Here is a 144,179-nt window from a genome sequence, read left to right on the forward strand (position 1 = left end):
GGGCCAGAGTAACACACCCAAATGAGGAGTACATTGCCTCCAAAATCCAAGGAGGTTGGAGAGTTGTCCTCCTGGACAGTGCAGGTGTATTGCTGGTCTTGCCACCCGAAAGCAAACTGCTTTGCTCTGCTGGGCCTTATGGACAGGTTGTGGAGAAAAAGGAATTTACCAGATCAATAGCTGCATGCCAGGCACCAGGGGATGTTAATTTGCACAAGCAACAAAGCCACAGCTGGGACAGCAGCTTCCAATCACTACCTGCTTTAGCTTGTGATAATCTGGTATCATTTCCTAAGACCCACCCGTCTTCTGCAAGGGCCACATAGGGGGGCTTAATGGGGGTGAGGGTGAGCTGGGAGTCACCTTTCACGTCCTTGCACGGATGTCTGCAGTACCTCCAGCAATGCTGAATGGCTTTTTTTTAACAAATATTTTTAAATATTTATTTTGAGAGAGAATGTGAGCAGGGGAGGAGCAGAGAGAGAGAGAGAGAGAGAGAGAGAAAGAGAGAGAATCCTAAGCAGGCTCTGCGCTGTGAGCACAGAGCTCGATGTGGGGCTCAATCTCATGAACGCTGAGACCATGACCTGAATGAAATCAAGAATCAGATGCTTAACCAACTAAGTCACCCAGGTGTCCCTGAGTTGCTTCTGATGTGCTTTCTAGGTATGCACAGTTCTAAGGGTTTCACTTGGCTTTTCCCACACTGGTAGCCCTCACTCCACAGGCTGGAGGGCAAATGTGGCGATTCTGCCAGCTGCTAGCTATGTCTGTTCCATTTATGTATTCTGAACTGGGAAATCACCACAAGATGGGCTTGGGGACCCACTAGGCCCACAGTGAGATGGACCTGAGTTAAAATCTCATTGATCCTTGAGCCCCTACTCTGACCAGAGGGCCACAGTAACGTTTTGGGCTTCCTGTAGTCAATGCCTATTCACAGCCAGTGTCCAGTAATCCATGAGTGGTCTGATTGTTTCCTTTTACCCACTGCACAGTTATCCAGGTAAATGGCTGTAAAGGATCTGGTAAAGGTCAAGGGGACCCATTTCCCTGGTTCGTTCAAGGGGTTCCTGGTCTGGGAACTGGCTCAAGTCTGGGAATTGATCTATTTTATGATTTGAGTTAGACTTTTGTTCACTTGACCTAGAACTTTTCTGCTTATACAGACCAAGTAAGAATTTCATAGGCTTCCTATTTATTTCGTTTCTAGGAACACGATGATTAACCGGCTAGTGCCGTGGGTCTGTGTGAGTCAGACTATTCTGCTTGCTTTGATTCTGCAGTCCTTTGTGGTTACCACACCCACCTTCCCTTTTATGTTGTACAGCCAGAAAAACACTCCTTGGGCCTTGAAAGGGCAAGCCATCTTGAGTTCCATAGGAATGAATTCTGCCAAAAACCTGTGAGGCTGGAGGAGGATTCAGATGGGCTCCCAGCCCTGGCTGGTACCATGATTGCAGCCTTGCGAGACCCTGATCAAGGCCGTGTAGTTCTGTTATACTAGACTCCTGAAGCATGGCAACTGAAATGATAAATGTTGTTTTAACCTGCTAACTTTGCGGTAATTTGTTGTACAGCTTGGAAAACTAAGAGAATATAGATAGGTGTAATGAGAAGAGAAAGCAGGAATGATCTGTACCCTGAAGGCAATAACTGCAGCAACCTGCTACCCCAAATCCCTGACAGTGCTTTAAAAATACCAACTGCGGGGCGCCTGGGTGGCTCAGTCGGTTAAGCGTCTGACTTCAGCTCAGGTCATGATCTCATGATTTGTGGGTTTGAGCCCCGCATTGGGCTCTGTGCTGACAGCTCAGAGCCTGCTTTGGATCCTCTATCGCCCTCTCTCTGCCCCAACTCCCCTGGTTCTCTCTCTCTCAAAATAAATAAATAAACTTAAAAAAAATAAACAGCATGGTACCTTAAAAAAATACCAATTTCATGCTATTGAAATGGTAAAAGTTAATTTATAAGTGAGAGTTTTTTATTAAAAAATTTTTTTTAATGTTTATTCATTCTTGAGAGACAGAGAGACAGAGCATGAGTGGGAAAGGGGCAGAGAGAGAAGGAGACACAGAATCCGAAGCAGGGTCCAGGCTCTGAGCTGTCAGCACAGAGCCCAATGCGGGGCTTGAGCCACGAACTGTGAGATCATGACCTGAGCCGAAGTTGGACGCTTAACCAACTGAGCCACCCAGGTGCCCCTCGATGAGGACTTCTTGAGAAATCTACTAGAGAGGAAGTTTCAGGCAACAAAATGACTAGAGAGATATGGACATAAGACTGGTGGTAAGCATTCAATATTTTTTTTTCCCTAGAAATTAATATTAATCATGGGTTAAAAGGGAGAGTATAGTATGCTACCTGCTGTCAGTATGTTCTGACATTGTAGGTACAGCACAACTATTTAAAAAGTCAGAGGAGACCCCTAAAGGAGATGGAGATTAATTCCTCACCCCCTTAATGTGAGCTATGTTTAGAGACTTGCTTCCACAGAGTCGATTATGGAAAGGAGGAGGGAGGGATAACTTGACAGTAGACGGACCTAGTAAACACTACTTAAACATGTTTGTGTATCTGTCTACTAAAAGATCCTAGCAATAATTACAAACCCAAAAGCAATGGTCGTGCCACACTACCTAGATTATGCTATGAAAATACTGCTTCCTAGTAAATAAAACCAGAGATTCTTGGAAGAATGACTAAAGAGCAGGATATACATAAGATGTGTCTAGAATATCTTGCCATACCAGATAGCAAAATCATATCAGAAAGAATCAAGAGCCAACCTAAGGATGCTCCTATAAAAAGATACAATCAGACAATAAGTAACTCCTAATGAAAGAACACAATACGATAAGTAGTCTTTCAAAAAAAAAAAAAAATATATGAACTGACCAAGACTCTGTATCCATTGGACAGAAAACCATGTTTGAACTATAGTATTAAGTACAATCAAAAAAATCAAAATGCGGGGAACTTAAAGGATTGAGTGCTTTTACAAATAAATTGTAAGAAGGGCACCTGGGTGGCTCAGTCCATTAAGCATCTGACTTCGGCTCATGTCTATGATCTCACAGTTTGTGAGTTAGAGCCTAGCATCGGGCTCTGTGCTGACAGCTCAGAGCCTGGAGCCTACTTCAGATTCTGTGTCTCCCTCTCTCTCTGCTCTTTCCCCACTCATGCTCTTTCTCTCTCTCCTTCAAAAATAAATAAACATTAAAAAAATTTTACAAATAAATTTTAAGAAAAAAACAAGGGCCACCTACTAAAAATTTAAAAGGTATATCAAAGACAGAGAACAGATAAGACAGACTGTAATGTTAAGAGATATACACTGGTTCTTAAAACTATGGGGAAATTTAAAAAATGTGATTACCATAACTGTCAAGATAGGGACATCCATTAATGGCAGAGTAGATTTACTAAGAGCAATCACATTCTGGGCCATAAAATACATCTTAACAAATTTAATACTGTAGAAATCAGTAACATAAAGATGGCTGGAAAATCCCAAAATATTGGGAGATTAAACCACACACTTTTAAATAGCACGTGGGTCAAAAGAGTCTCAAGAGAAGGTAAGACTTTTGAAATAAATGAAAATACAAAACTTCAAAATTTGTGGAATTCAGTGAAAGCAGTGTTTAGAAGGGAATTCATGGCTCTAAACACATATTAGTAGACAAAAAGAAAGATCTAAGATTTAAAAAAATATAAACTTCCAATTTAGGAAACCAGAGAAAGAATAGCAACTTTCTAAAGCAAGTTTCTAAAGGAATAGAAATAATTAAAATCACTGCAGAAATAAATGAAATTGACAACAGGAAATCAATGGAGAAAATCAACAGAGCCAAAATCTGGTTCTTTAAAAATATCAATCAAATTGACAAAACTCTAACTAGGCTGACCAAGGAGAAAACAGAAGTCACAAACTACTATTATCAGAAATTAAAGAGGAAACGTTAAAGTATCAACATTACAGAACTAAAAAGAATCATGAGGGAATACTAGAGGCAACTTTAATCCAAAAAATCTACTTAGAGTAAATGGATGAATTCTTAGAAACACACAAACTATCAATACTGACTCAAGAAGAAACAGATCTGAATAGATCAATAGTAAGTAAGCAAACTGAGATAGCAATAAAAAAAAAACTACCCACAAAGAAAATCTCAGGATCAGATGATTTCACTGATGAATTCTAATACATGTTTAAGGAAGAATTAATACAAATCCTTAAAAAATTTTTTTTTAAGTTTATTTATTTTTGACAGTGACAGAGTGTGAGCATGAGCTTGGGAGGGGCAGAGAGAGAGAGGGAGACACAGAATCTGAAGCAGGCTCCAGGCTCTGAGCTGTCAGCACAGAGCCTGACATGGGGTTCAAACTCACAAACTATGAGATCATGACCTGGGCCGAAGTCAGATGCTTAACCAACTGAGCCACACAGGCGCCCCAATACAAATCCTTTACAAACTCTTCCAAAAGTTAGGGGAGCAGAGAACCCTTCCCAATTCATTCTGAGGCCAGTAGTACCCTGATAACAATATGGACAAAGACATCACACACACACACACACACACACACACACACACACACACACAAAATCTTTCATGACTATACACTAAAAAAACCCAAACAACAACAAAACCCTAAGAACCAAAATTAACAAATCAAATCCATTCACTAATAAAAAGGAGTATACATCATGATCAAATGAGATATACCCAAGGAATGCGAGGCTGATTTAACATCTGAAAATCAATTAACATAATACATCACATTAATAGGATAAAGAACAAAATCCACATGGTCATCTCAATAGATATAGATAAAGCATTTGATAAAATGCAATATTCCTTAAAAAATTGCAATATTCTTTCATGATAAAAACACTCAAGAAACGAGTAACAGAAAAGAACTTACTCAACCTCATAAAGGATATCTATGAAAAACCCATATCTAACCCATTAAGACTTAATGGGTAAATTACTAAATGCCTTTCCCTAAGTTCAGGAACAAGAGAAGGATATCCTCTCTCAACACTTTTATTCAATGTTTACTCAAAGTTACAGCTGGGACAATTAGACAAGAAAATGAAATAAAAGTTGTCCAGACTGGAAAGGAAAGAGCAAAGCTCTCTCTTTGTAGATGACATGGTCTTGTATACAGAAAATCCTAAGGAATCCATTAAAAAAAATTAGAACTAATAAACAAATTTAGCAGGTTTGCAGGACACAAGTTGACTGTACAAAAATCCACTGTAGTGACATCAGGGAAGATGTGAGTGCCAGGAATCCATCTCTCCACTGGCACGATACTCAAGGTTGGCAGGGAACCATCCGAAGCAACTATGTGGTAACTCCAGAGTATGTAGAACACTTGCAGCATCCAGCAGACACTTTGATGAAGAGGTTGGTAAATTTTGTCAGTTGCAACTTTAGTGAGAAAGGGGATACCATTTCCTATCCTTGGAGCAGGCAGCCACAGGGTCAGCAGCTGATGTTCCTAGTGTGGCTTGTTGGAGCCAGAGTAGGCAAGAATGACTCTATCCTCCAAAAGTCAGGGTTGTGCATTCTGATTGCTGTTTTTGATCAATGGGTGGCAGGCACAGAAGTTGGTAATTGTTTCAACTCCCATGGGCTGAAGTGCCTCCCAGCCATGAGAGAATTTAAAGATAGGATGTATTTCTCTCTCTCTCAGGAGCCACATATTTAAGGAAATCTTTGTCAGGTCACTGGATGACTGTAGAGACAATAGAAGGGAAACTTCAGTGAACACACACAACAAAAAAGACACACTTTGCAATAACATATGGAAAAGCCACAAAGGATGATTTCAGCCATCAACAAGCAAAACCCAGCAATCCCTCCTAAGAAGTGAGAGAATTAGATTTCCAGAATTACCACAACATGATGCTCAGAATGTCCACTTCTCAACAAAAAATTACAAAACAAAGAAATAGAAAAATATGATCCATCCACAGGAAATAAAGAGTTTGACAGAAATAATCCCTGTAGAAGCTCCGATATTGGAGCTATTTGTCAAAGATGTTACATCAAGAGTCTTAAGCGTGTTTATTTTAAAAAAAAATTTTTTTTTAACGTTTATTTATTTTTGAGACAGGGAGAGACAGAGCATGAACAAGGGAGGGTCAGAGAGAGGGAGACACAGAATCTGAAGCAGGCTCCAGGCTCTGAGCTGTCAGCACAGAGCCCGACGCGGGGCTAGAACTCACCGACCGCGAGATCATGGCCCGACCCGAAGTCGGCCGCTTAACCGACTGAGCCACCCAGGTGCCCCCTTAAGCGTGTTTAATAAGCTAAAGCAAACCATAGACAAAGAACTGAAGGAAATTAGTAAGACGACGTCTGAACAAAATAAGAATATCAGTAAGGAGATGGAAATTATAAAAAGCAACCAAAAAAAAAATCTGGAGCTGAAAAGTACTATAACTGAAATGAAAAACTCATTAGAGGGATTCAATAGTAGATTTAAGCAAGTAGAAGAAAGGATCACTGGACTTGAAGATTAGACATTAATTATCCAGAAGAGTAGAAAGAAAAACAAAATGAAGAAAGTGACCAGTCTAAAGAGCGTGGGACACCACCAAGCACACCATAAATTTGGGATGTTGATTGTAATCCCTAAGGTAACTCCTAGGAAAATAATATATACAGAAACTGAAAGGAGGGAATCCAAATGGTACACTGCAAAAAATACATTTCATAAAATACATGAAGACATAACAATTATAAACATATCCAGAAATAAGTACCACCAAAACTATATGAAGGAAAAATTGACAGAATTGAAGGGGAAATAGTTCAACAATAATAGTTGGAGACTACACTAGCCACTCTCAACAGTGGATAGAAACAACCAGATGGATGAATAAGGAAACCAAGAATGTGAACAACACTATAAACTGAGCTGACCTAACAGACAGATACAGAACACTTAGCAACAGGAGTTGCTACACATCCTTCTCAGGTACATGTGGAATATTCTCCAGAAGAGACCATATGTTAGGCCACAAAACAAGTCTCAATAAATTTAAGTAGCTTCAAACCATATACAATATCTTTTTCAATCGCAATAGAATGAAACTGGAAATGAATAAAAGAAATAAAACTGGACAATTTACAAACAGGTGGGAAGTAAACAAACACTCTTAACTAACCACAAGAACAACTAACAAGGGAAATTAGAAAGCACCTTGAGACAAGTGGAAACACAACACGGCAAAACTTAAAGAATGCAGCACAAGCAGTGCTCAGAGGGAAATTTATAGTTGTAAATGTATATGCTGAAAAAAGGAATATCTCAAGTCAGTAACCTTAATTGTACATCTTAAGGAGCTAGGAAAAAAAAGCGAACTAATCCCAAAGCTAGCAGAAGGAAATAAAAACAGAATAGAGATAAGAGAACAGAAAGAGAAAATCAACAAAACTAAAAGTTGGTTCTTTGAAAAGATCAACAAAATTAACAAAAACCTTTATCTAGATTGACTAAGAATAAAAGAAGATTCAAATTACTAAAATCAGAAATGATGGGGCACTTGGGTGGCTCAGTCAGTTGAGTGTCCAACTTTGGCTCAGGTCATGATCTCATGGCTCGTGAGTTTGAGTCCTGTGTCGGGCTCTGTGCTGACAGCTCGGAGCCTAGAGCCTGCTTCTATGTCTCCCTCTCTCTACCTCTCCCCCACTCACTGTCTCTCTCTCTCTCTCAAAAACAAATAAACATTAAAAAAATTAAAAAAAAATCAGAAATGAATGTAGGGACATTACTATCAATTTTATGGAAATAAAAAGGATATTCTACCCAAACTAATGCAAGAAGAAATGGAGGTGTGCAAGGGTTGCCGTGGGAGGTGAGTGCGCGGCATTGAGGCCTGGTGTGGGGAAGGCATCCTACACAATTCTATGGCCAGGTGTAGACACTTCTGTCCAAGGCAAAAACTTCAATGGGAACCTTTGTCTCTAAAGATGGAAACAGTGTGACCACCTGAACAGACACTAAAAATAGCTCTCATCTCAAAGAATCCAGCACTGTGTAACAGTATGAGAACTTAGATGCTGAGGAACAGCATTTGGTGAGTGAATCCTTCTAGCCAGAGACAGTGCTCTCTTTGGACTCATCACCTTGCATTTTTTCTTTTATAATTATTAGTTTTTTAATTTACATCCAAGCATATAGTGCAACAATGATTTCAGGAGTAGGTTCCTTAAAGCCTCTTCCCCATTTAGCCCATCCCGCCTCCCACAACTCCTGCAGTAACCCTCTGTTTGTTCTCCATATTTAAGAGTCTCTTATGTTTCGTACCCCTCCCTGTTTTTATATTGTTTTTGCTTCCCTTCCCTTATGCTCATCTATTTTGTATCTTAAAGTCCTCTTATGAGTGAAGTCATATGATTTTTGTTTTTCTCTAATTTCACTTAGCATAATACCCTCCAGTTCCATCCACGTAGTTGCAAATGGCAAGATTTCATTCTTTTTGATTGCCAAGTAATACTCCATTGTGTGTATGTGTGTGTATATATATATATATATCTATATATATATATCTATATATATCTGTATCTATCTATCTATCTATCTATCTATCTATCTATACCACATTTTCTTTATCCATTCATTCATCCATTATCATTCATCCATCAATGGACACTTGGGCTCTTTCCATACTTTGGCTATTGTTGATAGAGTTGCTCTAAACATTGGGGTGCATGTGTCCCTTTGAAACAGCACACTGTATCCCTTGGATAAATACCTAGTAGTGCAATTTCTGGGTCATAGGGTAGTTCTACTTTTAATTTTTTGAGGAACCTCCATACTGTTTTCCAGAGTGGCTGCACTAGCTTGCATTCCCACCAACGATGCAAAAGAGATCCTCTTTCTCCACATCCTCGCCAACATCTGTTGTTGCCTGAATTGTTAATGTTAGCCATTCTGATAGGTCATCACCTTGCATTTGTAATCAGATCGGATCCCTTCCCATCATGAGGCTCCTGACAATGTTGAACAGGTTTTCAGTGATCCTTGTAGAAAGACACCCTCCCCAAAGAAATGCAGTATTTACATACAGTCCACTGGTATATACTGGATCTCCAGGAAACACCAGAATTACTAGTTAAGAATGTATTACATGGCTCAAGCGTTACAGTGCAAACTTTTCTATGGGTTCACAGTAAAACTCCTAGAAACACTTCCTGTTTCTGCATTGTTAGAGTCAACAATAGTGCAAAAAATCCACAAATGTATGCAGGGCACATTGTGAAGGTTTAACAAAAAAGAAACCCGAAGATGCATTCTGTTGTGGGGAAAACAACAATTGATCTTTACTCAAGAGATTCCTGGAATTTTTTCTTTGGACAGGCCTCTTTGACAGATGGTGTGGGAATATTCAGCTTTGCCAGGTTATGGCAGTGACTTTTTATAGCTCATGATAGGAAGAACAAAGTAAAGAGATCCAGGAAACATCAAGTGACGATTCAATTTCTGATAACTCTTCTATACCTACAGTGACTAGTATTTTGCTGCGTCAATCTTATAAGACTTTAGTCAATGAGATTACACACAAATATGGACTGCAACGCTGTCAGGGCCTTGTATGTCTAATGTGAGGCTCCAGCCACTTAGAAAAAGCCAACTACCTCTCCTAAATCTTTGCCCCATCAGTTTGCACAAGTTGCAGTTTGCTGGTTTCAACATATTGTAGAAAGATGCAAAGTGCTGGTGAGGTGGACTGATGGTGAATCACTCCAAAACACAGTCAGGAGGATAACGTGAATTTGGCAAAACTTGAGGAAACCTTAATGGAGAAAGTGTGAGCGGGGGAGGGGCAGAGAGAGAGGGAGACACAATCAGAAGCAGGCTCCAGGCTCTGAGCTGTCAGCACAGTGTCCGACATGGGTCTCGAACTCACAAACTGTGAGATCATGACCTGAGCCGAAGTCCAAGGCTTAACCGACTGAACCACCCTGGTGCCCCAACACAGAATTTTCATATGATTCAGAAATCCCACTCCTAAATATATATCCAAAGTGAAGTAAAGCCCTTGAACAGATACTTGTATGCCAGTGTTCACTAGAACATTATTTACAATCCACGGGGAGCCTGGGTGGCTCAGTTGGTTCAGGTCTTGATCTCAGGGTTGTGAGTTCAAGCCCTGGGGATGGAGCCTACTTAAAACAAAAACAAAAACAGAAACAAAAACAAACTAGGAAGTTATTTACAATCCAAAAGGTACAAATAACAATGAAGTGTCCCTTAACAGGTAAATGGATAAAATGTGATATATACATATATATAATGCAACATATAGAAAAACACTTAATTGTACATTTTAATTTTTTTTAATGTTTATTTATTTTGAAAGGGGAGGATGGACAGAAAGGGAGGGAGAGAGAGAATCCTAAGCAGGCTCCGCACTGTCAGTGCAGAGCCCAACATGGGGCTTGATCTCATGAACCGTGAGATCATGATCTGAGCCAAGATCCAGAGTGGGAAGCTTAACCAATGAGCCACCCCAGCACCCCTCAATTGTACTTTTTAAATGGGTCAACTATACAGTGTGTGAATTATATTTCAGTCAAGCTGCTTTAATATAAATAATTAATACCATAAAAAATCAGTTGTATCTGAGTTTAACAAATGAAAAACTTTTACTCTGAATACTACCAAATACTGTTGAAAGAAATTAAATTAGTACAAATAAATGGAAAGACAGTCCATGTTTATAGATGAGAAGATTTAATATTAAGGTGGCAAAATTTCCCAAATTTATCTACAGATTCAACATAGTACCTATCAAAATCCCAGACAGCTTCTTTGCAGAAACTGAGAGGCTAATCCCAAATTGACCTGGAAATTCAAAGGACCTAGGATAGCCAGAACAATCTTGAAAAACAGTAACAAAAAGGAGAACTCACACTTCCCAAATTCAAAACTTCCTATAAAGTTTAGGTAAACAATGGAGCCCCTGGGTGGCTCAGTCAGTTAAGCGTCTGACTTCAGGCCATGATCTCAAGGTTTGTGGGCTCAAGCCCTACATCGGGCTCTCTGCTGTGAGTGCAGAGCCTGCTTTGGATCCTCTGTCTCCTTCTCTCTGCTCCTCCCCCACTTGTGTGCATGCTTTCTTTCAAAAATAAATAGAAACATTGAAAACATTTTTTAAAAAGTTGAGGTAAATAAGATAGCATGCCCTAAGTTTAGACATACAGATCAAGGGAATAGAATTGAGAGATCAGGAGCGTCCGGCTGGCTCAGTGGGGTACAGCATAAAACTCCTGATCTTGGAGTTGTAAGTTCAAGCCCCACATTGGGTATAGAGATTAAAAATAAAATCTTAAGAAATAAATTGACAGTTCAGAAGTAATTCTTCACATATATAATTAACTCATCTTTGACAAACTGCCAGGACAATTCAATGAGGTGAAAGAAGCCTTTTCAATACATGGCAGGGAAGACTGGTAAGCCATAGGCAAAAGAAGGAAGTTGGACCCTTTACTTCACATCAGATGCAAAAATTAACTCAAAAATGGATTCAACTCCTAAATTGGAGTAGTGGTTCTGGGTACAGGGCTGATTTTGGGGGCAATGAAAATATTCTCAAATTGATTATGGGATGGATGCACAACTCTGAATATAGTGAAAGTCACTGAGTTATACACTTCAAGTAGGTGAACTGTATGTTATGTGAATTATAATTCAAAGTTTTAAGATTTTATTTTATTTAAAAAAAATTTTTTTTAATGTTTTATTTATTTTTGAGACAGAGAGAGACAGAGCATAACAGGGGAGGGTCAGCGAGAGGGAGACACAGAATCTGAAACAGGCTCCAGGCTCTGAGCTGTCAGCACAGAGCCCGACGCGGAGCTCGAACTCACGGACCGCGAGATCATGACCTGAGCCGAAGTCGGCCACCCAACCAACTGAGCCACCCAGGCGCCCTAAGATTTTATTTTTAAGTAATCTCTACACACAACATGAGGCTTGAACTCACAACCCTGAGATTGAGAGTCACATGCTCTACTGAGTAGGCCAGTCAGATGCCCCATTTCAAAAAAAAAAAAAAAAAAAAAATTTGAGAAGGGGGGTGCAGAGGGAAAGAGAGAGGATCTTAAGCAGGCTCCATGCCCAGTGCAGAACCCAACATGGTGCTCAATCCCATGACCTGAGTTGAAATCAAGAGTCAGATGCTTAACCTACTGAGCCACCCAGGCACCCCTCAAAATCCAAACAACAACAAAAAAGGAAAGGTATCACTACTGATCCCATGGACATGAAAAAGATAATAAAGGAATGCTTGGTTAGTTCAGTTGGTGGAGCATGTGACTCTTGATATCAGGATTGTGAGTTCAAGCTCCATGTTGGATGCAGAGATTACTTAAAAATAAAGCCTTATAAAAATTTTTTAGTGTTTATTTTTGAGAGACAGAGTGTCAGCAGGGGAGGGGGAGAAAGAGAGGGAGACACAGAATCCAAAGTAGGCTCTAGGCCCTGAGCTGTCAGCACAGAGCCCGACACTGGGCTTGAACTCACAAACTGTGAGATCATGAACTGAGCTGAAGTTGGATGCTTAACTGACTAAGCCACTCAGGTGCTTCTAAAAATGAAATCTTAAAACGACAAAAACAAAAACCCAAAAAACCCAAAAAGGACGTCTGCAAAAAACTCCATGCCCACAAATTTACTAACTTAGATGAAATAATGAAATTCCTTGAAAGAAATAGCCAAAACTCACACAAGGAGAAATAGGCCTGTATCTATTTTAAAAATTGAATCAATAATTGGTAATTTCCAAAAAACAAAGTACCAGATCCAGATGTTTTCACCGGTGAATCTGACCAAACATTTAAGGAAGAAATTATACCAATTCTCTACACTTCTCCCCAAAAAACAGAAGCAGAGAGAACACTTCCTAAATCCTTCTAGGACATCAGCATCACCCTGACACTGATAAAGAGAAGTATAAAAAATAAATCATATGTTCTTTCATGAACATAGATGTAACTAAACGTCAGCAAGTTGAAACTAACAATGTATAAAAAGAACTATACATCATAACCAAGTGGAATTTATTCCAGGTATGCTGGTTTGATTGGCTGGTTCAGCAATTTAAAAAGTCAATTAATGTAATCTATTAAATCAACATGCTAAATAAACTCATATGATTGTACCAGTGATGCAGGAAAACATATGACAAAACCCACCATCCATTCTATGATTGAAAACTCTCAGAAAACTAGCAACAAAGAACTTCCTCAACTTAATCAAGAACTTTTAGAAAAGCCCCTTCTCTCACATCGTACTTAATGGTGAGAAACTGGACACTTTATCCCTAAGATTGGAAACAAAGAAGGATACTCCCTCTTACCACTGTTTGCTGTTGTTGTTGTTGTTTGTTTGTTTTGTTTTTTAATGGCAGAAGAAGCCAATGCAGTCTTTATTGGACCTCTTACCACTCTTATTCAACATCTTGCTGGAAGTCCTATCTACTGCAATATGACAGGAAAAAGAAAGAAAACTTATACAGATTGGGAAAGAAGAAATAAAACTGTATTTGTTTACAGATGGCACTGTTGATGTAGAAAGTCCCAAGAAGTTGGCAAAAGCACTTCTGTTAATATAGGAACACCACAGCATATAAGGTTAATAGTATATAGATGTTGATTGCTTTCTTATACACTACTAGTGAACAATTACAATTTGAAAACACAGTACCATTTATAATAGCATACACATAAAATGAAATACTTAAGTATAAATCTAATGAAATATGTACAAATGTATATGAGGAAAATTACAAAACTCTTATGAAAAAATAAAACACCTAACTAAATGGAGGTATCCGTATTTATGGACTAGAACATCCAACATTATTAGGATGCCAATTCTCTCCCAATTGGATTATAGATTCCATCCAAATTCCAGCAGAGCATTCCATACATATTAACAGATTCTATAATTTATATGAAAAGACAAAAGACCCAGAATAGCTAACACAACAGTGAAGAACCAAGTTGGAGAACCGATACTGCTCAACTTCAGGACTATAAAGCGATGGTGATTAAGGGGTGCCTGGGTGGCTCAGTCGGTTAAGCGTCTGACTCGATTTTGGCTCAGGTCATGATCTCGTGGTTCATGAATTTGAGCCCCACATTGGGGTCTGTACTGACAGCTCAGAGCCTGGAGCCTGCTTCGGATTCTGTGTCTCCCTCTCTCTCCATTCCCCCCCCTGCTCACCCTCTGTCTCTATCTGTATCTCAGAAATAAATTAATTAAAAAATTTTTTAAAAAATATAAAAATTTAAAAAAATTAAAAAAAAAAAGCTATGGTGATTGAAACAGAGCGGTGCTGGTGGTGAGATGATACACAAGTACATCAGAAGAACAGAAGAGAGGGCCCAGAAATAGTGCCACACAAATACAGTCAATTGATCTTTGACAAATGGAGCAAAGGTAATTTAATGGGGATGGTCTTTTCAACAAATGGTGCTGGGATTGGAAATACACAAGCACAAACATGTACACAGACCTTACCACTGTCACAAAAATTACCTCAAAATGGATCACAGACCTAAAATGTAAAACACAAAACTATAAAACTCCTATAACAAAATATTGGAGAAAAATCTAGATGACCTTGGGTTTGGCAGTCTTTAGATATAACCCAAAAGCATGATCCACACACACAAAAAGAAATTGATGTTGTACTTTATTAAAATTGAAAACTTCTGCTCTTCTAAAGGCACTGTTAAGTAAATGGAAAGACATGCTATAGATAGCAATAAACTATTCGCAAAATGCATACCTTTCAGAAAAAGGACTGGTATCCTAAAAATACAGAGAACTCTTAAAACTCAATCTGAAAACAACCTAATTAACATATGGGCAAAGATCTGAACAGACACCTCATCAAAAATGGTATAAAGATGGCAAATGAGCATATGACAAGTGATTATCATGTCATTATGCATAAAGGCAGGAAACCACTATTTATCTATTAGAATGGCTAAAATCCAGAAGGCAACAACACTAAACATTGGAGAGGATGCCAAGCAACAAGAACTGTCACTGATGGCTGATGATAATGTAAAATGGGACAGTCACTTTAGAAGACAGTTTGGGAGTTTCTTACAAAAATAAACAGTTTTACCTCGTGAGCCAGCAATCACATTCTTCGTTTTTTTCCCAACTGATCTGAAAATTTATTTCCACACAAAACCTGTGTGCAAATGTTTATAGCAAGCAGCTTTATTCACAATGGTCAAAAACCAGAAGCAAGCAAGATGTCCTTCAATAGGGACATGAGTAAACTTGCATATTTACACAGCAGAATACCACTCAGCAGTAAAAAGGAACGATTTATGATACGTACAACAAATGGATGAATCTCAAAATAAGACACAAAAAAGCACATACTCTATGACTGCATTTATATGAAGTCAAGGACAGACAAAACTAATCTGTGATAATGTACAGATGAGCTGTTTACCTTGGTAAGGGGCAGAGGTGTGTTGGCTACAAAGGGGTCATCTTTCTGGGGTTATGGTGATGTCACACATACCTGTATTCAGATGTTAGCTAAACGTTTATGTATTTGTCAAAATGCATAAAACTATAAAGCTAAGATTTGGGTATTTTACTCCACATAATTGTATCACAGTAACATTGGTTATTTGAAAAAGTCAAGATAGTGGCTGTTTGCGGGGAGGTAGAGGGTTGTGACTGGGATGGGGCAGTGGTGGGGCTTCTGAGGTGACCAACAGAGTTCTAGTTTTTACCCTGGGTGGTAATTTCAAAGCTGTTTTTTTAAAAAATTTATGAAGCTATACACTTGTTTCATGTAGTTTTCTTTATCTGTGTTGTATTTTACAATAAAAAAGTACCAAAAAATAATCCTTTCAAAAGGTGTCCATTTTTTCCCAGGTTGAGAATCTTTAAATAGCTTTTAAACTCTAAAATTGTGTGATTCTATATTATTACTGTGATAAAAACACTGAAAATGAAAATACTATAAGGCATATTTCTATTTAACGGGGTTTTGAAATATCTGTGTTAAAAAATATATATGAAAGATTTTCTAGACAAAGCAGATAGGTTAAAACTTTTTTTCCCCAGTTTTATGTTTCTTTGATTTTCCAATGTAGAGAACAGGAGCCAAATCCAAGCCTTACCCCAAATATATTTCCAATTCTTTCTAATCTTTAAGTTTGTGAATGATAGTTTTCTGGAACAAAAGCCTGGTCTCTGGATTATCTCTTGCTTATAAACCCCTGGAAAGCAGAAGTACTTTAATATTAAAACATATGTCCATACAAAGAAATGTACAGAACAGTTGTATCTATAATATCAAAACCTGCTAACAACTCGAAAGTCTTCCTACAGGTGAACGGATAAAACAACTTGTGAAACATCCATGCAGTGGAGAGCTTGGTACTCAGCAACAAAAAGCAATGACCTATAGAAACATGGATGAATTTCAGGAAAAATTTCCATTATGCTGAGTAAAGCACGCAGACACCCTCCCTCGAAAAAGAATATATTGTATGATTTCACTCATATACAATTCCAGAAAACACAAACGAATCCAGTGACAAGAGGGCAGACTCGTGTTTGTCTAAAGATAGGGAGGCAGGTAGGGGTGAGAGGGAAGAAATCAGAGGCATGAGGAGAAACTACTGGGTCTGATGGATATGACCTTGACTGTGGGAATGGTGAAATGGGCAAATACACGTGACAAGACTCATCCCCCTGCCTCTCCCAACTTCTGACAGTATAAGGCAAGGAAGTACTGAAAACACTATTGTTCTAACCTGCATTGACAAGCTCCTTTGACCAGGGTTAAGTTTTGTTTAAAGTGAGGTGACAATACTTTTAGACAGAACAGGTCTGTAATGCAGGATCCCAAGTACATGAATCACAGCCAGCACACCACATGAAACCATGGGGGCAATGTGTGCACAGAAGAGAAACTGAGGCAAAGGAACATGCTTCCAGCACTGGTGTCTAGCAAGCAACCAATAATACCTTTTAAAGTTGGCTCCACACCTCTAGTGGAATAGCCTTGATTATTCTGAGGGCTTCTTGGCCTAGGCTACCCAGGCCTATGTGGCCTAACCAGAAGCCTGCTTTGTTTCTTCTCCAGTGCCATAGCAGATGGGAGCTTACCGTTCCAACTGGAGGAAGCTTGTTGCAGGTGAGGCAGAGTGTTAGTCCCAAAGACCAGGGCAGAACTGGCACAGACTCCCCATCTTAAATCTATTTGGGTCGGGGCAAAGAGGTGAGCTTCAGGCTCAAGTTGGCAACCCATGTCCTAAGGAAGAACATCCAGCTGGAAGGGACAGAGGTGGCGGCTGGTGCTCAAAGGAAGCAGGCCTAGCCACTACACCACTCAGGTGGCTCGGAGGAAGCAAGAGCAAACGTGTGAAGAAAATCCACCATCGTTGGCAGCCCTACCCCACTCCTGCAGCCTCAGTCCTGTAATTTGACCAATTTGTGCCTGCAATGGGACAAAACACAGTCTTGTATTTATGACAACCAAGAGCCATTGTGACCTCTTCAAAACACCAGGATAAGAGGAACTCACTCATACGGAAAAACAAAACTTTAGCAGAGTCAACTCTCAACAATGCGTGAGAAATTACAGTAGGATACACACATGGTGGACAGCACAGCCCTGATTCACTTGATAAAAAGATGCAAACTGCTCATGTACAAAAACCTCTTTGAGTCCTTTATTAACATTGGGAGATGTGCGGTACATACAATCAACAGCATCACACCAGCTACGCGAAGTACAGATAACTGAGAGTGTACTTCAGAACAAGGATCTCAGAGCAACTTCAGATGTTGCTTGCTCGGAACCTCCACAAAAACCCAACTCTGACACACGCAGGACAGACAATATAACAATTTCACTTTGAAATGGTTCTTTAAAAAAATGACAAGAATTAATAGTTCAAACCCTTTAGAGTGTGAGATGTGGCAAGTCTCTTGGTGCCATATGACACTGCTGTAAAAGGCCAGCTCAGGCATTTGAAGGTCAGACAGATAAGAACTGGCTGGGCTGAGGGGAAGAGGTTTGATTTTTCAGTGTAGAGAGATAACAGATGGTCCAAGTGGATACTTTCAGTCCAGGCTCAGTATGGGTCCTGCAGGAATCCGTCAGATAAATACAATTTATAAACCAGAAGGCTGAAAACTGCCAGCCACTCATTTGTGTCACTGATTCTCACTGGCAGACACCGATGCATCAGGAGTCGTTTGTGACACAGCGAGTTTAAGAGGGATATGCCTGAAAGAGAGAATGGAGTTCACTGCATCAGAACAGCTCTGATCCGTTTGTGCCATTGGGTACCATGGGTCCCTCTGCTTTCTTGTGTGAATTAAGGAACACTTCCTTTTTTTCAATGTTCCATTTTGAAAAGAACCAAAACCCTCCCCCCACCCGCACCATCATTCTTCATAAATTCTGTTTCCAAAGTCCTGATTCTTCTGGGTCTAGACTTTCTCTTTTCGCTTCAATTTTGACACCTTCTTGACAGTCCCATTCTTGTTTAGAAGCTTCAGGACACGGTCTTTATGATCTAAAACCTTAAGCATGGAGTCTCTGGCCTCACTGATCTGGTCCATCACAAGTTTACACCGCTGCATATTTCCCTGCAACAGAAGACATCATCACCAATTGGTAATCAGGAGACCACCAGGCTTTTAAATAACTTTTCACCTTTGGACTGAGGCCATTCTGAGGCTGTCATATAAAAAAACGTTTTAGTCTTTCTTGGTATTGCAGGCTGAAGTAAACAGTAGGTTTTTATTAAATAAGTTAGTGAAAGAGGTAGGGAAATGGGAGAAGTAAGACCATTGCGTAGGGATAACCCCCTAAACTGGATGGTCAGAGGGAAGGGCTCAATCAAACCTGTATCAGTTCGTTTATTCGGTGCAGATCATCATCAGTGGCCGCCTTCTTCTTTGGGATAATCCCTTCCTGTAGGTTGGTGAGTCTTTCATAAACATCATGCTCCAGATTTGTCTGCAACACACAAGAGGAAGGGCATCATGACCTCAGAGGTACTTTTCCTGAGTAACGTCAGGCAGATGCACCCACCTTGAATCACTTCTGTAAACTGGTGTGAGAACTGTGTGGGTGATAGGATCCTTTCTCCCGAGGACTAGGGCGCTAATGTAGAGCAAGGGAAACTGTTCAACAACGATTAACAGAACACTGCGTCACAGAGTCCATCTTCAAGGATAACTTTTAAATACTGCCCTGAATTCACAACTGCTCTAAAAAAAGAGTCTAAAGGTTTCAGAGAATATGCTTTTCTAAAGTACAAAAAGTAGCCACAGCACTACTTTATTTTTAGATACTCATAATAGACCATGTTCTTCACATCAGTGCTACTCCAAAGATGGAAAACTTCATGAGGTTGTTTTGACTGGTGCCCCTTCACCTTCTTGGTGAAGAAGGACTCCCGCCCTAGGGTGATGGAAATGGACACGTAACACCAGCCAACACTGGACACACATGAGATCAACAGCAGTTTACTAGTCGATATACTCACAGCCCAGGGGAGGAGGACATCACACACCATGCAGGGCCACGCAGGGGCTGCACTCAGGAACAGAGTGAACAAGCAGGGGCTGTAGGAGGCAGGCTTTGTAGTATCAAGAGGGAGAGGTGTCCCCTAGTTCCCATGGGAGGATGGGACAGCTTATTTGAACAATATTGCAAACTGGCAGGGAAATAAATCCCACTAATCAGGAAGAGGTGGGAGCTGAGCCTGGTTCCCGTGATAAGGAGCATTGTAGGCAGCAAGGGTTTACAGTCAGGTCACTCGAGGCTCTCTGTTTCAGATTCATGGCAACACAAAATACTGAAGCTTAACTGTGGGTCTTACACCCACAGTTGTTCAATATATTTTGGTTCCGGGCATCAGACTAAGATATGTTTGAACTCTATCTCTGGGATAGATATAATAATTATAATATTACGTATTATACGTAAAAACTCTGCCATCACCCAGATGGAAATGCTTCAGAATTACTCAAAAGGAAACACTATGAATACGGATGCCTCTGGCACCTGTTCCTCATGTCAGCAGGACATAACAACTTTACTAGAACTCCACCTACCAGCTGTAGCAACTGAGCGGCACAGAGGTGAACTTTCCAGCCTTGAGCACGACAGGACACCCCTTTCTGGTTAGCTATTTCCTGCAGCATAGCTTTCTTCTCTTCTGGAGCCATAAAAAAATAAAAAGTGTATTTCAATTTTTATAAAGCTAAAAGAATTCGGGTTCAAGCTGCTGAGGTGCTACTATGTTATCAAGAATGTCTTCACTTAAATATCTTTACTTAAATAACTCCTTTGCATTGAAGTCATTAGGAATAGAGGTCACAACATGAATCAAAGTTTCTCCTTTTGTTCATCCCCGAAGAATGCCATAATGACGTACTCTGCTAATCTAGAGAGTTCAAAAGAGAGCAAATTAATGTTTTAATCTCTTAAAGGAAGGGAACTGGTCTGTGGTTGCTTAGAGCCCTTGCTCATGTGTGATGCTTCCAAGCCTGTGGAGAACTGGGCATGAAGTTTTAGAAGAGTTTTGCTGTTATCTAGATGTTGGAGAAATGAAAGGAATCAAATTTGTATAACATTTCACATTTGGATAGAAAAGTCCAGTAACCAGAACTGTAGTAAAATAAATATGAAACGTATCATCTGGACTGGGGAGGGATAAACTAGGATAGAGGGGTACTTGTCAAAGATGAGTCTAGCTGTGTATGTGAAGTTTTAATTACTGTTTAGCTATAACTTAAAATGTATTTACAGATTAACAGATCATTAAAAATTATTTTAAAATATTTTAAAAATTTTACTTTATTATTTAAAAAAATATTCTTGAAAAGACTGTCTATGTATTTGTCAAAACCCACAGAATATAGAACACCAATACTAAGCCTTAATGTAAGTGATGAACTTTAGGTGATAATGATGTGTTCATGTATGTTCATCAAACACACCAAATCTACCATTGTGGTGGGGATGTTGATAGTGCGGGAGGCTGTGCATGTGTGGAGCTGAGGGTACATGGGAATCCCCGTACCTTCCATTCAATTTTGTTGTGAACCTAAAACTGCTTTAAGAAGTTTATCAATTAACCCCCCCCCCCCCCCCCCCATGGCACCTGAGTGGCTCAGTGGGTTAAGCATTCAACTTTTGCTCATGATCTTGCGGTTCACAAGTTGGAGCCCGGCATTGGGCTCTGTGCTGATGGCTCAGAGCCTGGAGCCTTCTTTGGATTCTCTGTCTCCCTCTTTATCTGCCCCTTCCCCACTTGTACTCTGTCTCTTTCAAAAATAAACCTTAAAAAAAAAACAAAACTACCTAGTAGGTAAATATTAGCGTGCATATGATTTAAAGACTTTTTAAACTTTTGAGGCAATTGGAGATTCACATGAAGTTGTAAGAAATAACACAGAGATCCTAACTACTCTACCTGGTTTCCCCCAGTGGTAACATCTTGTAAAACCACAGTACAATGCCACAACCATGATGATGATGCAGCCTATTTAGATTTCACCAGTACTTGGGTGTACTGTACTTGGGTATTTCATTTTAGACATTAAAAAAAACTCTTTACTTTGAAATAATGATGGACTCAGAGGAAACTGCAAAGATGGTACAGGGATACATCTGATAAGAGACTTGTATGTAGAACATATGAAAAATTCTTACAACTCCATAATACAGAGATAAATCGTGTAAAAAGTCGAAGGATCCAAACAGACATTTCTCCGAAAAAGATATACAAATGGCCAATAAGTACGTTCTAGTTTCTGGCTACTCCAACAAAAGTTGCTATGAACAGCTGTGCAGATTTTTGTGTGGACACAGGTTTTCACTTTTCTGGGTAAATGCCCAGGAGTGTAAGGTCATATGGTAAGTGTATGTTCCGGTTTTTATGACACTGGCAAATTGCCTTCCTGAGCAGCTAGCTGGGCAAAGTGTGCAAGACAACTGACTTGTGGAATGACAGTGCACCACTGTCTCTCCAGTGAAAGAGAAAATTTTAGTAACTATTTAAACCTCTGGGAAGGCACATTAAGGGAAAACAGAAATGCAACTCTACTCATGCAACATATATTTAAGCACATCTGTGGTAAGAACAGAGAGGGCGTGGTATCTGAATCAAGACCATTTCTCTGTTTCTCTCCCAGCTCAGTGAGGTGGATACCCCATGCAGACTGTAGCAGCCCAGAACATGGGGTTCCCTTCCCTCCAGCTACCAGGTGGAAGGCGATCTTCCCAGGAGAAGCAGGTCATCAGGATTTCCCATCCTGACCCCTGCTACCTGCTGCTGACGCTAAGTACTAGGTGTGTACAACTGAGATGCAGGGGTTCTCTTCTGTTCAATCCCTAGTCCAGAATGGAGACTGTACCCAAGGCAAGTGTGCTAAGAACACTGGGGCCCTGGGAACCCTTTTCCCGCTTTTTGAAGTGATGGTTTTATGCTAGGAGAAGCAAGCCAAGAGGACCCCAGGCTGCTCACTCCTCTTCCCTTCCACTGGATGCTCACCTCCTAGAGAAGGTTGCTCACCTTCAGAGAGAAGGTTGCCATTGTCCCCACCCCACCTCCAGAGTCCTTGCTCAGAGATTCTACCTGGGGCGGGGGGTGGGGAACAGGCCATAAAACAGGTAGTTTCTAATCTTTTTCCAAAGCAACAGGCTCCATGTGCCACAGACTATGAAGCTGAAACCTAAAGGCACTCCTAGGAACAGTGGGTTCCCATAGTATAGGAATAAATGTTATGGAGGTGTCTCGGTGGTTTAGTCTGTTAAGCGTCTGACTCTTGGTTTCTGCTCAGGTCTCATGATCTCATGCTTTGTGGGTTCTGTGCTGGCAGTGTGAAGCATGCTTAGGATTCCCTCTCTCTCTTTCTCTCTGACCTTCCCCCACTCACACTCTGTCTTTCAAAATAAACAAACAAACAAACAAACAAACAAACAAATACATTTTATGGTCATTTTCCATTCTAGGACCTAATGAAAATATTATGTCTCCTTAGCTCTTGGCTTGACAGTTTCTCAGACTGTCCTTGATTCTGATGACCTTGACAGTTTTGAAGGGTACTGGTCAAGGAATTTTGAAAGATGCCTTTCTATGTGGATCTGTCTGATGTTTCTCAGGATTAGAATGCAGTTATGAGAGGAGATACAGAGGGGAAGTGACAACGCCATCAAAGACTATGAGGGGTACACACTCCAGTATAATTAACATACAGTTATATTAGTATTAGGTGTACAATATAGTGGTTCAACAATTCTATACATTTCTCAGTGCTCATCAGAAGTGTACTCTTTTTTTTTTTTTAACGTTTATTTATTTCTGAGACAGAGCATGAGTGGGGGAGGGGCAGAGAGAGAGGGAGACACAGAATCTGAAGCAGGCTCCAGGCTCTGAGCTGTCAGCACAGAGCCCTACGCGGGGCTTGAACTCAGACCATGAGATCATGACCTGAGCTGAAGTCGGATGTTTAACCGACTGAGCCACCCAGGCAGCCCAGAAGTGTACTCTTAATCCCCTGTACCTACTTCATCCATCCCTCCTCCCCAACTTCCCTCTAGTAACAATCTGTTTCATCAGTTTGTTCTAGAATTATAATTAAGAGTCTGTTTCTTGGTTTGTCTCTTTCTTTGTTGTTATTGTTTTTTTTTAACATTTATTTATTTTTGAGAGTGAGAGAGACAGAGCATGAACGGGGGAGGGGCAGAGAGAGAGGGAGACACAGAATCTGAAGCAGGCTCCGGGCTCTGAGCTGTCAGCGCAGAGCCCAACGCGGGGCCTGAACTCACGAACTGTGAGATCACGACCTGAGCTGAAGTCAGATGCTTAACCGACTGAGCCACTCAGGTGCCCCTGTTTTGTGTTTTTAAATTCCACATGAGTGAAATCATATGGCACTTAGCATTGTCTTAGCATTATACCCTCTAGATTCATCCATGTTGTTACAAATGGCAAGCTTTCAATCATTTTTATGGCTGAGTAATATTCCCTTGGGTATATATCTCACATCTTTATCCATTCCTCTATCAATGGACACCTTGGTTGCTTCCATAATTCAGCTATTGTAAATAATGCTGCAATAAATATAGGAGTGCATAAATCTTCTCAAATTAGTGTTTTCATACTCTTTGGGTAAATACCCAATAGTGGAATTACATGATATGATAATTCTTCTAATTTTTTTTAATGTTTATTTTTGAGAGAGACAGAGTACGAGTGGAGGAGGGGCAGAGAGAGAGGGAGACACAGAATCCAAAGCAGGCTCCAGGCTCTAAGCTGTCAGCACAGAGCCCAACGCGGGGCACAAACTCTGGAACTATGAGATCATGACCTGAGATGAAGTCAGATGCCTAACTGACTGAGCCACCCAGACGCCCTATTTCTAATAAAAAAAAAAAAAAAAAAAAAAAAAAGGTTTATTTATTTATTTTTGAGAGAGCAGGAGAACGAGCGAGCGTGTGTGAACAGGGGAAGGGCAGAGAGAAAGGAGAGAATCTCAAGCAGGCTCTGCACCATCAGTGCAGAGCCTGATGCAGGGCCCGAACCCACAAACCATGAGATCATGACACTTGAGCTGAAATCAAGAGTCAGTGGCTCAACCGACTGAGCCACCCAGGTGTCCTTCTATTTTTAATTTTTTAAGGAACCTCTATACTATTTTCCACAATGGCCACACCAGTTTGCTTTCCCAACAACAGTGCACAAGGGTTGCTTTTTCTCCACATTCTCCCCAACATTTGCTTCTTTTGTTTTTGATTTTAGCCATTCTGACAGGCGTGAGGTGTGGTAGCTCACTGTGGTTTTGACTTGCATTTCCCTGGTGATGAGAGATGTTGAGCATCTTGCCATGTGTCTGCTGGCCACCTGGATGTCTTCTTTGGAGAAATGTCTGTTCATGTCTTCTGCTCATTTGTTGCTTACATTATTTAGGTGTTTTTGGTGTTGAGTTATAAAAGCTTTTAACCTTTTATCAGATAGGTCATTTGCAAATATCTTCTACCATCCAGTACACTGTCTTTTAGTTTTGTTGTTTCCGTCACTGTGCAGATTTTTATTTTGATAGGGTCCCATAGTTTATTTTTGATTTTGCTTCTCTTGCCTCAGGAGACCTATCTAGAAAAATGTTGCTATGGCCCATGTCAGAGAAATTACTGCCTGTGTTCTCCTCTAGGATTTTTATGATCTCACATTTAGATCCTTAATCAATTTTGAGTTTATTTTTGTGTATGGTGTTAAGAAAGTGGCTCAGTTTCATTCCTTTTTAAAAAAAATTTTTAAAAATGTTTATTTATTTTTGAGAGAGAGAGAGAGAGACACAGTGAGTGGGGGAGGGACAGAGGGAGGGAGATACAGAATCTGAAGCAGGTTCCAGGCTCTGAGTTGTCAGCACAGAGTCTGACATGGGGCTTGAACTCCCGAACCATGAGATCATGACCTAAGCCAACGTCAGACACTTACTGAGCCACCCAGGTGCTCCAACAGTTTCATTCTTTTGCATGCAGATGTCCAGTTTTCCCAACATCATTTGTTGAATGGACTGTCTTCTTCCCATTGGATAGTCTTGCTTCCTTTGTCAAAGACTAATTGACCATATAATTATGGACTTATGTCTGGGCTATTTTGTTCCATTAATCTAGGTTTCTATTTTTATGCCAGTACCATACTGTTTTGATTACTATAGCTTTGTATTCTATCTTGAAATCTGGAATTGTGGTAACCTCTAGTTTTTCTTTTTCAAGACAGCATTGGGTATTCAGGGTCTTTTGCGATTCCATACAAATTTCAGAATTATTTGTTATAGTTGTGAAAAATGCTGTTGTATTTTGATAGATATTGCATTAAATCTGTAGACTGCCCTGGGTAGTAATGGCATTTTAACAATATTTGTTCTTCCAATCCATAAGCATCTTTCCATTTTTGTCATATTCAATTTCTCTTATTAATGTTTTATAGTTTTCAGAGTACAGGTCTTTCACCTCCTCGTTTAAGTTTATTCCTAGGTATTTTACTATTTTCGGTACACCAGTAAATGGAACTGTTTTCTTAATTTTTCTTTCTGGTATTTCATTAATAGTACATAGAAATGCAACAGATTTCTGTATAATTATTTTGTATCCTGAAAACTCACTGAATTCATTTGTTAGTTCTAATAGTTTTTTGGTGGAGTCTTTTGGGTTTTCTCTATATGCGTCATCTGCAATTAGTGAAATTTTTCCTTCTTCCTTCCCAATTTGGATGCCTTTTATTTCTTTTTCTTGTCTGACTGCTGTGGCTAGAACTGCCAGTTATATGTTAAATAAAAGTGGTGAGAGTGGACATCCTTGTCTTGTTCCTGTTCTTAGGGGAAAAACTCAGTTTTTACCACTGACTGTGATGTTAGCTATAGGTTTTTCATATATGGCCTTTATTATGTTGAGATATGTTCCCTCTAACTTACTTTGTTGGAAGGTTTTATGATGAATGGAGGTTGCATTTTGCCAAATGCTTTTTCTACATCTATTAAAATATTCACATGGTTCTTATTCTTTCTTTTATTAAGGTGATGTATCACGTTGATTGATTTGTAAATAATGAGCCACCCTTGCAAGCCAGGAATAAATCTCACTTGATTATGGTGAATGACTTTTTAAAATATATTGTTGGATTTGGCTTGCTAGTATTTTGTTGAAGATTTTTGCGTCTATGTTCATCAGAGATACTGGCCTATCCTTTTTTTTTTTTTTTGTGGTGTCTTTATCTGATTTTGGTATCAGGGTAATGCTGGCTTCATAGAATGAATTTGGAAGTTTTCTTCCCTCTTCTATTTTCTGGGATAGGTTGAGAATAGGTATTAACTCTTCTTTAAATGTTTGGTAGAGGGTGCCTGGCTGGCTCAGTCGGTAGGGCATGCAACTCTTGATCTCGGGGTTGTGAGTTCAAGTCCCACACTGAGCATGGAGTCTACTTAAAACTAAAAAAAATTTTTACATGTGAATGTTGAATAGAATTCACCTGTGGAGGCATCTGGTCCTGGACTTTTGTTTGTTGGCAGTTTTTTGATTACTGATTCAATTTCATTGGTGGTAACCGGTCTGTTCAAATTTTCTATTTCTTCCTGACTCAGTTTTGGGAAGTTATAGGTTTCTAGGAATTTATCCACTTCTTCTATGTTGTCCAATTTGTTAGCACATAATTTTTCATAATATTCTCTTATACTCCTTTGTATTCTTATACTCCTGTGGTGTTGGGTTATTCTTTGTCCTGTTTCATTTGTTTTTGTTTATTCAAGTCCTCTCTTTTGATGATTCTGGCTAAAGGTTTATTAATTTTGTTGATGTTTTCAAAGAACTAGCTACTGGTTTCATTAATCTGTTCTATCGTGGTTGTTTTTTTTTTTTTAGCTTCTCATTTATTTCTGCTCTAATCTTTATTTCTTCCCTTGTACTGGTTTCAGGTTTTTCTTCTTTTTCTAGCTCCTTTAGGAGTAAGACTTACTTGAGATTTTTCTTGCTTCTTGAGGTTGGCCTGTATTACTATGAGCTTCCCTCTTAGAACACCTTTTAATGCATTCCAAAGATTTTGGATTGTGTTTGTTTTCATTTTCATTTGTCTCCATGTATTTTTTGATTTCCTCTTTCATTTCTTAGTCGACCCATTCATTTTTTTAGTATTATGCTATTTAACCTCCATGTATTTATATTCTTTCCAGCTTTTTTCTTGTGGTTGATTTCTAGTTTCACAGCGCTGTGGTCAGAAGAGATACAGGGTATGACTTCAATCTTTTTTACTTTGTTGACACTTGTTTTGTGGCCCAACATGTGATCTGTTTTGAAGAATGTTCCATGTGCACTTGAAAACAATGTGTATTGTGCTGTTTTGAGATGGAATGTTCTGAATGTATCTGTTAGATCCACCTGGTCCAATGTGTCATTCAAAGCCACTGTTTCCTTGTTGATTTTCTGTTTGCACGATCCACTGATGTAAGTGGGATGAAGTCCCCTACTATTATTGTATTACTATTGACTATTTCCTTTATGTTTGTTATTAGCTGCTGTATGTATTTGTGTGCTCCCATGCAGGGTACACAAATATTTACAACTGTTATATCTTCTTATTGGATTGTTCCCTTTTACGATTATATAGTGTCCTTCTTTGTCTCTTTGTTTTAAAGTCGCTTTTGTCCAATATAAGCATTGCTACTCCGGCTTTCTTTTCACTTCCATCTGCATGATCAATGCCTTTTCAACTCTTCACTTTCAATCTGCATGTGTCTTTAGGTCTGAAATAGGTCTTGCTTTTTAATCTATTCTGTCATCCTATGTCTTTTGGTTGGAGCATTTAGTTCATTTACATTCAAAGTCATTATGGACAGGTATCTATTTGCCATTTTGTTACTTGTTCTATGGTTGTTTTTGTAGTTTTTCTCTGTTCCTTTTCTTTTGCTCTCTTCTCTCATGGTTTGCTGGCTTTCTTCAGTGATATACTTGGATTCCTATATTTGTTGCATATCTACTACTAGTTGTTGACTTGTGGTTATCATCAGTTTTATATATAACATCTAATGCATACAGCAGTCTACACTGACAGTCACTTATGTTTGAACAGAAGAGTGCATACTATTAGCACGATGTGTCATTATTCATATTGACCTTGAACACCTGACTGAGGTGGTGTTTGTAGGGTGTGTCCACTGTAAAGTTACTCTTTTCCCCACCAAAGTACACTTTGTAAGAAAGTCTCTATGTGCAGATCCCACTTAAAGACTGGAAATTTCTGTCCCCTTGAGCATCTTTTTGTGCATGCCATCCGTGTTATCCTCTTTGGTAAAGTGTCTCTTCATGCCTTTGTCCATTTTCTAATTGGATTATTGTTTTTATTTACTGTTAAGTATTGAAAGTTCCTAATACATATATTCTAAATATGAACCCTTTATCAGATATGTGGTTTGCTAGTATTTTCTCCTGGTCTATACTTTATCTTTTTATCCTGACAGAGTCTTTCAGTGATAAGAAGTTTTTATTAAGTCCAATTTATTTTCCTTTCCTTTTGTGGACAGTGTTTTTGGTGTCGTGTCTAGGAGCTGTTCACCATGCCTTAGGTCCTGAAGACTTTATCCTAGGTTTTCTTCTAAAAGTTTTACAGTTTTACATTTAATATTTAAATCTATTATCCATTTTGAGTTAACTTTTGTATAAGGTGTGAGGATTAAGTTGAGGCTATTTCTCTCTTTTTTTACACTTATGGATGTCCACCACCATTTGTTAAAAATAAGAAGATTCTCCTTCCTCCACTTAATTATTTTTCCATTTGGTCAAAAATCAGTTGAGCATATTTGTATGGGTCTATTTCTGCATTTTCCATTCCAGTCCAGGCACTTACATGTATATTCCTCTGCAAATACCACCCTGTTTAAACTACTATAGATAAACTATATGCTTTAATATCAGAAAAAACGATTTCTCTTTTTTTTCAAGATTTTAGCTATTCTACTTTTTATACCTTTCATGTAAAGTTGAGAATAAGATTTACTATGTCTACAAAAATCTTTCTGTGAGTCTGTTAGGAACTGTATCAAACAAACCTACTGATCTAGGGAAAACTGACATCTTATGTTGAGTTTCAAATCCATGCATGCTGCACGTCTCTTCATTTATTCAGATCATTTTTTTTTAATATTTATTTTTGGGAGAGGGCAAGTGGGGGAGGAGCAGAGAGAGGGGGCCAAAGGATCGAAAGTGGGCTCTGCGCTGAAAGGCTGACAGCAGTGAGCCCAATGTGGGGCTCAAACTCACAAACCGCAGATATTCAGATCTCTTTAGTCAGCATTTCATAGTTATCAGCAAACATGTATGTTTTGCTAGATTTATACGAGAATTACAATTTTAGTATAAAATTGTATCTAAAATTACAATTGATTTGTGTGTTGACATTGTATTCTGCGACCTTGCTGAACTCATTTACTACTTCCAGGAGTTTTTTGTATGGAATCCTTGAGATTTTCTATGTAGACAATGATGTCACTTGCAAACAGAGATAGTTTTATTTATTCTTTTCCAACCCATATAGTCTTTTTATCTCTTCCTTGACTTATGGCGTGTCTAGAACTTCCACTACTAATCGTGAGTTTGTTTCCTGTGTTGCTTATTGTTCTGTTTTTTTTTTCTTCTTCCTGTGAATTACCTGACCAATTTTCAATATTCCATCTTGATTTATGTATATGAACATGATTTTAAAGCTTGGGCAAAGTAGATCAATAAAGTTTAATAGTCAAGAGACCATCTGAATCAACACTTTCAGTGGTCAGATTACCTTTCCTGGGATAAATTTTTGCACAGCGAGTCCCAGGCAGTAGTAACAATCCTTCCATATGGCATAAATGTTATCAGGCTATACTTTACAATACTTTCCTGCTATGACATGGAACTCCTGTGTCGTGAAGAGATGTTTATTACTGGGCCACTCCCTGCTTCCACCAAAGGCCACCACTCTGGTATCTGGAAATCGAGCCTCTTTCCAGACCTCAAAGTCCACTCATAAGAACTGCTGGACATGCAGCCACCTCTGGAGTTCCCTTCAGAGACTGAACTAACAGAAGCTTTATCCCTGCTCGCAGACATTATAGTCCATACCATCTGACTCATCTTGAGGATTCAAGGAAACCATCAGAGATGTTTCCAAGTAGAATTTATTTGAGGGAAGGGGAAATGTGATCAATTCTCTGAAAACTTACACTTCTCTGTGCCATGATTATACCGGAGATTAATGATGCTTCTAAAGTCTACCGTCTCGTACAAATATTTGCAGATATTTGCAAGTACTATCAGCTATTTTTACTATATGTGGGTTTATGAAAAAGTAATTCTCAAGTACAACCACAACAAAACGTTTACTGAAGGCTTGCCCTAGACCATTTCAGGAGATTCACATGTTAAACAAAAGGTGTTTTGGAAAATAAATTTCCTGGGGCTTACAATGTATCTCTCAGCATCCTAGGGACTAATGTGGACTATGTCCAATAACAATAAAGCTTTTCCATAACTACCCTGGGGGCTAAGGAGGTCACTGTGTCACCCCCTGGGTTTTCTGGAAACTAGAAAACTGTAATTCTGTCTTTCTACTCTACTATGATTACCATACAGTCAACTGAGACCAATTTCATGCATTCACAATGGATGTTTCTGGGGAAACTAACCTTTGACCCGGACATCACTGTACCGCTGAAAGTGGTGGTAAGCAGCTTTCCAAGGATTCCGATAGTGACGGAGCAAAGTAATGGGAGGTCTTGGACGCACTGGGACATACCTCACACCTTCTTCATCTATTCAGAAGAAAAGAAAAGGAAGACATTAAATAACTTATTATATATTGTCAAGAATCCTCAAGATGTAACTTTAAGAAGGATTATGGGAACAGCCTTGGGGATGGACTCCCAACTTAAGTGGGAAAGCTTCACGTGACAATAACTAGCCCAAGTGACCATTACCAATATACTCCTTGGGTGGAGACTTGCGCTTCTCAGCCTTCACCAAAAGACTCTTGGCAGTGGACTTCTCGTCGTCAGTGCTGTTCGTCTCCATCATATCCCCTTCTTCTGTAGAAATCACGTGCTGTTGCTTTCGAGGCTTTTTCCTTGGAGAGGCACCAGGTGGTAGGTCACTTGTAGGCATGGACAGGTTGTTAGCCAGCAATGTGAGAGATGGAGACACAGTGCTGGTAGCCAGGGGGGGAACTGCTGTCATAGGAAAAAGAGCACATACATGTGTGAGAGAACCCATGCATTATGGGAAGCTTCACTGGATTTGCAACCAATGAGAATGGCTAAGACAGAAAAGAGAAGTAACATTTACTGAATCTTCCTATGTGGCTGGTAGTGTGCTAAGCACCCTACTTGTGGCAGAGGGTGCCGACTGCTCCCTAATACATTATGATTTCACCATCCTTAAATGAGGACCCTTACACCTGTAGATGGGCACTCTGCCACTCAGCTGAAAGACTATTTACTAGCCTCCTTTATAGATGGGTGTGGCCATATGAAATGAAAACAGAAGTGTTTTGTAGCATTTTTTATAAGTGTCCTTAAATGAAGGTGTGACCTTCTACTCCTTGTCTTCTGTCACCCTGGAACTCAGATACGATAGCTGGAGTTCTAGCAGCTCTCTTGAATCTAAAGCACGAGGTCAAACTAGGGGTGGTAGGACCTTGGATCTCTGACCCTATGGAGTCCAGTACTATCCCTGGACTGTCTGCTTGAACCGTCTCTGCTATGGAGGACACCAGGCATGTTCCTCAGGCCTGGAGTGCTCCTTTTCCAGATATCCGAACAGCTGGCACTTCATCTTTTTAATGCCTCTATTCAAAGATGACTTCCTCAGTGAGGCCCTCCCTTTAAAACTCTTCTTAAATTCATAGCTCTGACTTTCCCTCACATAGCCACACCTCACTTCACTGTGCTTTGCAGATACTGTGCTTTTTGAAAATTGATGGTCTGTGGCAACCCTGTGTTAAGCAAGTCTACCAGCACCGTTTTCCCAACAGCATCTGCTTGCTTTGTGTCTGTGTCACATTTTGGTAACACTTTTTCATTATTATTATATTTGTTATGGTGATCGTGATCAGTGATCATGACTCACTGAAAGCTCAGATGATGGTTAGCATTTGTTAGTAATAAGGTATTTTTAAAAAAAGTTTATTTTGAGAGAGAGAGAGAGAGCGAGCGAGAGAATGAGTGGGGGAAGGGCAACGGCAAAGAGACAGGGTGGACAGAGGATCCAAAGTGGGCTCCATGCTGACAGCAGAGAACCCATGTGGGGCTCGAACTCACGAATGGTGAGATCATGACCTGAGCTGGATGCTTAAATGACTGAGCCTCCCATATGCCCCAGCAATAAAGTATTTTTAAATTAAGGTATGTATATTGTTTTTAAAGACATAATGCTATCACAGGGTGCCTGGATAGCTCAGTTGGTAAAGTGTCTGGCTCTTGATTTCGGCTTGGGTCATGATCTCATGGTTTCTGGGATGGAGCCCCGTGTCAGGCTTTGCACTGACTCTGCCCCTCCCCTGCTTGTGAGTGCATGCTCCCTTAAATAAATAAACATTAAAAAAAAAAAAAAAAGACCTAATGCTATTGCACACTTATTGTGTAAACATAACTTTTACATAAAATTCATTTGACTTGATTTATTGTGATATTCATTTTACTTTATTATTATTATTTTTTAAATGTTTATTTTTGAGAGACAGTCAGAGTACAAGTGGCGGAGGGGCAGAGAGGGAGACACAGAATCTGAAGCAGGCTCCAGGCTCTGAGCTGTCAGCACAGAGCCCGACACGGGGCTTGAACCTATGAACCTCGAGATCATGAGGTTGGACACTTAACCTACTGAGCCACCTACGCGTCCCTTATTTTTTTAATCAAAAAAAATTTTTTTAGCATTTATTTCTTTGAGAGACCGTGCATGCAAGTAGGGGAGGGGCAGAGAGAGGGAGACAAAAGATTTGAAGCAGGCTCTGTGCTGTGAGCACAGAGCCTGATGTGGGGCTTGAATTCACAAACAGTGAGATCATAACCTGAACTGAAATCAAGAGTCAACCACTCAACTGACTGAGTTACCCAGGCGCCGTGATACTCACTTTACTGCAATACTTGCTTTATTGTGGTGGTCTGGAAATGAACCCACAATTTCTCTGAGGTATGCCTGTATCTGTCATTGCTTTTCTTAACTGTTTCTCTCCCCTGCTAAAACGTAAGCTCCAAGAGGATGGAGATGTACTTGTTTTGTACAAGGATGTGTCACAGTACCTGGTGTCAAGCCCTACAATTTGAGGCAGGATTACCATCAGTTTTCCAGTACAGAGAGGTAAGAGGAACTATCCAAATCAAGAGAGAACAGTAAAATGGAAAACATTTAATTTCCCATGCTGGGTTATCCACGGTGTCTTTCAACGGAGTACTGAGGCTGAATGTGGGTAAGAATAATATTGTGGGTATTATATATATAAAATAATGGGTAAGAAGAATATTTCATGGCATACTAAATACAAATAAACAGCAGGTTTAATAACTGCAGACACAGCACAACCATACCCCTTACTGAACAAACAGCATGGGGGATGGAGGCCTTTATGCCAAAATGCTAAGAGGGCAACGCCCGGTAACGGGAGTACAAAATGACTTGCCTTCCACCTGGGCTTTATCGGCATTTCATAAATACTGTACATGATGTGTTATTTTTGCAGTCGGGGGAAGCAACGTTCCTCAATAAATTATTAACAAGTATACAAACAATCAGAAAACCTCCAAAGTAACCTGCATTTCACACACTGGAAGTTCAGAGTCAAGGAGAGGAGGGAAAGAAAGTAGCGAGTAATTTCAAGATTTAACTAATCACATGTAAGTTTATCAAGAGAGTATTTTCAACAACATAGATCTTACTTCACTGCATAATAAGGCAACACAAACTGGCAGGGAATAAACTGTTAGATAATTAGCCCTTGGCTTGATTTATCTTGACCCTTATTTTCTATTTTTAATTTTATTTTTTTCTATTTTTATTTTTTTAATGCTATAAATGTTTGTATTAAGAAAAAAGTTCAAATAAACCTTATACCACAAGAAACTAGAAAAAAAAAGAAACTAATCTGAAATTTAGTAGAGGAAGGAGATAACAAAGAAAAATCCGAAAGAGATAAACAGTAACATTACTGAAAGTAATGATCAGTTTTTCCAAAATAAATAAATAACACTGGCAATGTTTTAACTACATTAAGAAAAAAAGAGATAAGACTCAGAAACCAAAATGAGAAATGGAAAAGAAAATACAACAGATAGCCACAGAAGCTCTAGTTCAGGATATTCTTGGAGAAATGTTAATCCTTTTCATGATTCTGTTGAAGAAAGAAAATTAGTGCTAAAAGGGAAGCAAAAATGGGTTGTTTTCAAAAGGAGCCTTGTTAGGGAGTCTTCTCTTTCTTAAAAGGAATGAAATGCAAACAGTGCACCCCAAGGGATCGGGCTCTGCGGCTGAGGGTCCCAGGAGTCCGGCCCAAGGAGTGTCATGTGCCAATGAAGAGTGCTCCGGGAATGAACCTACCAGAGACCGGCCTCATGATGTCCATTGGCTCCACTTCTTCTTTAACTTTTATCTCAGGTACCGGAGGGCCCAACACAGAGGAGAGATTGCCGGCCACAGCGGCTGATGGCGGAGGGGCAGCTGCGATGGTAGTGACAGGAGGAGTGACGGGGACCGCTCCGGGAATGGTTGAGAGGGCGACGGCTGGCTGTGATGGGGGGCTCGTGGCTGCGATCATGGTTGGGATGGTCGGTGGAGGCTGCTGAGCCGTGGGAGGGACTGCAATGGTGGGCTGGTCGTTGCTTTGACTGGACACGGTCTCCATGGACACAGTGACTGGAGTGGTCATTGATACGTGGATTTCTGACTTAGGCTTGGCACTGAAACACGAAAATGAAGATAATGTAGCAAACATCTCGGAGGATGGGTGTTTGTCCAGTTCTTTTTGTACAATGCACAGCACAACCCTAACTCTATTAGTTTGATTCTAGATATTGAACTTTAAGGTAAGTTTTAAAAATATCCCCACCTGGGCCCACCCTACCAAATTTTATAAGCAGTGATAAAATTAACTTAGAAAATAGCATTCACTTAAAGTCGCATCATCAAAAGTCAAAGAACTTTTACTACATTAGTCTTTTTCTCCCCCAATTCCTTAATGCAAATGTTGCCTTATGAAGTTTTGTTTTGAAATCACAATCATACTCACTTTGTCTGTAGTTTCTTGTAAACCTATTTCTTATAGAAGAGGAAGCTCACACACATGGTAATGATTCAAAAGAACACAAATTGAAGATAATTTTCTTCCACTTCACATACCCAGCCCCTTACCCAGAGGCATCACAACTTTCCAGCTATTTTACCAGAATACTTCAGGCCTCTAATGTAGCTATACATTTAATGTTTAAAACTGTTTATCTGAGGCGCCTGGGTGGCTCTGTCGGTTAAGTGTCTGACTTCGGCTCAGTTCTCATGAGTTCGAGCCCCACAATGGGCTCTGTGCTGACAGCTTGGAGCCTGGAGCCTGCTTCAGATTCTGTGTCTCCCTCTCTCTATGCCCCTCCCCTGCTCATGCTCTGTCTCTCTTTCAAAAAATTAATAAACATTAAAAAAAAATTAGAAAAAAACTATATATCCTATTTTTTTCAGTTTTATCAGAAGTAGTTCCTCATGTCATTACAAATTCTTCTTAAACATTATTTTTTAAAGTAAAAAAAAATATTTTTAAAGACTTTATTTTTGAATAATCACTACACCCAGCATGGGGCTCGAACTCAGGATCAAGGGTCACATGCTCTACCGACAGAGCTGGCCAGGTATCCCAGTAAAATATTTCATTTAATAGCTGTAAAGGTTTACATACTAATGCTGAAAATTCAGGATATGAAAAGCAGTACTTTTCAAGGTATGAAAAGTACCCCCTCAAGTTCAAGGCCAAAAACAATTGGATTTCCATAGGCAAAAAATTCAACATCAAACCAAATCTCATACCATATACAAAATTGAATTCCACATGGATCATAAATCTGAGTTTAAAATGTAAAACTATAAAAGTTTTATAAAAATACAACTCCCTCCCCCCAGGATTTAGTCAAGAGTTCTTAGACATGATACCAAAAGTACACTCCAAAGAAAAAAATGATAAATTGAGTTTTAGCAAAGTAAAGGCTTTTGCTAAAAAAAAGAAAATAAAATTAAGACTTTTGCTTTGCTAAAGACCACTTTAAGAAGTAAAAGACAAGGCACAGACTGAAAAAAAAATATTTGTGAAACACATTATGTTGATTCCACTTACATGAGGTACCCAGAGTAGTCAAATTCACTGAAAAAAGAAAAGTACAACAGTGGCCCCCGTCGGCTGGGAAGAGGGAAAATGGAAGTGGCTGAATAATGGGCATAGAGAGTTGCAGTTCTGCATAGATCTGGAGAGGGCTGCCCGAGAGTGAGAATATGCTTAACACCGATGAAATGTACACTTAAAAATGGTTAAGACAAACAAACCAAAACACATTATTATCTATGATAAAAGAATGATATTCACAATATATAAACAACTCTGTAAACTCAATACTGGGAAAACATACAGTCTCAATAGAAGACAACATGAATAAGGAACAAACTTATATGAATAAGGAACAAACACTAGAGAAAATATCCAGGAGGCAAACAGGCACATGAAAAGATGTTCAATACCATCAGCCATTAGAGTCGTGCAAATTAAAGTCTTGATGATATCCTACCACACCCCAATCAGACGGTGAAAATAAAACTTAAGATTTTATAATAGCAAGCACAGGAAAGGATGTAGAGCAACTTGATATACCAAAAACCTCCTAGCACTAATAAATGAGGTTAGCAAGGTTTTAGGATACAAGGATCTCACATGTTGCCGGTGGAAATTTGAAATGGTACAGCCAGTCTGCAAAACAGTTAGGAAGTTCCTTATAAAATGAAAAATACATGGACCATGTAACTTAGCAACTATACTCGGGATTTTTATCCCAGAGAAGTGAAAATATATGTCTACCAAGGAAGCTGTACCTGAATGTTCATAGCAGCTTTATTTCTAATAACCCCAAACCAGAACAATCCCAATGAACCTCAATAAGCAAACGGGTAAATAAGCATACGGGTATACCCATGTGATGTAACATTACTCACCCTAAAAAGAAGAAATTATTGATATATACTACAATTTGGATGGGTCTCAAAAGTACAACATTTGGTGAAAAAATAAGCCAGCATCATTAGGTATGAAAAAATATATATATTACATATATAGAGTATATATTTAATTTGAGATTCCATTTACATAAAACTCTCAAAATGAAAAAATTCTGGTGGGGCACAGCTAAGTGACAAGGTATTATTAGGTTTGCGGGAAAGGTATGACTGTGAATAAGGGAATATTTTGGTGGCAACAAAAGAGGTTCACAATCTGATCATGATAATGGTTATATAAATCTATTCATGGATGAGATTTCAAATATACACCAAAGGGGGGAAAAAACTGGTGACATTTTAATAAGGTCTGTAGTTGGTCAACAGCATTGTACTAATGCCAATTTTTTCACTTTGAAAAAATAACGAGGGTTATGTAAGACGTAATCATTGGGGGAAGCTGGGTAAGGGTACATGGGAACTTTCTGCACTATTTTATAACTTTTTGTGAGTCTTAAATTATTTCAAAATAAGTAAATAAAGGTGGGGTACAGGAAAAGATTATTCTGGAATTAAAGAGAATTAATGTGGGAGTAATGATCTCTGAAAATTCTCTTTCATAAAAGCAACAAAAACTTGGCATTAACAATGTTTTCAGAACTCTGGAAATGAACAATGTAGCAAAATTATTCAAGAAAATCAGCCAAACCTCAGTAAGACCAATAAAGTCTGTGGTGTTTAACTTGCCCTATTTTTAACTGTTTTTTTTTTTGTTTTTTTTTTTTTTTTTTTTAAAGAGAGAGAGAGAAAGAGAATGGGAGAGCGTGTCGGAGAACGTGTGCAAGCAGGGGAGGGGCAGAGGGAGAGGGGGACAGATCTGAAATGGGCTCAGTGCTGACAGTAGAGAGCCTGATACGGGGTTCAAATCCACGAACCATGAGATCATGACCTGAACTGAAGTCGGATGTTTAATCCACTGAGCCACCCAGGCGCCCCTGCCCTATTTCTCTCTCTCCCTTTCCACCACCAATGGTAGGCTTGCTAACCACCAGTCCATGCTTACAGCAAAAACCATCAGCCTGGCAGCTACCAGAGGGGCTAGAGGCCCTTCAAACCCTCTTGACCAGAGAACTATCATTATACAAACTGGCTGCTCCCATTTGCAAGACTGTCTTATCTACCAGACCTGCTCAGTGTGAACACCTTTTACTTCTAGAGTACTGGAACAAATCAGACACAAGTGATCAGCTTCCCAGCTAACTGATAGGATGGTAACAAGTGGGGCAAACAATAAGCTACCCAAAAAGCTTTAAAGGAAAAGTTGGAGAATGAAATGTCCACAGGGGCTTCAAAAAGCTCCAACGTATTTCTGGCAAATTCAGGAAGCAATATATACATGTAGGACTGTGTGCGTACCTTGGGCTGTGCAGAGCCCAGGAAAGAACCAAGGACACAGGTTCTCACCTTTGGCTCTGTGTAAGCGAAAAGAAAAAAGAGATGTAAAACCGCCTGCCTCAGTGTTGATGGGCTACCCCAAGACACACAAGGCCCTTAGCAAAGACAGAGATTTACTGGTTCCAGGCATTCAGGCATTCAAGGAAATCGGTTTAATCATTAGATGACTACAAAGCTAAGAGTGTATTCAGTGGCCACACTAGACAAAGACAGTGATTTTAAAGAATTATTTTACAAAAGTCCCTAAACAACCAAAACCCAACAACAAACCCCAGCAGCAACAACAAACCCCAGGGAAGTGTGGGAATCTGATTTCCAGAGTTGCCACACACCGTTTAAAATGTCAAGTTTTCAACAATAATTCTGAGGTATGTAAAGAAACAAAGCAATGTTTGAACATGGCGGGGGGAAGCAATAAAACGGTCACTAAGGATGCACAGGTGTTAGGCTTACTAGTCAGAGAATTTAAGTTAGCTATTGTAAATATGTTTAAAGAACTAAAGGAGATCATGGTTATAAGAACAGCCTAAAAATCATGTCTCAGCAAACTGAGATTAATAAAGAGACAGAAATTATTAAAAAAAAGACCAAAAAGCAATTCTGCACTTGAAAAATATAAGAGTTGAAAGGAAAACAGAAAATCACTAACAAGACTCAAAAGTGTATTTCTGGGGCACCCAGCTACCTCAGTTGGTACAGCATGTGACTCTTCATCTCGGGGTCATGAGTTGGAGCCCCACATTGGGCAAAGAGATTATATATACAAAAAAAAAAAAAAATATATATATATATGTATGTATGTGTGTGTGTGTGTATGTATGTATATATATATATATATATGTTTATATATATATATGTTTATATATATATGTTTATATATATATGTTTATATATATATGTTATATATATATGTTATATATATATATATTTATATATATATGTTATATATATATATATGTTATATATATATATATATATATATATATATATATATATATATATGTTGCATCGGATTCTGTGTCTCCCTCTCTCTCTGCCCCTCTCCTCCTCATGCCCTGTCTCTCTCTCTCTCAAAAATAAATAAACATTAAAAAAAAAAAAACTTAAAAAAAGGGTGGGTACACAGGAGGAAAAATAAACAGAGCCTCAGAGAACTTTGGGACAGCAATAACTGTACCAACATACACATACATAATGGGAGTCCCAGAAGCAAAGAGAGAATGGGGCAGAAACAATATCTGAAGAAATTGTGCCAAAGACTCCCCAGATTTGATGAAAAACATCAATCAACCAACTTGTGTAGGAAAAGGTGAAAAAACGCACACCTAGACACATAATTAAATTGTCAAAATGCACGAATATATATATTAAAAAAAAATTTTAAGTAGACTCCACACCCAATGTGGGACTTGAACTCATGACCCAGAGATCAAGAGTCACATGCTCTACCAACTGAGCCAGTCAAGGTACCCCCCAAGGAATTACTTAAAAGTGAAATTCTGTAATTTGATCGCACCAAAAAAGGGAATATATGGCAAAATACTAAAAGTTAAATCTAGTTGAATAATACTGTGTTCTCTATTTTGTTCTACATTTACAGGTTTTCATATTAAGAACTCCAAAAAAGAACGTTATGAGATAAAGTTGAAGATATCGTCTGCAAAGAAAAAGAGATTTTCAATTTAAACTTCTCCCAGCCATTGTATTATTTAAGAGTGTAAGCAGGAATTCTGTTTATGGAAAGATGGCCTGGACATACTTTTTCATATTCTTCCTAGTTAATTATAGCTGAAATCATGAGTATTACATATAAAACCAACAAAACAGCTGCTGAGAGATGAAGGCAGACTGGCTAGGGCGCTCAGGACCAAAGGAAGACATAGCAGTGAGTTCCCTGGGTTTCCTTTCTGACTGTGCTCCAGTCTGGGTCCTGGAAGGCCATAATACAGAAATGTCAAAGGGCACAGACAAAAATCCCAAGAAAAATCTGCTCAAGGAACCAAGACAGGAGCAGCTGAGCAAGACAGGAGACTTCTAGACAATAACTGCTCTCCCAGTGAAACACCACAGAAACGACTGTGGTCCCAATTCCCACGCTCTCCGGCAAAGGCTGTGGAGAACCTAGACTTCTACACTTGCCAGGCTGTAATGAGGCAGCGTGATTCTCTTTCTGCCATCTCACTATTGAAGTGGTGTCAAAAGAGGTCAAGCAGGGAACCTGGCCTTCAACTCTCCACTTGGCAGTGAGAAGGCAATGCTTTCCCTTCCCCAGTTGCGGCCATGTGAGAGGAGGACCGCCAAAACATTAAGCTAGAAATAAACTCCAGGGTCTTCTAAGACCATAAAGGTCCAGGTCCAAACAGAAAACCACTTGTCTAACCAAGAGCCAAGAAAATCACAACTTGAACAGGAGATGAATGATGTCGGGTAGCATCTGACAAGGACGTAGAGATCATAAAAATGCTTCAACAAGCAATGACAAATTCAAAAGATGAAAAACAAATTTAAAAGATAAAAAAAACCAGAAAAATCTCAGCAAAGCAATCAAAGTTATAAAAAGATCCAAATTTAAATTACAGAAGTGAAAAACAATAACTGACCAAATATACTCACTGGACATTCTCAGGAGCACAGTGGAGATAGAATCAGTGGGGTTGAGGACAGATCAATATAATTTACCTAATCTCAACAACAGAGAGAAAGGAGACTTAGACTCCAGAGTGATGGCCCTGCCCACTGTTAGAGTTTGGAGTTGAGGCCACTGGCTGGCCAATGAACTCACAAGTGTAGGTAGTGTGCCACATGAGGGGCAAGTCTTTTGCTACCACCACAAGGGTCCGTGGCCCAGTGAATGGAGTTTGATAGTAATTCTTGCTACAAATAAAAACAAAAAGAGTAAGGGCAGAAAAAGGACATTTCCTGATTTGCAAAGGGTCAAAAATTGACATCTTACGTACTGTTTGTCTGCTGCCAAAGAGATGCTCTAACAAATCAGAAAGTAAATCAAGAAAAAAGGAAATATACGTCACCAGGGATGAGATGAAGGGAATTCAGACTGTGAAGGACAAAGGAAACACAAGGGATAACAGCTGGGCACCGAGTCCAGAGAGCAACCAGTGAAGACTGGAGTAGGTGGAAGCAAGGCTTTAAGGAGGGAGGGATGTAAACTAGAAAAAAATGGAACTGACAGAGATCTGATAGGTCTGCCTGTATTTGGAGAATTTCTATAGGTTTCGGGGAGAGTCTGAGGATGAATTAGTACTATGTGATTTGTTTTAAAGTTCATATTTTAAATTTATTTTAACAGCTTTTGGATTTACTTTCTAAATCTGTTTTCTATTTTATAACATTAAAAAAATTTGTTTAATGTTTATTCATCTTTGAGAGAAAGAGACAGAGCATGACTGGGGGAGGGGCAGAGAGAGAAGGAGACAGAATCCGAAGCAGGACCCAGGCGCCAAGCTGTTAGCAGAGCCAGATGCAGGGCCCGAACCCATGAACCGCAAGATCATGACCCGAGCTGAAGTTAGACGTTCAACTGACTCAGACACCCAGGTGCCTCTCTATTAAAAGAAAACTTTTTAATGTTTATTTTTGAGAGACAGAGAGACAGAGTGTGAACAGAGGAAGGGCAGAGAGAGAGGGAGACAGAATCCGAAGCAGGCTCCAGGCTCTGAGCCGACAGCACAGAGCTTGATGCGGGGCTTGAACTCATGAACCAAGAGATCATGAGCTGAGCTGGTCAGACGCTTAACTGACTGAGCCACCCAGGTGCTACCCCCTCCCCCATTTTATATTTTAATCTTCCTTAATCTTTTGGCTTGGAATTGGTAATATAGTCACGTTTCATTTTCTTTTTTTTTAAGCTCTATGTCCAATGTAGGGCTTGAACCCATAATCTTAAGATCAAGAGTCGCATGCTCTGCGCAAGCCAGCCAGGTGCCCCAGTGATACATTCATGTTTCAAAGGATGTACTGGGAACTCTTGTTCCCTCCCTTAACCCTCCACTATCTCCACACAACACCACTCTACTGCAGTGTTTCACTGAATCTAAGCTGCCAGTAATTATACACCCATGTCGTGTAGCACTTAAAAATAATTAATGACAACATTAACACATCCTTACTTTTAACTCACATATTGGTTTCTGAGATGTTGACATGTATATGTTTGATCTTGTATCATAGTATATTTTGTATGGTTTTTGTTTTATATTTATTTCTTTTAAAAATTTTGCTTTTTCGGGGCAACTGGGTGGCTCAGTTGGTTGCGTGTCCAACTTCGGCTCAGGTCATGATCTCGCAGTCTGTGAGTTTGAGCCCCGCATCAGGCTCTATGCTGACAGCTCAGAGCCTGGAGCCTGCTTCGGATTCTGTGTCTCCCTCTCTCTCTGCCCCTCCCCTGCTCATGCTCTGTCTCTCTCTGTCAAAAATAAATAAACATTAAAAAAATTTTTTTTAATTTTGCTTCTTCCATTTTTATCCTCTATGTCTACACTGTTTTCTATTTTAATTTTACCTTCATTCTGTGGTTTCTTCTAGATCTTTACTGAGTTCTATCCCTTCACATGTCATCCCTTTATGTCCTGTCACTTAGTCTGCATTTCATCCTTTGTGTGTTTTCCATCAGTGAGGTGGTGCTAACGTCATTAAGTAATTTAAATTCACAGTCAGAATTTTAAAATAAGTTTCACACTTATTCTGTAGCACTTTTCTGGTGCATGTTCTTACTGAACAAATGAGTATATTTTGTTGCTCTTTTCCTACGTTTTAATTTTAGTTATCTTCACATGAATATCCTTTTATTACTCATCAGTGAATGAGGTGGGCTATTCCTAAAAGCAGCAATTTCCATGAGATTCCTTTCACTTGGGCGTGGGAGTGTGGGGAGACTGCTCTGGTTTCAGCTAGTTATTTTTCACCGTCCAAATGCTCCCTTCTTTCAGGTGGCACAGAAACAGACTGCCCACTGCAAGGAAGGCCATCTGGGTGCCTGCATGCACGGGGCCCTACCTCCACAATCTACCTCGGAACCATATTAAGTCTGGGAAAGACTCTGCAAATAGCCCCTGCTCACCTAAGTTTCTGCACATACAGTTGCTTACAAGGAATGTACTTTTGTATGTCACAGACGCTTCAGTTACTGTATTTTTTTCCCAGCGCTTTAAAAGTTAACTCTAGTGCTACTTAAAAAAAACAAACAAAAAAACCACTTGAAAAACAAAGATAATGTATTAAATTTGTAAAGTTCAGTATCTAATGTTGGCAACAATGTGGAGAAAATGGGAACACATTTCATGAGGATATAAACAGATACAGTGACTGGAGATCAGAATTTAATCCCCACATTTAATTTGACCCAGTAACGCTACTTCCAGAAATGTATTCCAGAGAAATGTTTGCGAAGGGGCTCAATGATAAAGATTCACTGCAGTATTTATTACAGTGATAAATGGAAATAATTTAAGTGTTCATTAATGGAGGACTGATTATGGCACCAACACTTCTGAGAACATCACACAGTAAAGGAATAGGAATACAGTCTCTTTTTCTGGTTTTTCGTTTTTCTGATCTCCTAAGAGGACATGTCTGAACACGTGGTCTTTGTACCAGGTCTATTCTCTATACTCACTGTCGATGGGCTCTCTTCCACCCTCACGGTGTTAGAAACATGTATCTGCCAAAACTTAATCACCAGCATAGACCTCTATCTTCAATTCTAGGACTGTATCTACTTCAGAATTTTATATCCAACTATACATTTGATATCTCCACTTGGCTGTGTCTAACCACCTGGAGATCTCAAGAGTAAAATATTTAGAACTAAACTTAAAAAGTTTTTTCTCTCGGAGTGCCTGGGTGGCTCAGTTGGTTAAGTGTCTGACTTCGGCTCAGGTCATGATCTCACGGTTTGTGAGTTCAAACCCCGCGTCAGGCCCTGTGCTGACAGCTCAGAGCCTGGAACCTGCTTCAGATTCTGTGTCTCCCTCTATCTCTGCCCCTCCCCTGCTTACGCTCTGTCTCTGTCTCTCAATAATAAATAAACATTAAAAAAATTTTTTTAAAGAAAAAGTTTTTTCTCTCCTATTCCCATAGGCTTCCTTACTTCAGAAAGAATAATTCCTTATCTGCAGTCGCTCAGGCAAAACCTCCTAGCCGGACTTCTCCCTTTCTGTCAGAAAATTCTGTCAGCTGTACCTTCAAGATACAACCAGAATCTGAACTCTTTTGAAGACTTTTACTACCTCCACAGTGGTCCATGCCTCTATGATAGTCTAAGGTTGTATTATTTCTCACTTGGTCTCCCTGCTTCCACTCTTACTTCCTTGCAGTTTATTCCCAGCACAGTAGCCAGAGCAGTTCTTGTAAAAAAATGTCAAATCATGTCACTCCTATGCCTTAGACCTCTGATGGCTCAGTCTTACCCAGAATAAAATCGAAAGGACACTGAATGATCCACAAAGCCCTACATCATCTGGCCCTCAGTTATATCTCTGAACCATGCTGTGCAACTCTCCTCTCGTTCTAGGCTGGTTTCTCTTGCTGTTCCTTGTATATACCTAACATATAGATAGTTCTGACTTTGTGCAGTGTGTGAATCATACGTATATATGTGTAACTACATTATACCAGTCTCCCACAAATGCAGTTCAAATTTGAGCTACCACTCACTATAATATTAACTGTGAGTAGTTATATAAACTTTAAGCAATTTTATGCAAACTTTGCTGCTGCCTCCTCAGTCCATAAATCACTATGTAACTAACAGATGTGCATCAGGATCTATGACCAATCACATCACTTCCTTCGAAATTTGTCCATGAGTGGTTACTGAATCTGTTATTCAGTTTATGCGGACAGCAAAGTGTGGAGCTGTGCAGTCTCTTATTTCCCAGAGACAAACCCAGGTGAAATTTTATAATAATGGATGACAGAGAGCAAAAACTGGCCAACGCAGATAAAAATGCAGAGAAAAAAACAGTCATTCTGGAAGTGAAATTGGATGTGATTAGAAGATTTGAAACCAGCAACAGCAAAGAGAAGACAGGATGAGCACTAGGCCTGTATGAAGATACGGCATGGACCACACAGACAGAATCCAATGAATTGGACTTTGACTTTACCGACAAAGACGGTAAAGTCGCTTATCATCTTTTAGTTTAAATTGCATTGGGCACAGAAAGCTGCTGTGGCAAAATGTAGTATTGACTTCTACTTTGGACTGAGGGCTATTCAATCCTATTCAGGTCTAAGTGGTAAAGTTAGCTGGCACAATGAAAGAAAAAGGCCAATTTCAAGGAGAATGGGAAAAAAAAAAAAACAACCCATGAAAACAAAACAACAAATCCTTTCCTGGCCAATAAAGGCTGGTTTACTTCAAAGTTAAGTAATTAATTAACTTTAATTTAACGAATTAATGTTAAGCTATCTGATGAAGCTGCTAGCACAGTGAAAAGATTCTGCTTTGAAATGTGCACTTGTACTCCACGTGTTAGTTATGGCAGAGGGTTTTGATAAAAAGGATGAAGATATCCCTAGAAGTGAGGCTGGCAAAAAATTTCACATTAAATGAACTCTTGGAGACAATTTGCCAACACTGAAAAGATACAGGATACAATGTCAGAAGCAGACCGAAACTTAGAAAGGAGTATGACAATTCACCAACACACGGAAGGACTGTCGCTCTGCGTCAAGTTACACAATGTGAAGGCGGCAAGCGCTGTTCAAACTACTTTTGATTAGTTTTTAGAAGACACTTTAATTCTCAATGTTTCTCATGTTTAAATTACAGTGTACCAAGTGTTAGTTTTACTACTTTTTTCACTTCCTTATATATAACTGACAATGAGAGAGTTTTGAGTATTTTCAGTGTTTTTAAAGATCCTAGAGTAAGTACAATCCCACCCCCTACAATTATGATTATTTTTCACAGCTGCCCCTTGAATGGTTATTTGTACTTTTCTGCACTACTGCGTAAAGTAACGACCGCATGTCCTCCCACATAATTCCTGGCCCCGCTCTTTGCTCTGACTCATGCAGCTGGACATCAGGCAGCATGTGGCGCTTCCTTCCTGCCCTTCAACCTCTGCTCAGAGAAGGCTTTCTGGATGGTGTCACCTCTGCCTCCCATCGCTTTACGTTCCCTTCACACTGCCTCCTTTTCCTTCACATATTTGTTTCTCTACACCCACTAGAAAATAAGCTTAAGGAGAATGGACACTTTGTCTTAGTCACTCTTCTATATTCCCAGATTCTAAAACAGTACCTGGCACATACAAGGCATTCATAATTTTCTTCTTGAATGAAGTTTTATGAAGTACATCTAAATACATTAACATGGCAAGCTGTTACTGACAGAAGTAAAAATGGCAAGATACAGAACACTCTAATCAGCAAGATCCTGTTTTTAAGACTCAATCTATCTACCTGTGTACATAGACAAAAGATGCAGAAAGATACTTAATACTGTTACCAATCAATATTAATTCTAGCTAGTGGGACTGGCAAGGTGGGTGGGGAACAGGACAATGATTTTAACTTTACACTTTAAATGTTCTTACATTGCCTCTCTTTCCCAAAATAGTGTTACTGGTGGAATGAAGAACAAAGAAAGCAGCATGTATTAACTACTGACATGATGCCATTTTTTTTTTTTAATTTTTTTTAACGTTTATTTATTTTTGAGACAGAGAGAGACAGAGCATGAACAGGGGAGGGGCAGAGAGAGAGGGAGACACAGAATCCGAAATGGGCTCCAGGCTCTGAGCTGTCAGCACAGAGCCCGACGCGGGGCTCCAACCTACAGACCGCGAGATCATGACCTGAGCCGAAGTTGGACGCTTAACCGACTGAGGCACCCAGGCACCCCAACATGATGCCATTTTTGATAGCAACGATAACTGTGTGTTTACTATGAGGCAGGCTCTGTTCTAAACACTTTAAATGCATCATTTCATTTAAATACACAAGAATCCAATGAAGCAGATATTATAAGTACGGCTATTTCATAAATAAGAATCAGAGAGGCTGAGAAATATGTCCAGGTCACAGAGCTAGAATGTGGATATAAAAAGATGCACACAGGCAAATTATGTAAAATTTGTCACATGTTAGACTCTTTCCTCCTCAACTGTGTGCAGTTGGAACCAAGAGTGATAACATTTATGTGCTCACCCTGCAGGCCTAGGTGACCCAGATGTACTCCGCATAGAGCTTTCCACTCGAGGGCTAGCCACTTCAGGAGGCTGAGGAGGAATGAGGGTTTTCCGAACTGCCATTCTGAAAGAGACCAGACAAACCCAGAAAACAACAGTCCGAGGGCATTAAAGGATAAGAAGTAAATATTTGCTAGGCATAACTATGGCAAAATAAAAACACTACATTTGCTAGGCATTTTTTAAAATGGTTTTTAAAATTTTATCCAAATACTATAGATATGTTATTGAAAATGCCGAATTGCACTAAAAAGCTTTTAACAAAACACAGGTCCCCTCCATCTCTCCCCATTTCCTGCCCATCTCTCTCCAGGAAGCAACCACTGTGACTCTTTTAGCTGCTGCTTCGACCACGCCACATCTCCTTTCTACTTATTATCAAACTTAACATCCGTATTAAGTGTTCCCGATCACTGTTGTGTTTACATGTTTATGTTGACCTGAGAAAAAGTTCCTGGAAGTCAAGTGAAAGAAAGGTGACCAAGTTAGCGTCACTGTGCCATCCAGTAGAGGCCATGTGTGGCTCAGATGGGAACCAGCGGGCTCAGCAATGTGGAAGCTGTAAGTGTGACATGGGCAGTGTCGGCAGAGTGCTGGAAGCAAATGCCAGATGAGTGGGCTGAGAGAAAATGGCTTGAACCAGAATACACCATTTTGCAAAGCCTAATTAATGGATCCAGACAGTGATCACCAAGTCTGCTGACATCTCAAAATGGGGGACTACCAGACATTTTAATTTATAAACTGGTCTTGCCAAAAATAAAAAATAATAAAAAAAGAATCTATTCAAGCTTTAGATTCAAGTAACAAGAGACAACGTGGTGGGGACAAGAACAGCAAAACCAAACTACAGGGGTAGTGGGCTAAATTGATATCCAAGTCCTAATCCCTGTACCTGTGAATGTAATAGAGTCTTTGTGAGTGTAATTTAGTTAGAGATCTCAAGGTTAAGATCTTTCTGGTGTGGAGGGTAGACCCTAAATCCAATGACTGGTATCCTTATCACGGAAAGGAGAGATATTTGAGACAGAGAGACACAGGAAAGGTCATGTGAATACAGAAGAAGAGACTGGCGTGATATTCCCACAGCCAAAGGATTGCCAATAGCCACCAGAAGTTAGCAAGGAGGCATGGAATGGATTTTCCCTGGTGCATACACAAGGGAACACCCTGCTGACATCCTGATTTTAGATTTCTAGCCATCAGAACTGTGAGGGTAAGTTTTTTTTTTAAAGATTTGATTTTTATTTATTTTTGAGAGAGAGAGAGAGAAAGAGACAGAAGGCACAAATGAGTGAGGGACAGAGAGAGAGAGAGAGAGAAGTGGGGCTCAAGCTCACCCAAAGTAGGGCTCAAGCTTACCCGATGTGGGACTTGAATTCATGAACCGTGAGATCATGACCTGAGCTGAAGTCAGATGCTTAATGACTGAGCCTCCCAGGCGCCCTAAAAGATTTATTTTTAAGCAATCTCTACACTCAACATGGGGCTCGAACTCACAACCCTGAGATCAAGAGTTGCATGCTCCACCGACTGAGCCAGCCAGGCACCTCTGTGAGAATAAATTTCTGTTGTTTTAAGCCACCAGATTTGTGGTAATTTGTTATAGCAGTTCTAAGAAACACAAAGGGGATGTAACTGACAAAACCCTGGGAAAGACAGGGAAGGAGAGGAAAAAGTTTACAGGACAAAAGACCAAGTTTCTTCAACAAATAAATCGCAAGGAAAAAAGAGATGAATGAAATCTATATATAGAAGAGCCTTAGGAGACATATCAACTAAATACAATGTGGGCACCTTATCAGAATACTGATTCAAATAAGTTAAAACAAAAAAGTTGTGACCTCTGAGACCCCTAGAGATTTGAACTAGATATTTGATATTATGAGGTTATACTTTTTCATAAGTATCTCTCAATAGACACATGCCGAAATGTATACAAATGAGAAGATGTACTATTTAGGATTTGCTTCAAAATAATATAGTAGAAGGGGGTGGGTAGGCATCTAGATTAAACATAATTGATTGGCCATGAGGTGATAAGCTGATAACTGAAATTGAATGATGGGTATAACATTCATATGTTCAAAATTTTGTTACGTTTAAAGTTTCCCATAATAAAAAGTAAGACATAAGACCAATTCCACTAACTACCCCCGCAGAAAACGAAGAAAACAATTAAACATAGTGAGATACACCACTCTATATCCACAGACTAACCAAACTTAAAGAGTGTCAACAACAAGTGCCGGTGATGATGAATGCGATGACCCCCCTCCCTCCCTGCCTGCTTGGAGCATACGTAGGTACCTACCAGAGTTGCACATAAAGCATAGCCTACAACCCAGCCAATCCCCTCCTAGGTATGTAACAAATACATTTAGCTATGTGTCAAAGGTCATGCACAAAAATGTTCAGGATAACATATGGCCCCAAACTGGAAACAACCCAAACATCCATGGATAAACTATGGTACTGTTATTTAATGGCATCTCACATAGCAATAAAAATACTACAATCACATACAATTAACGTGGATGAACTAAACAAAGGGAAGGAAGATGGAGTCATACAAAAACACGTAATATATGAGTCAACACAAATGCCACAAGAAGCAAAGCAAGTCAACAAGGTCAAAAGATAAACTGCTTAATTCCCTTTGGGAGAAAGTATTGGTAGTATTCTGTTTCTTGCCTAGATAGTGGTTGCATGCTGTGTTCACTCGGTGCTAAATTACCCCATACCTGCATTATCTATGCAGTTTTCTATACCTCAGTGAAAACGTGGAGAGAGAAAGAAACTGGAAGAAAAAATGGAGTTAGCAAACTCCTTTATTTTCTTTGGAAATAGGAGCAAAAAAACCCGTGAGAGCATATTTTTGCTTTCTATGTGAAGGAAACACCAGCGAGAACACACTGGTAAACAGGTGAGAGGGAGGAGAGCTACAGCACTGTTCTCAGCAGGCTAGAAAGGCAGCGGTCAGGGGCTCCAGAGCGAAGGGCTAAGAGTCTGTCCACAGTAAAAGATGAGATGAGTAGAGTGTGGGATACAGATGCCGGCAGGTAGGGAGATTGAAAGCTAGAGTTGTTCTCTTTTGGGTGTTCCCATTTTTCTCAAAAAAGTAGGGATCAAGTTCATTAGCTGGTAGTGAACATGGGTAAGGAAGTGTGGGAGTTCTGAGAGGAACAGGGGGCAACTGTCCAGGAGAGTGGCTTAGGACAGCATCCTATGCTGTTCTTCAAGATCCTAGTGGAGGTCTCTGAGGTTAAGCAAGGCCAGTCAACACGGTTGTTTACCCCACCACAATCTGCTGCGCAAATTCAGCAGAAAGTTGGATTTGACTCTGGTTTTGACAAAGTGAAGAGGGGTGCAAGGAAGTGGGGGCCATATGCAAGGAAGTGATTGCAGCAGACCCCAAAAACTGAGTCAAGGAGAGGAGAGAAAGGTCATGAAAGGGGGTAGCATCAACGGGTGGAAGGCTCCCTGGTGGGTAGTGTGCTCACCACTGCTGGTGAGGTGGGAAGACAGAAGGTAGGCTGTGGGACACCGGAGGACAGAAGAAAAGGTCAAGGAAGGCTTGTGCTTGTGGGTTTGTGCTGATGGATGGGGGAAGACGGAGAGGCATTTAAGCAACTGAGAAATCAGAGACCTGGGATATCATTTCAGACAGAATGACAGCCAGATGTTAGGTACCTTCTGAAGGACATACAAACATACCCCCAAATTGAACTGGAATCTGATCTTGAGCTGCTCTGACCAACAAGGTAGTCTCTGGCCATACGGGGCTACTAAGTACTTGGAATGATGGGCAAGTGCAACCAGGAGCAAAATTTATACCGGTATTTCATTTAAATAATTTGAATTTAAAACTGATATTTGATTCAGTTATTAGAAAACTTTTCAGTGGGCCTGGAATGACTTGGCTATGTGAAAGTATACTCTTCAAGTGCAAATTTTATGAAATCTGAATACAAACTGAGTGCTTTCGAAGAGGGATGGCTTGAAAGTGGCAGTGAGGCACCAAGAGGACATGGACCCCAGCACCAGGAGGATCAGGAAGAGAGACAGCCATTACTTTGGGGAGAGTGCAGGAGTCGAGATCCTGAGGAAGAGCCAAGTTCCACTTAAAGAAGGCAGACACACTCAAAGAGGAAGGAATTCCGATGATGACAACTCAGCTATGGGGGCACAGCAGAAAGGTTAAAGGGAGGTAGCCAAGTGGAGGAGAAGGGGGCAGATCTTTTTGTCTCCAGGGTTGTGAGATTTCAACATGTTTATCTAAGTGCCAGTTTAAAAAAAGTTTTTTTTAACGTTTATTCATTTTTTGGTAGAGACAGAGAGTGAGTGGGTGAGGGGCAGAGAGAGGGAGACACAGAATCAGAAGCAGGCTCCAGACTCTGAACTGACAGCACAGAGCCCAACACGGGGCTTGAACTCACGGACCGTGAGATCATGACCTGAGCTGAAGTCGGACGCTTAACTGACTGAGCCACCCAGGCGCCCCTCTCAGTGCTGGTTTATTAACACGCACTGCATCTACTTGTGCTGGGCATGTTGCGGTTCTTTAAATCAGGAAACTCATGCCCTTTAGGTTTGGAAATTTTCTAGGAGTTATTTTTTAAGTGATCTTCCTCCTTTTCTCAGATCTCTCACTGAAACAACATTACTTGGGAGGCGGGATCTCCTGAGCTGATTCTTTGATTTTCTTGCCTTTCCTCTTCTATCTTATTTTTGTGTTCTTATTTTTCAATCTACTTTTGAGAGATTTCCTCAACTATACTTTTTAAGTTTTTTTTTTTTTAAGTTTATTTATTTTGAGAAAGAGAGAGAACAGGGGAAAGGAAGGGCAGAGAGAGAGAGAGGGAGTGACAGAATCCCAAGCAGGCTCTGCACTGTTAGCAGAGCTGGATGAGGGGCTCGAACTCACAAACCGTGAGATCATGACCTGATCATGACCTGATAAGTCAGATGCTTAACTGACTGAGCCATCCAGGCACTCCTGTATTTTTTTTTTTTTTTTTTTTTCCAATTTTAAGTAGGCTCCACGCTGGGTGTGGAGCCCAAATGCAGGGCTTGAACTCACAACCCTGAGATCAAGACCTGAACTGAGATCAAGTTGGACCCTTAACGGACTTAGCCACCAAAGAGCTCCTCCTCAACTATATTTTCCAACTCCTCTGAGTTCAATTTCTGCTGTTGTAGTTTAAATTTCAGGACACACTCTTTTGTTCTCTAAATGTTCCTTTTCGATAGCACTGCCTTCTTGTTGCACAGATACATCTTTTTTTGTCCTTTGAAGACAGCATTCAGTTTTGGTCTTTATTTGCTTTCACTTTTTGTTTTTGTTCTCCTTGCCTTGCTTTATGTTCCAAGCTGCGTTTTTCAGTATGTCTAGTGGTTTGCCAGAAGGCCCTCAGAAACCTGCTTGGATGTGTGTTCATGATTAGGAACAGGGGACTAACGTTGGCTGGAAGCTCTGAGCTCATGGAAGAACTTGTCTACTTTAAATTTCACGTAAGGGGGATCTGATTCCTGACCTTAGGAAACCCCTAGTGCTGGTATCTGCATCTTTTCCCTTCGGCTGGACAAGCCCAGAAAGAAAGTGGAGTCAACATCTCACTTTTTGTCAACAGCGTTCAACTGCCAGGGTTCTGCCGGCTAACCTGGAGTGTTAAACTCTCCAGGTGCATGCTGGGGTTGGGAAGGGCAGTGCACTGCAAAGTATGGGTAGGGAAGGGGATGCAGGGCTCTGATCCTCTCAAACACATTTCAACCCTGCTTCTGTTTAACCCAGTCTTCTATTCTCTCCTCATTCTTGTGTGTTTATATCTTTCTAAAAAGCCTCTTTGCTAAAAGTTCTATGGGGTTTTGAGAGGATAAGAAATTTAGAAGTGCATGTTCAACCTGCCATGTTTAGTACAAGCTTTGCCCTGCATTTTCATTGATAAAGCTCCTTTGCCACAGACTGATTTATCCTTAAAAGAGAGTCTGGTCTAGGCAAAGCTCCACACGTCAGGAAACCCTGTATGGACCCAGCAGCTTATGTTCTCACTATGCTTTAACCTTTATAATCTTTTGTAGACACACATCAGCTCAGTGCAGCCACAGAAACTCTGCTCTATGAAGTGTGACTGCCCATCTCCCACCTCCCAAGTTTTCAAGTTAAGTTTCAGAGCACAGCACATACTTTCCTGCCCATCACCCACCAACTCAGGTTCTATGGCAACACAGTACACTTCTGCTGCTGAATAGGACCCTTACTTAACACACCTGGGAAACTGCTTGTCCTGAACAACAATGCATGCTGGCTGATGAGGAAAAAAAAAAACAAAAATGCAGTACACATTAATGTGCTTACCTAGACAAGCCTGAAGGGTCTGTTAGAAGCGACTTAGGGAGTCTAGGATTAAACTCCACAAAATAGAGAGAACTCCTAAAGTAGTATGCAATGGCTGTTTATAAACTAACCCCCCACAGACTCCTGGATTCTTACTGTCCCACAGTCTGGGCTTGGCAAGGCTCTACTGAACAAGCCTGGGGTGAGGTTATTTTGAGAGAGATTAAAAATGTCACAGAAGATGAGAGATTTAGAGTTTGCTACCAGCACAATAGAGAGCCTAATGTTTCTACCAATTATACTCAGAACTAGAGGTGTCATGTGGCACTACTGGATCTACCTACCCATCCGTGGCGGGCTTCTTCCGGAGGATACTTGGCCGGGGGGACGAGCCCTGGGCGGGAGCGTTGGTGCTAGCACTCTGGCTGTGGGTCTGCACCACAGTTGTTGCTGCTGGAGCAGCACTGAATGGACTGCTAATAGGGTTGGCTACAATTGTGGCTCCATCCGCCAATACCACTGCTGGAGGACAGGGAGAGGGCAGAAGAGAACAATGAAGAAAGGGAAACAAAAGCGAACATTACTAAAATGTCACGTAAGGCAAAAACAATTAGACCACCAGAATTAGAGTACCCGTGTTATAACTGATCAACTTCAAGAAAGTAAGGTTTAGAGCACAATGTTCATCTGCCTAAAAGCAGATGGCAAAGTGGGAGGTTACTAAGTCTATTGATGCATGATCAGTAACAACTTCTCTTTGCTTTGGAATCATAATTACTAATGAATCAGATAAAATACATAAAGTACATAGTAGACTTCAAGAAATGGTCTCCTACAATTCTTGTGAAATACCATTGCCTCTCAACCCCTAAAAATGATACCAACATTCCAGTCCACTTTAATTTTACAACTTTACATACAACTCGGAAGAAACAGCAGAATGAGAACACTGTGGAAAGATGAATCGGCTCTCTCAACTTTACAGAGTGCTTCCTAACATGTGCAAATGCATATTAGGCTGTTTGTATATATAGTTTCTAATGTTTACAATGACCCTGACAGATAAGTTCTAGGCAATGTTATAAGGAGGAAACTAAGGCACAGAGAAATTACTTTAAACCACCAAGCCAGCAAGAGGCAGAACCAGGATTTTAAACAATTTTTTTTTAAAGTTTATTTTTTTTGAGAGAGACAGACAGACAGACAGACACCAACGGAGAGAGGGAGACAGAGAATCCCAAGCAGGCTCCACACTGTCAGCACAGAGCCTGATGCAGGGCTTGAACTTATGAACTGCAAGATCATGACCTGAGCTGAAACCAAGAGTTGGACACTTAACCATCTGAGCCACTGAGGTGCCCCAGAACCAGGATTTTAAACCCAGTATATCTCTTTCTTCCACACCAACCTCCCTGCAAAAAACTCAAATTACCTGAAGTCTTTCCTTCAGGCTGAGGCTGCTGAGTACCCATTGGAGCAGGCTGGAGTCCCTGTGTGCTGATTGGGGTTGCTGAGTGAATTCCTTGTGTGCCCATTGGTGCCGGCTGTATTCCTGGAGTCCCGATGGGGGCTGGCTGTATCCCCTGTGTACTGATAGGTGCTGGCTGGATCCCTTGGATATGTCGAGCATGAGAAGCATCCACGGTCATCAACTGCATGGGGTTTAGGTGGACTGTGGATGCCACCCCAACGCCAGTCTGGGCTGTGATGGCAGAGTTTGGAGCCTGAGCAGAAACTGAAAATGAGACAGGAAGTGACTATAAGAATGTTAGCTCTGATTGGACATAGTCCACATAAAGAGAAAAACACTAAAATGAAAACAGAATTTTCCACTGTAAAATTTCTAAATCCTGTTTTTTTTTTTTAAAGTTTATTTATTTAGTTTGAGAAAGCAAGAGCAAATGAGGGAGGGCCAGAGAGAGAGGGAGAGAGAGAATCCCAAGCAGGCAGGGAGCTCGATCCCACAAACCCTGAGAACATGACCTGAGCCTAAATCAACAATCAGATGCTTAACTGACTAAGCCACTCAGATGCTCCCAAATTCTGTTGTTTTTTGGTTTTTTTAAAAGCACTACATAAAGCTCTATACATTGGAGTTTCCCCCCTCATTTCCTATCAATTTGATTTGATCTTGCTGCAGGTAACTACTAGAAATAGCATTAAAAGCAGGAAAGGCAATCATCCATTAAGTTCCAAACATGAGCTAGGGAACTGTGCTAAATAATTAAAATAAACCTTCTGAAATACATCTGTAGCTCCCAGGTCAAGAATCTTTGCTTTAATTGACAGAACCACCATCACAAGCATTTCTGATAAACAGTAGTTATGAATTTTAAATTCCATATATCCACTGAAGAGAGAGAAAACAAGCAAGTTTCCTTTCTTTTCTATCACGTATAATAAGAACAAACTCTGTAACATAAAAATGAAAACAACAGCATTCCCAGGAAACCACAGAGAAGGGATTTTTCACGTTTTGTGAAAAGAAAAATACAAAAGATGTTTCTTCTCTGGAGTGCCTGGGTGGCTCATGGTTGAGCATCTGACTCTTGATTTTGGCTCAGGTCATGATCTCACGGTTCGTGAGTTCAAGCTCCACACTGGGTCAGCACAGAGCCTGCTTGGGATTCTCTCTCTCCCTCTCTCTGCCCCTCCTCCCCCCACATGCCCTCTCTGTCTCAAAATAAAACATAAAAAAAAAAGATGTTTCTTCTCAGTCATCAAAACAATCCCGAAAAAAATATATGCACCCTGTGTTCATTGAAACATTATTTATTATAGCCAAGATATAGAAACAAACCTAAGGTTCCATTGACAGATAAGTGGGTAAATAAAATGTGATATCTATATCTACACACACACACACACACACACATACACACACAATTATTTAGCCTTAAAAAGGAATGAAACCTTGCCATCTGTGACAACATGGGTGGACCCTGAGAATATTAAGCTAAGTGAAATAAGTCAGACAAAAACAGAAAAAAACTTGCTATGATGTCACTTGCACGTGGAATCTAAAAACAAACAAAACCAAACCGAATTCACAGATATGAAGAACAGATTGGTGGTTGCCAGAGGCAGGGAATGTAGGGTGGGAGACATATGTGAAGGAGTCAAAAGTACAAACTTCCAGTTATAAAATAAATAAGTCACAAGGATGTAACGCACAGCATGGTGACTAGAGTCAATACTACGTTGTACACTGGAAGTTACTAGGAGGGTAGGTCTTTAAGTTCTCCTCACAACAAACAATAATCTGTAATTATTTGAGGTGATAGATGTTAATTAATTAGACTTATTATGGTGCTCATTTCATAAATACACAAATATCAAATCATCACATGTTGTACACCTGAAACTAAGATAATGTCATGTCAATTATACACCAATTAAAAAAAGGAAACAATGTAATTTAAGTTCTATAAACTACAGACTGGTTAAAAAGAGATTATTATTATGAATGAGAAAATCACAGCAAAATGTTAGGACGTATAAATTTATAATCATTGCTATATTGCAATTCTTCCTTTGCTGTAAAAGAAAGAAGAAAAAATCAACACCCACCAAATTATTAGTTTCTTCTTGAGAAGTGAGTGAACCTTTGTTGTTTCTGTTCAGTGACGGCTGTGGTCTCCTGCCTGAACATGCAGTCCAGTCACCACCCCAACCCTTTCAAGGGCTGATCTCATTCCACGTGCAGCATCCTCACTCACACTACACTCCTGCCCACACCAAACCACTCTGTTCCGAGAGCATATTCTGTGCACTTTCTTCACAGACAGAAAAGTGCTTTCCCCCAGTCCCACCGTGGCTCTGTGCTACTCATTCTGAGAGATGCTTTCCAAATGTCACTTCTTTTAGGAAGTCACTCCTGACCTCTAAGCCTACCCTCTCAAAGTAGAAATAACCTTAGCTCAGAAGCAGCCTGGCTTTGCTCAAGCCTTTTTTGTTGGGATTAGCACATTCTCTCCAGTAATGGTTCTTCATGTCTTATCTCCCCATGTGGCTCTAAGCTTGATCAAAGTAAGATGTTTAAGAGTCAACTTTAAAAATAGAGCCTAGAATAGGACTTTACATACAACAATAGGGTTCAATAAATATTTGTGAAATTAACGCATGAATGAATAAATGAATGAAATGGAAAACATCTCTACAACAAGTGAAATTTCAGGAACAATTTGAGATGGATCAATTACTTACAGAGTATATAGATTATGTGTATATATTCATAATTACATATTTGTATCTACACCTAATAACTAAATAACCAAAAAGATTCTATCTTTATACACAACCAGAGCCCACGAACAACTAGTCTAATCTATCATAAACTACGTATTACAGTAATCTCATATTTTGCAAGATCGGAGGCTATTATACACAAATTTTCCTGTCCTCTTTCTGATTTGGAAACATCTGCTTTATAATCATTTACAAAGGAGCCACTTGAAAACACGATATTGTAAGCTGGTTAATAAATCATTCCTTCAGCTGTGTCCATCCATGCAAAGATCCACATGTCTGAGAAATAATATATTACCCCTCCTGTGGACCAACAATGACAGCACTGATACTGGAAGAAGTAAGTGCTGTTGACTGGACTACTCATTTTTCTGTGTTTGTATCCATTAGGAGTACTGCAGTGGTAAAAGAAGACACTTGGAAAAATAATAATGTAGAGAAACAGATGGTTGGCAGGATCCCCAATACTTCTGACAGTCCTCTTCTGATGGATGTTTACAAATAAACATTTATATAAAATGATAGTGTCTGCAGAGATGGTTCTAGCTCAAGAGGGACTCTGCATGTCCTTTACAGTTGGACAGCATTCAGAAAAATACATATTGGTCATGAGTTATCTTTTCCAGAAAGGCAACCATGACTGCACTGTTACAGAAGTATCAACTGGCTGAGGTAGATGAAGAAACTTTAAGTGTTGTTACTAATGGAGACTTAAGAATTCTCAGCATTAAATGTAACACACACACACACACACACACACACACACACACGTGAAGTTTACTTAACTGTCAACGCGATTCTACCATACTTTTTGCATCCTACTTTTTTTTTTAACGTTTGTTTTTGAGAGAGAGAGAGAAAGAGAGAAAGAACAAGCAGGGGAGGGGCAGAGAGAGAGAGGGAGACACAGAATCTGAAGCAGGCTCCAGGCTCCGAGCTATCAGCACAGAGCCTGATGTAGGGCTCAAACTCACGAACCATGAGATCATGACCTGAGCCGAAGTCAGACCCTTAACCGAGTGAGTCACCCAGGCACCCCAGGTAAGTTTCACTTTTTAAACATTTTTTTAAATTCAAACATATTTGAGAGAGAGAGAGAGAGAGAGAGAGAGAAAGCGTGAGAGGGGTAGAGGGGCAAAGAGAGAGAATCTTAAGCAGGTTCCACGCTCAGTATAGAGCCCAACATGGGGCTTGATCCCATGACCCCATGGATTATGACCTGAGCCAAAAGCAAGAGCCAGACACTGAACTGAAGCCATCCAGGCACCCCAGGGTATGTTTTGTTCTTAAAGCGCATCTCAAATCAGATACTGACTTCAATTTTTATCAGGTAAGTTTTTATCAAAAATATTTCATTTGTATTTTGATTCAATATAATCTACAGTTTTGAAACAGTAGTTTCATGATCACTAAATTGTTCCAAACATATTCAAAATATCTCTAATTTTCATTAAGTAAAACAGAAAAAAATCAGTTTTTCATTTGTGCTGGGTCCCCATTCAAGTGCTCAATGGCTCCATGTAGCCCTGGCTGCAGTCCCGGGTCACACAGTAGAAAGGCAACACCCACAGTCTGGTCTCTTATGCCTAAAGCAAGCTGAGGGTCTCATGCGAAAAGAAAACACAAACCCTGAGGATTAAGTATTATTTTTTCTGGATTAGCAAAAAGAACACTATTTACAAGTGAGGATGGTGAGTGTTGAGCATAACTGGACTGATATTACAAACACAACAGATATCCCACAAAACAACAGAAGCTCCATAAAAGTACAGCTTTTACCATTTTAACCATACTGCCATTTTAAGATGAACTGTTAACATAATTATCCTCAAGGTGGGATAAAACCATGCAAATACACTAATAAGCAGCAACTTTTTTATAGATCACACAGATGTGATCTAAAACCTTAAAGCCTGAGATTATCACCTTATCTGAATCTGAAAAGAGAAGGTGGAGTAAGAAAACCCATTCTAGAAATACTCACTCGGCAACTTTCACTTCATTGCTTACAAAAATCGGCAAGTTAAAAGTCCCCTAGCAGGGCTTGTACCTGGATACTGTCGGATGGTGGACACAGAGCTGGTGATTGGGGTGTACGTGTGCGCAGCCAGTGGGTATGCAGAAGGTGGGTATGTTGGCAAAAAGTACTGGAACTGAACGGGAACAGACGGTCTATAGGTGGAAGACAGATAATATGAGCCAAAATGGATCTATTTTCTTCTTCACTTTCAAATGATCCTATCCCCCAGATCATCTTCATACCCTTATATGCCATACCGACATTTCCCCAATTGTGTACCAAATAAACTGTCAGATCAAAGGACACACACCAAGAGAGTAAGATTTTTAAAAATACATGGGTACTATAAATAACCATTATCAACAAACATAAAAATGTACACAGAGTACTAATTACCAAAACTGACTCAAAAGAAAAACTCACAATCAAAGGTTTGCTCAGCTCAATTCCATTTGAAAGACTCTTAAGTTCAGACTGTTTTTACTGGAAATCTTGTCAAACACACATAATACAGATAACCCCAAACTTCTACAGACTGATTCAGAGACGAGAAAAAGAAGAAACAAGATCTAACTTACTTTTTTTTTAGCTTAATGTAGTCCTGATACCAAAACTGGACAGGGAGAATAGTAGAAAAGATAAACAAATCTCGCTCTCTACATCAATACAAAAATTTCTAAATAAAACTCAATAGAGTACTATGTAAAATAAAATACATCATGATCAAATAAGGTTTATCACAGGAAGAATGACCCACTATCAGAATTTCTACTACTGTTTTAGATGCTATTAAAAAATTAAGAGGACAATCATTTGAAGTATCACAAAAGATACACAAAAAATATTTAATAGAAACTAAGATAACACTAAATGTTAACTAGAATAGAATTAAAAAAATACTCCCCCTCCAAATTTTAATCGCGTTCAATACTTATTCATGATATAAATACCTAAAAAATAGGAATAGGAAAAAACTTGGTTCCTCAATCTGAAAATAGCATCTACCAAAATCTATAATGAAATTTCACAAGAATTCCCATTCAGGTGAGGAATAAGTTAAGAATGTTCACTATCTCTGCTCTATTCAACACCACATTGGAAGCTCTAGTTAATGAGAAAAAAATAGGTATGTGAAATGGAAATGAAAAAAATCCCTCATACACCTACATACGAAATCCAAGAGAATCTACCAGTTTTAGAGCTAACAGATGTGTTTAGCAAGGTGAATGGGACAGAAGACCAACATATTAAAACCTATAAAAGCATTCCTACACACAAGAACACACAGTCCTCAAACAAGAACACTTAAAAATGATCTAATTCTGAAATTACTTCATAAGTACTGTATGTACCAGCTTCTCACTGGGGAAGAAGAGATACAAATACGGAATGGCGGAAGAAATGGGGTCGAACTAGAAGTATCAAGTGTACTAAAGAGTTTTTACATCACATACTTCCTATTTCTGTCTGCTAAAAGGGTCTGTCATTACAATCCAGTAGCAATGAACAGAGCTACGGCCTAGATCCAGATTTCTAAATGATGAAAAGGAGCCAGGTCTCCCTGGGGAAATGGGAGATGCCAGGGCTCAGACACTATTGAGGAGCGTGGAGTATCTTGTTACAGTGGAAAGTAAGGAAGGGCTAGAATGTATGGGACATGACAAAACCCACAGGAACTGGTCTCAAGAAGCTCCCAGAGAAAATCTGAGCATCAAAACAGAGGACAGCAAAGGATTATAATAGTGAATAGACCAAATCCATGAGCGCATGCTGATTTAAAAAAATAAGATGCACAACAAAACAAATAAATGGGTGTAAATAAGAGAAAACTTATTTACCTAAGAATGCCAACTGACAAATGTGGAAGAAATGACTTGGAAAAAGTCACTTTTTTGCAACCATCATACTGCAAGCATCAAGTGATTCAGCCAAGCATCAACAGATGCTAACACCACTGAGACGAAGTTTACTGAGGAGCAGGGTATTTACAGTCTCAAAGTATTTCCACACGGATCAGTGGTTTACAAAGGAGAAAAATATACCTTTATGGAAAAATCTGGCAACCACCACCTTCATTACATAACCAGCATTGCCATGGCTAATGGTGAGACACAAGGGCGTCATAAGCTCTCTGCTGCGGTGACAGTGAGAAGAATGCATCACCTAAGTGGTATTTGCTCCAAAAATGCATAACCTGAATCTAATGATGAAGAAAGTATCCAACAAGCCCAAACTGAAGAACGTTCTACAAAAACAACTGGCCTGTCCATAGTCTTAAAAAATGTCACTGAACGGGAATGGAAGACTAAAGAATCATTTTGGGTAATTGCACTGTGGTTATGAGAAGGTCTCTGTTCTTTGGGGCTGAAAAGGAAAGTACTTAGGGAGAAAGGGTCACGATGCTGCAATCCATACGGTCAGACTGCCTGAAAATAAATCAAACACAGAAACACACCAAACAAAAAAAGCAGATACTAGCAGAACATCTATCAAAAGGAGAATAGCTAAATAAACACAGCACATTTTCACAAAATGAAAAAATAAATTGTACAACATATTATTTTCAGGAGCAAATTTGAAAATAAGTGTATATATACTATATTGTGAGACATTTTGTTACTGAAAAATCAAACCAACTAATGACACAATGGGGCAGTGTAACCAGCACATTCCCTCCTACCTATTGTCACTTCGGGTTTCCATGGCCACAGGATTTGGAGAGGCCCGATGACCTGAAATGGGAATCAGGCTACTCCTCTCCGCAGGGTAATCAGGCTGGATCCGAGGAGAAGTGTGTGTGATCTGCTGAGGCACCACCTTAGCTACAAATGCAAAATCCAATCACATTACCTCTCATATGCTTTTATTGGCATGCCAAAACATTCTTGGCCAGCAACAATCTTAAGAATGCAAACAGTAATAAGAAGCCTGGCTTTTTAGTTTTCATAATAAAAGAAGAGGAGTACATAAAATTCAACTGAATTATTTCAATCCAATACTCCACTGATACGTTCATATATTTATTTGTCAAAAAGGGTTCAACATCATCAGTACTTTAACAAAAATACCAGTAATCAGGTCCTTTCCCCTGGACCTGGCTTCTTGGAGGCCTTTTTTTTAAAAGGAGAAAAAATTTTAATTAGGAAAAAAAAAATCAAAATTTTGAATACAGACATGGCAAAGATCTTAGCTTCTACTTAGCAGAGAGAGAGGGAGGGAGAGACAAACAGAATCCCATGCAGACTCTGCACTAACAACACAGAGCCTTGATGTGGGGCTTGAACTCACAAACCGTGAGATCATGACCTGAGCCAAAACCAAGAGTCAGATGCTCAACTGACTGAGCCACCCAAGCGCCCTGATAATCACTTTATTTCTTAGGTCCTCTGAACATCTTGTGATTTTACATAATGCTTTCGTTTTTGAAAGAAATGCATAATGCTCTCTTTTTTTGTGAGAGACAGCGCGCACATGTGAGAGAGAGAGAGAGAGAGAAAGAGAGAGCGAGTGAGCGAGCAGGGGAAGAGCAGAAAAAGAGGGAGAGACAGCATCCCAAGCAAGCTCCGTGCTGTCAGTATAGAGCCTGACTTGGGGCTCAAACTCACGAACCATGAGATCATGACCTGAGCCAAGACTGAGTTGGATGCTTAGTTGACTGAGCCACCCAGGCGCCCCTCCGTAATGCTTTACAGCAAAATCAAGATGACTACATACGGTTTTCAAATCTAATGTGAGGCTCAAAGTTTGTTCTCCTCTAGTATTTGCAATCAAGTTTTGTTTAGACGGTACAGCTGAACTGGGACCTACTTTAGTGTTCTTACAGATCTGTTAATTCTATGTGAGGGAATTTGGAAAGGAGAGCTGCAGGCTACATCAGAGAGACAGAAGGACAGCTACCATCCGTGTGAGACCCAAGTCACAGCAGTGACTGGCACATAAACACTGGTGACGAGGATGATGCCACTACATTATCCAAAGTGCAGCGCACTGAACACCGACAGTAAGCAGCACAAACCCACCACGATCCCCAGCTATTTCCCAAGGGAGGCAGCTGGAGAAATTTCTGCAGGAGGATACTGGAATGCCCAGTTCAACCACTGATGATGACATCTAATGGCTACTGAATGGAGAAGCTGGCATGACACATCTTCCACTGGTGGTAAGGAGACGGGGAGCAACCAAGCCTTGTTTTCCCACTGTGCCCATAAAAGGTAGGAGAAAAGAATGCTTCCAATAGGAATACAGTTGTCATTAGGCAGAGCAGCTAACCACTGGTTGGTAAACCATACACACACCCATAAATTTATTGCTGTACCTTTGTTTCTAATTAAAAAAAGCTACAAGGGCCCCTGGGAGGCTCAGTTGGTTAGGGTTCATCTTTGGCTCAGGTCATGATTTCACGGTTCATGGGTTTGAGTGCTGCATTGGGCTCTGTGCTGACAGCTCAGAGCCTGAGGCCTGCTTCAGATTCTGTGTCTCCATTCCTCTCTGCCCCTCCCCCCCCACTCTCTCTCAAAAATAAACATTCAAAAAATTAAAATAAGCCACATATTATCAATTATCTAAAACCCAAAACACAACAAAACAAAAAAAAACACCCAAACACTTCAGGAAAAACATAATGCAAAAATCATAAGTTGAACATAATGCCACCTCCAAAGAGAATCCCTGGTTTTCTGAATGCTGTGATCATCCGATTCTGCTTTTTATAATTCCAACACCTCTGTCATATGTAGGCCAGAGCATGGAGAAAATAAAGACAGTATTCTACTGGAAATGAGCACTCCTTAAAGGCAGAAACTGTGCTCATGGTTAATTAGGCTTTTTTCCCCGACTCAACACATTTCTATTAGTAAAAATGGTTGAATTCAGTATTTAATCTCACCTGGAGAAAGCAAGTGTTACTTAGAAAAAGCTGCTTAAGTGATTTTAATATATCCCCTAAAACCCTACTTGAAAACCAATGCTGTAGGGTTAATATCAGGTTTCCTTTCTCAACTGAGGTACCTCTGCACAGGGGTCATCTAGTAATGTAACAGGAAAGTATTTGGCTTACCGTAAAACAGGAAAAGAAAACTAGAATATGAGCCTAGTGGGACTTAGACGAAATCAGTCACATTAAGTAGCAGATGTTAAATCTGGACACTTCTGTCAAATGGTTTTCTTATCTAGAATTTACGAAATGGCTAAAAATCAAAGATTAAATAGCTGGGAGATGTAGAATACTGCCCTGTAACTTAAGACAGGTAAAAAGTTAATTGTTTTAGCCAAATGAATGCACATATTTCTTTCTCCTGGTACTCTGAGTTTACTTCCACAGTGTGACCGCTTGGGAAGATACAGTGACATTAACAGGAACTAATGTCTAAATAACTCTTTACAGAAAGGATTCAAGATGAAACCAGAGAGCCCCTATAGGGCACACTGTCCTCTCTTTACTGGTCTAACTTTCTTCGTAGCTATAGATATGCTAGTGAGGCTCTTGACTATAAAGATGGCAAGAATAAACCTGGATCTGTTGTTACAGTGCTGAGGAGACACAATCAGAAAATGGTGTGAGGTGACAATATGGAATAAGCAACGTTCATTTCCAATAAAAGTGTGTCAATGCTAAAATCATACCCTCCGAACTTCTTTTCAAAGGAGGGAATTAAATTCAGAGGGGTGTGAAAGAAGTATGGTCTCTCCAATGCCAAGATGCAGTGAGCAGTAACGTGAGAAAGAGGCAGTAGCAGTGTTTTTTCACTGCTAAAAGCCTACTGTGGGACTTACTACCAAGTTAAGGACTGGTGTGGCCAAATTATCTAAGGGAGGGGGAAGGACTTCCTGGGTCCCACCATCATTCCGGAAAAGTGTCCTCCAAGTTTTCCCAGAGGGATGTGAAGCTGTCTGACGTGGGAAGGAAGAAAGGAAGGAATCACAGAGGGAAGGAACACTGGAATGTAGCAGTAGGGAAGCCATTCTTCCGTGTCTGCTCACCAGACTTCTGGCAGGTAAGTATGTCAGTGTGTCATCTCACAGAAAGCACTCTTCCAAAAGTTTATGAAAAACATGGCAGCTGTCCCATGTCTCTGGGAATAAACAGTAAAATGACATGCTTAATTTCATACAACCAAATCAAAGCTAACCCTGGAAACTAAACCTGGGGCAGTGCTCTGCCTCACAGGTCAGTCTCTGCTTTGGAAGCTGTGACAGTGAGACCTCAGCCCCCAGGACAGGTGTTGGCAGCCTGTGGGCAACTCCTGCCTGATGCTGGTTCTGTATGGCCCATGGGCTGTACATGGGTTCATACTTTGTCATGGTGGGGCGGGGAGGGCAGAAATCAAAAGAAGAACATTTCATGACACATGAAAATTATATGAAATCCAAATTTCTGTGTCCATAAAAAGACTGAACTATAGTCACACTCATTTATTTGTTTACATATTATCCACAACTCAGCAGTTGTGACACAGACCTATGAAGCTTGCAAAGCCTAAAATATTTATAATCTGGCGCTACACAGAAAGACGCTCGATCCTTGCTCTTAATGATTAAAGTTTGGCTGCCAGAAATGTTTCAAAGATTTTTTCTTCTTCTTTTTTAAAAATTTCTTTAATGTTTATTTTTGAGAGAAAGTGAGAAAGAGCATGAGCGGGAGAGGGACAGAGAAAGAGGGAGACACAGAATCTGAAGCAGGCTCCAGGCTCCAAGCTGTTAGCAGAGAGCCTAATGCGGAGCTCGAACCCACAAACCATGAGACTGTGACCTGAGCCAAAGTCAGACGCTTAACCGACTAAGCCACCCAGGTGTCCCTCATAGATCTGCTTCTTAATATTCAAGGCATATACAAATTTAAAAGGGGAACAAACAAAGCTTAGAAGAAATTTTATGACGGTTGTGAAGTATCTTGAGGTACCAGTCAGATGAGAACCTAAGGTAATCAACTTGAGGGTTATCACCCTTCCTGCTGTGCATCATCCAGAGATTTTTCCTAAACAATCCAGCCGTGTACAAGTTCTCTTCATTCCAGATCCGTGCTTCTTTCCTGTTTTTCCTGTGAATCTTGTCTATGTCTGTGAAGTTAACTTATTTCTTAATAGGTACACACAGAAGAGGTAAAGTCTGATGAATGAGGAAGTCAAAGTTGTGTTAAAATAATGTTTACTTTGAGCTCTCAAACATTATTATCCTCTTTTTCCCCCTTACTCTCAATGCCAAATCTGTATGACAAAGACATTTAAGAGTTAAATTCAGCATTGCCTTGAAAATCAACAACAATAATTAGAAAGAAAAAAAAAAACCCTACCAATACTAGCCTTGTATATGAAGACCTGGTCAGAGGGGCAGAAAAATCCCTTTCAAGCTCTGTGTGAAGGTTGCAGGACACTTACCGACTGGGATGTTTGAGGTGGTCACAGCGGTAGCATGGGACGAATGTGAGGGCATTGTCATGGTAACAATTGTACTTGTGGGAGCTTGTGTGTGTGACACAGAGCCTGAAATTGGAGAAAAAAAACCTTTTCAACAATGATCTCTTTACACACATTACAGATTCTCCAAAACCTGACAAAAGGTCTTAGGAAAAGATAAGAAAATTCTTCTAGCCTATTCGTTTCCTCTGACTGAAGCTGAGAAATGAAAAATTAACTCAACACTTAAGACTCACACTTCCCTAGCAGGAGAGCAGGGCTGCCAACTTACCGGCTGTAGTCGCTGAAGGAATGGTGTTGGTTGCCAAAATAGGTGCTACTGTGGCCGCAGCCACTGGTGTACCGGTGCTGAAGATAGTTTTCTGGCGGGGGGAGATCCACAACACAGTTATAAACAAGAACAGCTCAACCTCAATGCAGTTAAAAGCAATTGCTGCCTTCCATACTGCGAGGTTCTTATCAAGTTTTGCACAACTCTGGTTTTAACCCACAGCCTACATGGGTGGTTTTGCCTCTGGTTTTACCTGAGCCATGGTGTGAAGCTGCTGTTTTGGAGTCCCTAATGCAGGATGAGATGGCAGTGTGATTCTTGTTGTTACATCCCGTGACTGGGCAGGACGCTGAATGCTAATTGCTGCAGATGGTGGATGCTGGATAGACAAAGTTGGCCGACTGAAAAGGGAAGAAAAGACATTGTGACTTCTAACTTGCCTCTAGACTTGATGCAGGCAGTCAAGGCCATTTATTGTCTTTTTTTTTTTTTTAATGTTATTTTTGAGAGAGAGACAGTGTGAGCAGGGGAAGGGCAGAGAAAGAGAGGGAGACACAGAATCCAAAGCAAGCTTCAGGCTCTGAGCTGTCAGCACAGAGCCCAATGTGGGGCTGGAACTCGAATCGCCAGATCATGACCTGAGCCAAAGTTGGATGCCCAATTGACTGAGCCACCCAGGAGATTCCATTTACTATCTTGTACTAGACCACTGTCATACAGTTGTATTTTTTGTAGGTCTGTAAAGTGTACAGATGAACCTAGGACGTAAATGGCCTGTTAAGTTTCTCTCCTGAAAGTCCCATAAACCTCATTTCCAAAGGTATCAATATGCACCATGAACCAAATCAATTAATTCTTAGTCCTTCTCAGCACTCTTAGTGTAGCTAATCAACACTCTAGGACAATCTTAGGTAAGCATTATTATAATCAATACACTTCACTCTGCGGACAAAACTGGAGATACACACTAAGGTTTTCACGTTATGAGGGAGGATTACAGACAACTTCGATTAACAGCAGCCTATGTCAGGGCCCTTAAAGCACTGACCTGCTCCCAATTTTGTATTATTCCTTTCCATGTCATTCCTTAAAGTGTTAGTTATGAGTGCCTAATGATGAAAGGGATATCCACACAGAGAGCAGGTCAAATTAACTGGCAATAAGCTATTGAAATTCCAACAGTGGCAGGAGAACTTGACATTATAACAAAGTTGGCATCTCAAGTCAGAGGGGGAAGAATGGACTACTTGATAATAAATGATGCTGGGAAGACTAGGTAGCCATTTGGAAAAAATAAAATTGGATCCCTGCTTCACATATTACACCAGGATACATAGGAAAAGGATCAAAGATTTTATAAGAAATTTAAAAAAAGCATGTGGAAAAAAAAAAAAGAATTCTTTCATAACTTTGGAGTGGAAGAGAGTTTTTTAACTACTAGAAGCTTTGAAAATCCAAAACTTATAAAAAGATCAATAAATTTTACTCTGTGAACAAATAAGCAAACCTACATAGAGCAAAACACACTATAAACATAGTCAAAAGAGTCATAAATGAAAGTGTGATCTTTATATACTAAGATCTCCTTGTAGTCAATGAGAAAAATAATTCCCCAAAAGAAAACAAGCAAGGGATATGCATAGCCAGTTCCGTTTCACTAACGGAAAATGCAAACGGCCCCTTAATAAAGAAAAGACGCTCGCCCCCACTCATAGGAAGAGAAATACAATTTAAAATACACTGAGACATCACTGTTCACCTATCAGAATGGCCAAAAAAATCCCCCAAATGGATACTATTGTTCAAGGTGCAAGGAAACAGACACTTCTTTTTTTCAATATATGAAGTTTATTGTCAAATTGGTTTCCATACAACACCCAGTGCTCATACCGAAAGGTGCCCTCCTCAATACCCATCACCCACCCTCCCCACCCTCCCACCCCCCATCAACCCTCAGTTTGTTCTCAGTTTTTAAGAGTCTCTTATGCTTTGGCTCTTTCCCACTCTAACCTCCTTTTTTTTTTTCCTTCCCCTCCCCCATGGGTTTCTGTTAAGTTTCTCAGGATCCACGTAAGAGTGAAACCATATGGTATCTGTCTTTCTCTGTATGGCTTATTTCACTTAGCATAATACTCTCCAGTTCCATCCATGTTGCTACAAAGGGACATATTTCATTCTTTCTCATTGCCACGTAGTACTCCATTGTGTATATAAACCACAATTTCTTTATCCATTAATCAGTTGATGGACATTTAGGCTCTTTCCATAATTTGGCTATTGTTGAGAGTGCTGCTATAAACATTGGGGTACAAGTGCCCCTATGCATCAGCACTCCTGTATCCCTTGGGTAAATTCCTAGCAGTGCTATTGCTGGGTCATAGGGTAGGTCTATTTTTAATTTTTTGAGGAACCTCCACACTGTTTTCCAGAGTGGCTGCACCAGTTTGCATTCCCACCAACAGTGCAAGAGGGTTCCCGTTTCTCCACATCCTCTCCAGCATCTATAGTCTCCTGATTTGTTCATTTTGGCCACTCTGACTGGCGTGAGGTGATATCTGAGTGTGGTTTTGATTTGTATTTCCCTGATGAGGAGTGACGTTGAGCATCTTTTCATGTGCCTGGAAACAGACACTTCTTAAACATTCTGGATGGAGTATAAACTGGTATAAACCCTAAGGAAGGCAATTAGTAGATATCAAAATTATAACTGTATATAATTGCTGATTACTTTTGGGAATCTATCTATACTTTGGGAATATAGATATTCTTGCACACGTTATTGACTGCAGTATTACTTATGATAGGAAAAGTATTGGAAACAACCTCAAACCCATTCATACATACAATGGCTCACTATACTGCTACTAAGAGAACAATGAAACGGTCTATGAATGTGGGAAACTTTTGATGTATATTCCTATATGAAAAGAAAGAGAATCTATGAGTTAATTTTTGGTTAAAAAGGACAGAAGTAAGAACTGCATGTGAATCTGACTATATATATTTTATTTACATATTTATTTTTTGGGAGAGCGCAAGCAGGGAGGGGCAGAAAGAGGGGGCAGAGGATCTGAAGCAGGCTTTGCGCTGATAGGCTGACAGCAGCGAGCCTGATGTGGGGCTTGAACTCCTGAACTGGGAGATCATGACCTGAGCCAAAGTCGGGTGCTCAACCAACTGAGCTACCCAGGTGCCCCTGAATCTGACCATATTTAAGAAACCCTGGAAGGATAGCCAGTAAGTTATTATCAGGTAATTTAGAAAAGCAAAGGGAAAGGAACATAGGATCTTGGTGGACGGGGGACAGATGAGAGAACAACACTCCTTACTACACATATTTTTTTATGCTTTTGTATTATGAAAACATGTGACTACAAATTAAAAAGAAGTTGGTAAGTTGAGCTGTAAGGGTAGACTTGATTGGGACTGTATATATCTAAAAAAATTTTTTTAATGTTTATTTATTTTTGAAAGAGAGAGAAAGAGAGAGAAAGAACATGAGCAGGGGAGGGACAGAGAGGGAGACACAGAATCCAAAGCAGATTCCAGGCTCTGAGCTGTCAGCACAGCTGGGGCTTGAACTCATGAATTGTGAGATTATGACCTGAGCTGAAGTCAGACACTCAACCAACTGAGCCAGCCAGGTGCCCCGGGACTGCATGTATCTAAACTAAGCAATGGTTAATTTCATCATAAGAATCCTGTCTCAAAATTCTTAAAAAACAGACATGGGGGATATTAGTGTATAAAGTGTTAAAACTGAATGAAGGATGGTTTTCTTTCTGAAAAGAAAACTAAATGCCTATCATTTGAGTTTAAAGGAAAGCTGAAACGACTGGCCACAAACACAACTATGCAACTTGGTAGAACTCACTGAAGAGAAAGCCTACTACCGGAGACTGGATTTTCATGTTTGGATTTTTGTTTTTTCCAGGATGAGCCATTTCCCCAAACCCATTCCCTATGTTCACCCAAGATGTAAAGGACCCCAAAAGATTTCCTCTTAAGTGACTCTCATGTTCTCAAGCCAGAAAAAAAAAACTAGAAACATAAAAACCTGGATAGTCCTAAAAAGTCTTTTGGTCATTCATTTCAAGCCTTTATTATGCCTCTTCTGTTAGTCATCTAAAAAAGGGTGGGAATGAGAAATGGATATTCTCTTGATAATTTAAATGACCACTTTGAGATTTTGTTTCTGTTTCATTTTCTCTCTCCATTATTATGGTAGAATCCAATTTTTTTTATAAGTCATAGAGCCCAAAAGTTATATCCAGAAACACAAAGAAGAAATATACAAGCTGTGCCTATTTCACAGCCTGGTTAGTCACCACCGGAGAAATGGCACGCTGGTGGGAATATTGGACTAGATTAGCACATACATGGTAGACCAATTCTGACCAGGATGTAGAGATCCACACTGCGCAAGATACCACATTGCAAACCGAAGTACTTCTGTGGCTCCTAACATTACCAACGATGACCATTTGGACCCACTGTCCTGAGGGTCCAAATGCGGGCTGCAGGGTCAGATGTTTGGTACAATCTCTGCTGAATCTGCCTAAAGATATTATTCTTGATGCAGCAAGTGGAGACTCAGTCCTTGCTCAAATTAACAGGATTCTGAACACCACTGGTCCAGTGAATGAACAGTAATTATGACTTTGTTTTACAGCCTGGATTCTTCCCTACGTGGCTTTCACACCCTCTTCGAAGGTGACTTTAGAATAACCTGAGAAGAGCAGATATTTGGGGACACAGACCACCTGCATAAACTTGTTGCTCCAGCTATCAGGACGTCTCTGCAGCTTTATCAGGTAAAAATCCATTTGGAGACTGGATTTTTTAATGTTTACTTTTGAGAGAGAGGGGTGAGAAGCGGCAAAGAAGGAAGGAGACACAGAATCCAAAGCAGGCTCCAGGCTCTGAGCTGTCAGCTTAGAGCCTAATGTGGGGCTTAAACTCACATGACCTGAGCCGAAGTTAGACACTTAACTGAGTGAGCCACCCAGGCGCCCTGGAGACTGGATTTTTAATAGTTGACAACATAATGTGCTGAATACAGCGTCACATAAGATACCTGCTCCTAGCATTTATAATGAAAACCATTCAGAGAGATACATGTATATATAATTAAAATAAGGACAAATTTTAGGATGGATGAACTTAATTATAAAAGTAATTCTGAAAAACCTCATAACAAAGAATAACGCCAACATTTGGATAACTGGGAAAGGGTCTCCTCAATTCACCTTGAATGCATTGACATTTAAGAGGTCCAGCACATGCAAAAAATACCCAAAAAAGAATATCTGTATTAAGGATTCAAATATGGTTTTAAGTGGTTTTGAAAGCATAGACTATAGTGTATAGTAATCTTTGACTTTTCGTGTACTCTTAATAAAAAATGATAAATATTAACATTTCTATAACATATATTACATGCTAGGCATATTCTAAGTCCTTTACACGTATTAATATGATTTATTTAAAAAAATTTTTTTTAACATGTTTAATGTTTATTTTTGAGACAGAGAGAGAGAGACAGAGTGCGAGTGAGGAAGGGGCAGAGAGAGAGGGAGACACGGAATCCAAAGCAGGCTCCAGGCTCTCAGCTGTCAGCACAGAGCCCAACGTGGGGCTGTAACTCATGGACTGCGAGATCACGACCTGATCCAAAGTCATATGCTTAACTAACTGAGCCACTCAGGTACCCCTATAATCACTTTTTATAACGATCTCTGAGGTAGCTAATATTATTGCCATTTTCTAGGTGAGGAAATTGAGGTATTAACTCTTTGACCTAGCACTCTCACTTCCACAAACAGACTTTGAAAATACACCATCTAAAACATGGAACAGCACATGTGTCAAAATGTCCAACACAACATCCATAAGATGGGGTACAATGCAGCCAAAGATAAAAGGAATGAAAAAGATATCTCTAGGTACTGATTTGGAGTCCTCTCCAGAATATATTGTTAAGGGAAAAATGCAAGATACAAAACAGTATATATAAATACAACGTGCTAGATTTTCTGTAAGAAAGGAGTGGAACAAACAAACAAACAAAATGTATGGGTTTATCTATGCATATACTTACTTCATAAAAAGAAACCCTGAGACACCAAATCAGAGAGTAATAAAATGCGGACTCACCAAAGAGCAAATGGCAAGTTAGGTGTAGCCACAGACACTTAAGAGTCCATCTTTTTATATAGCTTTGACTTTTGAACCAAATAAATATTTTCCATGTTTTTTAAAAAGTTAAATCAAAAAGTAAATTCTAGGGGTGCCTGGGTGGCTTAGTCAGTTGAGCATCCAACTCTTGATTTTGGCTCAGATCATGATCTCACAGTTCGTGAAATCAAGCTTGAAGCTCACAGCACAGAGCCTGCTTGGGACTCTTTTCCTCCCTCTTTCTCTTCCCCTCCCATGCTTGCATGCATGCTCTCTCTCTTAAAAAAAACTAAATCCTTAAAATTAAAAAACAAATTTAAACAAACAGTCCTAACTATGTATTAAATTATAATAAACATGCACTAAAAAGATAACCAAAAAACTAGGAACAGGTTATCTTAAAAAGCAAAGGGATAGGAACATGGGAAATTGGTACCTGAGGGACAGAGAAGAGAATGATACTTCTCACTGTATACCTTTTTATATATTTACATTTTGGATATCCCACAGAGAAAATAATCAAGTGACTTTTGAACACATTCTCACTTTGTTTAGTGGGATCCAGTTTGAGGACAAAAGAACTGTGAAGAAGTCTTAAACTTCATTCAGTCTTATTGTGAGCAAATCTACAGAAAATAAGGGGTTGATTTTCGACGGTGGACTTGGGACTCTGAAGTGTTACTATGAAACTATTTTTTTAATATTATAGATCAGAAAACCCAACTAGTTATGCTAATGTCTTGAGGACACAAGGTTTTCAGTATGAAAGATGCACAAGTGTAAAATTGAGGAGGGAGTCTGGGTGGCTCAGTTGGTCAAGTGTCTGACTCTTGATTTTGGCTCAGGTCATGATCTTACAGTTTGTGAGATTGAGCCTGAGGAGGGGCTCCACGTTGACTGCGTGGAGACTGCTTGAGATTTTCTCTCACCCTCTCAAAATAAATAAACCTAAAAAAACAAAAACAAAAAACAAAATATATATATATATATATATACACACACATATATATATATACACATATATATATACACATACACACATACATATACGTATATGTACATGTGTATATATATGTGGCGCCTGTGTGACTCAGTTGTTTAAGGGGCCAACTCTTGATTTCAGCTCAGGTTGTGATCTCACAGTTCGTGAGTTTGAGCCCCGCATCTGGCTCTGCACTCATAGCACAGAGCCTGCTTTGGATCCTCTTGTCACCCTCCCTGCCCCTTCCCCACTTGTGCTTATTCTCTCTCTCAAAAATAAATAAATGTTAGAAAAATTAAAAAAAAAAATATATGTAAAATCGAGGAAAGAAAAAATTTATAATGTTAAATTTCATTTGGAGATATCAGCATGAAGCCATGACTATGTTTACTATATTGATTACCTCTGTCCACAGAAAGAGCCCAAAAGGAATGATACCTCAAGAGCAATGTGTACCCCTAGCACCCAGATCTTGGGTTCTAATTCCCATTCTCCACTAAAGAGAACCAAGAATCTTTGCAGAAATGGCTGATTTCAAGACCAGGGAAGCAGAAAAAATAAAAAAGGGCCTCATTTATCATGTACCAGAAATAGGAAAGTATGTGAAGTCCAAAAGGAGATATCAAAATGACACTCAAGCCAGTTTGTAGGGGTTCTCACTAGCCAAATTTGGGGCAGCTAGGAAAGAAAGGGATTTTCATTAAAATACACCGAGTAAAGAAAATATCCCTGATCCATAGTAGCAACACCCTCCTATACAAAAAAAGATCAAAGAGATTAAGTAAGGTCAGCCAGCTAGAAAGTGCTCCCAAGTCTGTTGTCTTAATCACTATACTATTTCTTTTTAATGGCCTCAGAGGCAGCTCTAGGAATAGACACCCAATTTAGACAAATACAGAAAATATGTGGTTAATTTACAATGAGTAGACTAATGAGCATCCTCCAGTGTTAAACTGGATGTTTGCTTCACTTTAGAGTGAGGACAAACAAGAAGTACTGTAGGCAGAGACTGCTGGTTTGGGATTTTCTCACCTCTCAGAAAACAGTAACAAGGAAAAGAAAATGGAATTCAGTCTCCATCTTTGGCAAAACTAGGAGAGACCTGAAAACTCAAACCACAGAAGGGGTAGCAGAACGGCCAAGGCAGTGATACTCAAACATGAGCCAATACAGACAGGATTTCTACGGCTATAATTTAAGGGACAAGATCCAGTCAAGTATAATTCTCCAAAGTGAGGAGCATACTCTGACACGGGAAACCATAATCTTTTGTTTGTAACAATCAGAGGGGTCACTGAAGCAGAACCTGGACTCGGACCAGTTCCAAGATCCAAGAATCAACGATGTAGGGTTAAACTATTAACCACACACACAAATAAGTGCCATGTGAAAAACAGGGTGTGGTGAGGGGCACCTGGCTGGCTCAGTTGGTAGAGCATGTGACCCTTCATCTCAGGGTCATGAGTTCAAGTCCCATGTTGGGTACAGAGTTTACTTTAAAAAACAAACAAACAAACAAACAAACAAACAAACAGCATGTGGTGAGATGCAGGGAAGAGAAAAACTGCCATTTGGGACAATCTATCTTCACTAGCAGGAGAGAAGTAATGACCAAGAAAATACAAACATAGGATTCTGAGCCATTAGGAAAATCTCCCCTAATCCAGTACACAGCCCAGCCTACAACAAGAACCAATTACAAATAGATGACGCAGAATACATTCAACTCCATTCAAAGACGAGTAGTCAGAACGCAACCAGCACAGGATCTATCTCATGATGCTATAAGAAAAATGGTGGACAGAAAAAGGGGAAGTTCATTAGAAATACTTTCACTAAGCAGATGAAAATTGTGCCATGAATGAAGAAACCTGATGCAATAACTGCTTCTAGAAATGAAAACACAAAACAAAGATGTAAGAGCTCACTGGACATGATTAGACAACAGAAGGGGCTAAAATAAGCATAGCTCAAGAGAAAAACAGAAGAAAATATTCAGCTGCATCAGGACTGAAAGCAAAACTAAAAAGTAGAGCATGCCAGACAATGGTAGAAACTCAGTAAGAAACAGAAGATTGTGAGAAAAGTAAGCAGAACCAAAAGGGGGAAAAGTTAATAAGGCTTAGATAAGGAAGTCATGCAAAAAAGATCCAACAAACACATAACTGGGTGCCCCTCCCACTAAAATGGAATAGAATAAAGACACAATCCAAGAAAACTGTTCATAAATATGGTGTCATGCTGCAGATTAAAAACATACACCATGTTTCAGAACAGAACAATACACAATGGTCACTACAAAACAAATCCCATTTAAATCATCGAAATTCAAAGATAGAGAGCCTTAGGGGCGCCTGAGTGGCTCAGTTGGTTGAGCTTCCAGCTCTTGGTTTCAGCTCAGGCCATGATCCTAGAGTCAAGACTGAGCCCCATACTGGGCTCAGTGCATAGGGTGGAGCTTGCTTAAGATTCTCTCTTCCCTTCCCGACCCCTTCCCCTGTTCATGCTCTCTCTCTCTCTAAAAAAACAAAACAAAAACAAAACACAACAAAACAAAAAACAAAGAAAAAAAATCTTAGGCAATCAGGCAAAAATATCAAGATCCTTTTAAGGTGTTTAAAAAAAGAAATAAAGCTGGCCTTACTTCTCTACGTCATCTAGTTCTGGAAGGCAGAGGAAAAACACTTGATAAAGTACTCACAGAAAGAATACAGAAACAAAAGAATTATCAGTTAAACTACTGCTTAAGTATAGCGATAACTGCAAAATGATTCTGAACATGTGAAAACTCAAAATACTGGTCCTGTAAGTTCTTTTTGAGGAAGGTAATAGAGTTCATTCAATCAAGCAACGAACAATAAAAAATGATTTAAAAAATTGGCAGATAAGATTACTCTGTTTAACAAAAAGAATAAGACTTAAAATTTTTTTGGAACTTTCCTTTGTTTCTATGCCTTAAGCCAATTTAATTATCATTGGTTTATCTGGTCTTTGAGAGTTTGACAGAGTTCAGTGAAACCGTCTGGGCCGAGTGCTTTTCTGGGAGATGTTGCTTTGAAATTTTTTTCTATTTCTCCAATAGAAATTGGTCTATTTAAGCTTTCTGGCTTCAGGGGCACCTGGGTGGCTCAGCTGGTTGCGCATCTGGCTCTTAGCTTTGGCTCAGGTCACAATTTCACAGTTTGTGAGTTCAAGCTCTCCGTTGGGCTCTATGCTGACAGCACACAGCCTGCTTGAGATTCTCCCTCTCTCTCTCTGTGCCCCTCCCCCACTCACATGTTCTCTGTCTCTCTCAAAATAAACAAAATTAAAAAAATAAATAAACTTTCTGGCTCAATTCAAAGGGAGCTAAAGATTAGAAATTTATCATTGTTATAGATTTTTTAAACTTAAAAAAATTATTTATTTTGAAAGACAGAAATAGTGTGAGCAGGGGAGGGACAGAGAGAGAGGGTGAGAGACAGAATCTAAAGTAGGCTCTGTACTGTCAATGTATAGCTCGATGCAGGGCTTGAACTCACGAGCTATGAGATCATGATCTGAGCCGAACACTTAACTGACTGAGTCAGCCAGGTGCCCCTATCACTGTTATAGATTTAAGTAGAAAAATCATCTGGTCATTAGGGTTTTTGCCTGTTTAATTCACTGGTGTATTTCTAGCGCCCAGAGTACTGAGACTGGCAAAATGCTCAAAGTACACCTCACAAAATTCAACAACCAGTTTTTAATTAAAAATTCAATACAATGGAGGGGCGCCTGGGTAGCTCAGTTAAGCGTCCGACTTCAGCTCAGGTCACCATCTCACGGTCCGTGAGTTTGAGCCTTGCGTCGGGCTCTGGGCTGATGGCTCGGAGCCTGGAGCCTGCTTCCGATTCTGTGTCTCCCTCTCTCTCTGCCCCTCCCCTATTCATGCTCTGTCTCTCTCAGTCTCAAAAATAAATAAACATTAAAAAAAAAAAATTAAAAAAAAAAAATTCAATACAATGGAAAAGATACTTTGATAACATGGTTTAAAAAAAAAAAAACTCTAGTTTTCATTGTCTGCACCTTTCTAACTTTCAAATTTCCTCATACCATCTGAATATATTAACTTTTTTTTTTTTAAGTTTATTTACTGATTTTGAGAGTAAGAGAGAAAGAGAGCGAGCAAGCAGAGGGAGAGGGAGAGAGAGTATCTCAAGCAGGCTCTGTGCTGTCAGTGCAGAGCCCAACACAGGGCTCAATCCTACGAACTGTGAAATCATGACCTGAGCTGAAATCAAGAGTTGGGACACTCAACCGACTAAGCCACCCAGGCACCCCTGAATACATTAACTTCTTCAAGGTAATACAAAATTAAAATGAACAACATATAATCTGTTTTATGTTGGGCAGTCGTGTCTCTCTATACCTCAGGCAATATTTTAAATTACCAAAAGGTAAAGTATGCTCATTTTACTGAAGAGGAAACTAAGGATCAGTAATGTTGAGAAACTTGCCTAATGCCACACAGCTAGTGAATGACAGAGCTAATGGTTAAATAGAAGTCCTAGGCACTCTTCTACATTTAAAAGTTACTTTCTTTAGAGTTCTGTTCCAGACCCTCTTCTCACTGTATTTATTCCCCCTGGTGAGACTCATACCCCCAACCTTGAACTGTAGCCCACAGGCTGATATCTTCCAAACCCATTATCTCTGGCTCTGACATCTCTTCAACCACCTGCTGACAACAGCCACTGGATTGTTCCATGGATAAACTCAGTATCCCAAAAATCAAAATTATTTCTAACATTCGCTTTCTTTCCCTTGTTTCCTTTTTACTTACTTGGTCAAACAAGGAAAAAAACCAAGGAGACATCTAGACTTCTTCCTCACCACTCTGCCCTGCCTCCAGCTGGTAATCAAGACTTATGGATGGTCTCGTCTGACTGTTTTGGTCTTCATGCCTACTACCCCTTCTTCTGTTCAGTGAATCACTTCTTGTTTATATTGCCAAAGGCAACACATAACCAAAGGTATTAATCAAGAAAGACTTCCTGGCAAGACTCACATCCCATTGTCTCCGCCCAACTTTCACAACCTTCCCACAATGCAATACAATGCAATATGCCTTGGGGATCAGGAGGACAAATACCATCATGTCTTCACCCAACGGTGTACTTCCTTAGAGGCACCCCAGATCATTCCTCATCAACCAGACTTTATCCCTGTAGGGCCCTGTTGATCTCTCCCTTTTCAGATACCCAAACCTTCCAATACAGCCTAGAGACTTACAGTCTATCTCTAGCAAATCCGCAATCTCTAATCTGAATATATCCTTTACCTCCCTGCCCTAATGAATCTCGGCTCTCCCCTGAGAATACTCCTTCCCCCTTCAGCCCTCTCACCTGGGAGACCTTTTCTCTCAAAAACCTCTTCCCCATCTATATGGTCTTCCTGAATTATCTCCTTCAGAACTCTTACCTGGACTCCAAACTCCTCTATTAACCTATCTCAACATCTCCACTTCAGTGCTCAGAAGTCAACACCATCTTCCAGTGCTCAAAACCAATCAGGGATTCCTCCCCAAAGCTAGTCCTCCCACTGTTCTTCATCACACGTTACTGCAGCATCACCTTCCTAGCCACATGATGTCACCTTCCTAGCCACGCAGTATTACTGCTGCGAAACCTTCCTAGCTACACAACTGGCAGGGCCAAAATCCTGACTCTTCCTATTCTCTCACTGCCCCTATATAATTCTTCAGAAGTCCTCAACCAACTTCAAACCTCTACTCTGGATCTAACCAGGTTCCACCTCCAGCAATCCTCTTTCCTGGATTCCTGACACACCCTTCTAAACCATCTCTCTGTTTCCCACTTTGCCTCTCCACAGCTGATCCACCAAAAACTTCAGATCATGCTGCTGCTCTGCTCAAAACTCTGGTAAGGCTTCCCGCTGCACCCCAGCAAAGTCTAAATCTGTAAAGGGCTTCCTAAGGCCCTAAGTGATATGGAGACCCTGTTACTTCCTAAAATAATCTCTGGCCGTTCTCCTCCCATCAGCCTCTTGCTTCTCCTCAGGCGTGGCAAACACACTACAATCTCAGGCCTTTGCACTTACTGTTCCCACTGCTTAGAATGCTCTTATCCTACACAGCCATATGGCTCACTTCATTACATCTTTCAACTGTTGGCTCCAATCTGTTCTTATCAACAGTTCTCCCGGATCGTCTTACATGAAGTGGTAGGCCTGCACTGCCTACACTGTTGCTCCAAATCTCACCCTATCTAATTTTTCCCCAAAGCACTTTGCACCATCTAGGACACTTTGTTTTTGTGTGTCTCCAGCCCCTAAAAATAGAAACTCTATGAGGGCAGGAATGTCTCGTTGTTCACTGCTTTACCTCTAGTATCTAGAACACTACAGAGTTCATAGAAAAGCACTCAAGGAGTATTTACTGAGGTAAATGAAAGGATGAAGGAAAGAAAAAGGTAAAGAAGGAGGGCTAGATCTTTAAGCCCCAAATATACCTGAGTGCTGAATCAGTAGCATGTGCTGCTGTTGTAGTAATGACTGGAGATTGAGCTCTGGTGGCTGAAACAGTTGCTACCACAGCAGGAGGGATGGTATTAGAGGTGGTCACAGGTGGACGAGACTACCAAGAGAAGAGAAAAAAATATTTCATTTAAAACAAAAAGCAAAATAAAATACAATAAGCCAAACACTGTAAGTGTAATTTAAAACCTGGGCCTCCAAACAAGTATGTTGTTCAAATGAAAGGAGATTCTCACCATTCTGACTAAGGAATTCTATGTTCAGATAGGTAATTTTAAGACCAAGAGTCAGAATTACAAAAAAAATTCCCATTTTGGCTGGATAGAGTATATAAATTCCTCCTTTCCAAATATGACTAGATTCAACATTTTATCCTATGGGGAGTAGTTGGGATCCAACCCTTCAGATCTAGAGTGCCCACAGATTTGTTGTTGGTTCTGACATAGACATTCTATACTCCCACACAACCAAGTGCTTTCCACAGAGGGCTCTAAGCCGTCGGATGGAGATGCTGGCTCTCGGGCCCTCTAAGCCAGCAAACACGTGAAAACAGCATTTGCTTATGGAAGATTCAGGGTGCCCAGCTGCTCTCTGGCTGTTTTCACATGGATGTACTTCTCTTACCTTCCCTTATACTACATCTGTGTATAAAATCTTCACCAGACAAGTTCCACCCTGGGCTTCACTGGCTTGTCCACTGTCATTTCTTTCGATCATCTGAGCTCTTCTGAGTAGTCCCTTTCTTGACCCTGATACATGCAGTTCAATTCGCAAATGCTGCCCATTTGGATCTGCCTCTTATCTCCAGACCTTCGATCTGCAGTGCCTACGCCTACTGCTACAGCTTGTTTCACACCAGGTCATCACACTAGCTTTAGAACTCCCTGTTTGGGTTCTTTCTCCTGTCCTTCCTGTATACCATTTACACTCCGGGGGCCGAATGAGTCTCCAAGTGTGCTTTGTTAGCCAGCAAGCCCTCTTATTTTGTTTTAAATTGAAAACTCTAGGCTGGACATGTACTACCCAGTGTCCTACCCAGCAATCTTCCTGATTGTGTTAAACCCAGCTGTTCCATATATGTGACCAGTCTGGCCCCCAAAAGTATTTGAACATGCATCTACCCTCTGTGGTTCAGCTACATTAATCTTTCAAAGAGATTTCTGTGATCTCATATTACTATGTTCAAAAAACTTAGTGGCTCTCTGCTGTGTAAAAAATCAAGTTTACACTCTGTATCTTCAAGCTCTGAATTCAGAGACATCACAGTATACCTCATAACACAGTATACTTCAGTACAATTGAGGCCATAGATTTCCTTGGAAAAAAGTTGAAAGGCACAGACTGTCTTTCTTGAAAAGCACACACACATGTATAAAAATGTGCACGAAGTATTTAGGGGCTCATACATCCCTATGTGAATTAAAACTTCTCTGTTCTGGCTCACCTTTACTAAACCCAGTATACAAGTGCCATGGTCTTCCTTGCCACTGTGCATAGTCTCACTCCCTTTCGCCGCCTCTTCACTTCTCTGAATCTCCCTCTACACCCATCCCTACGACAGCTTCTCTTGGCCCCACTCTTCTAAATCTCCGTGGCTGATCATCTCACACCGTATAGAACTCAACCTTCTGGACACCTTGGCGACTATATCAAAAGTCACGTGAGGTCAAAGGACTCTCCCAGGCTCTAGCAGAGTCAAGAACTCTGAGTAGGCACTTGATACTTGCTGGCTGACTACCCACAAGCTGACATGCCTGGATAGGTTGGTGAATGATATGCTGTACTGCCGGCTGAGCTGTAGCAGTATTTGGCAACTGGGAAGTCGGCCTCAGGACCGTGGTTACTTTAGAACTGGACATCACAGCAGCAGCGGCTGCACCTGGAAAATAATTTTTGTCATTAGTATGGCTTATGGGCTCACCATTTAAATATTCCAATCATATGCCCTAGGAAAAGAGTGCAGATATGTTCTAAAACTCAGTATGTCAGTAATTTAGCTGACATGCCGTATTGTATACTTCCCTTTTGTCACATAGAAAATTTTAAAAAGTGCACTCATGGGTTGTGATTTGTTAAGATTAGTAAACTGTTTTGCTTCTTTAAGGACACTATGAAATGAAACTGTTTTCTGTTTTGTTAACTGCAAGGATACAGAAGAGAGGCACACACTGAATAGCACAGCGCGGGGCTGCTGCCTTCATTTAGGCCAAGGCTCCAGCGGTTTAACCATCAGCGAGGGTTCACCTGAACTACCTCTGCCTTTGTATTGTCAAATACAGGCAAATGACATCTTAGTATTTTCACGAAAGTACTTTCGATCTAACACAGACGCCCTTGCAATCTGTGAACTTTGCTCTGGGGACCAATGAATTACGTTATGACCAAGTAAACCTGGTTTTGTACTTGTTAGCCTGATTTTGCCAACAATGATTTTACACTCTCCAACATAAGGCTGATGAAGTAGCTGAGAAAAGTCACTGAATTTAATACTTGACAACCTATCAGAATTTAACTGTAAGAATAAATCCATCTTACAGCTGTATTGCTTGAGTTACCATTATCACTAAACCTTTAAAATATTCAGTATTCGTATCTGTGACTTTATTCTAAACATCAAGATCATTTTGGACTGTCATAGGTCTGAGGCGTTCCTCATTATAAAGGACAATCTTTAGACCCTACTAAAAATCTGAATTGTTTTAAGTTTACACCCAAAAGCATACACACATGCTTGTTGGGGTATGACTATAATTAGCACATATTTGACCATGCCAAAAATGTGTATTGCTCTAAGTTTATTTCTGCTGTCCTATAACTTTAATAAGCTGATTCTAGATACATTTTTTATTACTGTATCTCTTACCAAATGTGTATCTGCCAATGCATTTTGAGAACATAAGCAAAACGTACAGTTTTTACCTCGAGGTAAATGAGAAGCTCCAATGTGAAGAGGGGGCCCAGGAGCATTGCTGCGGATAATAGACATCTGTACATTTGTGGTCATGATATGATGCAGGTTACTGGGATGTCCCTGCAAGAAACAAGACACAATGTTATTTTCATGTGCTTGGTCTTAGCCATTGATGCTTAGCCATTGCTTCTAGGAGGTCAGCTGCCTCCAAATGTGGGTCAGGGTGTTCCTTTTAGACAGTGAGTACCCCAAGGAAAAGGATGTTTAGTTTTTTTTATGCAACATACTACATGAAGACCCATGCCCGCAAGCGTGGGGTAAGTGACTGTGAGGACACTTCAACTGCCTTGAGCCACAGTAGGTGCTAGATCTCTAACAGATGGACTCATTTGACTGCCCACTTTGGGACACTCTCATCTCCAATATTAGTCTTTCACACTTGTTCTCTCTGCGTTGGCAAAAAGCTTATTCTATTTTAGAATAAGCCAAAAGCTTACTCTATTTTATTCTTATTTCCTATTCTATTTTTTTTTTTTTTCCTATTCTATCTTCTTTACGTGCCACTGCATTCATCCACTCTTTATGTTATGCAGGACTTCTAAGTAAATGTCAATTAGCACTCAGCAGGTACTCCCATAAAAGTTCCTCAACTCCTCCCCTCCTTAGAGGACCTTCCTCAGAGGCTCCCAACCCTTATGCCAGTGATACCGAAGTGGGGGTTCCAGTATTTCTGGGAGTACTCAGCAGTATGACAAGAGAAAAAACAAAAAACAAAAAACATAGTGTTTTCTTGGAATACCAATTTTTTTCTTAAAAACTGGAAGGGAAAGTTTTTAGATTCAGGTTTTTTCACTGGTCAATAATTCAAAATATTTAAATAAATCATATACATATTATAGAGTAGGAGTAGAATTTCAGCCAAAAAACATAAGCTAAAACATGAGACTACAAAATAAATGTTCATGACTGATGAGCTGCTTGAGGGCACCTGCTAGGTGCCCAAGACATACACCATCATCCTCCTCAGAGAAAAATCCTAAAGAAGCATTACTGCCACGAGGCTGTTCTCCACCCCCCAAAGCTAACCAGCACAAGTGGACTCTGAGCACCTCAAGGATACGGACGGTCTTGTCTAGACTTGTATCTCACATGGACGGTGGTGCCTCACACATAGCAGATGCTCAATACATACTGGCCAAATGACAAAGACCACTGTGCATGTTGGTTTTACTCCCTGCAGATATCCTTCTCTCTCAAACCTGCTATCCTCCCCTTGCAGATACCAGTGACCATTTAATTTTTTAATTTAATACAGTGCCTAATGTACTGCTGGCATTCAATAAATAATGATCAACAGTTTGGCATCTCAGTTTGAAAATCAGCAAATTAAGAGGAGAAAAACCTGTTGTCCACTGATTGTTGCCACAGGAATGGCTGAAGCTTGAGGGATGCTACTCTCCATGGTAACGGTAACCTGCCCTGGAACCTTGGGGGGAAGTGACAAGGTAGAAGGTGGAGCAGGAGCAATGGGACGGCTAGGCATGGTGGGCTTCGGGGGCGGCTGCGAACAGAAAACCACACGAAATAATCAATAGCTTTTTACGAGTGATGCATTTCCTTCTATAGTTAAAAAAGTACACAAATCAAACCTGGAGAGGGCCAGGAAAGATCCAGAAGCCTTATATATTTTATCTCTTAGCATCACAGCTCTTCCATTCAAGTACCAGCATTTCCATTTTACAGATGAGGAAGCATACAAAGCAAGGCTATGTCACTTGCTCCAAGCCACACAGACAGTAAAAACTGGAACTGGGACTGAAGCCCAGACTTGGATGGCTCACAGCCCACATTCTTTCTTCTGTACAATGCTGTATCCCAAGTTTGGGCGGAAGTAAACAAAACTCCCAGTAACTAAAACATTGCGACAAGGTAATACACAAGGCGATATTCTCAGATACCCCCAAATTAGTGAGCTTTAAAACAAAACCTTGGAGAAGAGTGCCACTCCAAGATAAAAACTAAGTCAGCATGCCCATTAACTTGAATAAAGTCAATGTCAAAATGGATACTAGAAAAGATCCTGTGATGCCAACTGCCCAGCGGCACAAGATAGGCACTGCAGAACAGCAGAGCTCTGAGCGACAGAAAAGAGCTGAACTGATGGGTCAAAAAGAGAACGCTGTGATATCCTGGATGCGGCCTAAGACTCTGTGAATACTGTCAGGAATATGAGCCAGTCCTTAGCTGTGGTTTAATGTGAAATTTTAAACCTCTCCATTACCTTCATAAGTCCCTCCGAAAAGGAGAGTGGCACTGCTGGCGTCAGATGTGCTGGTGGGGCTGTCACTGTGACGGGTGTGCCCGATGCAACAGCATGGTGTGTAGACAACATCTGCACCTGCGGATAGGGCCTTACCACAACAGGCTCTTGCTTCTCTTCACGGGACTGGAGGGAGCCGCCGGAACCCATGTGCTCCCTGGCAGTGACTTCAGCCTCTCGACTAGATTCATCATTGACTAGTAAGGGCATTAAGGGAGAAACCGCATGTCATATGCTTTCAGTGTTAAATAATACTAATGAAGTAAACAGCACATACAGCTGTCAGCTAGGCTGATAGCTCAGAACCTGGAGCCTGCTTTGCATTCCGTGTCTCCCTCTCTCTCTCTCTCTCTCTCTCTGCCCCTCACCCACTTACTCTCTCTCAAAAATAAGAAGGCATTAAAAAAAATAAAAAAAAAAAAGATCTCAAACAGCTGGAAGAGCAATGCAAGACAGGATGCTTTCATTTAAGGTATTTATTTAAAAAGTTATAAAAACCTAACATTAAAAAGATAACATAAATATTCTTAAGCCCAAGAACATACAGCTTTTCAAAACAAATTTCCTACAAAACAAACATGGAGATCTCTATCATTATTACAATCCTATCATCATTATGTACACCTTTTGAAACTCAACAATTCCACTTGCAGCAATGTATCCTATAAAATACATAGTACATGTGTAAAATGACTTGTGTACATTATTTGTTTCACCATTTTTATTCCAGTAAAGGAATTTTTAAAACCTACGTATCTATCAACAGGTGACTGGATGTATAAATTCCGGTATACTCCCAGACTACCATGCAACTATAAAAATAAGACAAGGAAGCTTTTGAGGTATTCTTATTAAAAAATCGGTAATGTGCATTACGCAAAAACATATCTAAAGGAAAAAAGCAAGGTACAGAACAGTGAAAAAGTAATCATACATGCCTTTATTTTCTTATGTAGAAACATAACTCCCAAAGTATCTTGATTTCTTGATGGGAAAGAAAGTAGATTCTGAGAGAATAGGGATAGGAGAGATACTTTTTGCTATACACTCTTTCTTTGGGAATTCTGGACCAGAACAACATGTAACTATTTAAAAACAATTTAAAAATTGAGGGAATTCGAGTCCCACATTGGGTTCTATACTGACAGGGCAGAGCCTGCTTAGGATTCTCTCTCTCCCTCTCTCTCTGCCCCTCCCATGCATGCCTTCTCTCTCTCTCAAAATAAATAAATAAAATTTTTAAAAAAGCTAAATGAAATCCCATTGGATATACCATAGCTTTTTTAACCATTATATCACTGATGGGCTTTTAGGTTATTTCCAAATTTTTGCTATTATCAACAACTCTGGGATAAACATCCATATGTATTTTGAGTTCTTGTCCAGCGATTTCCTCAGGAAAAAAATCTCTGAGTACAGGTGTTACGTGAAAAGACAGATGTACATTTTACATTTTGTTAATGTTGGTTTTTCTCCCTGGTCATTCAGATTTTTTTTACTTTGATTTTTAAAACCACTCTATTGATGTACAATTTACATACAATAAAATGGCTATTCGAAGACTAGAGAGTTCAACAACAGTTTTGTTTTTTTTTTTTTTACGTTCTTAACCAACAGGCTAGGAGTAGAACTGCTGGGTCAAATGGTAAGTAAATGTTTATAGGAGACTGCCAAAATACCTTCCAAAGTGGTTGTACCGTGTTATAGTCCCATCAGCCAGCGGATCAGAGTTCTAGCAGCTCCTTATCCTTACAATTCTTGATACACAGACATTCCAGTGGGTGTTTAGCGGGGTTCTCATGGTGATTTCAGTTAGCATCTCCATGATGACTAGTGATGTGCAACTTCTTTTTATGTGATCACAGGTCATTCATAAGTATCTTCCTTTGTGAAGTATATGTTTCTTTTCAAAAAAATATTTTTTTTTTACATTTATTTATTTTTGAGAGACCGATAGAGTGCGAGTGGGGAAGGGGCAGAGACAGGAGACAGAATCCGAAGCAGACTCCAGGCTCTGAGCTGTCAGCACAGAGCCCAACATGGGGCTCGAACCCACGAGCCGTGAGATCATGACCTGAGCCGATGTCGGATGCTTAACTGACTAAGCCATGCAGATGCCCCATGAAGTGTATGTTTCTATATTTTGTCCATTTTTTAGTCAGTCAGCTTTACTGAGGTATAATTTACATAGAAAATCCACTAAGCCTTTGTATAAAATTAGATGAGTTTTTGCAGGAGTATACAGTATTCTAACCACAATACAATCACGATGGAGAACATTTTCCATTACTCTTACCGGTTCATTCATGCCCCTTTGCAGTCAGTTCCCTCCCTCAGACCCTCCTACCCCTTTGAAACCATTAATTTGCTTTCTAACACTATAGCTTTGTGTTTCCTGGAATTTCATACAAATAGAATCATACAATATTTGGTCTGTTGTGTCGGTTTCTTTCTCTTAGTATAGTCAGTCCTTGAACAACATGGATTTGAATTGCACAGCTGTACTTACACGTGGCTTTTGATACAGTACAGTGCTGTAAATGATTTTTTCTTCCATATGCTGTTCTTTCTTTCTTTATTTATTTTAGAAAGAGAGAGACCGTGCATGTGCGTAAGCAGGTTCCACACTCAGCATGGAGCCTGACACGGGCACTGATCCCACAACCCTGGAATCATGACCTGAGCAGAAATCAAGAATCACACCCTCAACCAACTGAGCCACCCAGGTGCACCTCTTCCTTAGGCTTTTCTCTGTAACATTATCTTTTCTCTAGCTTACTTCATTATAAAAATACAGTATATGATATATAAAACACAAATATGTATCCATTGTTTATGTCATCAGTAAGGCTTCTGCTCAACACTAGGCTATTAGTAAAGTTTTGGGGGAGTCAAAGTTATACTCAAATTGACTCAGAGGGCCAGTGACCCTAACCCTCAGGTTGTTCAAGGGTTAACTGTATAATGTTTTTGAGGTTCATCTATGTTGTTCTATATGCTAGCAGTCTGTTCCTTTTTATTAAGTAGTTTTCCACTGTATGTATAAACCAAACTTTATCTAGTCACCAGCTGATAAATTCTGGGTTGTTTTCAGTTTATGGCTATTGCTTCTAGGAACACTGATTCTAGGAACACTGAAGTATGAACATTGCTTCTAGGAACACTGAAGTATGAGTCTTTGAACATACATTTCCATTTATCTTGGGGAAATATCTAGGAATGGGATTGCTAGGTTGTATGGTCAAGTTTATATTTAACTCTACGAAGTACTGCCAAACTGTTTCAAAAGTAGCTAGATTATCTGGCGTTCCCAACAAGAAGGTATGGATTCTACTTGCTCCATGAACACCTCAAACTTGGTATTGCTGGTATTTAATTTTAGTCAGTATAGTAGATATGTAGTATTTTCTGTGGTTTAGTTTGCATAGCCTTGAGGAAATAACACAATTGAGTATCCTTCATGTGCTTATTGGACATTCCTATAGTGTCTTTGGTGATCGGTCTATTCAAAGTTTGCCCATTAAAAAAAATCAGAGTGTCTCAAATAGCAAAAGCTATTAAGTTACAAGAGTTCTTTATATATTTAGGATATAAGTCCTCTGCAGATATATTTATCCAAATGTCTTTGTGGTTTGCATTTTTGTTAATGGTGTCTTTTGAAGAACAGGCATTTTTAATTTTGATGAAGTACAATGTATCAGTTGTTTCTTTCATAATTAGTGTTTTTTGTGACCTAAACAGTATTTGGTCACTGCAGTTTCCATGTTTTCTTTTAGAAATTTTAAGTTTTACGTTTAGGTCCATAATGATACATTGTGAGTTAATTTTCGTGTAAGGCAAAAGTAAAGGTTAAGGTTCATTTTTTCCATATGGATATTCTGGTGTTCAAGCACTATTTTGTTGAAAAGACTATCATTTCCCTATTGAATTATCTATGTACATTTGTCAGAAGTCAGTTGACCATTATTATGTATGGGTCTGTTTCTGGATCCTCCACTTTCAATGATCTATATTTCTATCTTTATGCCAATACTACACTGTCTTGATTAGTGTAAGCTTACAGCAAGTCTTAAAATAACGTAGTAGAGTCCTCCAACTTTCTTTTCTTTTTAGGGGGATCAAAATTGCTTTGTCTATTGTAGATCCTTTGGTTTCTACATAAATATAGATTCAGGCTGGCAAGTTTTACAAAAGGACATGAAAGGATTTTCATCAGGATTTTTAAAAATCTACAGATCCCCTTGGGTAGAACTATTATTTTAAAAATATTGAGTGTTCCAATCCATAGGCATGATTGATCATTTCATTTATCTAGGTTAAAAAAAATTTTTTTTAATGTTTATTTATTTTTGAGAGAGAGAGAAACAGAGTGTGAGCAGGGGAGGGGCAATGAAACAGGGAGACACAGAATCCAAAGCAGGCTCCAGGCTCTGAGCAGTCAGCACAGAGCCTGTTGAGGGGCTGGAACTCACGTACCGTGACATCATGACCTGAACAGAAGTCAGAGACTTAACTGACTGAGCCACCTAGGTGCCCCACTTTTATCTAGGTTTTTAATTATTCTCAGCCATGTTTTTCATAGGTTTTTAACCCTAAGTCTTACACACGTTTTGTTAGTTTATCCTTAAATATTTTCTGTTTTTTTTTTTATGCTCTTGCAAATGACATTTTAAAAACTTCATTTTTCAAAAAAATTGCTAGTATTTAAAAATATAATTGGTTTCTATACATTGAACTTTTATCCTGAAACCTTTACTAATTTCACTTACTAGTTCTAAGAGCTTTTTTCTTTTTTTTAAAGTTTATTTATTTTGAGAGAGAGTGTATGTGCACTCATGTATGCAAGCTGGGAGAGGAAGAGAGAGAGAGAGAGAGAGAGAGAGAGAGAATCCCAAGCAGGTTCTGTGCTATCAGCACAGAGCCCGACACAGGGCTAGATTTCACTAAGTGTGAGATGAAGACCTGAGCCGAAATCAAGAGTTGGATGCTCAACTGACTGAGCCACCTGGCTCCCCCCTTTTTTTCTTTAAAGGGCTTTACAAATTTTTTTTAAGTAATCTCTATACCCAATGTGGGCCTCAAACTTACCACCCCAAGATCAAGAGTCACATGCTATTCTGATTAAGCCAGGCAGGCACCCTAGTATTTTCTTTATATATGATGTTTTGAACCTTCCCTGTTATCCAAACAGATCTTCCCATAATTAAATTTTTGAGGGAATGGACAATTTAACAACTTTCCCCAAACCTATTTGTCCAGGAAGACTTTGATTTTTGACAATTTCATTAAGATACACTTTACTGAGCATTTCCTGTTAAGATCTTTTTGAAACCATTTATCATTTCCTTCCAGATATCTGAGTTCTTCATTTCAGCTTATTTTTACCTGAAAAGAATCCTGAAAGGGTAGTTAAGAACACTTTGTAGTCTACACTTCTGAAATTTGAACGTGTTTGAGATCCTGATATGCTTTTACTTCTGATAAAAGCGATAGGAAATATCAAGAAAATATTTAATTCCTCATGGAAAACTTTTGTTTCCTTCTCTGAGAGCAATAGAAGGAAAAAACACACACTATTCACAAGTAAAATTACAGACAATTTTAAGTCAATGATTTCCTCAACAAAATCTGAGGGCAATTATTCCTAAATGACACCATTTTTAATAAGCAGCATAATTCTCTGCAAATAGACATTCAAAAATACTCCCTTTAAGCTATGCTCCTTTATTCATTCATTCATTCATTTATTTATTTTAAAAGAGAGAGAGAGAGAGAGCGCGCGCACATGCAAGTCAGGGAGGGGCAGAGAGAGGGGTGGAGAGAGAGAATCCCAAGCCAGCTCTGCACTGTCAGTGCAGCGCCTGATGCGGGGCTCAAACTCACAAACCATGAGATCGTGACCTGTGCCAAAGTTGGACACTTAACTGCCTGAGCCACCAGGTGCCCCTAAGCTATGTTTCTTTAAATTATTCTATGAATTTATATCAAAGACAAAATACTGTCAAAAATATTTATTAAAAAGCAAAGAACTTTAAGTGGCTCTGTAAGGACTTGATGACCACTACTTTGTGTCCTATGATGGAGCAAGTACAGCAAATACAAAGGTACCCAAGGTGGACGTGGTTCTAGCCCTCATTCCAGGAGGTCCAACCCCTGACTTGCGGATGGTGGAATCAGTAAACACCTCCTAGAGAAAGTGACATCTGAGATGAAACCTCAAGGAAGAACAGGAACTAACCAGATAAGTGAGTGTGAAAAGGAAGAAGGAAGATTGTGGCAAAAGGAACAGAATGTATAAAGTCTCAGAGTCAAGAAAATTGGGAACTTTTTGTCATTCATTTAGAAAATGAGTAGCTACTATTAAGCAGCAGACATAAAGTAGCTTAAAGTTATTTCAAGTCTAAAGAGAACTGAAATGAATTTGTAACAAAAAAAAAGTTGGCAGGAGGGAAGCAAAGGGATAATGAGGTTGAAACACTAGACAAAGGGCCATAGCTCACAGATAAGAGAGAGAGACAAAGCAATTAAAGACGAGGCCATGTTCCTGGTTTGAGCAGACAGTGGTACCATGAGCAGACAGTGGTACCATTTACCACGATAAGGAACTTAGGAAGCAGAAGGTGAAGAAAACGGAATAGAAAAAGAAATACTCCACTTTGCAGTGCCAACTTTTTTCTTGACACATTTAGAGAAAAGACCACTTGAAGGAGTTCCTCAACTTCAGCACTACTGACTGGACTGGATACTTTGGGGCACCGGGGCAGGGGAAGCTCTAAGGCCCATTTAGCAGCATCCCTGACATTTAACTATCAGATGTCAATAGCACCCCCTAGTTGTGACAACCAAAAATGTATCCAGACATTGCCAAATTATTCCCTGGAATGCAAAATCATCCCTGCTGAGGACCACTGACCTATAGCACTCAAAGGGTATACAACCAAAAACTAAGTGCATATATGTGTGCATATTCCGTTGATCCTTGAACAATGTAGGGGTTAGGTGATGGCCACACCTGCAGTCAAAAATCTGCATATAACTTTTGATTCCCTTAAACTTAACTACTAATAGTCTATTGTTGAGTAGAAACCTTACCTGTAACAGTTGACTAATACATATTTTGTATGTTATAAGTATTATATATCATATTCTTGCAATAAATGAAGCTACAAAAAAAAAATGCTAGTAAGAAAATCATAAGGAAGAGGCACCTGAGTGGCTCAGTCAGTTGAGCAGCCCAGTCTTGACTTTGCTTTAGGTCATGATCTCATGGTTGTGAGATCGAGCCCCGCTTCAGGCTCTACACTGAGTGTGGAGCCTGCTTGGGATTCTCTCTTTCCCCTCTCTCACTCTGTCCTTCCCCCACATTCACCTACCTTCTATCTCTAAAAATAAATTTTTAAAAAATTATTGAAAAAAGAAAATCATAAGGAAGACAAAATACATTTACAGTACTTTACTATTTTTTTCAGAAAAAATCCACATGTTAATGGAGTTCAAACCCATATTTTTCAAGGGTCAAATGTACTTTTTTTTTTCAAACCTTTTTCCTAGTTCATAGGCTCATAAAAGGCAAGAACTATGCCTTACATAGTTTGGACTCTCTCATGGCACTATAATACTCTGGGCATTAATTAAAGGAGAACACACTACTGTATTAAAAATATAGTTCTTGTAGGAATGCTTTAACGTAGGTTTCTGGTATACTCTAGTACAAGTGAAAGAATTAAAAAAGGAATTTAAAAAGCCTTGTTTAGATTAGAATTGTAATATATCCTTTATTCAAATTTGATAACCTAGTATTTACTAAAATCCCACAAGGAATTTGCTAATTAAAAAAAATTTTTTTTAAATGTTTATTTTTGAGAAAAAGAGAAACAGAGTGTGAGCAGAGGAGGAGCAGAGAGGGAAGGAGACACAGAATCGGAAGCAAGCTCCAGGCTCTGAGCTGTCAGCACAGAGCTTGATGTGGGGCTTGAACCCACGAACTGTGAGATCACGACCTGAGCTGAAATCAGATACTGAACTAACTGAGTCATCCAGGCACCCCCCCAAAACTGGCAACATTCTTAAAACAAGAAGCAATATAGGAGAACATTGCATATCTCACCTGTGGCAGCTGGGTTTATCAATCCTGCAGAACCACTGTTTGCAATCTGTGAAGGAGCCTGGCTTAGCCCAGTGGATGGGGTTCCTAACCGAGGAAACTGTTGAGAACTCATTTCCACCTGCAGTGCATACAGTCATATGGTTATTACTAAATTCTCACGTTAGAATCAATAATGAGAAATTAAAGCATCTCCAGTACCTATACTTTCCTTTAGAAAAGCAAATGCAGCATCATTCACCTAGAACAATTATTTGTGATCAATATACAGTGCAGAAGTAAACTAAATTCTGTTAAGTTTTTAGTGGACATAGGTTCAATAATAAAATCATTTGTGTGGTGTTGGGGGATACTATGACACTCCATAAATACAGCTTACCACTCTAAAAAATCGACACTGAATTCTGTACAACAGCCACATGACAGGTATTAACACAATACATATACATCGGTATAAAGTTTTATGGAAAATAGCATGTCCCTTTGAAAGACTAAAGCTTACACCAAGGTGACCACAACTGTCATGTATATGTCATAGGAGGAATCTGAGGGGAGATGCCTTGTTCTAAGATATCAGAAAGCTGACATCAAGACCTACTTCAAAAGAACTCTCAAATGATTTTCTGCACAGGCTTCCGTTTACCGATTTCCTCCCCCTTTCTCTCACAGACCACCCCCACCCCCCACTAAGCCAGAGGAACCAGAGACCTTCACCACTTTCTCTAAATCGACCCCCACTTTTCCCTCAAGAGCCAAGCTCTACCGGTCTTTCGATTCGCACGCAACCCCACCCCCACCCCAAAGCCCACCGCTGAGATTGGAGAACACAGGTTTCCAGACACACTTCGGGTGTCTGAGACTCTCGGGGAAGAGGGAGGACGGCATTCTAGGGATCCCTAGCACAAGCGGCGTGCCTCTTTACCTGCAGCCGCCGCCCGCCGCCCGCACCTCCCGCTTCCATCTCGCCGGGCTGGGGGTGCCGCGGAGGGCCCATCTCGGTGGCAGCGCTGGGCTCCGGAGTCGTGGAGACGGATCCTACCGGAGCCCACTTCGGGCCCGCCGCTGTCCAGCCCAGCCGGCCCCGCTCACCCCCGCCACCCCACCGGGGCTCCGCTCCAGTACTCTGCCCCCGAACCTGCCCCTACCTCCCCCGCCCGCCCATTGGCCCCACGCCGGGCGCGTCATTCGAGGGCCCGCACCAATCCGCAGAGGCCTGCGCGCTCTGATCCCGCCCCACCCTCCCGCCGACTCCCAGCCAATCAGGCGCGAGCCTCGCCGGGGCAGCCCAAACCCCTCGAGGCTGAGCCAATGGCAGAGGAAGACAAGCGCTCCCGGCGAGAGGGGCGGAGAGGTGGGAGGCCCCGCCTCGGTCGGGGTCTGAAAGCGGCGGGCGCAGGGCCCGGATGTGGAGAGTCACTTTAAACTGCTCCAGGAGCCAAACTCCCTGGGCCGCCCGCCCGCCGGCGTTCCCCCAGCCGCTCTACTTCCCCGCCAGGGCCCACGCCCGCCACGCCCCCAAGCCCGAAACAGCCCACCCCTCCTGGAACCTCTCTCTTCCTTGCCGCAGGACACCGGGTCCCTGCCGCCGGCCCAACTGCCAAGCCCAGCTCATGGAAAAGCGTAGATCTGAGCCGCAGGAGACGAGGCACCGCTGCCCTTCCCCAGGGACGCTCAGCGGGACGGACGCTGCAGCCCGGCTCAGCCGCCCCGCCCCCTCGTCTCCTCCCCTCTCCTCCCCTCCCCTCCCGGGCGCCCGTCCCGCCATTACCTGGGTGCTGCGCCGAGGGGCCGCCGCGCCGCCTCGAGCTCGCTCCTGTGCGCTCTCTGCTTTTGGGGCCGACGTCCTCAGGCTCTGGACCCGCCGCCACCGCCGGGGCGCTAGCACTCTGCCCCCCACCCCTCAGCCCAGCGCCGCTGCTTCCGCCGCCGTAACGAGCCTCTCATCTATTGGCTGGGGTAGACCCCGCCTCCCTCTGGGGAAGCCAGTCACCGCCCAGTATGAGCCGGAGAGCGGACGAGCCTGCCCCTCGGAGCCGCGGGGTCCTGTGGGAAATGTAGTCTCCGGTGCCAGGAGGGCGGGCCTGGGCGGGACCTCCGGGCGACCCGGCCCGTGTAACACACCCCTTTGCTGCCTAGAGTGGATTCTGCCTTTTCTCTTTGCTTAGTAAAAAGGTAGTGAATCCCACCCCTTTGCCTCAGCTGATGGCAATAGGTTGCATTTTCCCCATGGAGGTGCGGCACGGGAAAAGGGTAATGGAGGCCGACTGCAGCGGGCCGAAGAGGCCGCAGGCAGGGCCGAGGGTTTTCCTGACTGTGCTCACTTCCCCGCGCGGTGTGTGGGACTTGATGTCACCACCGAAGGCCAACCACGGCTAGCAAAGCCTAAGCATCGTGGGAGAATCGGGTGCGCTGAACTGGAGCTATTCTGTGGGGTTTGCGCCGAGCGCGCCGCCTCAGGCACTGCGCACCGGGCTGGGCCGCCCCAGAGCGGTACACCCTCGGGTTGAATCAGGCCGGCTAGAGAGGGGATCCTGACGCAAGGCTCGGGCACTGTGCACTTGCTCAGTTTTTTCCAGATTACAAAGAAGCCAAGGGGGATGGTGTTGCTTTGTTGTTTTGTTTGGGGTGGAAGATTGGAGTTTGTACACCTGTAGAAGTCTTAGCGAAAACTGGGGAAGCAAAATTTGGATCTGTATTATGTTCCCCTCCTCCTTTCCCAGATGGTAATTTAGGCCTGGACTTTTGTGACAAGTTAGAAATAAGAGGGGCTTAAATCTCTCCTTTCTATCGTGCACAGTTCTGTAAGATAACTGATTGGTAGGACGATAGTAGCTCAAGGCAACAAAGATGAGCCTCAAGTACCCCTCTCCTTCCTCAAGCCATTTTCTCACTTTCTTCCCTTCTCAGATTTCTTCTGAAAGTAACTGATGTGATATACTTTAGTCTGCTCTCTCCTTAGGCAGTCTCTACCCCTTGTTGGATTCTGCTCCTGCCACTCTTCTCAAACTGCTCCCCAAAAGTTGCCAGTGACCTACTTCACCCAGTGGTCCTTGCTTAGTTCTCATCTCCTCTACCTTGTTGACAGTAATTCCTCCTTAAAGTGTTCTTCCCTTGGCCTCTATAACCACGCTTTCTCCTTGTTCTACTCCTATCCTTATCAAACTCCATGGTACCTCTTCTTTCTCACAAATACAGCCTTCTCCAAGGCTCCAATCATCTTCTGATTTATACTATCTTCCTAACTGGTTTAATGCACTCTCACACTTTCAAATATCATTCTTGAAAATGACTCAAAATCTTATCTACACAATGTGACTTCTCTCATAGTTGTACACTTACAGGTCCACAAATATGTCTTACAACCCCCTGAAAAGTAACCGATAGAACACCTTTATTGATTTGTCTCATGTATGTACTCCTGATTTCTGGGTTTGATGAATGGCATCACCATCCTCTCTGCCTGTGGTTTTATTGTTGTTATTTTCCACTTTTCCATCTCCTAACATCACCATATGTACCTCTATACCCCTTTTCCAATGGTTACCATAGCCTTGGCTCAAGCTTTCACTATTTCTTGTCTGGATTAGAGCAGTGCTGTAATGAGTGCCCCCATGTGAATCTCATCCTGCCCCCAATCTGTCCTCCACAGTTATTTTTCTAAAACATTAATCTGAGTCCATTCTTCCCATCCTTGGCGTTCAGTAACTTCAGAATAAATCTCTAAATCCAGTATTCAAGGTCTTAATAATTTAATCCCTCCTACCCAAACATAGGATACTCTCTCAACAGTAGTTTCCACCAAATCTCCAAACAGCTTGACTTCCAGAGTTTTGCTCAAGACTGACATGCCTTCTATAAAGGCCTCAACCTTCAGTGATCATCCGGTAGAGTCCTGCTGATTCTACGCTACCTAACTGGAAAGAAAAGGATTTATTATCTACTACAAGCCTTCCCTGAATTCCTCTCCTCCCTTCTCCTCCACAGGATACTTCCTGGAACTTCTTCAGTACCTCTAATGTAGCACTGTCTACTCTGTATTTCTCCCGGAGTAGGCAAAGAAACCACTGATCTTTATATCTCCAATAAACAGGAAGAATTCAATAAATGTTTGCTGAGTCTAGTCACAAACAAGTCAGAGTACGTGAGTGAAATCTGAGTTTTCTTTAGTTACTAGGGATAGTCTCTGCTGCTGTATTCATGCATATCTCCAATCCTTCATATCATGTACACTTGAAGGAAAATCCATGGTTGTGTTGCTAGGTTTTAGAATCCCCATCTACTGGGGTTGGTGTGCTGAAGACAACCTCCTGGTGCCCTGGCTGGGATGAATCTTCCATATATCTCAGGTATTCAAGCCCCCTATCAGTTTCAGGGACTCATTACTCTCTTGGATTCTTGAAAATGATGTTGCCCATACAAGACAGTTTTGATGGATTGAGCAGAGACACCAACAGGTATGCATCTACTAGGTGGTTATCTAAAGAAAGGGAAGTAACTACTCCCCTCTGCCAACAAAGGGCACAGGTTCTCAATGCAAGTGTCCTGTGGTGGTCAGTCAAGTGTCAGCAGGTGGCCTATACGTGTTTGTGATGTAAACAATGCCTTTGGCACTGGACCCCAATGGTTCTCAGTCTGTAAGAGCCTCAGTGGTCCAATGATACTCTTTGCAGTTCCTCTAAGTCCAGAAACTCCCATTGGCCCAGCTCTTCATACAGAGAAACCTAGTCCCTTCTTGTTTGCTCATCTGTAAAGGGAGAATACTGTTACCTATCTCAATCTTTTTGTATAGATTAAATGAACTATAGATATAAAGGATGTGATGTTTTTGAACTTTCTTATATCCATTGTCTTTATGACCTTCATCTGTTTATTACTGAGGCCAGACTCAGCATCTGTCTCCTCCTGGCACCACATTCTGTACCACTGTCCCTACCCCAAATGCATGTATGCTAGGTGTGGTGGGCAGACACTAGAATGACCTCTCATGATCCTCCTCCTGGTGTTTATTCCCTTGTATAATTCCTTTCCCTTGAGTATGAGGAGGACCCGTGATTTGTTGTAACCAATAGAATATGACAAAGGTGACGAAATGCCACTCCATGACATGTCATATTCTATGAGACTGTCTTGCTGCCACACCTGATCTAGAGGCTCCTACCTGGGCTGATGAAACAGCCAAGCGACATGGCAAGGGACTGTAGGTGGCTTGTAGGAATTGTAAGCAACCTCTAGGATTTGAGGGTGGCCTCCAGAAAACACTTGCAAGGGCTTAGACCTTCAAGCCTACACACCAAGGGAATTAATTTTGCCAACAACCTGGGTGAGCTTTGAAGCTGATTCTTACTTAGTCAAGCTTCTGGATGAGAACTTAGTCCAGCTGATACTTGTAATTGTAGACTTTGAAACTATAAGCAGAGAATGAAGCTAAGATACACCTGGGCTCCTGACCCACAGAAATTGAGATAACACATGTGTTGTTTTAAGCTGCTGAGTTTGTGGTGATTTGTTATTCAGCAATAGCTAACTAATACACTCAGAGTAGAGTGGCATCTGATCCTAGGGCATCTATTCTATAGGCTGTCCTGAAGGAATATACTGTCCAAACTAGAAGGAATGTAATTGACCAAACGTCTCAATTCTCCAGAATTTGAAAGTAGAATTTGAAATATATAGAAGAAGAGAAGGAACAGAAGCTGAAAAGCTTGAGCATCAATGAAAACCATAAGAAAACTGAGCCAGAAACAGGCTGCAGCCATAGACAGAAAAGAGCAGCATAGAGTTCCCAAGGACAACTGGAAGTAGGGAGAAACCATAGAAGCAGAAACAGATAAGGGCCAATTCATTAGGCAGTGGGTGGGAGATGGACAATTACCTCTTAGAAAGTCAGAGCAACCAGAGCACCTGGGTGGCTCAGTTGGTTAAGCGTCTGACTCTTGATTTCAGCTCAGGTCGTGATCTGACGATCATTGAGTTCAAGCCCCAGCACTGGGCTCTGTGCTGACAGGATAGAGCCTGCTTGGGATTCTCTGTGTCCTTCTCTCTCTTCCCCTCCCTGCGGTATCTCTCTCTCTCTCTCTCTCTCTCTCTCTCAAAAATAAATAAATAAACATTAAAGAAGAAAAAGAAAGCCAGAGCAACCAGCTGACTCAGTCTCTAGAACTGACCCAGAGGAGGTTTGTGTGTCTTCAACTACAGCATCTGCATATACAGATGAGCCAGAGTGAACCCATCTTCTTTACAGCCATGCCCAACCTGTTGATAAATTCACATTAACTTGAGTGAGTCTCACTGTAGCAGCCTAACCCTGTCAAGGTGAGGTGTGAACCTGAAGGCAGGCAGTTGAGAGGTGATACAGTGGCCATGCCATCTACAAAGATCCCAGTTGCTGTCTCCTGCTTTGTCAAATTTCATGATCCAAGTTGGCAGCACCAGCTCTAGCCATCTATTACTCTGGTTCCACCCCAGCTGGTCTAGTGCTAAGTGGACTGCAATTCAGTCGAGACACTAACCACCCATTAGTGTAGGCCTCCCCAGGTTGGGGGCAGGGTCCTCCCCAGGCTGCCCTCACTTATTGCCCCCAGCAATAAATTTCAGGGGGTCCCCAGGCCACTCGCACCTCTAATTGGCTACAAATTTGGGGGGTTCCCACAAATTTGTTTAAAAACTCACCAGAATGACTCATGAAACTCAGGAAAGCACTGTAGTTACAATTACAGTTTTATTGTCAAGGACACACATAGGGTGAGATCTGAGAGGAAATGCAGATCTTGTATGCCCTCTTCTCACAGAATTGGGGTGCATCACCCTCCTAGCACATCAGTGTGTTCATCAGCCAGGAAACTTCTCTGAACTTCAATGTCTAGAATCTATAGTCGTATTTCACTATGTAAGCATGAGCAATGAAATCATTGGCCAGATGACTGAACTCAATCTCCAGCCCCTTTTCCAACACCAGAGCTGAAAGCCCCAGCCCTCTGCCCCATCCTAGAGCTATCTAAAGGCCCACCAGGAATCATCTCATTAACATAACAAAGTCACCCTCCTCATCCAGGAGATCCCAAACTTTTTTGAAGCTTGATGCCAGGAACCCAGCACAAAGACCAGACAAATTATTTATTGTACCACACCATCACATCTGTATTTTAGCCAGGAGTAAGGAGCAAAAAAGGCCCCATCTTTACTGGAAGCTGCACAGGACTATTCCACTAATATCTCAGTGGCTGGAACACAGACACTGTGTTGCAAAAGAGTCTGGGGACTGCAGGTGTTTTCCTTGACAGAAATGTGTCTAGCTAAAAATTGAAGACACTATTTTTAGGAAGGAAGGGAAGATTGGTCATTCAGTAGGCAACTAGTGGTATTTCACAGAACTCATGCAAAGGGTAGAGAGAAACACAAAAGGCAGAAAGAATGTTTTTTTTATTTCAGCCTCTGTGGGAGGTTGAGATGTCAAAGAACCACTAACACAGCTGTGAATAGTTTCCATAGTAACAAATGCCAATGTCATTTGTTACCCCCAACCCTGAGATCTCGCGGTGGCTGCCAGAAGCAGAGCTGTGAGTGTGCCCACATTAGAGGCTAGGTTACTGTCTGTGGTGTTACAAAGGACAAGAGAGATCACCCCGGCAGCCAGAGGAGAAGACAATGGCACATGTCCTTTGGACATGTGGACAGACAGGAAGAATGGCCTATGGAGCAGACAGGAAGAATGGGCCACTCATTCCACCGATAGACTAAGTGACAGGCACTCCACAGAGGCTAGTTACACAGAACCCAATGAAACACTTCCATCACCACCCTCAGAGAACATTATATAAATACAATAAAACTTCCCTGCAGAAGGGTAGAGGCAGAGTCACAGAACAAATAAGTGGTGACCATTATTATGACAATATCTTTACTCCCAGGCCTGTGTGACCATAGAAATCCCAGTGAAGAACCATCGTTCAAACACTTTTTATAGAAGAATGTGCCTGAACACTACCAGTGAGCAACTGGTGTTTTGGCTAATCCATAGTCCTTCCTCCTAGGAAAGACTCATCTCCACAACCCCACATATGGTGATGACAATCACATGGTCCTGTCCCCTGACCACCAGGATTGGTATGGGCCCTGCTGGAAGAGTGAATTCTCTCTCATGAACTGGAAACTTATGTGGAGACATGGCAGACATTGAATGAGAATGGAGCCCAGTCATCTCATGGCACCCTTCAAGGTTCTGGTACATAGGATGCCAGAGATGTCTGGGCTCCTACCCTTTCTGGAGTCTGCTCTTTGGGCTCTTCTTTGGGTGCTGTGAACCTTTGAGTATGTATCTGAATTAGTTTTCTGTGGCTGTTATAAAAAATTACCACAAACCGAAAGAACCCACATTTATGGTCTTATTGTTTCTCAGCTCATTCGTCCAATGTAAATCTCACCTGGTGTCAGGCAGGCTGTTTTCTGGAGGCTTTCCTTGCTCATGTGCCTTGTTGGCAGAATTCAGATCCCTGCGTTTGTAGGACCAAGGTCTTCTTTTCTTGCTGCTGTCAGCTGAGGGCTCACATTTCTTGGATCTGGGCTCCTTCTTCATCTTTAAAGCCAGCAATACAAGGGTCCCGCTCATGTTTTGAATCTCTTCTTCTTCTTCCATTTCATCTCTCTGAGCAAGCCGGGATAAGCTCTCTGCTTTTAGAGACTCATGTGATTAAACTGTACCCACCAGAATAATGCAGGATAATCTCCCCATCTCAGGATTTATAACTTTAATTACATCTGCAAATCCCCTTTTGCCATGTAAGGTTCTAGGGATCGGAGGGTGGGCATCTTTGGTAGGCCACTATTCTATGTACCATGCTACATGTCTAATTAAGTCCTGGGGTTTGGGGATCTGATTTCTACCCTGACTCTGCTTCTAGTCAGCTGTCCGACACCAGACAAGACATTTCCTATCTTTATGCTCTCAGGTCACACCAGGAGTTCATGTTCTGGTAAGCCATGTTGGCAGACCTGCCATACAGGCTGACACAGGGCAGATGGAACAGGTCAGCTCCCCGGAGGAATCAGGGTAGATCGAGTATGAGGGTAAAAGCAGAGTTGCTCCCGAGGAGCCATGGGGGCAACTGGAAAAGCCAGAGAGGAGCAGAAGCATTGGAGCTGGGGCATCTCCATGGAGGAAGGAAGAAGCTGGGGCACACCAAAAACCATAAATTACCTAGGAATAAATCCAACCAAAGTGGTGAAAAATCTATACACTGAAAATTATAGAAAGCTTATGAAAGAAATTGAAGAAGACACACACAAAAAAAGGAAAAATATTCCATGCTCTTGGATAGGAAGAACAAAGATTGTCAAAATGTCAACACTACCCAAAGCAATCTACATATTCAATGCAATCCCTGTCAAAATAACACCAGCATTCTTCATAGAGCTAGAACAAATAATCCTACAATTTGTATAGAAGCAAAAAAGACCCTGAATAGCCAAAGCAATCTTGAAAAAGAAAACCAAAGCAGGAGGCATCACAATCCCGGACTTCAAGCTGTATTACAAACCTGTAATCATCAAGACAGTATGGTACTGGCACAAAAACAGACACTCAGACCAATGGAACAGAATAGAGAACCCAGAAATGGACCCACAAATATATGGCCAACTAATTTTTGACAAAGCAGGAGATAATATCGAATGAAATAAACACAGTCTCTTCAGCAAGTGGTGCTGGGAAAACTGGACAGTGACATGCAGAAAAATGAACCTGCTCCACTTTCTTACACCATACACAAAAATAAACTCACAATGGACAAAAGACCTAAATGTAAGACAGGAAGCCATCAAAATCCTCGAGGAGATAGCAGGCAAAAACCTCTTTGACCTAGGCCGCAGCAACTTCTTACTGAACATGTCTCTGGAGGCAAGGGAAACAAAAGCAAAAATGAACTATTGGGACCTCATCAAAATGAAAAGCTTCTGCATAGAGAAGGAAACAATCAGCAGAAGTAAAAAGCAACCGACGGAATGGGAGAAGATATTTGCAAATGACATATCAGATAAAGGGTTAGTATCCAAAATCTATAAAGAAGTTATCAAACTCAACACCCAAAAAACAAATAATCCAGTGAAGAAATGGGCAAAAGACATGAATAGACACTTCTCCCAGAAGACATCCTGATGGCTGACAGACACATGAAAAAATGCTCAACATCACTCATCATCAGGGAAAAACAAATCAAAAGCACAATGAGATACCACGTCACGCCTGTCAGAATGGCTAACATTAACAACTCAGGCAACAACAGATGTTGTCGAGGATACAGAGAAAGTGGATCTCTTTTGCACTGTTGGTGGGAATGCAAACTGGTGCAGCCACTCTGGAAAACAGTATGGAGGTTCCTCAAAAAATTAAAAATAGAACTACCCTATGACCCAGCAATTGCACTACTAAGTATTTACCTAAGGGATACAGGTGTGTTGTTTCGAAGGGACACAGGCACCCCAATGCTTAGAGCAGCACTATCAACAATAGCCAAAGTATGGAAAGAGCCCAAACGTCCATCGATGGATGAATGGATAAAGAAGATGTGGTACATACAGACAATGGAGTATTACTCGGCAATCAAAAAGAATGAAATCTTGCCATTTGCAACTATGTGGATGGAACTGGAGGGTATTATGCTAAGCAAAATTAGTCAGTCAGAGAAAGACAAATATCATATGACTTCACTCATAATGAGAACTTTAAGATACAAAAAAGATGAACATAAGGGAAGGGAAGCAAAAATAATATAAAAACAGGGAGGGGGAAGAAACATAAGAGACTCTTAAATATAGAGAACAAAAAGAGGGTTACTGGAGGGGTTGTGGGAGGGGGGATGGGCTAAATGGGGAAGAGGCATTAAGGAATCTACTCCTGAAATCATTGTTGCACCATATGCTCACTCACTTGGATGTAAATTAAAGAATAAATTAAATTTTTAAAAAGTAAGCTATAAAACGACTTTAGTTTGATATCTATTGGCAATGATAACCCAATAAATTTTTTAAAAACCAAATTCACAAATACATATAGGAACATACCTTAGAGGCATTGTGGGTTTGGTCCCAGACCACTTCAATAAAGTGAGCATCTTAATAAAAAAAAAAAAAAAAAAAAAAAAAAAAAGATGCTAGGCTACTATGCTGAGTGCCAGTACAATGTTAGTGGGAAGTCAAGCAGTATCAGGGCATAGCCATCCTGACAGTCTGCAGAATCAGATCTCATACCTACTCCCTCTCCCTAAGGCCTTTTGTGGACTCCATGGGCCTTTTTTTCAGATGCTCAGTCTGGACCCTTTTGACTCTTGGTGGCCTCAGACCCTCTGAAAAGTTGGCATATGATTCCATTCCTGGACACATTCCCTACCGCCTCTTTCACCTGCCACACAGAAGCCATGGGCCATATAAAAAAGTCCAGTGGGCACTCTCTCCAGGTGCAGAGACTTGCTCCTGCCCCTTCTACAAAGCTTTGTTTGGCAAATCCCCTGGAGTCCCCACTGCTTAACTACTTCCACTGATAATACCTTTGATCAGCTAAGCCAGTTGGAGTCCAGCCCCTTCAGGAAGGAGGTGATCTACAAAATCTACTGGGTCACTGCAGCCTCTCTTGGATCTGGAATAGGGAAAAGCACAGGTGGCTTGCCAGACCTGTCTGGGCCCTTTTTTCCTTCCTGATCCACACATCTCGAAATCACCTGGCTTTCTCTCACACTAGATTGAGCCATCTAGCTCAAAAACCTCTGTTCTAGAGCCTCTTTTTCCAGCAAGCTGGCCTTGAGAAAAACTATCTGCTTTGGTAAAAGGAACTCTTCACCATAGAGGTCACCTTTGGAGGCCTGACTCTCTGGAGTCTAGCATCCTTGTGAAGAATCCTCAGATGGCTCTAGAGCTGGCAGTCCTGCTTTTCAGCATTTGAGTATACTTTCCTATTTGCTTTTAATCATTTAAAGTTGAAAATTTTAATTCCACATAGATAATATATAGTGTTATATTGGTTTCAGGTATGCAGTATAGTGATTCAACCAGTCCATACATTACTCAGAGCTTTTCAAGATAAGTGTATTCTTGATCTCCTTCACTTATTTCATCCATCCCCCTACCCACCTCCCCTCTGATAACCATCAGTTTGTTCTCTACAGTAAGAGTCCGTGTTGGTTTGTCTCTCTTTTTGTTCCTTTGTTCATTTGTTTTGTTTCTTAAAATTCCATATATGAGTGAAATCATATGGTATTTGTCTTTCTCTTGACTGGCTTGTTTCGCTTAGCATTATACTCTCTAGATCCATTCATGTTGTTGCAAATGGCAAGGTTTCCTTCTTTTTTATGGCTGAATTATACTACACTGCATATATATACTATATCTTCTTTATCCATTCATCTATTGATGGGCACTTAGGTTGCTCCCATAATTTGGCTATCGTAAACAATGTTGCAATAAATACAGGGATCCATGTATCCCTTTGAATTAGTGTTTTTGTATTCTTTGAGTGCATACCCAGTAGTATGATTACTGGGTCACCGGGTAGTTCTTTTTTTTTATTTTTTGAGAAACCTCTATAATATCTTCCATAGTGGCTGCATCAGTTTACATTCCCATCAACAATGCATGAGGGTTCTATTTCTCCACATCCTCACCAACACTTGTGTTTCTTGTGTTGTTGATTTTAGCTATTCTGACAGGTGTGAGGTGAAATCTCATTGTAGTTTTGATTTGCATTTCCCTGATGATGAGTGATGTTGAGTATTTTTTCATGTGTCGGTTGGCCATCTGGATGTTTTCTTTGGAGAAATGTCTCTTCATGTCTCCCACCTATTTTTTAATCGGATTCTTTGTTTTATGGATGTTGGGTTGTATAACTTTAAAATATATTTGGGATACTATTTGCTGTGCAGGAACTTTTTATTTTGATGTAGTCCCAATAGTTTGTTTTGCTTTTGTTTCCCTTCCCCCAGAAGACATATCTAGGGAGAAGTTGCTATGGCCCATGTCAAAGAGGTTACTGCTTGTGTTCTCCTCTAGGATTTTTGTGGTTTCAGGTCTCACATTTGGCCCTTAATCCATTTTGAGTTTACTCTTGTGTATGGTGTAAGAAAGTGGTCCAGTTTCATTCTTCTGCATGTTGCTGTCCAGTTTTCTCAACACTATTTGTCAAAGACACCGCCTTTTCCCCCACTGCATATTCTTTCTTGCTATGTTGAAAATTAATTGGCCACATAACTGTAGGTTTATTTCTGAGCTTTCTATTATTATGCTCCATTGATCTATGCATCTATTTTTTTGTGCCAATACTATTTTGTTTTAACTACTATAGTTTTGTCTGGAAGTCTGAAATTTTATCATGACATTTTAATCTATGTCAATAAGAGCATTTTTGTGTATATAAACAGCTAATTCAGGCATTGGTTAGCTGTTCTGTTTACCCTTCTTGACTTAGTCTCTCCTTTCTTCACTGTTCCTTCATTATCCCTGATGCTCTTCTGATTCCTCTTTTTCCCGCAGCTCTGACAATGTCCCAGGCCCTCCCATCTACTATGCCCTTACTCCACCACCCCTCCCCCAAAAGCTGAGCAGGGACCTGACAGACAAGTCGTCTGTGCAAGAAGAATTATCAGAATAATCACGAGCGAGAATATGTCCCACGTTGGCAAGAAAGAAATGGAAATTACTTCAGTTTTGTCCTTGGCCAGATTGGGGTTGCCACCCTGAGGTAGTGTGGCACCAAGGGAATCACAGAGGGAGAGGCAGAGAAGACCTCTGGACACCAGAAGTCACAGCTCCCAAGGGTCTCCTGGATAGAGAAGCTGAAGTAAAAGGAAATAGAAAATTCCAGAGGGGTCAGAGAGACTTTTAAAAATATTTCCAAGTGTTGATATTAAATTTTTTTCTTATTTTATGAATTCTGTGCAGTTAAACAGTTCTAACACAAGTATTCCTGTCTGATCCCAAATAAAAGTGACAATACTGGACTTGTCATCTTGTTCCACTATTGCAACCACTTCACCACTACAGCCTTGGATAGCTGAGATGCCTGTAAAGTCAGCACAAATGGGACTAGGAATCTGCCTCTTTCAGGTATTTTTGGACAGTGAAGGAAAGTCAAATGGGCCTATATCCTGGAAAGCTAGAGAACCAGAGAACAACAACAACCAAGTTAGTGAATGTAGCAAGGTCATAGAATATATGGTCAATATATAAACATCAATTCTGTGTCTATGTAATAGTGATGAACTTTTAAGAAAATGAAATTTAGAAATAATACCATTTATGATAGCAACAAAAATAAAATACTTATGGGTAAACTTAACAAAATACGTATTTACAAAACACTGTATATAAAAAATCTCCAAAGATTGCTGATAGAAACTGAAAAATGAAATAAGTGGAGATACATGCCATGAGTTTGGATTAGTAGACTAAATGTTAAAGTGACAATTTTGCCCACATCAGTCTATGGATTCAACATAATCCCAATCAAAATCCCAGCAAGCTCTTGCAGAAATTGACAAGCTGGTTCTAAAGTGTACAAAGAGATACGTATGTTTGTATACACACGTAATGGATATACACATTTTAGAATCAGGAGATGCAAAAGACCCAAAACAATCTTTTTTTTTTTTTTAATATGCATTTTTGAGAGAGGGAGAGAGGGAGAAAGAGCGTGCACATGCACGTGTGCAAACTGGGGAGGGGCAGAAAAAGGGGGACAGAGGATCTAAAGCGGGCTTCATGCTGACAGCAGAGAGCCTATGTAGGGCTTATACTTGCAAACCATAAAATCATGACTTGGGCCAAAGTTAGATGCTTAACCAGTTGAGCCACACAGGGTCCCCAAGACCTAAAAAAAATCTTAAAAACAAAGGATAAAGTCAGAAGACCTATACTACCTGATTTCAAGTCTTTCAAGACTTAGTGTAAAGCTACAGTCATCAGGACAACGAAGTATTGCAGTAAGGATAGCTATGTCATTCAATGGAACAGAATAGAAAATGTAGAAACAAATCCCCCTTCTGTACAATAAATTGCATTTCCAAATTGTGCAAAGGTAATTCAATGGGAATAAAATTATCTTTTCAATAACTGTTGTGAGAGCAGTTGCATATTTGAATGGAAAGAAAAAGAATGTTCACTTTTACCTGAAAGTACATATAAGAATTAACTCATGCTGAACTTATAAAAAAGCCCATTAAATGTGTTCAAAGAAATAAAAATGAAATAAAACTATTATTCCAATGTCTTAGTTGTTATATAAATATTAATGAAAATGCCTCAGTGTCATATTTAATGGCATATTGTGTGTCAAAGTAGACATTTAAGAAATACTCACCTATCATGCATGGATATAGAATATGTCCTAGTTTTTAATTGCAGTGTAGTTGACATATAGTATATTAGTTTCAGGCATACAATATAGTGATGCTATAATTATGTATACTACAAAATGGTCACCACAATATAGTTACCATTTGTCATCATACAAAGTTATTACAATATTATTGACTATATTCCCTATGCCATACTTTTCATCTTTGAGATTTATTTATTTTTGTAACTAGAAGTTTGTACCCTTTACCTACTTCACCTATACACCTATTGCTCATTTGGCAACCATCAGTTTGTTTTCTGTATTTATGAATCTCTTTTCTGTTTTGGTGGTGGTGGTTTTGTTTTTTGGTTCCCACATACAGGTGAAATAATCTGATATTTGTCTTTTACAGTCTTATTTGTTTCACTTAGCATAATACCTTCTAGGTCCATCCAGGTTGTCATGAATGACAAGATTTCATTCATTTTTATGGCTGAGTAATATTCCATTGTGTATATACACCATATCTTCTTTATCTATTCATCTGTTGATGGGCACATATGTTGCTTCCATATATTGACTCTTATAAATAATGCTGCAATGAACATAGGGTTGCAAGTATCTTTTTGAGTTAGTGTTTTCATTTTCTTCTGATAAATACCCAGAAGTAGAATTTCTGGGTCATATGATATTCTATTTTTAATTTTTTATTAAAATTTTTTTAATGTTTATTTATTTTTGAGAGACAGAGCATGAGCAGGAGAGGGGCAGAGAGAGAGGGAGATATAGAATCCGAAGCAGGCTCTAGGCTCTGAGCTGTCATTACAGAGCCCAACGTGGGGCTTGAACTCACAAACCACGAGATCATGAGCTGAAGTCAGACCCTCAACTGACTGAGCCACCCAGGTGCCCCTATTTTGAATATTTTAAAAGTTTATTTATTTATTTTGAGACAGAGAGAGAGCATGGGAGGGGCAGAGAGAGAGAGGGAGAATCTCAAGCAGGCTCTACACTGCCAGCACAGAGCCTGAAGCAGGGCTGGAACTTATAAACTGTGAAATCGTGACCTGAGCCAAAATCAAAAGTTGGATGCCTAACCGACTGAGCCACCCAGGCGCCCCTGTTTTTAATTTTTTGAGGAACCTCCATACTATTTTTTGTAGTGGCTGAAGCAAATTACATTTCCACCAACAGTGCATGAGGGTTCCCCTTTCTCCACATCCTCACCAACACTCATTATTTCTTGTGTTGTTGATTTTAGCCATCCTGACAGATGTGAGGTGATATCTTATTGTGGTTTTGATTTGTATTTCCCTGATGAAAGTGATGTTGAACATCTTTTCATGGGTTTGTTGGCCATCTGGATGTCTTCTTTGTAAAAATGTCTATTTATGTCTTCCGACTATTTTTTAATTGGATTATTCGTTTTTTGAGTGTTGAGTTTTGTTTTTAAGTAAACTCTACATCAAATGTGGAGCTCAAACTCAATACTCCCATGATCAAGAGTCACATCAGCTACAGACTGAGACAGCCAGGTGCTCCTGGGTGTTGAGTTTTATAAGTTCTTTATATATTTTGGACACTAATCCTTTATTGGGTATGTCATTTGCAAATACCTTCTCCCAGTCTTTAGGCTGCCTTTTAGTTTTGTTGATTATTTCCTTCACTGTGCAGAAGATTTATTTATTTTTTTATTAAAATTTTTTAAAAGTTTATTTACTTTGAAAGAGAGAGAAAGCAAATGAGCTGGGGAGGAGCAGAGAGAGGCAGAGAGGGAGAGAATCCCAAGCAGGCTCCATACTGCAAGCACAGAACCCTATGTAGGGCTTGAACCCTTGAACCATGAGATCATGACCTGAGTTGAAATCAGAAGTTGGAGGCCGAAGCCACCCAGGTGCCACAGAAGATTTTTATTTTGATGTAGTCCCAATAGTTTATTTTTGCTTTTGTTTCCTTTCCCTCGGGAGACATATCTAGGAAGAAATTGCCAAAGCCCATGTCAAAGAGGTTACTGTCTGTGTTCTTTTCTAGAGTTTTTATGTTTTTAGGTCTCACATTTAGGTCTTTCATCCATTTTGAGGTTACTTTTGTGTATGGTGTAAGAAAGTGGTCCAGTTTCATTCTTCTGCATGTTGTGGTCCAGTTTTCCCAACATCATTTGTTGAAGAGACAGTCTTTTTCCAATTGGATACTCTTTCCTGCTTTGTCAAAGATTAATTGACCATGTATTGTGGGTTCATTTCTGGCTTTCTATTCTATTCTATTGATCTATGTGTCTATTTTTGTGCCAGTACCATACTGTTTTGATTACTACAGTTTTGTAATATAACTTGAAGTCTGGAATTGTGATGACTCTGGCTTTCCTTTTCTTTTTCAAGATTGCTTTGGTATGCAGGGTCTTTTGTGGTACCATATACATCTTAGGATTTATTCTAGCTTTGTGAAAAATGCTCATGTTATTTTGATAGGGATTACACTGAATGTGTAGATGGCTTTGGGTAGTGTAGACATTTTAACAGTATGTTCTTCCAACCCATGAGTATGGAATGTCTTTCCATTTCTTTGTGTCATCTTCAATTTCTTTCATGAGTGTTTTATAGTTTTCAGGGTACAGGTCTTTCAAATATTTGGTTAGGTTTATTCCTAGGTGTTTTGTGTTCTTGGTGCAATTGTAAATGGGATTGATTCCTTAATTTCTCTTTCTGCTGCTTCATTATTGGTTTATAGAAATGCAACAGATTTCTGTATGTTGATTTTGTATCTTATGACTTTACTGAATTCATTTATCAATTCTATCAGTTTTTTGGTAGAGATTTTCAGGTTTTCTATGTATAGCATCATGTTACCTGCAAATAGTGAAAGTTTCACACTTCCTTGCCATTTTGGATGCCTTTGATTTTTTAAAATGATTTATTATTTCTTAAGTTATTTTTATTTAAAAAAATTTTTTTAAATGTTTATTTATTTTGTACAGAGAAAGAGAGAGAGAGAGAGAGAGAGAGAGAGAGAGAGAGAGAGTGTGAGTGGGGGAGGGGTACAGAGAGTGGGAGACACAGAATCTGAAGCAGGCTCCAGACTCCAAGCTGTCAGCATAGAGCCTGATGCAGGGATTGAACTCACAAATCATGAGATCATGACTTGAGCCGAAAACAGATGCTCAATCAAGTGAGCCACCCAGGCACCCCTAAGTTATTGGGTTTTTTTTTTCATTTATTTATTTATTTATTTATTTATTTATTTATTTATTTATTTATTTATTTATTTGATATTGGTTTTTTTTACACACAAGAAATAATTCCTTCTAACCACCCACTACTGTGACTCAACTTGTCTATTACCTTAGAAATACTGCATTAGTAGAAAGAAAGGGAGAAATTCATTTGGGCAATTAGCTAACAATCATTATACTAATCCATTTCCACAAACCTTTATAATACATCTTAAGATATCCCCCACAGAAGTACACCAGAAATTTGGGCTACAAAACAAACATTTATATTGATGCCATATTTTTTACTAATCATCCAGAGTTTTTGTTTTTTGTTTTTTTTTTTTTTTAATTTACATCCAAGTTAGCATGTAGTGCAATAATGATTTCAGGAGTAGATTCCAGTGATTCATCCCTATGTATAACACCCAGTGCTCATCCCAACAAGTGTCGACCTTGATGCCCCTTACCCACTTAGCCCATCCCCCCCCCCTACAACCCCTCTGGCAAACTTCAGTTTGTTCTCTGTATTTAAGAGTCTCTTGTGTTTTGTTCTCCTCCTTGTTTTTATATTATTTTTATTTCCCTTCCCTTATGTTCATCGGTTTTGTATTTTAATTTCCACATATGAGTGAAGTCATTGATATTTGTCTTTCTCTAATTTTGCTTAGCATGATATACTTTAGCTCTATCCACTTTGTTGCAAATGGCAAGATTTCATTCTTTTTGCTTTCAAGTAATATTCCATTGTCTATATATACACCACATCTTTTTTTTTTTTTTAAATGATTCTTTTTTGAGAGACAGAGTGTGAACAGGGGAGGGGAAGAGAGAGAAAGGGAGACACAGAATCTGAAGCAGGCTCCAGGCTCTTATCTGTCAGCACAGAGCCCCATGCGGGGCTCGAACCCACAAACTGTGAGATCATGACCTGAGCCTAAGTCGGACACTTAACTGAATGAGCCATCCAGGAGCCCCTATACCACATCTTCTTTATCCTTTCATCAGTTGATGGACATTTGGGCTCTTTCCATACTTTGGCTATTGTTGACAGTGCCGTTATAAACATTGGGGTGCATGTGCCCTTTCGAAACAGCACACCTGTATCCTTTGGATAAATACCTAGTAGTGTAATTGCTGGGTCGTAGGGTTCTACTTATTTTTTAATTAAAAAAATGTTTATTTATTTTTGAGAGACAGAGAGACAGACAGCAAGAGGGGGAGGGGCAGAGAGAGATGGAGACACAGAATCTGAAGCAGGATCCAAGCTCTGAGCTGTCAGAACAGAGCCCGTCACAGGTCTCAAATCCATGAGCTGTGAGATCATTACCTGAGCCGAAGTTTACTGATGCTTAACCGACTGAGCCACGTACCCCAGGGTAGTTCTATTTTTAATTTTTTGAGGAACCTCCATACTGTTTTCCAGAGTGTCTGGCTGCACCAGTTTGCATTCACACCAGCAGTGCAAAAGGGTTCCTCTTTCTCCGCATCCTCGCCAGCGTCTGTTGTTGCCTGAATTGTTAATGTTAGCCATTCTGACAGGTGTGAGGTGGTATCCATTGTGGTTTAATTTCTATTTCCCTGTGATAGGTGATGTTGACCATCTTTTCATGTGTCTGTCGGCCATCTGGATGTCTTCTCTATTCATGTCTTGCCCATTTCTTCACTGGATTATTTGTTTTTTGGGTGTTGAGTTTGATAACTTCTTTATAGATTTTGGATAGTAACAAAGGTATGTGTCATTTGCAAATATCTTCTCCCGTTCCATCGGTTGCCTTTTAGTTTTGCTGATTGTTTCCTTTGCCGTGCAGAAGCTTTTTATTTTGATGAGGTCCCAATAGTTCATTTTTGCTTTTGTTTCCCTTGCCTCCAGAGACATGTTCAGTAAGAAGTTGCTGCGGCCTAGGTCAAAGAGGTTTTTGCCCTCTTTCTCCTCGAGGATTTTGATGGCTTCCTGTCTTACATTTAGGTCTTTTGTCTATTTTGAGTTTATTTTTGTGTATGGTGTAAGAAAGTGGAGCAGGTTCATTTTTCTGCATGTCACTGTCCAGTTTTCCCAGCACCACTTGCTGAAAGAGACTCTATTCCATTGGATATTCTTTCTTGCTTTGTCAAAAATTAGTTGGCCATTGTTTGTGGGTCCATTTCTGAGCTCTATTCTGTTCCATTGGTCTGAGTGTCTGTTTTTGTGCCAGTACCATACTGTCTTAATGATTACAGCTTTGTAATGCATCTTAAAGTCCAGAATTGTGATGCATCCACCTTCAGTTTTCTTTTTCAGGATTGCTTTCGCTATTTGAGGTCTTTTCTGGTTTCGTACAAATTTTAGGATTGTTTGCTCTAGCTCTGTGAAGAATGCTGGTGTTATTTTTATAGGGATTGCATCAAATATGTAGATTGCTTTGGGTAGTATCAATCTTTAATAATGTTTGTTCTTCCAATTCAGGAGCATGGAATTTTTTTTCATTTTTTTGTGTCTTCTTCAATTTCTTTCATAAGCTTTTTATAGTTTTCAGTGCATAGATTTTTCACCTCTTTGGTTATGTTTATTCCTAGGTATTTTATGGTTTTTGGTGCAATTGTAAATGGGATCAATTCATTGATTTCTTTTTCTGCTGTTTCATTATTGGTGTATAGAAATGCAACCGATATCTGTGCATTAATTTTATATCCTGCGACTTTGCTGAATTCATGGATCAGTTCTAGCAGTTTTTTGGTGGAATCTTTTGGGTTTTCCACATAGAATATCATGCTGACTTTAAAGAGTGAAAGTTTGACTGAACCTTGCTGACTGGGAGGCCTTTCATTTCTTTGTGTTGTCTGATTGCTGAGGCTAAGACTGCCAATACTATGTTGAATAACAGTGGCAATACTGGACATCCCTGTCGTGTTCCTGACCTTAGGGGGAAAGCTCTGTTTTTCCCCACTGAGGATGATATTAGCGGTGGGTCTTTCATATATGGCTTTTATGGTCTTGAGGTGTGATCCTTCTATCTCTATTCTCTCGAGGGTTTTTGTCAAGAAACGATGCTGTATTTTGTCAAATGCTTTCTCTGCATCTATTGAGAGGGTCATGTGGTTCTTGTCCTTTCTTTTATTAATGTTATGTATCACATTGATTGATTCATGGATATTGAACCAGCCCTGCATCCCAGGTATAAATCCCACTTTATTGTGGTGATTAATTCTTTTACTGTATTGTTGGATCCAGTTGGCTAGTATCTTGTTGAGAATTTTTGCATCCATGTTCATAAGGGAAATTGGTCTGAGTTCTCCTTTTTAGTGGGGACTTTGTCTGGTTTTGGAATCAAGGTAATGTTGGCCTTGTAGATTCAGTTTGAAGTTTTCCTTCCTTTTCTATTTTTTGGAACAGCTTCAAAAGAATAGGTGTTTGACTAATTTTTAAATGTTTGGTAGAATTCCCCTGGAAAGCCATCCGGTCCTGGACTCTTGTTTTTGGGGAGAGTTTTGATTCCTAATTCAATTTCTTTACTTGTTATGGGTTTGGTCAAATTTTCTATTTCTTCCTGTTTCAGTTTCAGTAGTTTATATGTTTCTAGGAATTTGTCCATTTCTTCCAGATTGCCCAATTTATTGGCATATTGGCTCATAATATCTCATTATTGTTTGTGTTTCTACAGTGTTGGTTGTGACTTCTCCTCTTTCATTCTTGATTTTATTTATTTGGGTCCTTTTCTTTTTCTTTTTGATCAATCTGGCTAGAGGTTTGTCAATTTTGTTAATTCTTTCAAAGAACCAGCTCCTGATTTCATTGATTTGTTCTATTGCTCTTTTGATTTTGATATCATTGATTTCTGCTCTAATTTCTATTATTTCCCATCCTCTGATGGTTTTGGGTTTTATTTGCTGTTCTTTTTTCAGCTTTTTAAGGTGTAAAGTTTTTTTGTGTGTCTGAGACCTTTCTTTCCTCTTTAGGAAGGCCTGGATTGCTATATACTTCCTTCTTATGACTGCCGTTGCTGCATCCCAGAGGTTTTGGGCTGTGGTGTTATCACTGTCATTTTATTCCATGTACTTTTTAATTTCCTCTTTACGTTCTTGGTTAACTCATATATTCTTTTTTTTTTTCAACTTTATTTTTTTATTTTTGGGACAGAGAGAGACAGAGCATGAACGGGGGAGGGGCAGAGAGAGAGGGAGACACAGAATCGGAAACAGGCTCCAGGCTCCGAGCCATCAGCCCAGAGCCTGACACGGGGCTCGAACTCACGGACCGCGAGATCGTGACCTGGCTGAAGTCGGACGCTTAACCGACTGCGCCACCCAGGCGCCCCTAACTCATATATTCTTTAGTAGGATGTTCTTTAATCTCCAAGTATTTGTGGTCTTTCCGAATTTTTTCTTGTCATTGATTTTGAGTTTCATAATTAATTGGTTTATATATTTGGGTGTCTTCATGTTGGGGACGTAAATCTTTACAATGTTAGATCTTGGTGGATAGACCCCTTAATTATGATATAACGCCCTTCTTCATCTCTTGTTACAGTCTTTATTTAAAAATCTAGTTTGTCTGATATAAGTAAGTATGTCTACTCCAGTTTTCTTTTGGCGACCATTAGCATGATAGATGGTTCTCTGTCCCCTTAATTTCAATCTGAAGGTGACTTAAGGTCTAAAATAGGTCTCTTGTAAACAGCATATAGATGCATCTTGTTTTCTTATCCATTCTGATACTCTATGTCTTTTGACTGGAGTGTTTAGTCCATTGACATTTAGAGTGAGTACTGAAAGATATGAATTTATTGCCATTGTGTTGCCTGTAGAGTTGGAGTTTCTGGTGGTATTCTCTTGTTCTTTCTAGTCTTTGTTGCTTTTGGTCTTTTTGTTTTGTTTCATCTTTTCTTCCCTCAGAGAGTCCTCCTTAAAATTTCTTGGTCACAAACTCCTTTATTTTTTGTTTGGGAATCTCTTTTTTTCATTAAATTTTTAAAAAATGTTTGTTAGTTAATTTATTTATTTTTGAGAGAGAGAGAGAGAGAAAGAGAGAGAGAGAGAGACAGAACATGAGCAGGGAGGAGCAGAAAGAGAGGGAGATATAGAATCTGAAGCAGGCTTCGAGCTGTCAGCATAGAGCCTAATGCAGGGCTGAAACTCACAAACTGAGATCATGACCTGAGCCAAAGTCAGATGCTTAACCAACTGAACCACTCAGGCACCCCTTGTCTGGGAAACTCTTTATCTCTCCTTCTATTTTGAATGATAGCCTTGCTTGATAAAGAATTCTTGGCTGCATATTTTTCTGATTCAGCAAGTTGAATATATCCTGCCACTCCTTGCTGGCCTGCCAAGTTTCTGTGGATAGGTCTGCTGTGAACCTGATCTGTCTTCCCTTGTATGGTAAGAACCTTTTTTCCTTTGTTGCTTTCATAATTCTTTCCTTGTCTGTTTATTTTGTGAATTTGACTATGATATGCCTTGTTGATGGTTGTTTTTTGTTGAATCTAATGGGAGTTCTCAGTGCTTCTTGGATTTTGATGTCTGTGTCTTTCCCCAGATTAGAAAAGTTTTCAGCTGTAATTTGTTCACATAAACCTTCTCCCCTTTTTTCTCTGTCTTCATCTTCTGGGACTCTTATGATTTGGATGTTATTCCTTTTTAATAAGTCACTGAGTTCTCTAATTCTTGTATCATGTTCTTTTGCCTTAGTTTCCCTCTTTTTTCTGCTTCATTATTCTCCATAATTTTGTCTTCTATGTCACTTACTCGCTGCTCTGCTTCATCCATCCTTGCCATCGTGGCAAAAGCCCCTATCTTTGATTTCTTTTGTTGTCTGTTGTGGGTAGGACTTCCAGCATTATGTTGAATAAAAGTGGTGAGAATGGACATCATTCCTGTCTTGTTCCTGACCATAGAGGAAAAGCTCTCAGTTTTCCTCCATTTAGTATGATGTTACCTGTGGGTTTTTCATATATGGCCTTTATTATGTTGAGATATGTTCCCTCTAAACCTACTTTATTGTGTTTTTTCATCATGAATGCGTGTTGTCCTTTGTCAAATGTTTTTTCTGCATCTATTGAAATGATCATATAGTTCTTATTCTTTCTTCTATTAATGTGATGTATCACATTGGTTGATTAGCAAATATTGAACCTCAATGGCAACCCAGGAATAAATCCCACATGATCATGGTGAATGATTTTTTTTAATGTATCGTTGGGTTCTGTTTGCTAGTATTTTGTTGAGGATTTTTGCATTGATATTCATCAGAGTTATTGGCCTATAGTTCTCTTTTTTGTGTGTGTGTGTCTTTATCTGGTTTTGGTATCAGGGTAATGCTGGCCTCATAGAATGAATTTGGAAGTTTTCCTTCCTTTTCTATCTTTTGGAATAGTTTGAGAAGAAAAGATATTAACTCTTCTTTGTTTTTTATGCTTTTATTTGTTTATTTTGAGAGAGAGAGAGAGAGAGAGAGAACATGCAAGTGGGGGAGGGACAGAAAGAGAGGGGAATAGAGAATCCCAAGCAGTCTCTGCATTGACAGCACAGAGCCTGATGCAGGGATTGATCTCATGACAATGAGATCATTACCTGAACCAAAATCAAGAGTTGGACACTTAACCCACTGAGCCAGCCAGGAGCCCCTGACTTTTCAAATGTTTGGTAAAATTCTTCTGTGAAACCAACTGGTCCTGGACTTTTGTTTGTTAGGTGTTTTTTGATTACTAACTCAATTTCTTGCTAGTTATTATTCTGTTCAAGTTTTCTATTTCTTCCTGTTTCAGTTTTGGGAAGTTATATGTTTCTAGAAATTTACCCATTTCTTCTAGTTTGTCCAATTTGTTGGCATATGGCATTTCATAATATTCTCTTATAATTGTTTGTATTTCTGTGGTGTTGGTTGTTATTTCTTTTCTCTCTTCTGTTGGTTCCTTTCTCTTTCCTTTTTGATAAGTTTGGTTAGAGGGCTATCAACTTTATTAATTTTTTCAAAGAACAACCCCTTGTTTCATTGATCTGTTTTATTGTTTTTTAGTTTCTGTATCATTTGTGTCTTCTCTAATCTTTATTATTTCCTTCCTTCTTCTGGCTTTAGATTTTGTTTGTTTTTCTTTTTCCAGCTCCTTTAGGTGTAAAGTTAGGTTATTTGAGACTTTTCTTGCTTCTTGAAGTAGTCCTGTATTGCTCTATAATTCCCTCTTAGGGCTGCTTTTGCTGCATCCAAAACATTTTGGATTGTTGTGTTTTTATTTTTGTTTGTTTCCATGTATTTTTTCATTTCTTCTCTTATTTCCTGGCTTACCCATTCATTGTTTAGTAGCATGTTATTTAACTTCCATGTATTTGTGGTCTTTCCGGATTTTTTCTTGTGGTTGACATCTAGTTTCGTAACATTGTGGTCAGAAAAGGAACATGGTAGAACTTCAATCTTCTTATATTGCCTAAGGCCTGTTTTGTGAACCAATATATGATCTATTCTGGAGAATATTGCATGTGCACTTGAAAAGAATGTGCATTCATTCTGCTGTTTTGGGATGGGAAGTTCTGAATGTATCTGTTAAGTCTATCTGATCCAGTGTGTCATTCAAAGCCATTGTTTCCTTGCTGATTTTCTGTTTAAAGATTTTCCTTTCTAAATTTTTTTATTTTTATTTTTTTATTAAAAATTTTTTAATGTTCATTTATTTTTGACAGAGAGAGAGAGAGAGAGAGACAGAGCATGAGTGGGGGGGAGGGGCAGAGAGAGGGAGACACAGAATCCGAAGCAGGCCCCAGGCTCTGAGCTGTCAGCACAGGCGCTGACATGGGGCTTGAACTCACGGACTGCAAGATCAAGACCCAAGGTGAAGTCGGACGCTCAACCAACTGAGCCACCCAGGCGCCTCTCTAAATTTTTTTTTTAAACGGTTATTCATTTTTTGATGCAGAGAGACAGAGCACGAGTGGGGGAGGGGCAGAGAGAGAGGGAGACATAGAATCTGAAGCAGGCTCCAGGCTCCAAACTGACAGCACAGAGCCCCACGCTGGGCTCTAACTCATGGACTGCGAGACCATGACCTGAGCTGAAGTTGGATGCCCAATGGCTGAGCCACCCAGGTGCCCCAAAAGATTTTACTTTAAGTAATCTCTGCACCCAACTTGGGGCTTTAACTTACAACCTGAAGATCAAGAGTCGAATGCTTTACCAACTGAGGCAGCTAGGTACCCCCGATTTTTTGTTTAGATGACATGTCCATTGATATAAGTGGTGTATTAAATCCCCTTACTATTATTGTGTTAATATCAATTAGTTCCTTTATGTTTGCTATTAATTGTTTTATATATTTGAGGGCTCTCCTGTTGGGTGCCTAAATGTTTACAATTGTTACTTGTTTTTGTTGGGTTGTCTCCTTTATAATTATATAGTGCCCTTTTCTGTCTCTTGTTATGGTCTTTTTTTTTAATTAAAAATTATTTTTACATTTATTTATTTTTGGGAGACAGAGAAAGACAGAGCACAAGTGGGGGAGGGGCAGAGAGAGAATGAGACACAGAATCCAAAGCAGGCTCCATGCTCTCAGCTCTGAGGTTGCACTTTGTGCTTTTTTTCTTTTTTCGCATAAAAACATATCCTGGAAATAACACCAGCATTCTTCACAGAGCTAGAGCAAACAATCCTGAAATTTGTATGGAACAAGAAAAGACCCTGAATAGCCAAAGAAACCTTGAAAAAGGAAACCAAAGCTGGAGGCATAACAATCCCAGGCTTCAAGATGTATTATAAAGCTGCAATCATCAAGACAGTATGGTACTGACACAAAAACTGTATCTAAAGGAACAGAATAGACAACCCAGAAAGGGACCCACAAATGTATAGCCAACTAATCTTTGACAAAGCAGGAAAGAATATCCAATGGAATAAAGACAGTTTTTTTAGCAAATGATGTTGGGAAAACTGGACAGTGACATGCAGAAAAATGAACCTGCTCCACTTTCTTACACCATACACAAAAATAAACTCATAACGGATGAAAGACCTAAATGTCAGACAGGAAGCCATCAAAATCCTAGAGGAGAAAGCAGGCAAAAACCTCTTTGACCTAGGCCGCAGCGACTTCTTACTCAACATGTCTCTGGAGGCAAGGGAAACAAAAGCAAAAATGAACTATTGAGACCTCATCAAAATGAAAAGCTTCTGCATAGCGAAGGAAACAATCAGCAAAAGTAAAAAGCAACAGACGGAATGGGAGAAGATATTTACAAATGACATTTCAGATGAAGGGTTAGTGTCCAAAATCTATAAAGAAGTTATCAAACTCAACACCCAAAAAACAAATAATCCCGTGAGGAAATGGGCAAAAGACATGAATAGACACTTCTCCAAGAAGACATCCTGATGGCCGACAGACACATGAAAAAGTGCTCAACATCACTCATCATCAGGGAAATACAAACCAAAAGCACAATGAGATACCACCTCACACCTGTCAGAATGGCTAACATTAACAACTCAGGCAACAACAGATGTTGGCGAGGATGTGGAGAAAGCGCATCTCTTTTGCACTGTTGGTGGGAATGCAAACTGGTGCAGCCACTCTGGAAAACAGTATGGAGGTTCCTTAAAAGATTAAAAATAGAAGTACCCTATGACCCAGCAATTGCACTACTAGGTATTTACCCAAGGGATACAGGTGTGCTGTTTCGAAGGGGCGCATGCACCCCAATGTTTATAGCAACGCAATTGACAATAGCCAAAGTATGGAAAGAGCCCAAGTGTCCACCAATGGATGAATGGATAAAGAAGAAGTGGTATATCTACACAATGGAGTATTACTCGACAATCAAAAAGAATGAAATCTTGCCATTTGCAACTACATGGATGGAAGTGGAGAGTATTAGGCTAAGCAAAATTAGTCAGCCAGAGAAAGACCACTATCGTATGAGTCCACTTATATGAGGACTTTAAGATACAAAACAGATGAACATAAGGGAAGGGAAGCAAAAATAATGTAAACACAGGGAGGGGGACAAAACCTAAAAGTTTCTTAAATATAAAGAACAAACTGCTGGTTGCTGGAGGGGTTTTGGGAGGGGTGATGATCTAAATGGGTAAGGGACATTAAGGAATCCGCTCCTGAAATCATCGTTACACTGTATGCTAACTTGGCTGTAAATTAAACAATAAATAGATAACAAAATATATTAAAAATAAATCTATACTAAATAATAAGGTCTATTAATTAAAAAATAATAAGGCATCTATTTTGGCTAATGTTAAAAAAATGTTTTTTAATGTTTATTTATTTTTGAGACAGAGAGAGACAGAGCATGAACAGGGGAGGGTCAGAGAGAGAGGGAGACACAGAATCTGAAGCAGGCTCCAGGCTCTGAGCTGTCAGCATAGAGCCTGACGCGGGGCTCAAACTCAGGGACCGCGAGATCATGACCTGAGCCGAAGTCGGACGCTCAACCAACTGAGCCACCCAGGCGCCCCTATTTTGGCTAATGTTTAACAAAAGACTAATGTCCAAATATTAGCTCCACAATATCTAGCATTAAATGTGACGAAATTTGAGTTGTAAATGCAATTTTACTCCTGTGGCTGTAAACTAATGTTTGACCATGCAAATTAAAATGTCACTTTTGAAAAATAAATAAATAAATTCTCTATCAGTTATGTTATTTATATCTGTTTTGCTTGGATCTCTGGCTGTGACCTTATAGTGTTTTTTCATTTGGAATAAATTCCTCTGTCTGCTCATTTTGTCTAAGTCTCTGCCATCTTCTCTGTGTTAGAAATCCCAGTTATGTCTCCTCTTCCTGAAAGTAATGGCCTTATGAAGAAGAGAGCCTGTAGTGTGCAGGGTCTGGCACTTCAGGGAATGCCTCTAGCATGTGTTACATGGGCTCTGCTGTTGTGTTCTGGCTGCTCTGTCCTCCAGGCCAGTCATCTGCAGAGGCTCTCCCTGCCTGCTGTGGGCAATGCTTGTTCCTGGCCTGGATGTAGTGAGTTTTAACTAGGTATGCTATGGTCTGCTTGTGAAATGAGACCTGTTACCACCTCTCCTGGAACTGAGGACCTGCAAAATTCTGTTGTTAGGAGACGTGTTGTGGGCAGGAGTTTGTGTGGTCTTCTACAGGAGGGGCCTGCCTTGCTGGGACTGAGCAGGGCAGTTCTATCAGAGCCTAAGGCAGTGGGACTTGGTGTAAGCACGTTAGGTAGCCAATGTCTACACTGTGTTGCTTCCTGCAGGTGGATCTGCGTTTCTATTGAGGGCCATCAGAGAAGAATGGCACTATTCAGCTCCCTTGTTCCCAGAGAGGTGCCCCTGTGAGCACTGCCTCTCAGGGACACTCTCCAAGAAGAGAAGAATGAATAATCTCTCCACTGTGTGTCCCATGTGTTCTTCAGATGGACATTTCCATGCTGTTGTCACCCATCCCCCAGGGTTGTTTGCCTGCCTTCTCTGTAAGAGCAGTGCAGTGCCTGCAGGGCTCAATCCCAGCCAAGTCTGGGGACCTTTACTTCTCCAGGCTTTAAGCTGCCCTATTTGCAAGGAGGCATGAATTCAGCCCCTCTTGCTTTCCAAGCCAATGGCTATGGGGAAATATTCTCCCTGTGTATTCGCCTGTGTGCTTCTCACTCTCGCCCTTCTAATGTGACCACAGCTCCCCTCCCTCAACAGCAGCCAGGATCCATCTCTTCTCTAAGCTGCTTCACCATACTTTCTACCTTCTTCAACGTGGACTCTTGTCTCCCTTTAGTTCTGGAGCTTGTTCTGTCAGTCTTCAGGCTGATTTCTGGGGTATTTAGGATGATTTGATAGTTACCTAGTTATATTGCTGGGATGAGGTGAGCCTAGGGTCCTCCTTGTCTGTCACCATTTTCCTCTCTGACTAGGCTTATTGGGATTTTTTTTCCTCAATTTCTTTTCTGCTACTTTGTTATTAGCATTTGGAAATGCAACAGATTTTTATAGATTAATTTTGTATCATATGACTTTATTAGTTTTAATAATTTTCTTTGGTGGAGTCTCTAAGGTTTTCTACTTATGCTAATGTGTCACATACAAATACTGACAGTTTTATTTCTTCCTTTACAATTTGGATACTTTTATTTCTTTTTCTTGTCTGACTGCTGTGACTAGGACTTTCAGTAGTATGTTGAATAAAAGTGGTGAGAGGGGACATCCTTGTCTTGTCCCTGACCTTAGGGGAAAAGCTTTCTGTTTTTCACTGATTTTAGTTGTGATTTGTCATATATGACCTTTATTATGTTGAGCTTGTTCCCTCTAAATGTGCTTTGTTGAGAATTTTTGAATTTTTTATTATTTATTATTTTTTTAAAACATTATTTATTATTGAGAGACAGAGAGACACAGAGCGTGAGCAGGGGAGGGTCAGAGAGAGGGGGAGACACAGAATCTGAAGCAGGCTCCAGGCTCTGAGCTTCCTGCACAGAGCCTGAGGTGGGGCTCGAATTCACAAACATGAGATCATGAACTGAGACGCTTAACCATCTGAGCCACTCAGTTGTCCTGAGTTTACTTTTTATCATGAACAGATGTTGAATTTTGTCAAAAGCTTTTTCTGCATCTGTTGAGATGATTATATGATTTCTATCCTTCATTTGTTAATTGATTTGCTGATGCTGAACCATCCTTGCATCTCTGGAATTGATCCCACTTGATTGTGGTGGATGACTTTTTAAAATGTATTGTTGAATTTCATTTGTTAATATTTTGTTGAGGATTTTTGCACCTGTGCTCATCAGGGATATTGGCTTGTAGTTTTTTGTTTTGTTTTGTTTTGTTTTTGTAGTGTCCTTGTCTGGTTTTGGTATCAGGGTAATGCTGGCCTCCTAGAATGAATTTGGAAGTTTTCCTTACTCTCCTATTTTTTGGAATAGTTTGAGAAGGAAAGGTATTAACTTATCTTTAAATGTTTAGTGGAATTCAGATGTGAAGCCATCTGGTCCTGAACTCTTATTTTTGTGTTTTTTTTTTTTATTTAAAAATTTTTTTAACATTTATTCATTTTTGTGAGACAGAGAGAGACAGAGCATGAGTGGGGGAGGGGCAGAAAGAATTCAAAGCAGTCTCCAGGCTCTGAGCTGTCAGCACAGAGCCCAATGTGGGGCTCGCATCCATGAACTGTGAGACCATGACCTGAGCTGAAGGCAGACGCTTCACCGACTGAGCCACCCAGGTGCCCCACTGAACTCTTGTTTGTTGGGAGTTTTTTGTACTGATTCAATTTTGTCAGTAGCAATCTGTTCAGATTTTCTTTTTTTTTTTTTTTAACGTTTATTTATTTTTGAGACAGAGAGAGACAGAGCATGAACGGGGGAGGGGCAGAGAGAGAGGGAGACACAGAACCGGAAGCAGGTTCCAGGCTCTGAGCCATCAGCCCAGAGCCTGACACGGGGCTCGAACTCACGGACCGCAAGATCGTGACCTGAGCTGAAGTCGGACGCCCAACTGACTGAGCCACCCAGGCGCCCCCAGATTTTCTATTCCTTCCTGATTTAGTCTTGGAAGATTGTGTGTTTCTAGGAATTTATCCATTTCTTCTAGGCTTTTATTTATTGGGATACAATTTATCCTAGTAATATCTTATAAAACTTTGTATTTGTGTAGTGTTAGTTGTAATTTCTCCTCTTTCATTACTGATATGATTTATTTTGGTTCTCTTTCTCTCTCTGATGAATCTTTCTAAAGTTTTATCAATTTTGTTTATAGTTTTGAAGAACCTCTCTTAATTCTAGTGATTTTTTCTATTTTTTTTTTGTTGTTTCTATTTAATTTATTTCCACTCTGATTTTCATTATTTTCTTCCTTCTGTTAGCTTTGGCTTTGTTTGTTCCTTTTTTTCTAGTTACTTTCAGTGTAAGTTTAGATTTTTTTTGAGATTTTTCTTGTTGCTTGAATTAGCCTTCTGTCACTATAAATTTCCCTCCTAGAATTGCTTTTGCTGTATCTCAAAGATTTTGAACCATGTGTTTCCATTTTCACTTCTCAAGGTATTATTCACTTCCTTTTTGATTCTTAATTGACCTATTGGCTGTTTAGCAGCATGTTGTTTAGCCTCCATGTGTTTGTGTGTGCGTGTTTTTTTTTTTTCTTTAGGATTTCTTCTTATAATTGATTTCTAGTTTGAATCTGTTATGGTAAAAAAGATACTTGGTATGATTTCAATCTTTTATGGAGACTTGTTTCATCTTTTTATGGAGACATGTGACCTGTTCTGGAGAATGTTCCATGTGCACTTGAAAAGAGTGTGTATGATGCTGTTTTTTGGGTGGAATGTTCTGTATACATCTATTAAATCCATCTAGTCTAATGTGTGATTCACAGCCACTCTTTCCTTATTGATTTTCTATCTGGATGATATATCAAAATTGATATGTGAGGTGTTAGAGTCACCCATTATTATTGTATGACCGTCAAGTTCTCCCTTTATGTCTGTTAATAGTTGCTTTATGCATTTAGGTGCTTTTATGTTGGGCGCATAGATATTTACAATTGTTAGATCCTCTATTTGGATTGATTACTTTATCATTATGTGTTACCATTCTTTGTCTATTGTTAGCCTTTGTTTTAAGGTCTATTTTGTCAGATATAAGTTTACCTACCCAAGCTTTTTGTCACTTCCATTTGTATGGAGTAGCTTTTCTATCTCTTCTCTTTCAATATGTGTGGGTCTTTAGGTTTGAAGTGAGTGTCTTATAAACAGCATAGAGGTGATTTTTTCTTTTCTTAATCCATTCAGCCACCCTATGTTGTTTTTTTAAAATTTTTTAATGTTTATTTATTTTTGAGAGAGACAGAGAGACAGAGTGCAAGCAGGGGAGGGGCAGAGAGAGGGAGACACAGAATCTGAAGCAGGCTTCAGGCTCTGAACTGTCTGCACAGAGCCCGACTTGGGGCTCAAACTCACGAACTGCAAGACCATGACCTGAGCGGAAGTCAGATGCTTAACCAACTGAGCCACCCAGGCTCCCCCACCCTATGTTTTTTGATTGGAACTTTTAGACCATTTATATTTGAATTAATTATTAATAAGTATGTACTTAGCCATTTTGTTAATTGTTTTCTGGTTGTTTTTGTAGTTCTTCTCTATTCCTCTCTTCTTGCTCTTTTCCATTGTGATTTGATGACTTTTTTAGTGTTATGCTTGGATCTCTTTCTTTTTATTTTTGTGTGTACCTATTATAGGTTTTGGGTTTGTGGTTATGATGAGGTTCATATATAATATCCTATGTGTATAGCAATCTATATTAAGTTGATGGTTTTAAAATTTTGAATTCATCCAAAAAGCACTGTATTATTACTCCCTGCCTTCTACAAAAGTACATTTTTTTAGTTGAATAGAAATCTCATTTAGAAAAAAACATTTTTCAAATGTTTATTTGTTTTTGAGAGAGAATGTGCACACATGTGCACGCAAGTGGGGGAGGGACAGAGAGAGAGGGAGACAGAGGATCCGAAGCAGGCTTTGCACTGATAGTAGAGAGCCTGATGTGGGGCTTAAACTCATGAACCTTGAGATCATGACCTTATCTCACTGCACTGATAGTGTGGAAGTTGCTTGGGATTCTTTCTCTCTCTCTCTCTCTCTCTCCCACTTTCTCTGCTCCTCCCCTGCTTGTGCACTTACTCTCTCTCTCTCTGTCTCTCTCAAAAATAAATAAAATAAAAATAAATAAATAAACTAAGTTTGAAATCAGAGGAGAAGCATGATTTCAACACATTTAGGATATTGAAGTGTTCAAAAGACATTAATGTTATAGCAAGTAAAAATCAAGTGATTGCCCTAACTACAATATGAAGAAAATGTTACAATGAAGATAGTTTGAACAAACGCTATTGGAGGTATTGTTATATCTCACATTCTGTATCTCAAACTTATGTTCCTTATTTTCCACAAAAAATTGAAACAGTAAAGAAATGTAGTTAGGGAAAATATACATGTGCTGATAATTGAATTAGACTTGAAGCTTGAAGAATGATCTGGTTTCTCCTTTACATTGAAGGATGATGGTAAGATATTGAGATGAAGACAATTCATTTGTCTAGGAAAAGGAATGTATTGTTTCTGTAATCACAGTTCTATTGGTGTGAACTACAATTCACAATCCAGACCTGATAAAACTCAAAAGACAGACTTGAATGTGAGCTAGCTGTGCACACTGCATTGTAACTTGTATTTGAAGCCATCCTAAACCTACAACTAGCAAGCACACACATTGCAATGTAGTCTTCTTAATTCTGGCAGGAGGGTTATGTGTTACATTTAAATATTAGCAAATAACATTTTAGGAAAGCGTGGTTATGATTTTACTTTACTATGTGTTATGGGCCGATTTGTGTTCTCCACCAAATTCATATATCTTGGAGTCTCAACAGCCGGTCCCTCAGGATGTGACTATATTCAGAGATAGGGTCTTTAAAGCGGTGATATTGTTAAAATGAGGCCATTTAGGGTGGATTCCTGATCCAGACTGATTGGTATCCTTACAAGAAGTGGGGATTAGATCAGAGACACCAAAGGTGCAGGTGCACTGAGGAAAGTTATGTGAAGACACATCTGCCACCCAAGGGGAGAGCCTTCAGGAGAAAACAAACCTGCTTATACTTTGATCTTGGACTTCCAGCCTCCAAAATTGTGAGATAATAAGTCTCTGCTATTTCATCCCTGATGTCAGTGATATTTTGTTTGGCAGCCCGAACAAACTATATGCAATATATACATAATAGGTGGTAGAGTTTGTGAAATTTTAGTTTCTGTTGCATGTGTGGGTACTGAGTCTCAATGCAAGATGCATTTCTTATTATGGGTTATAGGTCAAAGTGTTGGAAAAACATTGAATTGGAAGAAATGAAGGATTGTTGCCTCTCAGCTCTGAAACAAGCCAGTTGAACCAGAAACTTGCACTATGCAGACCTGGAGAAACTCTGGCCCTGCCTTTCACAGGGAGAAGCTTAAGTTAGAGAAATGGTCTCCAAAGCTTTGTGCTTCTTCCAAAAATAAGTCTAGAATAGGGTTCCAGGGTGGAGTTTGGGGATGGAATTCACAGGGCCTGTGAACTTGGATAGGAAAAAGATACATATTTATTTTCACTAATGTGTATCTGAAAATGACCTTTTCTATCAATTACAGATGGAAGCAACAGATTTCAGTAATATTAGCAGTACTGGTAACTTTGTCACCAAGTGAAATCACCCATGTTTCCACACCATGTCACACAAACTGAACCTTGATATATAGACTACAACCATCATTATATCAAAAGTATATGGGTTTGTAGGTTATCTCCCTGGATCTCGGCTTTCCCTTCTGCATTTGCTGGCTGGCTCTTACCCTGTGATGCCGGAGCAGGCTACAACTTGCTCCTGGGCTCCGTCTGTAGCTGCGTCGTTCGAGGCACACCTGGTCCAGGCATCATCCTGAAGAAGGTGCTGGAGGCGCTTAAGGATCTCATCAACGAGGCCTGCTGGGACGTGAGCTCTGCACAGCCTGGACTCCTCCCACGTCTCCCTGGTGCAGCTCACCCTGCCTTCTGAGGACTTCAACATGTACCACTGCTACCGCAACTTGGCCTTGGGTGTGAACCTCACCAGCATGTCCAAAACACTAAGATGTGCTGGCATTGAAGACATCATTATCCTAAGGGCTGGAGATAATACGGACACCCTGGCACTTGTATTCGAAGCTCCAAACCAAGAAAAGTTTTCAGACTATGAATGAAGTTAATGGATTTAGCTGTTGAACAACTTGGAGTTCCAGAACAAGAGGAGCTATGTAGTAAATATGCCTTCTGGTGAATCTGCACGTGTATGCCGAGATCTCAGTCATATTGGAGATGCTGTTGTAATTTCCTGTGCAAAATATGGAGTGAAGTTTTCTGCAAGTGGAGAAAGAGGAAATAGAAATAGTAAGTTGTCACAAACAAGTAATGTCGATAAAGAGGAGGAAGCTGTTACCATAGAGATGAAATCAGCCTGTTCAGCTAACTTTTGCACTGAGATACCTGAACTTCTTTACAAAAGCCCAGCACTCTCTCCTACAGTAACACTCAGTATGTCTGCAGATGAACCCCTGCAGCAGAGTATAAAATTGCAGACATGGGACACTTAAAGTACTATTTGGCTCCCAAGATAGAGGATGAAGAAGGATCTTAGGCATTCTTAAAATCCAAGAAAATAAAATTAAGCTCTTCGAGAACTGCTTCTGAGATGCCAGCACATACTCAAGTCTCTTCTGTCTCTGAATTTGTACCTCTCAGTACATATGTAGATATTTTATGTAAATAACCTTTTTCTTCCTCCATTCTGTACAGTTTGTTTAAAGAATAAAGTCCGAAGTCAAATCTGGTCTTGTTAACCTAGAAATATCTCTGCCTTAACCTAGAAATACCCATGATTTTCATAACAAAAGGGTTTTGACTCTAAATGCAGTTTTAATTTTTTCAATTTAAATAAAAGTTGTTTGAATTTCAAACATCACAACACAGTGCCTCCATTTGGACCGTGACTGTTGCAAGTATCCTAGGGAATTCAGTTCAAGCTACTGTTTTCTAGAAATGTGTTTATTTTTTCTGCCTAGAGGAGCCTGATAAATAATACATTAGATACGGCATTAAAAGTATTCCAAATACAGTAGGTGACAAGATATCTGGGGGGAGAGGATTCATTTGCCAAAATTACTTTGGTGTTCTTCTATCTTTACTCAAGAAATGAACAGAAGTATAGACCAAATCCTATATATTTAGTTATTTTGCCAATTTTGTTAGCAAAACTAAAACTTTAAGAAGCTTCATGAACCCAAAGCCATGTGTGTTTTAGAAGCCTAGCAGTGCTATAGGGCAGTGTTTCTTTAGCCTAGGGAACATTTTCAAAGAATCTTGAAAGATTTAGTAGATATGAATTAAGGCCCAAGGAGTATGTTTGTGCAAAAATAATTTTTCTAGGATAACTAGCCTTTTTGGGGACTTAATCCTAGCAGTTGTGAAACAGATTGTTGAAATGTTCTTACTAATGGTGCCACAAGGCCACAAACTGGCATACTACATATTGAGAATTGCTTCATTAAAGTCCTTTTTCCCTGTGTATTTTGGCCTTCGTGGTTTAAATGACTGGTTTCTTTGGTGTAATACCTGGAAGAACTCACAATCCAGTAGGTTACTGTTCATTACCTTCTGTGTGCCTGGGGGGTGGGGAAGGAGATGGAAAAGGGGCCTGATGGGAGTTTTGGGAGTGATGTAACTAACGTATGTAGAATGTGGTGATGGTTCCAAGACTATGCACTTGTCAAACTCCTCCAATTGTACTTTATTGTATATAAATTATACTTTAATAAATCTGGCTTTTGAAAAGCTTAAAAAACAAAGTATATGGGTTATTAGATTTACTGATTGAACTTGTTATTTAATATATTAATAAAGAAGCACCTATATTACTATGCACAGATTTTAAAAATACATTTTGATAATAACCATATTTGTATATAGTTTGCTCCCTTTGGAGCCCTGTGCATTTTGTCTTAAACCATTTAAGAACATTTTTCTGGCAATGCCCTACAGGCTTCATGAGACTGTCAAAGGGAATCTGTGGCAGATAAATGGTTAACAAAATCTTCTCTACAGGTATATTCTTTTTTTTTTTAAGTTTATTTATTCTGAGAGAGACAGAGCATGAGTGGGGGAGGGGCAGAGAGCGAGGAGAGGGAGAATCCCAAGTAGGCTCCATGTGGTCAGTGTGCAGAGGTCCAATTAGGGACTCAAACCAACAAAACCGTGAGATCATGACCTGAGCCCAAGTCAAGAGTCAGACACTTAACCTACGACAGGCGCCCCTACAGCTATATTCTTATAGCCTCACAGCCTCCCTGCTACACTTTCCCTGAGTCTTTTTCATCTGTTTCTTTCAGCTTCTACCCTTTTGGTTACCACCAGTTCTCTCCTTCTGACCAGTTTCTTTTAACCGAGTACTTCCTTGTTCTAACTTTGACTTGATATCTTCCCACAGCCTGCCTCTTCATTTGCCACCTCTTCCAGTGCAGCTCTTGGGTAGTGTCCTGAACTGGTAACTGGGCCAGGAAACTGACCCCCGGACTGTAACTTCAGGATGGCTGAGCACCTGCCAGAAGAAGGTGCCTTACTCCCAGGGCCAGAAGGCCACCCAAGGAGCTGATGGTCATTTTGAAAAACAGCTAATATTGTCAGCAGCAGAAATGGAAACCCTTCTGTTCCAGGCCCCATTGACCTGTTCCTGCCTCCTGAGGATGTTTGGCTTACTTTTGTGGCTTCCCTGATCACATCATTTCATGTTTAGGCACCACCTCCCCCACCCACCCCAACTCTAGCTCATGACCTGAATGTGCAGCCCCATCCATAGCTCTCTAGACTCCGGATGTCCACATTTCCATGGCTTACTTGCATCATCAGTGGCCATATAGAGCGTGTTCATCTCCCACAATGCATCCTTGTACAGCCTGTCTGCCAGTTTCCAGTAATTTGGATCTTCAGCCACTGGGGTTTCCCTCTGCATACAGCATTTCTGTTCTGGCTTGCCCACCTGACAGACACGTGGTGAATTCCACGTTGCACAAAGAACAGAGTGATACCTTCTAGTGGTATCAACCGCCCTCTTTGTGGGAGAGAAGGAGGGCAATTCTACTCCGGCACCACCCCATGTGTAAGTGGCACACTCTGGCCTCTAGAGGGATCCCCGTGAATGAGGGAGAGGAGGAGAAGCAGCCTGAGCCTTCTGGGAGTAAGAATCTGGAACATTGAATCACTAGCTGTTTCGGAGAATGGGGCTCAGGTCTTGGCGACATATCCTTATTTCATTGATATCCTTTAGTGTCATCGATATCCTTTACTTGATGTCACCTGTCTGGTTTGTCCTCCCACCAGCCTTTGGCCACTTTCGACATTTATCTATGTGAGGGGCACAGTGTAGATTCTTGATGGCTTAGGCTCAGCCTGGCCTAAGTACCCAAGTACTTGGTACTCAAGGATTCCCTCAATGGAGACTCCAGATTGAGGTCTATAGGTGTCATGGATGTACCAAGAAAGCAACCAGTCAGGACAAATGCATATCCTTAGTCTCATCTGGGCTTCCATCTGGCAATAAACAATGCTCTGTATCATGTTTAGTTGTGTTTTCCTTTTACACTGATTGTTAAAAGCACTTTAATATATTATTTTTTTTCTCACCTTTTCACTCAGAAATCCTTCAAACACACAGAAAAGTTGAAAGAGCCCGTAATGAACAGCTGTATTCCATCCACCTAAATTCAAACAATATTTAACATTTTTGTAGGACAGTTTTTACCTTTCTACTGTCTTTGCTCCCTTAACCATCCCCTTGTTTGTGGGTAAGGGATTGTGTTTGCTTGTATATGCCCACTTTCTTCCCCCTGGACCATTGGAAGTTAAGTTCAGACATCAAGATACTAAATACTTTATCCTAAAATACTTCCTAAAATACTCCATCCTAAAATACTTCAGTATGCATCTCCTAAGAATAAGAGCTGTCTCTTACAAAACTTCCAAACCATAAAGGTTGCTCTGATGAGCTCCATATCCCCAAAGGACCCAGGCCCTTTGTTATTCGGTAGGGAGACTGGTTTTCTCAGAGGCATGTCAGCATTGGTGGGCCCCAGGTGCCAGGCTGTTGCCTCTGGTTGCTCCCAAGGGCCAGGCACTGGGCCTGACTTTTATGTTCTCTTGGTCCTGGTCCTGATTCCGATTCAGAAGCCAGACACTCAGGGTCTGGGCTTCCCAGGCACAAATAACCCACCCATCCTTCTATCTTATGTTTTAAATGTTATCATTTTGAGTAGGAAATACATTCACATGTTGTAAAAGGGTGAATAGTGAGAAGTTCCACCCCCCCCCCCCCGCAATAACCTCTCTATGCTCCTCCCTCGAGGGAAGCAATCTTATCAGCTTCTTGCAAGCCTGTCCCCAGATTGCTTATATGTTTATAAGCCAATATGTGTATATCAGTGGTTCCCTTTCATTACAGAAATAACACATTATGCCTACTGCTCTGCACCTATGTTTATCAGTAACTCTGAAAATATATAATTAAAAGATAAATACAGCCTTAGTTTTTCGAAACCTGTGCTTAAATTCAAACTGCTCTGCTGTACTCAAGTGTCAACAGTTATGTATCTGTAAATATGACAGAGAGTGGTGTTTGCTCAGGGAGCCTTCACCTTACAAAAGGTTTTCCCCAGAGACTCCCGCCAAGCACCACCAACAGAAATCCAATCTCTATCTAATATGAAAGACAATCCCATCTAGTTCCAAACATAATCCTAACTAATACAATACTATCTATTCCTAGCATGATATATACCACATTAGGTACCCTTTCTAATATGTAATTTAACATATTAGAAGTAGTAGTAGACAGGTCCTACATTTTGGAGCCTGCTGAAATTATTCAAATTTGAAAATCCTAAGCCTGCTTAACCTGCTTACCCTGACTTGTTTCTTCCTTCCCTGGAAACCACAATAAAAGCTCTTGTCCAAGTTTTCCTCTTGTTCTCTTTGTGTCCTGACTGACCCGGTGCTTCCCACATGGCCCTGGAGGGCATAGCATGCTCCTTCCTCTTGGAAACTATGAGAAACTATCTTTTCAATGGTAATAATTTCCTGGTCTGTTGGCCTCACTATACCTAAATAATATTTAAACTTTCATTACAAAATTTTTTTTAAATGTTTATTTATTTTTGAGAGAGAGAGACAGCAGAAGAGGGGCAGAGAGAGAGGGAGACACAGAATCTAAAGCAGGGTCCAGGCTCCAAGCTGTCAGCACAGAGCCCTATGCGGGGCTTAAACTCACGAACCGTGAGATCATGACCTGAGCCGAAGTTGGACGCTTAACCTACTGAGCCACCTAGGCGTCCCTAAACTTACATTTTAAAACAAGTGTGAGGTTTATATAATTAAAGGAAGGCATGGTAACATCTCAATTGAATGTTACTTAGAAGTTATATATCTGTGTAGGTGGGGTACAAGGGAGAATTGCAATGGCCTGTCAACGTATTCGAGATAAATTAAGTTAGATTATTCCCAAGACAAAATGGCAAAATGAGATTCAAAGTCAATGAATCTAATTCATGCTGATTTATCAGGTAAACTGGTCATTTAAAATTGAAAAAGCAGAACTAACCAATTGATTTCTTTACTCGTAGAAGGGAAATTTACCTATTTTTCTGGTAGTCTTCAGACATTCCTTCTGTTACAGGCAGTAAAGAGCATGGCATCTAGTTTCATCTAGAAAAAGGTATAACTTACAGATTCAACACAGTTTCTATCAAAATCCTGGCTAGGTTTTTTCAGAAATCGATATGCCAAAATTTATATGTAAATACAAGGGGCTCACAATATCCAAAGCAACCTTAAAAAGAACAAGGCTAGAGGACTTGCATTTCCCTATTTTATTTATTTAAAAACAATTTTTTAACGTTTATTTATTGAGTACGAGAGAGAAAGGGCGAGCCGGGGAGGGGCAGAGAGAGAATCCCAAGCAGGTTCTGCACTGTCAGTGTAAGCTTGATGCAGGGCTCAGTCCCATGAACCACAAGATCATGACCTGAAATCAAGAGTCGGATGCTTAACAGACTGAGCCACCCAGATGTCCCTGCATTTCCTTATTTTAAAACTTACTACAAAGCTATGGTGATCAAACTGTGTGGTACTGGCTTAGGATAGGCATATACATCAACGGAGTAGAATTGAGAATCTAAGAATAACCCCTTTCATTGTGGTCAGTTGATTTCTGAAAAGGAAAAGGATGCCGAGATAATTCAATGGGAGAAAGAATAGTCTTTTCAACAAATGGTGCTGGGACACCGGATACCCACATGCTAAAGAATGAAGTTTGGACCCTTTGCTAATATCATATGCAAAAATTAACTCCCAATGGGTCATAAGGCTAAAACTATAAAACTCTTAGATGGAGAGGTCTGAGAAATATAGAAATATGGTTTCATGACTTCAAACTAAGCAAAGTCTTCTTGGGTGTCCATTAGAAAAGTAAAAAGACAGGAGCTTAATTAAAAAAAAAAAAAAGAAAGTAAAAGACGATCCACAGAAATGAAGGCTATATTTTCAAATTACAAATCTGATAAGGAACTTACATCCAAAATATGTAAAGAATCATATCTCAATAATAAAAAGACAATCCAATTAAAAAAATAGTCAAAAGATATGAATAACTCTTTTCTAGAGAAAATATGCATGTGAAAAGATACTCAGCATCATTACTCATTGGGGAAATACAAATCAAAAGCACAATGAGATACCACTTTACAACCAGTGTAATGGGTATAGTAAAAGGAAAAATAACAAATGTTGGTGAGGATGTGGTGTAATTGGAACCTTCATACACTGCTGGTGGGCATGTAAAATGATGCGGATGTTTTGTAGAAAGACTGTCATTTCTTGAAACAGTGTTATCATATAAATGGAAATTCCACTCTTATGTATATGCCCAGGAGAAATGAAAATATATGTCCACAGAATATTTGCACATAAACTTTCAGTGTTATTCATAATAGCCTCAAAGTGGAAACAACACAAATGTCCATCAGCTGATAAATGGGTAAATCCAATCTGGTATAGCGATACAATGGAATATTTTTTCAGTTATAAAAAGCAATGAAGTACTACATTTAATGCAATGAAATACTACAAATGGAAGAACCTCAAAAACATTTTTTCCAAGTGAAAGAAAGCAGTCACCAAAGACCACATATTTTATGATTTCATTTATAAGAAGTGTCAAAAAGAGGCATGTCCACAAAGACAGAAAGTAGACTAGTAGGGATGGGGATAAAGAGTTGATGGGAGATGGGAAATGACTGCTAACAGGTACATTTTAAGGTGTACCATTTTAGGGTGATAAAATGTTCTAAAATTGATTGTGGATGATGGATGCACAACTCTGTGAATATACCACTGGACTGCACACTTAAAGGTGAATTGTAGTCTATGTGAATTATATTACAACAAAGCTTTTTTAAAAAATGTGTAACTTACTTATTTTAGATGCATGAATAAAATATTCATGCCAAAGGGCACAAAACTTCAATTGCATGTTGGAAAGAATGTTTTAAATCCAGGGTAGCCCTTAAGGCTTCATATCACTTAAGTTTTGTATTAGGTTTTATGACATAACATATACTTTATGATATAAAAATAAATAAAAATAATAGGTTCTTGAAAAAAGTTATTCACAGTAGCTTTTTTTTTTTTTTCAGGAGAAACTGAACCTTCTAGATCTTAGTGTCTATCTAGTCCAAATCTATTAGCATAAGTCATTAATCAGTCTTTGTTTTTGTTAATAAAACAAAGGGACCATTTTCTAAGTCCCAGACAGGTCTCTTCACTTAGAATATTATGGGGGGGCGGTGCTTCGCCTGAATCACCACTGGCTTGGTGTTTTCCTTTTTGTCCGTGTTAGTTGTCTTACTTACTCTCTTTATTACAGTCCTCCATGTAAATGTAAAATATCCATTAAAACCATCTTCTGTAGCCTGTGGAATGGAGGCAGCCCACAGAATGGGAAAAGTTATTTGCAAATGGCATATTGGATATCTATTTGCATATTGGATAAAGAACTAATCAAACTCAATCCCCACAACACAAACAATTCAGTGAAGAAATGGGCAGAAGACATGAACAGACACTTTTCCAAAGAAGATATCCAGATGGCTAACAGACACACGAAAAGAAGCTCAACATTACTCTTCATCAGGGAAATACAAATCAAAACCACAATGAGATACCACCTCATACCTGTCAGAATGGCTAAAATTAACAACTCAGGAAACAACATATGTTGCTGAGGACGTGGAGGAAAGAGAAATATTTTGCACTGTTGGTGGGAATGCAAGTTGGTGCAGCCACTCTGGAAAACAGTAGGGAGTTTCCTTAAAATATTAAAAATAGAAATACCCTATGACTCAGCAATTTCACTACAAGGTATTTATCCAAAGGATACAAAAATGCTGATTCGAAGGGGAACATGCACCCCAATGTTTATAGCAGTGCTATTGACAATAGCCAAATTATAGAAAGACCCCAAATGCCCATCAACTGATGAAAGGATAAACATGTGATATATATATACAACTGAATATTATTCAGCCGTCAGAAAGAATGGAATCTTGCCTATTGCAACAACGTGGATGGAACTAGAGTATATTATGCTAAGTGAAATAAAACAGTCAGAGAAAGGCAAATACTATATGATTTCACTCATACGTGGAATTTAAGAAACAAAACAGATGAATGTAGGGGAAGGAAAAATAAGATAAAAACAGAGAGGGAGGCAAACCATAACAGACTCAAATACAGAGAACAAACTGAGGGCTGCTGGAGGGGAGTTGGGTGGGGGGATGGGCTAAATGGTTGATGGGGCATAAAGGAGGGTACTTGCTGAGATGAGCACTGGGTGTTAAATGTGTGATGAATCACTAAATTCTACTCCTGAAACCATTACTACACTATATGTCAACTAACTTGGATTTAGACTAAAAAATAGTATAAAAATAATAAAACATGAAACAAAACAAAACAAAAAACAAACCATCTTCTGAGAGTTGTAGGAGCAGGAAGTTCTGGAGAAGGAATGTCTAAGACAGGAATATTAGCTACCAGAATGTCTTTGAATTTCTCTACTTGTGCTGCACACTTCTTCAAGGGAACTTGAAAAACCATTTTGAATTTGCAGTCTTGGTTGCCTGCTCTTCTTTATTATTATTTTTTTCAGGGTTTGCCTTGAGGAAATGGTGTTGTTGCTCATTCTTTTTATGAAGCAAATATAGTAGTGAATTTAAGTCCTAAATGAAATATAAGTTATTGTACCTTGCACTTATAAGAGTCATAGCATTTTGGCGGGCCACTTTGGATTGATTCTTGAGGCAACATATACATTTGAGTGTGTTGTCTGACCATTTACTGAGTAACATATAATCTTTCAGTTTTGAGACAAAGCCAGAGCAAGAGAAGGTACTGTAGTTGATTCAACTTTATCATTAGCTACCGCTTGAGACTTATGACCCAGCAGATTCAGTGGTTCCCAAAGTATTTCTGATATTTTGATGGATATGATGGAGATTCTGGAAAATCTCAATAAAGAATTTCAGCTTAGACTTCTAGGATTTTAGGCAAAGCAATGCCATCTTGTGAAGACAGATATTCTCTTTTTGAGAGACAGCTCCTGGTTTACTTCTTAGCCTCAGTAGAGACAAAAAGGAAACTCAATTATCATCTGACCTCAGTTTCTTATCCTGATCTGAGTGTTACTGGATCCATGAGGCCAAAAAGTGTACTGATAATTCAACATCAAGTGGAAATAGTATATATGAGATTGTGCATGAACATGTCCTGAAGGCACAAGTGAGTTGAGTGAGCAAATGGCTTGGACTTGCATGGCAGCTACTCCTGCTCTACTGATACCTTTATTTCAACCCACATTATGGCCTTATGTGGAGTTTCCTATGACCAGCTGACTGAGAAAGACTAGTTTCCTTCTCAGGATTGGTCTATGTATGGTTCTGCATGATTTGCTAGTAGTGATTTTAAAGTGTATTTGTTAATGCTAACCTTATAATTTAGACTTTACAGTATATCAAAGGTGGACTGTAATTGATTTATAAAAGGAAGTGAACATCACCTAGACAGAGATACAATGACTTCTAGGAGTCAAGGTCTCCTCTTCTTAGGGAGAGCACAGGAGCATCTCTAATGGTATTAGGGCTAGTAGCAGTATGTTTGGCAGATCCAGGATGATGGAATTATTACTATTTCTTGGCATTTTAAATATGAGTGGAAGAGTAAGCATGCATGCCAAATTTTTATTTTGAAAAGTTTAGACTCACAGAAATTTGTGAAAATAATATAGAGATCACATATACATTTCGTTTAGCTTCCTTAATATTAACAACCTATATAATGATAGTACAATGATCAAAACCAGGAAATTAAAACCTTAATATTAACAACCTATATAATGATAGTATAATGATCAAAACCAGGAAATTAAAAATGGCTAGTTAGTAAACCATTGACTTTTCTTAAAATCCTGGCAGCTTTCCCCTAATGTCCTTTTGATGTTTCACGATCCAATCCAGGATCCCACATTTGCATTTAGTGTTTGTATCCTTTCGTCTCCTCCAATTTGTTTCCTTATTCTACTCCAATTAATTTCCTTGTCTTTCATAACCTTGACACTTTCCATGAGTATTGGTCAAGCATTTCGTAAAATATCTCTTGGTGTAGGTTTGTTTGATGTTTTCTCATGATTAGAGTAAGATTATGCATAGGTTGTTGTGTCCTTCTCCGTGCATTGTATCAGGAGGTAAATCATGATCACTTTATTAAGATGGTATCTTCTGGTTTTCTCCAATGTAAAATTACTAAATTTTCCCCTGTGTAATTGTTAAACTTGTTGGGGAAGATACTCTGAGATTGTGCTAATATCCAGTTTTGCCCACTGATTGTAGTATTCCTTGGTGAAAATGCTTCCCACAATTATTGCCATGGTATTTACCTATGGTTATGTAAAACTTTTCTTATTTCCCCTACATTTATAATTGGCATTCTTCCATGAGGAAGAGGAAGTATTACCCAATACTATCATTGTTTAGTTTATTTCCCATACTGCCTCAGCTTTGGCCCAAACTCTTTCTGTTTGGCTCTGTGTCCCATTGATATTCCTTCAAATTTATTAAAACGCCTCTTTATTTTATCACATCACAAGACATTCCATATTCATCCTGTATTTTCCCTTGCATAAGATTTTGAAGGCAGAAGAGATCTATTTCAGGCAGATACAGGGACAATGATGAGTTCTAGACCACTTTGGAGTTGTAGGTAGCTAAGAGAGTCAGTATCAGCCTCCTGGAGGTTCATTCCCTAAGCCTTCCAATAAATGAGGGAGAGAGAGAGAGAGAGAGTGAGCAGGGAGGAGCAGAGAAAAAGAGAGACAGAGGATCTGTAGCAGGCTCTGCTTTGAGAACAGACAGCCCAATGTAGGGCTTGAACTCACAAACTGTGAGATCATGACCTGAGTTGAAGTCAGACACTTAACCGACTGAGCCACCAGACACCCCCGATCTTCTGTTACAGAGTCTCTCACAAGGCTGTAATAAAGGTGCTGCTCAGGGCTAGAGTTTCATCTGAAGGTTGATTTGAGAAGAGTCCACTTCCAGGCTCAAGTAGTTGTTGGCAGAATTCAGTTCCTTGTGGCCCGTGGACTGAGAGCACTAATTCCCAGATGACTGTTGGCTGGAGGCCACTGCCGGTAATGTGCCATGTGAACCTTTCCAACATGGCTGCGTATTTCATCAAATGTGCAGAGAAGGCAGTAGAGAGACTCTGCTAGCAAGGTGATGTTACAGTTTCATATAACCTACTCACCAAAATAAACTCCTTTGATGTCCTTAGGATACAACATGCCTCTGTTGCATTCTATTGGTTAGAAGCAAGTTGCTATGCCAGTCCACATTTATGGGAAGGAAACTACGTGTGGGTGTGAACACCAGAAGAGGGGGATCACTGGGGCCATTCTGGAGTGTTCTAGCACAGTTGTGTAAACTTCTAATTTTTTTCTTGGACCATCTAAGGTGGAATATTGGTTGACTCAGCCATCTTGTCACGATTGTATTCTATCCCTTCTGTGAACTAGGAGACTGCTGTCTGGCCTAATCAAAGCTGTGGAAATCATAAAACCTGTAGCGTCCATCTTCATGCATTCAAATAATCTCCCCCAGCAGACCAGGCTGTTTGGACATGCCCTCCACCCCTGAGATTCTTCAAGTCTAAGTGGTGTTAGAAGAATTTACTCAAGCCTTTCCTGAGGCCAATTGACACCTTGAGCAGAGTACAGATCAGAGGAACTCTTATTCTACAACTCTAATATAAGGATT

The 144,179-nt window shown here is 40.0% G+C and overlaps 1 protein-coding gene, 1 non-coding gene and 1 pseudogene across 11 annotated transcripts; 2 read left to right on the top strand and 1 right to left on the bottom strand.

Annotated features, from left to right (window-relative positions):
* The first annotated feature begins 1,220 nt into the window (after nucleotides 1–1,220).
* Nucleotides 1,221–9,795, top strand: LOC109278838 (archaemetzincin-2-like; annotated as a pseudogene).
* A 7,930-nt stretch (nucleotides 9,796–17,725) lies between these two features.
* On the bottom strand, nucleotides 17,726–97,661 carry SAP130 (Sin3A associated protein 130). 10 transcript variants are annotated; one of them, XM_019469485.2, is made up of 21 exons: nucleotides 97,529–97,661; nucleotides 95,764–95,881; nucleotides 87,618–87,853; nucleotides 86,739–86,897; nucleotides 85,345–85,456; nucleotides 84,180–84,304; nucleotides 82,401–82,525; nucleotides 69,004–69,151; nucleotides 68,751–68,841; nucleotides 68,441–68,545; nucleotides 63,748–63,889; nucleotides 61,098–61,219; nucleotides 56,232–56,534; nucleotides 55,144–55,321; nucleotides 48,422–48,526; nucleotides 35,153–35,511; nucleotides 31,543–31,791; nucleotides 31,252–31,377; nucleotides 20,149–20,252; nucleotides 18,932–19,045; nucleotides 17,726–18,672 (listed from the first exon to the last, which is right to left on the bottom strand). In XM_019469485.2, exons 2-21 carry the CDS (start codon nucleotides 95,873–95,875, stop codon nucleotides 18,514–18,516), a joined length of 3,174 nt encoding a protein of 1,057 aa, XP_019325030.1. In that variant the 5' UTR covers nucleotides 95,876–95,881; nucleotides 97,529–97,661; the 3' UTR covers nucleotides 17,726–18,513. The 10 variants fall into 10 exon arrangements, with proteins under 10 accessions (XP_019325030.1, XP_019325029.1, XP_019325034.1 ...); XM_019469484.2 differs by lacking the exon at nucleotides 97,529–97,661 and adding an exon at nucleotides 96,683–96,840 and having other exon boundaries at nucleotides 55,144–55,318; XM_019469489.2 differs by lacking the exon at nucleotides 97,529–97,661 and adding an exon at nucleotides 96,683–96,839 and having other exon boundaries at nucleotides 87,753–87,853.
* LOC128772736 (small nucleolar RNA SNORA62/SNORA6 family) lies at nucleotides 41,976–42,129 on the top strand. The gene has a single exon (XR_008416902.1). It is a non-coding gene; the product is annotated as a small nucleolar RNA SNORA62/SNORA6 family (small nucleolar RNA).
* Nucleotides 97,662–144,179: the final 46,518 nt, after the last annotated feature.

Source organism: Panthera pardus, unplaced genomic scaffold, assembly GCF_024362965.1.
Source record: "Panthera pardus isolate Hobbes unplaced genomic scaffold, ASM2436296v1 HiC_scaffold_10, whole genome shotgun sequence".
NCBI classification, from domain to species: domain Eukaryota; kingdom Metazoa; phylum Chordata; class Mammalia; order Carnivora; family Felidae; genus Panthera; species Panthera pardus.

What these genes read in the sequence shown, in the direction of transcription:
- SAP130 (XM_019469483.2), bottom strand. Translation starts at nt 96,754, where the DNA reads ATGGGCCCTCCGCGGCACCCCCAGCCCGGCGAGATGGAAGCGGGAGGT. An exon ending in GAAACCCGAAGTGACAATAG is followed by an intron (nt 61,220 to 63,747) that starts GTAGGAGGGAAT and finishes TTCCACCTATAG; the next exon opens with ACCGTCTGTTCCCGTTCAGT. An exon ending in GCCTGAAGGAAAGACTTCAG is followed by an intron (nt 55,322 to 56,231) that starts GTAATTTGAGTT and finishes CCTGTCCTCCAG; the next exon opens with CAGTGGTATTGGCGGATGGA.